Source organism: Myxine glutinosa, chromosome 1 (assembly GCF_964187855.1).
Source record: "Myxine glutinosa chromosome 1, kmMyxGlut1.1, whole genome shotgun sequence".
Lineage (NCBI taxonomy): Eukaryota > Metazoa > Chordata > Myxini > Myxiniformes > Myxinidae > Myxine > Myxine glutinosa.
In genome coordinates, this window is record NC_136261.1 from 325,433,419 (window position 1) to 325,577,597 (window position 144,179).

Here is a 144,179-nt window from a genome sequence, read left to right on the forward strand (position 1 = left end):
TACCCGGGGTCGTACCCTGCCAATCGGCCATCTTTAAACTATGTGGTTCTAAGAACTGAATTCCCATTGCCCACCTGGTGCTCTTCAAAATTTGGGTCTCACTCCCACTGAATTTTCACTCTGTGCCCTTGCACAATTTCGGGGCTGGGTCATGTGGCTCTACCAGCAGGTCCAACTACCTGCGCACCTCCACCACTGAAGTCGCCACCCGAGCTTACCTGCTCCTGCGACTAACTAACTGGGGAAGGCCCCTCCTGGCACTTTACCCCCTGATGCCCACCTTGGCATTGGGCAACCCGGGTCCTTCCTTTGGATCCTCGGGCCCCACTCAACAACTCACAACTACCCTAACTGTCTCCCAGAGCCTACCGGCGGCCTCACCTGGCCGACAAACGACCAGTGGCGGAGTGCCCCAATAACCATATGCACCAATTAAGCCACGCGCCCAGCCATTCACTGACTCATGCACCCTCCAAAGCACTACTTGCCACTACCTGCACCACAGGTGTCAATATCCATACAATTTTGCCTATGCCCTCTACCTGGGTTTTACACTACCCCCCCCCCCCCCCCCCCCCCGGGCTTTCGCGAATGGGTTCCACTCTTCCCCCATTCAGTCCTTTGCACCATGCATTCCACACCTTTTATTCTACACCAAGCATTCCACACCACAAGCATTCCACACCACTTATTCGAGCACACCAATTATTTCACACACCTTTTATCTCGCACACCTTTTGTGCTCACACACCTTTTTCCATACACCTTTTGTTCTCACTCCTCAAACCAATTCCATTTATTCTCAACAACACAACTCCTCACACATACAGCATCATCTATCTAGCTGCTTTTCCCCTAAAACTCGTGCTTCCCCGTCGTCCCATTAAACTATGCACTCCCGCCGTCATTAACATCCACCTAAGCTACCTACGTCCCCACTATAGGTACAATGTCACTACTTAACTCTCATGTCTTCTACAGTCTTCTAGTTCCCTATCATTATCCTAGCCCTCCCTCGGCTAGCTTAGGTGCCCCATGGAGGTAACCATGGCTGGCACCCCCATGTGCCTATCACTGCCATCCCCCTAATCTAATGCTCTTCGGCCCTGTCCGTGTGAGGAATGGTCAAACTACCATTCCCTCACGTAGGGTACACTATCCTCATCCGTCCGCTACACTCGAGCCTCTTCATGTGGAAATACATTGTCATCACGGCTCGACCTCGAGAGGCCAAGCGATCCATTCAGGTAGGTTGGGTCCGTCCGGCATTTTTGATCCAGGGGAGGAGGCATGGATGGGCCGAGGTGCAGGGGCCCAGGTGCATCTCGGCGCGGGGCCTCGCGGTCCCACACATGATGGCCCAACCGCCCACGGTCGGAGCACCACACCCGCAAGGGTGCAGGCTCCGAACTCTCCTACCTCCCCTTGAACCTTGCCGATCGCCTTTCCTGCTATGGCGCGGCACCAACCATACAGGGCGGGGGCCGGCACGAATCGTGCACGTTGGTCCTTGTGACATGGCCGTGGCATCGATCCCCGCTGGTCCCCGCAGCACACAACTCACCGAGGGCTCACGTCGGCTATCCGTCACGCAAAACGCTACCCCGGTCTGTGTCGATGCTTGAGCCGCGTTCTCACCACACCTCGCGACCCACTCCACACTCGCACACCGAGGCGTCCCAGGGCCTCCCATACACTCCCTACATTCTGTTACAGCACTCTCCTGTGCACACTCTTCTCTTACACCCTCTGGTGTGCATTCTCCCTCGCACACCATACTCGCACCTGCACACCTAGGCACACTCATACCTTCCACACACTCCGTTACACACTTTTCCTCCACACACTCATTTACCGCACAATTTTCTGTTACACAGGGATGCATACCACAACATCATGCCCGTTGTGGGATGAGATGCATGCCGCACCAACATGCCCGTTGTAGGGTGGGATGCATACCACAACATCATGCCCGTTGTGGGATTGGATGCATGCCGCACCATCATGCCCGTTGTAGGGTGGGATGCATGCCGCAATATCATGCCCGTTGTGGGATGGGGTGGGATGCATGCTGCACCACCATGCCCGTTGTGGGATGGGATGGGATGCATGCCGCACCATCATGCCCGTTGTGGGATGGGGTGGGATGCATGCCGCAACATCATGCCCATTGTGGGATGGGGTGGGATGCATGCTGCACCATCATACCCATTGTGGGATGGGGTGGAATGCATGCTGCACCATCATGCCCGTTGTAGGGTGGGGTGCATGCCGCACCATCATGCCTGTTGTGGGATGGGATGCATGCCGCAACATCATGCCCGTTGTTGGGTGGGATGCATGCCGCAACATCATGCACGTTGTGGCATGGTGTGGGATGCATGCCGCACCATGATGCCCGTTGTAGGGTGGGATGCATGCCACACCATCATGCCTGTTGTGGGATGGGATGCATGCCGCAACATCATGCCTGTTGTGGGATGGGATGCATGCCGCACCATCATGCCCGTTGTAGGGTGGGATGCATACCGCAACATCATGCCCGTTGTGGGATTGGATGCATGCCGCACCATCATGCTCGTTGTAGGGTGGGATGCATGCTGCACCATCATGCCCATTGTGGGATGGGGTGGGATGCATGCTGCACCATCATGCCCGTTGTAGGGTGGGATGCATGCCGCACCATCATGCCCGTTGTGGGATGGGATGCATGCCGCACCATCATGCCCGTTGTTGGGTGGGACGCATGCCGCAACATCATGCACGTTGTGGCATGGTGTGGGATGCATGCCGCACCATGATGCCCATTGTAGGGTGGGATGCATGCCGCACCATCATGCCTTTTGTGGGATGGGATGCATGCCGCAACATCATGCCTGTTGTGGGATGGGATACATGCCGCACCATCATGCCTGTTGTGGGATGGGATGCATGCCACACCATCATGCCTGTTGTGGGATGGGATGCATGCCGCACCATCATGCCTGTTGTGGGATGGGATGCATGCCGCACCATCATGCCTGTTGTGGGATGGGATGCATGCCGCAACATCATGCCTGTTGTGGGACGCAATGCATGCCGCAACATCATGTGGGTTGTGGGACGGGATGCATGCCGCAACATCATGTCCATTGTGGGATGGGATTCATGCCCCAACATCATGTCCTTTGTGGGATGGGATGCATGCCGCACCATCATGCCCGTTGTTAGGTGGGATGCATACCGCAACATCATGCCCGTTGTGGGATGGGATGCATGCCGCAACATCATGCCTGCTGTGGGATGAGATGCATGCCGCACCATCATGCCTGTTGTAGGGTGGGATGCATACCGCAACATCTTGCCCGTTGTGGGATGGGATGCATGCCGCACCATCATGCCCGTTGTAGGGTTGGATGCATGCCGCAACATCATGCCCATTGTTGGATGGGGTGGGATGCATGCCGCACCATCATGCCCGTTGGGGGATTGGATGGGATGCATGCCGCACCATCATGCCCGTTGTGGGATGGGTTGGGATGCATGCCGCAACATCATGCCCATTGTGGGATGGGGTGGGATGGGGTGGGATGCATGCTGCACCATCATGCCCATTGTGGGATGGGGTGGGATGCATGCCGCACCATCATGCCCGTTGTGGGATGGGATGGGATGCATGCCGCACCATCATGCCCGTTGTGGGATGGGGTGGGATGCATGCCGCAACATCATGCCCATTATGGGATGGGGTGGGATGCATGCTGCACCATCATGCCCGTTGTAGGGTGGGATGCATGCCGCACCATCATGCCTGTTGTGGGATGGGATGTATGCCGCAACATCATGCCCGTTGTGTGATGGGGTGGGATGCATGCCACACCATCATGCCCGTTGTGGGATGGGATGCATGCCGCACCATCATGCCCGTTGTTGGGTGGGATGCATGCCGCAACATCATGCACGTTGTGGCATGGGGTGGGATACATGCCGCACCATCATGCCCGTTGTTGGGTGGGATGCATGCCGCACCATCATGCCTGTTGTGGGATGGGATGCATGCCGCAACATCATGCCTGTTGTGGGATGGGATGCATGCCGCACCATCATGCCTGTTGTGGGATGGGATGCATGCCGCACAATCATGTCCATTGTGGGATGGGATGCCTGCCGCACCATCATGCCTGTTGTGGGATGGGATGCATGCCGCAACATCATGCCTGTTGTGGGATGGGATGCATGCCGCACCATCATGCCTGTTGTGGGATGGGATGCATGCCGCACCATCATGTCCATTGTGGGATGGGATGCCTGCCGCACCATCATGCCTGTTGTGGGATGGGATGCATGCCGCAACATCATGTCCGAAGTGGGACGGGATGCATGCCGCAACATCATGTCCATTGTGGGATGGGATGCATGCCACAACATCATGCCTGTTTTGGGATGGGATGCATGCCGCAACATCATGTCCGTTGTGGGATGGGATGCATGCCGCAACATCATGTACATTGTGGGATGGGATGCATGCCGCAACATCATGCCTTTTGTGGGACGGGATGCATGCCACAACATCATGCCTGTTGTGGGATGGGATGCATGCCGCAACACCATGCCTGTTGTGGGATGGGATGCATGCCACAACATCATACCTGTTGTGGGATGGGATGCATGCCCGCAACATCATGCCTGCTTTGGGATGAGATGCGTGCCGCACCATCATGCCTGTTGTGGGATGAGATGCATGCCGCACCAACATGCCCGTTGTAGGGTGGGATGCATACCACAACATCATGCCCGTTGTGGGATTGGATGCATGCCGCACCATCATGCCCGTTGTAGGGTGGGATGCATGCCGCAATATCATGCCCGTTGTGGGATGGGGTGGGATGCATGCTGCACCACCATGCCCGTTGTGGGATGGGATGGGATGCATGCCGCACCATCATGCCCGTTGTGGGATGGGGTGGGATGCATGCCGCAACATCATGCCCATTGTGGGATGGGGTGGGATGCATGCTGCACCATCATGCCCATTGTGGGATTGGGTGGACGGCATGCTGCACCATCATGCCCGTTGTAGGGTGGGGTGCATGCCGCAACATCATGCACGTTGTGGCATGGTGTGGGATGCATGCCGCACCATGATGCCCGTTGTAGGGTGGGATGCATGCCACACCATCATGCCTGTTGTGGGATGGGATGCATGCCGCAACATCATGCCTGTTGTGGGATGGGATGCATGCCGCACCAGCATGCCCGTTGTAGGGTGGGATGCATACCGCAACATCATGCCCGTTGTGGGATTGGATGCATGCCGCACCATCATGCCCGTTGTAGGGTGGGATGCATGCTGCACCATCATGCCCATTGTGGGATGGGGTGGGATGCATGCTGCACCATTATGCCCGTTGTAGGATGGGATGCATGCCGCACCATCATGCCCGTTGTGGGATGGGATGCATGCCGCACCATCATGCCCGTTGTTGGGTGGGACGCATGCTGCAACATCATGCACGTTGTGGCATGGTGTGGGATGCATGCCGCACCATCATGCCTTTTGTGGGATGGGATGCATGCCGCAAAATCATGCCTGTTGTGGGATGGGATGCATGCCGCACCATCATGCCTGTTGTGGGATGGGATGCATGCCGCACCATCATGTCCGTTGTGGGACGGGGTGCATACCGCAACATCATATCCATTGTGGGCTGGGATGCATGCCGCAACATCATGCCTGTTGTGGGACGGAATGCATGCCGCAACATCATGTGCGTTGTGGGACGGGATGCATGCCGCAACATCATGTCCATTGTGGGATGGGATTCATGCCCCAACATCATGTCCTTTGTGGGATGGGATGCATGCTGCACCATCATGCCTGTTGTGGGATGGGATGCATGCTGCACCATCATGCCCGTTGTTGGGTGGGATGCATACCGCAACATCATGCCCGTTGTGGGATGGGATGCATGCCGCACCATCATGCCCGTTGTTAGGTGGGATGCATACCGCAACATCATGCCCGTTGTGGGATGGGATGCATGCAGCAACATCATGCCTGCTGTGGGATGAGATGCATGCCGCACCATCATGCCTGTTGTGGGATGAGATGCATGCCGCACCATCATGCCCGTTGTAGGGTGGGATGCATACCGCAACATCTTGCCCGTTGTGGGATGGGATGCATGCCGCACCATCATGCCCGTTGTAGGGTGGGATGCATGCCGCAACATCATGCCCATTGTTGGATGGGGTGGGATGCATGCCGCACCATCATGCCCGTTGGGGGATTGGATTGGATGGGATGCATGCCGCACCATCATGCCCATTGTGGGATGGGGTGGGATGCATGCCGCAACATCATGCCCATTGTGGGATGGGGTGGGATGGGGTGGGATGCATGCTGCACCATCATGCCCATTGTGGGATGGGGTGGGATGCATGCCGCACCATCATGCCCGTTGTGGGATGGGATGGGATGCATGCCGCACCATCATGCCCGTTGTGGGATGGGGTGGGATGCATGCCGCAACATCATGCCCATTATGGGATGGGGTGGGATGCATGCTGCAACATCATGCCCGTTGTTGGGTGGGATGCATGCCGCAACATCATGCACGTTGTGGCATGGTGTGGGATGCATGCCGCACCATGATGCCCGTTGTCGGGTGGGATGCATGCCACACCATCATGCCTGTTGTGGGATGGGATGCATGCCGCAACATCATGCCTGTTGTGGGATGGGATGCATGCCGCACCAGCATGCCCGTTGTAGGGTGGGATGCATACCGCAACATCATGCCCGTTGTGGGATTGGATGCATGCCGCACCATCATGCCCGTTGTAGGGTGGGATGCATGCTGCACCATCATGCCCATTGTGGGATGGGGTGGGATGCATGCTGCACCATTATGCCCGTTGTAGGATGGGATGCATGCCGCACCATCATGCCCGTTGTGGGATGGGATGCATGCCGCACCATCATGCCCGTTGTTGGGTGGGACGCATGCTGCCACATCATGCACGTTGTGGCATGGTGTGGGATGCATGCCACACCATGATGCCCATTGTAGGGTGGGATGCATGCCGCACCATCATGCCTTTTGTGGGATGGGATGCATGCCGCAAAATCATGCCTGTTGTGGGATGGGATGCATGCCGCACCATCATGCCTGTTGTGGGATGGGATGCATGCCGCACCATCATGCCTGTTGTGGGATGGGATGCATGCCGCAACATCATGTCCGTTGTGGGACGGGGTGCATACCGCAACATCATATCCATTGTGGGCTGGGATGCATGCCGCAACATCATGCCTGTTGTGGGACGGAATGCATGCCGCAACATCATGTGCGTTGTGGGACGGGATGCATGCCGCAACATCATGTCCATTGTGGGATGGGATTCATGCCCCAACATCATGTCCTTTGTGGGATGGGATGCATGCTGCACCATCATGCCTGTTGTGGGATGGGATGCATGCTGCACCATCATGCCCGTTGTTGGGTGGGATGCATACCGCAACATCATGCCCGTTGTTAGGTGGGATGCATACCGCAACATCATGCCCGTTGTGGGATGGGATGCATGCAGCAACATCATGCCTGCTGTGGGATGAGATGCATGCCGCACCATCATGCCTGTTGTGGGATGAGATGCATGCCGCACCATCATGCCCGTTGTAGGGTGGGATGCATACCGCAACATCTTGCCCGTTGTGGGATGGGATGCATGCCGCACCATCATGCCCGTTGTAGGGTGGGATGCATGCCGCAACATCATGCCCATTGTTGGATGGGGTGGGATGCATGCCGCACCATCATGCCCATTGTGGGATGGGGTGGGATGCATGCCGCAACATCATGCCCATTGTGGGATGGGGTGGGATGGGGTGGGATGCATGCTGCACCATCATGCCCATTGTGGGATGGGGTGGGATGCATGCCGCACCATCATGCCCGTTGTGGGATGGGATGGGATGCATGCCGCACCATCATGCCCGTTGTGGGATGGGGTGGGATGCATGCCGCAACATCATGCCCATTATGGGATGGGGTGGGATGCATGCTGCACCATCATGCCCGTTGTAGGGTGGGATGCATGCCGCACCATCATGCCTGTTGTGGGATGGGATGTATGCCGCAACATCATGCCCGTTGTGTGATGGGGTGGGATGCATGCCACACCATCATGCCCGTTGTGGGATGGGATGCATGCCGCACCATCATGCCCGTTGTTGGGTGGGATGCATGCCGCAACATCATGCACGTTGTGGCATGGGGTGGGATACATGCCGCACCATCATGCCCGTTGTTGGGTGGGATGCATGCCGCACCATCATGCCTGTTGTGGGATGGGATGCATGCCGCAACATCATGCCTGTTGTGGGATGGGATGCATGCCGCACCATCATGCCTGTTGTGGGATGGGATGCATGCCGCACCATCATGTCCATTGTGGGATGGGATGCATGCCGCACCATCATGTCCATTGTGGGATGGGATGCCTGCCGCACCATCATGCCTGTTGTGGGATGGGATGCATGCCGCAACATCATGTCCGAAGTTGGACGGGATGCATGCCGCAACATCATGTCCATTGTGGGATGGGATGCATGCCGCAACATCATGCCTGTTTTGGGATGGGATGCATGCCGCAACATCATGTCCGTTGTGGGACGGGATGCATGCCGCAACATCATGTACATTGTGGGATGGGATGCATGCCGCAACATCATGTCCTTTGTGGGACGAGATGCATGCCGCACCATCATGCCTGTTGAGGGATGGGATGCATGCCGCACCATCATGCCCGTTGTAGGGTGGGATGCATACCGCAACATCATACCCATTGTGGGATGGGGTGGGATGCATGCTGCACCACCATGCCCGTTGTGGGATGGGATGGGATGCATGCCGCACCATCATGCCCGTTGTGGGATGGGGTGGGATGCATGCCGCAACATCATGCCCATTGTGGGATGGGGTGGGATGCATGCTGCACCATCATGCCCATTGTGGGATTGGGTGGACGGCATGCTGCACCATCATGCCCGTTGTAGGGTGGGGTGCATGCCGCACCATCATGCCTGTTGTGGGATGGGATGCATGCCGCAACATCATGCCCGTTGTTGGGTGGGATGCATGCCGCAACATCATGCACGTTGTGGCATGGTGTGGGATGCATGCCGCACCATGATGCCCGTTGTAGGGTGGGATGCATGCCACACCATCATGCCTGTTGTGGGATGGGATGCATGCCGCAACATCATGCCTGTTGTGGGATGGGATGCATGCCGCACCATCATGCCTGTTGTGGGATGGGATGCATGCCGCAACATCATGCCTGTTGTGGGATTGGATGCATGCCGCACCATCATGCCCGTTGTAGGGTGGGATGCATGCTGCACCATCATGCCCATTGTGGGATGGGGTGGGATGCATGCTGCACCATTATGCCCGTTGTAGGATGGGATGCATGCCGCACCATCATGCCCGTTGTGGGATGGGATGCATGCCGCACCATCATGCCCGTTGTTGGGTGGGACGCATGCTGCAACATCATGCACGTTGTGGCATGGTGTGGGATGCATGCCGCACCATGATGCCCATTGTAGGGTGGGATGCATGCCGCACCATCATGCCTTTTGTGGGATGGGATGCATGCCGCAAAATCATGCCTGTTGTGGGATGGGATGCATGCCGCACCATCATGCCTGTTGTGGGATGGGATGCATGCCGCACCATCATGCCTGTTGTGGGATGGGATGCATGCCGCAACATCATGTCCGTTGTGGGACGGGGTGCATACCGCAACATCATATCCATTGTGGGCTGGGATGCATGCCGCAACATCATGCCTGTTGTGGGACGGAATGCATGCCGCAACATCATGTGCGTTGTGGGACGGGATGCATGCCGCAACATCATGCCTGTTGTGGGACGGAATGCATGCCGCAACATCATGTGCGTTGTGGGACGGGATGCATGCCGCAACATCATGTCCATTGTGGGATGGGATTCATGCCCCAACATCATGTCCTTTGTGGGATGGGATGCATGCCGCACCATCATGCCCGTTGTTGGGTGGGATGCATACCGCAACATCATGCCCGTTGTGGGATGGGATGCATGCCGCACCATCATGCCCGTTGTTAGGTGGGATGCATACCGCAACATCATGCCCGTTGTGGGATGGGATGCATGCCGCAACATCATGCCTGCTGTGGGATGAGATGCATGCCGCACCATCATGCCTGTTGTAGGGTGGGATGCATACCGCAACATCTTGCCCGTTGTGGGATGGGATGCATGCCGCACCATCATGCCCGTTGTAGGGTTGGATGCATGCCGCAACATCATGCCCATTGTTGGATGGGGTGGGATGCATGCCGCACCATCATGCCCGTTGGGGGATTGGATGGGATGCATGCCGCACCATCATGCCCGTTGTGGGATGGGGTGGGATGCATGCCGCAACATCATGCCCATTGTGGGATGGGGTGGGATGCATGCTGCACCATCATGCCCATTGTGGGATGTGGTGGGATGCATGCCGCACCATCATGCCCGTTGTGGGATGGGATGGGATGCATGCCGCACCATCATGCCCGTTGTGGGATGGGGTGGGATGCATGCCGCAACATCATGCCCATTATGGGATGGGGTGGGATGCATGCTGCACCATCATGCCCGTTGTAGGGTGGGATGCATGCCGCACCATCATGCCTGTTGTGGGATGGGATGTATGCCGCAACATCATGCCCGTTGTGTGATGGGGTGGGATGCATGCCACACCATCATGCCCGTTGTGGGATGGGATGCATGCCGCACCATCATGCCCGTTGTTGGGTGGGATGCATGCCGCAACATCATGCACGTTGTGGCATGGGGTGGGATACATGCCGCACCATCATGCCCGTTGTTGGGTGGGATGCATGCCGCACCATCATGCCTGTTGTGGGATGGGATGCATGCCGCAACATCATGCCTGTTGTGGGATGGGATGCATGCCGCACCATCATGCCTGTTGTGGGATGGGATGCATGCCGCACAATCATGTCCATTGTGGGATGGGATGCATGCCGCACCATCATGTCCATTGTGGGATGGGATGCCTGCCGCACCATCATGCCTGTTGTGGGATGGGATGCATGCCGCAACATCATGTCCGAAGTGGGACGGGATGCATGCCGCAACATCATGTCCATTGTGGGATGGGATGCATGCCACAACATCATGCCTGTTTTGGGATGGGATGCATGCCGCAACATCATGTCCGTTGTGGGATGGGATGCATGCCGCAACATCATGTACATTGTGGGATGGGATGCATGCCGCAACATCATGCCTGTTGTGGGACGGGATGCATGCCACAACATCATGCCTGTTGTGGGATGGGATGCATGCCGCAACACCATGCCTGTTGTGGGATGGGATGCATGCCACAACATCATACCTGTTGTGGGATGGGATGCATGCCCGCAACATCATGCCTGCTTTGGGATGAGATGCGTGCCGCACCATCATGCCTGTTGTGGGATGAGATGCATGCCGCACCAACATGCCCGTTGTAGGGTGGGATGCATACCACAACATCATGCCCGTTGTGGGATTGGATGCATGCCGCACCATCATGCCCGTTGTAGGGTGGGATGCATGCCGCAATATCATGCCCGTTGTGGGATGGGGTGGGATGCATGCTGCACCACCATGCCCGTTGTGGGATGGGATGGGATGCATGCCGCACCATCATGCCCGTTGTGGGATGGGGTGGGATGCATGCCGCAACATCATGCCCATTGTGGGATGGGGTGGGATGCATGCTGCACCATCATGCCCATTGTGGGATTGGGTGGACGGCATGCTGCACCATCATGCCCGTTGTAGGGTGGGGTGCATGCCGCACCATCATGCCTGTTGTGGGATGGGATGCATGCCGCAACATCATGCCCGTTGTTGGGTGGGATGCATGCCGCAACATCATGCACGTTGTGGCATGGTGTGGGATGCATGCCGCACCATGATGCCCGTTGTAGGGTGGGATGCATGCCACACCATCATGCCTGTTGTGGGATGGGATGCATGCCGCAACATCATGCCTGTTGTGGGATGGGATGCATGCCGCACCAGCATGCCCGTTGTAGGGTGGGATGCATACCGCAACATCATGCCCGTTGTGGGATTGGATGCATGCCGCACCATCATGCCCGTTGTAGGGTGGGATGCATGCTGCACCATCATGCCCATTGTGGGATGGGGTGGGATGCATGCTGCACCATTATGCCCGTTGTAGGATGGGATGCATGCCGCACCATCATGCCCGTTGTGGGATGGGATGCATGCCGCACCATCATGCCCGTTGTTGGGTGGGACGCATGCTGCAACATCATGCACGTTGTGGCATGGTGTGGGATGCATGCCGCACCATGATGCCCATTGTAGGGTGGGATGCATGCTGCACCATCATGCCCATTGTGGGATGGGGTGGGATGCATGCTGCACCATTATGCCCGTTGTAGGATGGGATGCATGCCGCAACATCATGTCCATTGTGGGATGGGATTCATGCCCCCAACATCATGTCCTTTGTGGGATGGGATGCATGCTGCACCATCATGCCTGTTGTGGGATGGGATGCATGCTGCACCATCATGCCCGTTGTTGGGTGGGATGCATACCGCAACATCATGCCCGTTGTGGGATGGGATGCATGCCGCACCATCATGCCCGTTGTTAGGTGGGATGCATACCGCAACATCATGCCCGTTGTGGGATGGGATGCATGCCGCAACATCATGCCTGCTGTGGGATGAGATGCATGCCGCACCATCATGCCTGTTGTGGGATGAGATGCATGCCGCACCATCATGCCCGTTGTAGGGTGGGATGCATACCGCAACATCTTGCCCGTTGTGGGATGGGATGCATGCCGCACCATCATGCCCGTTGTAGGGTGGGATGCATGCCGCAACATCATGCCCATTGTTGGATGGGGTGGGATGCATGCCGCACCATCATGCCCGTTGGGGGATTGGATGGGATGCATGCCGCACCATCATGCCCATTGTGGGATGGGGTGGGATGCATGCCGCAACATCATGCCCATTGTGGGATGGGGTGGGATGCATGCTGCACCATCATGCCCATTGTGGGATGGGGTGGGATGCATGCCGCACCATCATGCCCGTTGTGGGATGGGATGGGATGCATGCCGCACCATCATGCCCGTTGTGGGATGGGGTGGGATGCATGCCGCAACATCATGCCCATTATGGGATGGGGTGGGATGCATGCTGCACCATCATGCCCGTTGTAGGGTGGGATGCATGCCGCACCATCATGCCTGTTGTGGGATGGGATGTATGCCGCAACATCATGCCCGTTGTGTGATGGGGTGGGATGCATGCCACACCATCATGCCCGTTGTGGGATGGGATGCATGCCGCACCATCATGCCCGTTGTTGGGTGGGATGCATGCCGCAACATCATGCCTGTTGTGGGATGGGATGCATGCCGCACCATCATGCCTGTTGTGGGATGGGATGCATGCCGCACCATCATGTCCATTGTGGGATGGGATGCATGCCGCACCATCATGTCCATTGTGGGATGGGATGCCTGCCGCACCATCATGCCTGTTGTGGGATGGGATGCATGCCGCAACATCATGTCCGAAGTTGGACGGGATGCATGCCGCAACATCATGTCCATTGTGGGATGGGATGCATGCCGCAACATCATGCCTGTTTTGGGATGGGATGCATGCCGCAACATCATGTCCGTTGTGGGACGGGATGCATGCCGCAACATCATGTACATTTGGGATGGGATGCATGCCGCAACATCATGTCCTTTGTGGGGCGGGATGCATGCCGCACCATCATGCCTGTTGAGGGATGGGATGCATGCCGCACCATCATGCCCGTTGTAGGGTGGGATGCATACCGCAACATCATACCCATTGTGGGAAGGGGTGGGATGCATGCTGCACCATCATGCCTGTTGTGGGATGGGATGCATGCCGCAACATCGTGCCTGTTGTGGGATGGGATGCATGCTGCACCATCATGCCCGTTGTGGGATGGGATGCATGCCGCAACATCATGCCTGTTGTGCAATGGGATGCATGCCGCAACATCATGCCTGTTGCGGGATGGGATGCATGCCGCACCATCATGCCTGTTGTGGGATGGGATGCATGCCGCACCATCATGTCCATTGTGGGATGGGATGCATGCCGCACCATCATGCCCGTTGTGGGATGGGATGCATGCCGCAACATCATGTCCGTTGTGGGACGGGATGCATGCCGCACCATCATGCCCGGTGTGGGGTGGGATGCATGCCACACCATCATGTCTATTGTGGGATGGGATGCATGCCGCAACATCAAGCCCGTTGTGGGATGGGATGCATGCCGCACCATCATGTCCGTTGTGGGATGGGATGCGTGCCGCACCATCATGTCCGTTGTGGGATGGGATGCATGCCACACCATCAAGCCCATTGTGGGATGGGATGCATGCCGCAACATCAAGCCCGTTGTGGGATGGGATGCATGCCGCACCATCATGCCCGTTGTGGGATGGGATGCCTGCCGCAACATCAAGCCCGTTGTGGGATGGGGTGCATGCCGCACCATCATGCCCATTGTGGGATGGGATGCATGCCGCAACATCATGCCCATTGTGGGATGGGATGCATACCGTACCATCATGCCCGTTGTAGGATGGGATGCATGCCGCACCATCAAGCCCATTGTGGGATGGGATGCATGCCGCAACATCAAGCCCGTTGTGGGATGGAATGCATGCCGCACCGTCATGCCCGTTGTGGGATGGAATGCATGCCGCAACATCATGCCTGTTGTGGGATGGGATGCATGCCGCAACATCATGCCCGTTGTGGGGTGGAATGCATGCTGTACCATCATGCCTGTTTTCTCAAACCAGGACGACATCTCAACCCCGGTGATTGCTTCAGCTCCAAGTTTTCAATTTCATACACTTCATTGATTTTGGCAATTTGGATTTTGAATTATTCATGTCCAATGTGTTCCATTTCTATTTCAAACTAGACGACCCATGACCCGTTGGGTCAATGTTATTATATATAATTAAGGGGCTACCATGGTTACAGTGGGGGTCAAAGGTCAACCTAAGGCGAAGATATATAATTTTCTCACACTTTCTAATAGAGAGGCAAAATGCCATATAAAACTAAATTTATTGGTTCTAATTGCTTTTATTTATCAATCCTCACATAGAAGAGCAGTTTTTAGTAATGAGCAGTGAGGAGAAGACCCCTCAGCCAATGATGTCGCCCCTCAACCAATGATGTCGCCCCTCAGCCAATGATGTCGCCCCTCAGCCAATGATGTCGCCCCTCAGCCAATGATGTCGCCCCTCAGCCAATGATGTCGCCCCTCAGCCAATGATGTCGCCCCTCAGCCAATGATGTCGCCCCTCAGCCAATGATGTCGCCCCTCAGCCAATGATGTCGCCCCTCAGCCAATGATGTCACCCCTCAGCCAATGATGTCACCCCTCAGCCAATGATGCCGCCCCTCAGCCAATGATGCCGCCCCTCAGCCAATGATGTCGCCCCTCAGCCAATGATGTCGCCCCTCAGCCAATGATGTCGCCCCTCAGCCAATGATGTCGCCCCTCAGCCAATGATGTCGCCCCTCAGCCAATGATGCCGCCCCTCAGCCAATGATGCCGCCCCTCAGCCAATGATGCCGCCCCTCAGCCAATGATGCCGCCCCTCAGCCAATGATGCCGCCCCTCAGCCAATGATGCCGCCCCTCAGCCAATGATGCCGCCCCTCAGCCAATGATGCCGCCCCTCAGCCAATGATGCCGCCCCTCAGCCAATGATGTCGCCCCTCAGCCAATGATGTCGCCCCTCAGCCAATGATGTCGCCCCTCAGCCAATGATGTCGCCCTTCAGCCAATGATGTCGCCCCTCAGCCAATGATGCCGCCCCTCAGCCAATGATGCTGCCCCTCAGCCAATGATGTCGCCCCTCAGCCAATGATGTCGCCCCTCAGCCAATGATGCTACGCCTCAGCCAATGATGCTACCCCTCAACCAATGATGATGATGATGCTACCCCTAGACGACCCATGACCCGTTGGGTCAATGTCAGTTTGACTGGATATGAGAATAGAACTAAAGCGAACGCTGGACATCATCAGGGAGATTATTTGGGCCAGCAAGCCATAAGGCTCACCTCTCCAGCGTTCTAAACCACTTACCTGTGACACGTGATTTCGGCCCTTATCTCCGATCACGTTGACGGAAATCACCACAGCATATCGTCAAGATCCCTCCAAAAGGCTCGTCTTTGTCACATACATCACGCAACGTGCGATCCACAGCCTCGAAACTCTCTCTCCTGATCATAGGACACTCATCCCACATGATGAGTTTTGTACTTCGAAAGAGGTCTGCGATAGTGGAATTTTTATCGATGTTGCATACGCCATCTTCCCTCGGTGTCAGAGGGATTTGGAACCCAGAGGGATTTGGAACATTGAGTGCGCTGTTCTTCCACCAGACATGAGGGTAGCAGCTATGCCAGATGAGGCCACCGCAGGGGGCAACTTCTCCACTCGCTCTCACTTTAGAGAGAATCAGGTTAATAAGAAACGTCTTCCCTGTGCCTCCAGGCGCGTCAATGAAAATCATTGATGACTGATTCGTGCGGATGTTGCTATTCGCGTCCATAGACGTGAGGTGTGATTCGTTGTCCGCGTCCGTAGCACCGTCGGAGGGTTGATACGACATTCTTCCTGCAAATAGTATTGTGTTTGTGCTATCGTTTTGCCGATCATCAAATGACAAATAAATTACATTGTGAAAATTAAAGATTTCAAATAAACCTATTTAAAGTGTATGCGCATATAAATAATTTAAAAAATCGAAGAAATATCTCTCGGTAATTTCCTGAAACATATTTTACTTCCGGGTAATAATGTTGAATGAAATGACGAAGATATATACTGTATGCCTGTTATTTTAGGCGGTGTATTTTCGTATATCAACGTGGCGCGATTTTTAAAATTTATCTCTGCAATTTCCCGTGTGTGCGTGAATGTTCTCAATTATTTCTTTTACCGAGTCTAAAACCATCAATAAAAATGAAATCAGATGGCGACTTAGATTGAAGATAAAGGCGTGAAACAGACTCAATGGCCTTGAAGATACAAGCCTTTCAGAATTCATTTCGTTCTATAAACGGAAACTTTCATCGGATTTTCTTCCCGTTTTTTTTCAACCGAGTCTAAAACTATGTTAGCGACTGTGAAAAATGAAATTATATATCGAATTTGATTTGAAATAAAACTGAGCGAGAGAGCAAGACACCACGGGCCTACAAAACAGGCCTCAAAGCTATGCGAGTTAATAAAATGGTGGATATTACTACTCTCTCAAAGGGGTAAGCCACGCCCCCGGACCGATCGAATGTTACATACAAACACGCAAGATTTCAATTTTATAATTATACTAGACGACCCATGACCCGTTGGGTCAATGTTATTATATATAATTAAGGGGTTACCATGGTTACAGTGGGGGTCAAAGGTCAACCTATGGCGAAGATATATAATTTTCTCACACTTTCTAATAGAGAGGCAAAATGCCATATAAAACTAAATTTATTGGTTCTAATTGCTTTTATTTATCAATCCTCACATAGAAGAGCAGTTTTTAGTAATGAGCAGTGAGGAGAAGACCCCTCAGCCAATGATGTCGCCCCTCAGCCAATGATGTCGCCCCTCAGCCAATGATGTCGCCCCTCAGCCAATGATGTCGCCCCTCAGCCAATGATGCCGCCCCTCAGCCAATGATGCCACCCCTCAGCTAATGATGTCACCCCTCAGCCAATGATGTCACCCCTCAGCCAATGATGTCACCCCTCAGCCAATGATGTCACCCCTCAGCCAATGATGTCACCCCTCAGCCAATGATGTCACCCCTCAGCCAATGATGTCGACCCTCAGCCAATGATGTCGCCCCTCAGCCAATGATGTCGCCCCTCAGCCAATGATGTCGCCCCTCAGCCAATGATGTCGCCCCTCAGCCAATGATGTCGCCCTCAGCCAATGATGTCTGTCCTCAGCCAATGATGTCGCCCCTCAGCCAATGATGTCGCCCCTCAGCCAATGATGTCGCCCCTCAGCCAATGATGTCGCCCCTCAGCCAATGATGTCGCCCCTCAGCCAATGATGTCGCCCCTCAGCCAATGATGTCGCCCCTCAGCCAATGATGTCGCCCCTCAGCCAATGATGCCGCCCCTCAGCCAATGATGTCGCCCCTCAGCCAATGATGTCGCCCCTCAGCCAATGATGTCGCCCCTCAGCCAATGATGTCACCCCTCAGCCAATGATGTCGCCCCTCAGCCAATGATGTCGCCCCTCAGCCAATGATGTCGCCCCTCAGCCAATGATGCCGCCCCTCAGCCAATGATGCCACCCCTCAGCCAATGATGCCGCCCCTCAGCCAATGATGCCGCCCCTCAGCCAATGATGCCGCCCCTCAGCCAATGATGTCGCCCCTCAGCCAATGATGTCGCCCCTCAGCCAATGATGTCGCCCCTCAGCCAATGATGTCGCCCCTCAGCCAATGATGCTGCCCCTCAGCCAATGATGCTGCCCCTCAGCCAATGATGCTGCCCCTCAGCCAAAGATGCCGCCCCTCAGCCAATGATGCCGCCCCTCAGCCAATGATGCCGCCCCTCAGCCAATGATGCCGCCCCTCAGCCAATGATGCCGCCCCTCAGCCAATGATGTCGCCCTTCAGCCAACGATGTCGCCCCTCAGCCAATGATGTCGCCCTCAGCCAATGATGTCGCCCCTCAGCCAATGATGTCGCCCCTCAGCCAATGATGCCGCCCCTCAGCCAATGATGTCGCCCCTCAGCCAATGATGTCGCTCCTCAGCCAATGATGCTACGCCTCAGCCAATGATGCTACCCCTCAACCAATGATGATGATGATGCTACCCCTAGACGACCCATGACCCGTTGGGTCAATGTCAGTTTGAATAGATATGAGAATAGAACTAAAGCGAACGCTAGACATCATCAGGGAGATTATTTGGGCCAGCAAGCCATAAGGCTCACCTCTCCAGCGTTCTAAATCACTTACCTGTGACACGTGATTTCGGCCCTTATCTCCGATCACGTTGACGGAAATCACCACAGCATATCGTCAAGATCCCTCCAAAAGGCTCGTCTTTGTCACATACATCACGCAACGTGTGATCCACAGCCTCGAAACTCTCTCTCCTGATCATAGGACACTCGTCCCACACGATGAGTTTTGTACTTCGAAAGAGGTCTGCGATAGTGGAATTTTTATCGATGTTGCATACGCCATCTTCCCTCGGTGTCAGAGGGATTTGGAACCCAGAGGGATTTGGAACCTTGAGTGCGCTGTTCGTCCACCAGACATGAGGGTAGCAGCTATGCCAGATGAGGCCACCGCAGGGGGCAACTTCTCCACTCGCTCTCACTTTAGAGAGAATCAGGTTAATAAGAAACGTCTTCCCTGTGCCTCCAGGCGCGTCAATGAAAATCATTGATGACTGATTCGTGCGGATGTTGCTATTCGCGTCCATAGACGTGAGGTGTGATTCGTTGTCCGCGTCCGTAGCGCCATCGGAGGGTTGATACGACATTCTTCCTGCAAATAGTATTGTGTTTGTGCTATCGTTTTGCCGATCATCAAATGACAAATAAATTACATTGTGAAAATTAAAGATTTCAAATAAACCTATTTAAAGTGTATGCGCATATAAATAATAAAAAAAATCGAAGAAATATCTCTCGGTAATTTCCTGAAACATATTTTACTTCCGGGTAATAATGTTGAATGAAATGACGAAGATATATACTGTATGCCTGTTATTTTAGGCGGTGTATTTTCGTATATCAACGTGGCGCGATTTTTAAAATATATCTCTGCAATTTCCCGTGTGTGCATGAATGTTCTCAATTATTTCTTTTACCGAGTCTAAAACCATCGATAAAAATGAAATCAGATGGCGACTTAGATTGAAGATAAAGGCGTGAAACAGACTCAATGGCCTTGAAGATACAAGCCTTTCAGAATTCATTTCGTTCTATAAACGGAAACTTTCATCGGATTTTCTTCCCGTTTTTTTTCAACCGAGTCTAAAACTATGTTAGCGACTGTGAAAAATGAAATTATATATCGAATTTGATTTTAAATAAAACTGAGAGAGAGAGCAAGACACCACGGGCCTACAAAACAGGCCTCAAAGCTATGCGAGTTAATAAAATGGTGGATATTACTACTCTCTCAAAGGGGTAAGCCACGCCCCCGGACCGATCGAATGTTACATACAAACACGCAAGATTTCAATTTTATAATTATATAGATACAATCTGAAAAATCCTTATAATTTTGAAAAGAGGACAAAGAGAGGCCTCATATGTCAGTTCACTCCTGCAATTTCAATGCAATTAACATTTGTTTTTGGATTTTAGCTGGAGGTCGCTCAACTGCTCCAAAAATGCAACGAACGTTGCACTGACTCGTCCTGTTGAAGCTCCCAGAGACGAATTTCACAAAAAAAACAAAAAAAATCATAATTAACCACAACTTTTCGCTGAAATCTGCGTCATTCGGGAAATTGGATCTGAGTAAAGTGTATAAAAAGGATTTTGCACATAAGTGGAGTGTGATGCATAACAGTCGGTCCAAATGGTTTTACGTCCTACAGCGTCAGGGGAAATTTGGTGATGTCCAGGGGGGCATATGTCCCCCTTTTCACTGCCATGCGGACGCCCATGTCCGCAGCATAACAACTTGAATGGGATTGGTCTTTACATTAACGGTGCGTTAACACAAGCGTTGAGTGAAATGCAGAAACCAGGGAGAGGTTTTTTCAGGTTATAATGTGGCGGACACGAAAGCTCACTGGCGTGATGACATCATTCCGCGTGCCAAGTGGGCGGCGGCCACGCCCAAGGGGTAGGCGGGGCCACGGGATATACACCGGGCGCGCAGCCCGGAACGCTCCAGTGTTACAGTGGAGCTCTTGAATAAAGACTCTTACAACTTACCGCGTTGTCCGCTTCCTCCTTGCTTACAAGCAGCGCGCGTAACACCGCGCTTCATTGGTGACCTCCGACGTTCTGGTCAGTCGTCACTGACCACCCGAACCCGCCACAGCCATGGCAACCAACGCGGTAGCGATAAAGCTCCCCGAGTTCTGGGAAGCTCAGGCGGAGATCTGGTTCCTGCAGGCCGAAGCCCAGTTCAGGCTTCGAGGCATCACGGTGGACGAGACACGCTACTGCCACGTGGTCGCCTCCCTCGGGGCCGGCACGGCCGCCCGCATCGTGTCGGTCCTGAGGAACCCACCGGTCGACGACAGGTACGAGGCGATCAAGCGTCTCCTCCTCGCCACGCTCGGCCTCACGGTGGACGCACGGGCCGATCGCCTCTTGGACCTCCCCGAGCTCGGTGACACGTGACCGTAGGTCCGAATGGACCATATGCTGTCGCTCATGGGCGACGAAACCCCGAACACTCTATTCCGGGCGTTATTTTGACGCCAGCTGCCGGCACGAGTACGCCTCGCGTTGGCCGGTTCTGCGACAACGGAACCCCGAGCACTCGCGGCTGAGGCCGACAAGTTCTACGCGGCTTTGGACACGCAGGCGAGTTTCGGTGCGGCCGTAGCGGCTCCCGAGCCCGAAACTGCTGCGGGTGCCCACCCCTACTACGCGACGCACCGCATAGCTGCTGAACCTCCTGCGGGTGCCCACCCCTACTCCGAGGGGCGCCTCGTGGCGGCCGCCACGCCTCGCCCACCACCACCGCGGAAACCGTGGCCTCCGGCTTCGCCGCAAACCTGGTGCCATTTCCACGCTAGGTTCGGCCACGAGGCTCGGCAATGTCGCTCGCCGTGCTCATTCGGCAGGTCGGGAAACGCCCGGGCCGGCCCTCGGTAGTGGCACTGAGCGCCGGCCGATTAAACAGCCTCCTGTACATAACGGACACCTTATCCGGGCGCCGTTACCTGTGCGACACGGGAGCGCAGGTGAGTGTCGTTCCCGCCAGTACGTCCGACAAGCAGTCCGCGGGCCGGGCCCCGTGCTGCTTGCTGCCAACGGTAAATCCATTCGCACATACGGAAAACGCTGCCTTTCTCTGCGGTTCGGAGGGCAGGTTTTCCGATGGTCGTTCGTGACTGCCGACGTGCCTATGGCACTGCTCGGCGCAGACTTCCTCTGTGCCAATGGCCTGTTGGTCGACGTAAAGCACAGAAGGCTTGTCCAGGCTGAGACGTTCAGCTCGCTCTCGTGCGCGCTGCCCGCCTCGTTGAGCAGCTCACGGAGCGGCTCATCGAGCGGCTCGCCGAGCGGCTTGCTGAGCGGTTCGGTTCCGGCCAGGTTCATCTGAACGCTTCCGGCAGCGGACGAATTCACCCGCCTCCTCGCCCGTTTCCCGGCCCTCACGCGGCCCACCTTCTCGGCGGGGACCATCAAGCATGGGGTGGAACATCACATCCCCACCGCCGGGCCACCGCTCTATGCCCGGGCACGCCGCCTCGAGCCGACGAAGCTCGCGGTAGCTAAAGCCGAGTTTGCTACGCTGGAACGGCTCGGCATCGTGCGGCACTCCGAGAGTGCTTGGGCGTCGCCGCTCCACATCGTGCCCAAGCCCGGCAGGGGATGGCGACCGTGTGGGGACTACCGCCGTCTCAACGACGCCACCACCCCCGACCGCTACCCAGTCCCCCATATTCAGGCCTTTTCCGCCCGCTTGGCGGGCATGTCCTTCTTTTCGAAGGTGGACCTCATACGCGGTTACCACCAGGTCCCCGTCAGGCCAGAGGACATCCCGAAGACGGCTGTCATCACGCCGTTCGGTCTTTTCGAATTTCTTTGGATGCCCTTCGGTTTGAAGAATGCGGCTCAGGCGTTCCAGCGCCTCATGGACAGCATCTTGCGCGACTTGGATTTCGTTTACGTCTATCTGGATGATATCCTCGTCGCAAGCGCGTCCCGCGAAGAGCACCTACACCATCTCCGCACGCTCTTCGAACGTCTGGGCCAGCATGGCCTGATCGTGAACCCTGCCAAGTGCCGGTTCGGTGTCACCGAAATCGACTTTTTGGGGCACCGCGTCACCAGGCACGGGGCCGTCCCCCTACCAGCCAAGGTGGAGGCGGTGAAGGGGTTTCCGTGCCCCCGCACGATCAGGGGGCTCCAGGAGTTCCTGGGCATGGTAAACTTTTACCATCGGTTCCTGCCCCGCATCGCCAGCTCCTGCGCCCCCTGCACGAGGCCCTCCGAGGGAAGCCGGGCAAAGGTGACGTTACCTGGACCGAGCAGATGGACGCGGCGTTCGTGGGCGCGAAGCTCGCCTTGGCTAACGCCACCATGCTCGCGCACCCGGCGGCCGATGCACCGATCGCCCTCACCACCGACGCCTCGGACTACGCGGTGGGCGCGGTGCACGAGCAATGGGTGCGTGGAGCTTGGCAACCGCTGCCGTTCTTCAGCCGGCAGCTTCGCCCGCCCGAACGCCGGTACAGCACCTTCGATCGCGAGTTGCTCGGACTCCACCTGGCGGTCAGGCACTTCCGCCATCTGCTCGAGGGCCGTGCGTTCACGGCCTTCGTCGACCACAAGCCACTGGTGTTCGCGATGGGCAAGGTCGCCGAGCCGTGGTCGGCCCGGCAGCAGCGTCACCTCTCGGCCGTGTCCGAATACACGACGGACATCCGGCACGTCGCGGGGAAGGACAACCCAGTGGCGGATTGCCTTTCCCGGTCCGTTGCCCACGCGGTCCACCTCAGCATCGACTATGCCCGGATGGCGGTGGACCAGGCCGCCGACCCCGACGTCCAGGCCTTGCGGACCGCCGTTACGGGCCTCCGCGTCACCGAGGTGCCGTTCGACGGCGCGGGCACGGCCCTCTGGTGCGATGTCTCCCTCGGGCGGCCTCACCCCATCGTGCCCGCGGGCTGGCAGCGCCAGATTTTCGACGCCATCCACGGCCTGTCCCACCCGGGCACGAGGGCCTCCCAGAGGTTGATCGCCGACAAGTTTGTCTGGCATGGCCTCCGGAAGGCCATCCGCGGCTGGGCCAGGACGTGCCTCGTGTGCCAGCGCGCGAAGGTGCACCGACACACCCAGGCCCCATTGGCCCCATTTGCGGTGCCGGAACGTCGGTTTGACCACGTTCACGTGGACCTGGTGGGACCTCTGCCCCCTCGTGGGGTTTCACCCACGTCCTGACCATGATGGACCGCACCACCCGGTGGCCGGAGGCCGTGCCTTTGGCGTCAACGACGGCGGCGGACGTCACGCAGGCGTTCATCGCCACCTGGGTCGCCCGGTTCGGCGCCCCCATGGACATCTCATCTGACCGCGGCCCCCAGTTCACCTCGGAGCTCTGGGGGGCGGTCGTGCGGGGGCTCGGGGTCCAGCTGCACCGCACCACGGCCTACCACCCCCAGGCTAACGGCCTGTGCGAGCGGTTCCACCGCTCGTTGAAGGCCGCGCTCTGGGCGACCCTCCACGACGGCGGCTGGGTCGACAGGCTTCCCTGGGTGCTGCTGGGCCTCTGGACGGCGCCCAAGGACGACCTGCGCGCATCCGCGGCGTAGTTGGTCTGCGGGCAACCGCTGCGGGTGCCGGGCGAGTTCCTCCCCAACTCCACGGCACCATGGTCCGCGGCGCAGGAGCGCTCCGCGCTGCAGGAGACCGCCCAGAGGTTCGCCCCGGTGCCCACGGCGCACCACGGGCATCCACCTACGCACGTCGCCCCGGAGCTTCGCACCACGGAGTACGTCTTCGTCCGGCACGACGCCCACCGGACACCACTGCGGCCCCCGTACGACGGGCCTTTCCGCGTGCTGGAGACCGGGGTGAAACATTTCACCTTGGACATCGGCGGCACTCCTGACCGTGTCTCCATAGTCGCCTCAAGCCGGCCCACCTCGACGTGGACCACCCACCGCCGGTGGCTCGGCCCCCGCGTCGGGCCGCCCCCCGGCGGGCGGACCCCCGGCACCGCCCGGCCCCGCCGGCACGCCGCCCCCCGAGCCTGCACCCATCCCGGGTGCAGCCGGAGGCATCCCAGCTGGCATCCCTGCACCCCGGACGCCGCCAGTTGCCAGAGGGCGCTTTGGCCGGGTCATCCGTTTGCCCCGCAAACTGGCCCTCCAGGTGCGCGGGAATTCTGGGGGGGCGCGTGTGGCGGACACGAAAGCTCACTGGCGTGATGACATCATTCCGCGCGCCAAGTGGGCGGCGGCCACGCCCGAGGGGTAGGCGTGGTCGCGGGATATACACCGGGCGCACAGCCCGGAACGCTCCAGTGTTACATAGTAAGGGAAACATATGAAAATCTGTTAACTAAATTGTTACCAAAAAATTTCTTCACCAATATGTTTGTAAAGGTGTGTAATAACATGTGTTAAAATGTTGAAGGTCAACTCCCGTGGGAAACCCAGTAACTTATGAGGGGTCAAATAAGGGTTTTTCATGATTCTGAGTTGATTGTTAACATTTATGTTTCACCACAGACACTCCTTTGTGGAAAAATAATTTCTAAATATATCTCATTTTCTACTTTGCAGGACATGGAGTCTAGCAATATGGATGAAGACGTTACTCCACCTGTGCTCAATTGCTTCATCTGTGCACGCTCGGATACACCAGCTGAAAGGCTCATACAGGCAACTCCAAAGGGATACTCAACTTTATTGAAACAAGCAGAAACTGTCGAAAATGTTACTGTTGTGGAACGTATGAAGGAGGCTCAAAAGGAAGGAAAACTGAGGTACCACCAGAAGTGTAAAAATGATCTGTACAACAACTTTGTTGCAACCACCAAGAAGTCAGCTCAAGCATCAAAGGCAGAGAAAGAGTCATCAAAGTTGAAGAGAAGACGCACTACTTGTGAGTTCAGTTCATCAACTGGCTGCAGTTCTAGAAGATCACAGTCAGTTGACCTCCTGTATAAGGATGTATGCATTCTTTGCAACCAACCAGCCCAGCTCTACAAAAATAATCCAGCACAAGCTAGAAAGAAATACAGAGTGCCAGATAATTTGACTGCAGATACACTGAAGGCAAGCTTGCTGAAGACAGCACGGAGTCACGGGGATGACTGGGGCACTGAAGTCACTGGACGCCTGGAAGGGATCAACGACTTGGTAGCAGAAGAAACACTGTACCGTTTGCGATGCAAACTTATGTTTGCGAGAGGTGACAGTTTGTCCAAGACTGATGAGGAAGGAAAAAGGAAGAGAGGACAGAGGAGTATTGATGAGGAGCGAGAGGCAGTTTTTATTGAATTCTGCGAATGGTTAGACTCAGAATTAGAGCATGGGGTAATGAACATGGACCAAGTCCATGAAAAGCTGCAGGAGTTTGATCAGTCACCAGAGAAGAGCCTTTCTTATTCAAAGCATTGGCTAAAGATAAAACTTCTAGAGAAATACGAAGACACCTTGTATTTCACAACACAGGAAAGAAGGGCAGATGTACTCTGTCTCAAAGATGGCACCGACAATATTCTGCGAGGGCATCATGCTAATCTTGACCATGGAGATGAGAAGACTCAGATCATAAAGACGGCACTCAAGTTCATATCCAATGATATTGCCTTGATTGATTTAAGTCCAAAGTCATACCCCACCACACACAGTATGACTGACATCGATAGTCAGCTGACACTTGTTCCTGCAAGCCTTCAGATGTTCTTGAGACCGATTGTCAAGACAGACGAAAGAGTTGCCGTTTGGGGGCAGAATTTTATTAAGGCCTGTCGACCTCGGTCTGGAGTATTGCCACACCAAATGGGGCTTGCCATACAACTTGATCATAGATTTGGGTCAAAATGGATGCTCAACAAGTTCCACCGGCTGGGATACACTGAGTCTTACACGGAGACACAAAACTACAAATACTGCTTCCTTAATAGTAGGAGTGGAGATGATGTTCCAGATACTTCTGGCACTCTTGACACCATTGTGGAGGAAACCGATGAACAGATCAATGATGAGGTTGCGGTTGATGCTGCGCTTGAGGATCAATCAGTGATGACAGCCAAAGTGCCAGCCAGTGAAAGTGAATTGTCAAGTAATGATCAGGTGGTCTTTATGGAGGTTGGGGAAACAAACAATGCAGTCACTCAGTTTGTTGGAGACAATATAGATTTAAACATTGTCTCTATTCACGGAAACACTCCCTTTCACTCAATGGGTTGGATCGAAGTCACCTCTCCGGCACCACCGGTCTCTCGGTCCAACACTGGACCCCACGGCTCCTGAGGAGCTATTGCAGTTCACGAGCTGTAATTGTCATGGAGATTGCAGCAACCGGCGATGCAGCTGCAAGAAGAATGGGGTCACGTGCATCTCGGCCTGTGGAGTCTGTAATGGCATTACATGCAGAAACTGCAGTCATGATGTTGTTGAGTCTGAAGAAGACATAGACAATGACTGTTGAAACTTGACATTGTGAATGAGAAATAACTCTTGAGTATTATATATGTATGTGAAATAAAAGCTACTTTGTGTGTAAATGTAAAAGTGAAAATATAAATGTTAACAATCAACTCAGAATCATGAAAAACCCTTATTTGACCCCTCATAAGTTACTTAAGGGCCGATTTAAAAAAATAAAAATTCTCGAAAATAATTTTTCGGTACCCGAATTCAACAGCTTTTTTTCTGGGTTTCCCACGGGAGTTGAACTTCAACATTTTAACACATGTTATTACACACCTTTACAAACATATTGGTGAAGACAATTTTTTGGTAACAATTTAGTTAACAGATTTGTGAAATATCTCATAAAATGCCCTTACTAACAGTGGAGCTCTTGAATAAAGACTCTTACAACTTACTGCGTTGTCCGCTTCCTCCTTGCTTACAAGCAGCGCGCATAACACCGCGCTTCAATAACAACATTTATATATGGATTGATTGTGCAGGTTACAACTCAGACATCATTAAGGGGTTGTTTTCTTTCTTTGTTGTTTTTGTCTTGCCAATTCACCTTACTAAAACAATGAATCTAAATAATGTGGACCTCTGTTTTTGTTAATTTATTAATTTTTTTATATAATTTTTTGGATGTTTTTGGACGATTTAAAAAATAAATTTGAACGATTTTCTTGAACGAATGAACGATTTTTTGGGGGGGCGGGATGCATATGCATCCCATACCTGACTCACCCCCTGGGTACTTTCATTCCTTTGGAATTGAATGTCATGTGTATGAATATTCTGTTTGACAATCCTGATCAAGATTTTGCCATTTTGTGGAGTAGATTTTGTTGCAGCTCTAGCGTATTAGTTGGCAGATGTCGGACTTTCCGCAGCTCACCATGATCCATGTTTCCAGACTGACTTGTGTGATGGCATTCGTGTCTGGACTTGGTGGTGCCCAGGTAAGAAGCTGCAGCACCTTCTGTATCTTCCAGGCAGAGGTGCTTGTAGATGTGGCGCCATCTTCATGCAGTAAATGCGTTCCAGAATACAAAATGTATTTGCTGTTTGTTTAAGAAACCTTACTATTAAACTAGCAAGGCATGCATGGGGTTTGAAGCTTCACTCCGACTGTAAGTATCGTGTGAGCGGCTCCAAAACCAAGCTCACGTGGGGCCAAACAAACCCTGAATGGCGGAGTGGTGATTGCCTCGATTTTATTGAACTCGGAGCTAGATTTATCTGTACTTTATAACTCCTTTCTTCCTATTATCCAAATTCTGGGAAAGGAGGCATTTTCACACAAAGGATTTAAGCACAATCATCCTACTATCAATTTGCAATTGCTCACTGGCTTTGACATCAATACAAATTTTTATTACGGATCCTTACAGGCATCAAAAAGCTCCATATATCGAACAAACAGTTTCAAATGGAGCCCCTCGCCACCATTAGAGCATATGCACGGAATGTGGAAATAAATGTGAATTGTTGCTCCCAGCTTGCCGGCTCGATGACAAAAGATGCCATTTGCATTTTCGCCGCCTTCACATCCCTACCCCGTTTAGAATCCTGTGTGAGCACGGGCAACTAGCCAGTAATCCTTACTATAATTCACGGACCAGTGTGTGTGTGTGTGTGTGTGTGTGTGTGTGTGTGTGTGTGTGTGTGTGTGTGTGTGTCACGCTACTGCGCCTACAGTTCTGGGCCGATTAAGCCCCAGTCACACCGGGCCTGCGACCAGGTTACGACCTAGCTGCGACCGAAAATTTTGTGGATCGCGGGCAAATCATAGAAAGAGCGCGCGACTGGTCGCAGAGGTCGTGGGTGATCGCCAGAGCAAAATCAGTCGCAGCAAGGTCGATGGTCATGTTCAAAACTTCTGACCTGCGATTCCAAATCGTAAGAGGTCGCAGACAGGTCTTACATGGTCGTACCACCAGTCGCGCAAGGACGCACCACCAGTCGTGCATGATCGCGGGTCAAGTAGTCGCACGATTGGTCGTGCTACTGGTCCTGCCACCTGACGATTGGTGGTGCCACCTGTCGTTCAACCTCACGATCGGTAGTGTGAGCGTTTGCAGGTCGCCACTATTTGATTGTCCGAGCGGTCGCAAGTCGCCACGATTGACCGTACGATTGGTTGCTGATCGCCACCACTATTCGCACGATTGATCTTGCGATCGATCTTCTCCAATCGTTGGTGATCGCACAACCACGCGTACCACCAATCATACGATGACCCCTAAGACCAATCGCTGTTTGCGATCGCAAATGGAGAGCGCAGCAAACATTGACGATTGGTCGTACCTCGGCCAGATTGCCATCAATCGCACGATCCAGAAATCGTACGATCCAGTGTGACTGAGGCCTTATATCCAGACTTGCTACATATCATCAGGACACCCCCAATTGATATATAGGGGTGTTTTTATCTTTGCTCGTGGACTTGGTGGGTTGGGCTGGACACAATTTCTCTATGCAAATGTATATCGTGTAGTGCCACATCTCGGTGGGAGCGGGTATTGGAAGGTCACACCCTTTAGAGTACACAGTATTCCTTCCTGTCCCCACGTTTTCCAGGGCAGTGAGGTGTTTTTAATTATAAGCAGTAGGCATGTTTGGCTTATCTGGAATTTTGATTCCAGATAAGGTATTGTCATCGTGCACCATCTGTCCGTCGCCTATTTCAACCTTTTGGGCCAAACCGCTGGGCCAATCTGGCTGAAATTGGGCACCAAAGTGCCGCTTCTGACTGGTAACGGGGATTGCAACGCTCGTTCCGGTCACGTGACCGGAAGTGTGTTAAAATGATGGACGTTGTGAACCACTGAATTGTTATTACCAATAATTCTGTGCAACAATAACTCGTATATTATTGACTCCTATAATTCTGTGCTTTTGTTGAGTTTATTGTACTCATGACTTATGGTACTTCCTCTTCCGGTACACCTTAATTACAGCTCCTCTTGCAACCAACTGTACCTGGCTCGTGGTTATTACTTCACCTCGCTCGGTCCCGATCTATCACAGACTGAGTAAATTCCTTCAAAAATCTTCTCCAGACTCACCAGTCAGAATGCTACCAAATTTGTGTTACACCATTAGGCCAGGGTAGGGATGTTAAGTTGCGGAGGTCAGGCCGATCACTTGACCGGAAATGTGTCAAAATGGCCGACTTCATCAATTTTTGGGAAAATCACAAATTCCTTCATAAACAATCTTCTCCAGACCCACCATTCAGAATGCTATCAAATTTGGGTTACAGCATTAGTCCAGGGCCCAGATAAGCTACAGCTCCGGTGGTACTTTTTTTGTTTTTGCTTCATGCATGTAACCCAAGGTATTTGTTTTATTTTCTGGAGCGATTGAGACAGCTGTCAGTTGCCTATACACCGCCCACATAAAGGTATGTGTCAGAAGAATGTGTTGCGTGCTTGGAACAAGATCGCCCGTTGGGCGGGTACTCTGCTAGTTTTAACTGGGCTGGCAGGATGACCTTGAGGTACGCACACTCGTTCTAAGCCGTCTAGCCTGGGTTTGAATCCCGACCCAGCTATAAACTGTCATCCTGGTGTTTCACAGGAACTTGGGAATAATTGTGCCTGCTAAAAATGAAGATGTAATACACAGACATCCTTTTAGCTTTTTGCCATCTTGGACAGTTATAACTTTTTGTTCACCCTTCAAGGTCCTCAAATCATCATGGGAACGCCCCTCGTATGACGCGCATTGAGTTGCGAAAGTGGGAGTGTCCGTGTCGGAGGAAGGAGGACAGCAGGAGGAGGATTTAAAGTCCGCGTATATCGTTGTCGTCTGTTGGTTGGGGTTGGGGTTGGGCTACTGGGCTGGTCAAAGGGCTTTTTAGATCGTAGGGAAGAGTTTGGTTCTGCGCGAAACAAAGGTTCCTTTCGTGAATACAGAGATTATCAAGGTATCGGTCGAGAACAGTCATGGCACCTTCCACTACGGACCGCAAGCAGGCCGAGTTCTGCCCGACGAACCTCCTGACTTGGGACATAAGTGCGGCCGAGATCGGCGCCCGGGTCGAGGCCCTTTCGGCCCAATTTCGGGTCGCGCACGATGCCGTGGCCGCAGTTCCCCTGGAAAGAGTTTCCTACGAGAACACGTTGCTTCCCTTGGCGCACGTGGAAGCGATGTTCGTACGTATGTTATCGCATCACGACAAAGGGGACGTTACAAAGCCGGGTCGGGATTGCATCCGGGTCAGAAATGTGCGTCGAGAGTTTCTTAAACGAAGTACTTGGTGAAGAGCTGATTCTACTGAAATAATCTCGACTCGGCTGTATACTATAGGTTATGCTGCTGCTTCCTCTGCTGCCTTGTGCTGCAGCTGCTGCTTCCTCTGTTGCCTTGTACTGCTGCTTCCACCACTGCTTTATGCTACTTCTTCCATTGCTGATTTATACTGCTGCTTCATGCCGCTGCTTCCTCTGCTGCCTTATGCTGCTGCTTTATGCTCCTGCTTCCTCTGCTGCCTTGTGCTGCTGCTGCCTTGTGCTGATACTTCCTCTGTTGACTTATGCTGCTGCTTCCTCTGCTGCCTTGTGCTGCTGCTTCCTCTGCTGCCTTATGCTGCGGTCTCCTCTGCTGCTTTATGCTGCTGCTTCCTCTGCTGCCTTATGCAGCTGCTTCCACCACTGCTTTATGCTACTGCTTCCACCGCTGCTTTATGCTACTGATTCCACCCCTGCCTTATGCTGCTGCTTCCTCTGCTGCCTAATGCTGCTGTTTCCTTCACTGCTTTATGCTGCTGCCTCCTCTGCTGCTTTTGATGCTGCCTCCTGTGCTGCTTTTACTGCTGCTTCCACTGCTGTTTTATGCTATTTTTTCCACCACTGCCTTATGCGACTGTTTCCACCGCTGCTTCATTCCCCTGCTTTATGCTGCTGCTTTATGCCCTAGCTTTATACTATGGCTGCCACTGCTGACTTGTACTGCTGTTTCCACCGCTGCTTTATGCTGCTGCTTCCACTGCTGCCTTATGCTGCTGTTGCCTCTGCTGCCTTATGCTGCTGTTTCCTCTGCTGCCTTGTGTTGCTGCTTCCGCTGCTGCTTTCTGCTGCTGCTTCCTCTGCTGCCTTGTGCTGCTGCTTCCCGCTGCTGCTTCCTCTGCTGCCTTATGCTGCTGCTTCCACCACTGCTTTATGCTGCTGCTTCCACCGCTGCTATATGCTACTGCTTCCACTGCTGCCTAATGTTGCTGTTTACTTTGCTGCTTTATGCTACTGCTTCCACCCCTGCCTTATGCTGCTGTTTCCTTCACTGCTTTATGCTGCTGCCGCCTCCTCTGCTGCTTTTGATGCTGCCTCTTGTGCTGCTTTTGCTGCTGCTTCCACTGCTGTTTTATGCTATTGTTTCCACCACTGCCTTATGCTACTGCTTCCACCGCTGCTTCATGTCCCTGCTTTATGCTGCTGCTTTATTCCCTAGCTTTATACTATGGCTGCCACTGCTGACTTGTACTGCTGTTTCCACCGCTGCTTTATGCTGCTGCTTCCACTGCTGCTTTATGCAGCTCCCCTTCACTGCTGCTTCCACTGCTGCTGTCCAGAAATTGCAACAAAAGCTAAACAAAAGTTTTATTTTAAAAAAAATTGACAATCCCTATTTCCCCTCTGCCCCCCCCCCCCCCCCCCTTGTTCAAAATAGCAAACTCTTAACAAAAGTTGGTTCATGACCTTTCACCTTGGCTTGGCTGGTGTGATTCTAAATTCCACTCTTGCTATTCACGACTTTCTTCCTGCCCTTCACCCTCCATCCCAAACACCAGTCCAGAAGAATCAGCTGGACTTCCCACAGCATGTGTTTACAAGCCGAGACATCCGCACAGCCAGCACCGAGGCCGACAAGTTGCTGTCAGAGTTGAAGATTGAGATGAGCATGAAACATGATGTTTATCAAAGAATAATCGCTCTGCAGGTAAAGTTTGTTTCTTCCCTTTGCACGTGTCAATGTGACTTAAAATTAATGAGGCTTTGGTCTTCTATGTAATTTGACTTGATCCAGTAATTTAAGAACAGGGTATTATGATAGCGAACCCTGGTGTTGGGCTAGCGGCTAGGGTGCCAGCTTAGGATCCTAGGATCCTGGGTTCGAATCCCGGTCGATCGCTGAATTAACGCCAGGGGGGTTGACTCAGCCTGTCATCCTTCCGAGGTCGGCAAATTGAGTACCAGTACACTGGTAATTCCCTGTTTATCGTAAAAAGGCGACAAACAGGGTTGGCGGCAGGAAGGGCATCCGGCCGTAAAACATTGCTTCAAAAAGGGGACCAAAAAACAACAACAACCACGGTCCCCGAAAAGGCCAACCCCCGCCTTGCGGGGAAAAATGGCCTCTAAACTGTGGTATTATGATAGCACATTTAGAGAAGGTTTAAAAAACCCCATGATATCTTTTTATAACCAAGATTTTTGAGATTTAGCAATCGCTGCGAGTCTGCGGAATATATTTTTGAGAAAAATCTTCAGATTATCTGCCTTTCTGTCCGTCCGTCTGTCCGTGTGTCCGTCTGTGATAGGTTTTCGTTACCGCAATAACTTAAGAATGGCTAAAGGGATCCAAGTCAAACTTGCTGCAGGCATGTATAATTATGTAAAGATGAACTGATTCGATTTTGGGGTCACGAGGTCAAAGATCAGAGGTCATGTTTGGTTAAAAAAAAAATCCTGTTACTGCGATAACCTGTGAACTCGTGATGTGCTTTTGACCAAAGTTGGTACAAGTATGTATTATGATGCAAAGATTAACTGATTTGATTTTGGGGTCAAGAGGTCAAAGGTCAGTGTCGGAAATAGGTTTTCGTTACCACGATAACTTAAGAACGGCTGAAGGGGACTAAGTCAAACATGGTACAAGTATGTATATTGACACAAAGATGAACTGATTAGATTATGGGATCAAGAGGTCAAATGTCAGAGGTCCCTTTAGGTAAAAATTCTGTTACTGCACTAACTTGTGGACCAGTGATGGGATTTTGGATTAAACATTTTTGATTTATACAAGGTCTCGTTGGGTAAAAATTGTGTTACTGCACTAACTTGTGAAGCAGTGATGGGATTTTGACCAAACTTGGTACAAGTATAAATTATCATGCAAGGATGAATTGATGAGATTTTGGCATCAAGAGGTCAAAGGTTAGAGTCTATAAAAGGTTTTTTGTTACCCCGATAACGAATGCCTGAAGGTAACCAAGTCAAAGTTGTTACAAGTATGTATAATGATGTAAAGATAAATGGATTAGATTGTGGAGTCAAGAGGTCAAAGGCCAGAAGTCCTTTTAGGTAAAAACATGTTACTGAGCCAACTTGTGAACCAGCGATGGAATCTTGATCAAACTTGGTATAAGTATATATTATGATGAAAACATGAAACTGATTAGATTTCAGCATCAAATGTCAGAGGTAATTTCAGGTAAAAATGTGATACTTGAGAACAGCTGAAGGGATTTAAATCAAATTTGGAAGAAGTATGTATAATGATGTAATAATGTGGGTGGACGCATATCGATCGACTTTGTGACGTTGAAGTGTGCTGTTCTAGTTTTAATATGATTTTTGAATCGTCTCTTGGCCATATTAAAAGGGAGAATGTTTTTTTCAGCCAGTGGGGTGGACTGATTTGCTTCGTGTTGGTTATCTTGCTAGAATCCACCAAATGTCCGTCGTCCGTCTGTCTGTCCGTCCGTTCGAAGGTACCGCAAAAACAGCTGAACCGATCGCAATGATATTTTGGGTGGGTAATCCTGTGATCTCCTGGAGTAAAATAGGGTATATTGTTTTTCCAATTTTAGCTTTGGCCTCCAGCATTTTCAAGTTTGGCCATCGATCTTGCCAAGGCCGTAACACCCATCGGCTCAAAATCCTTTTAACTGTTGACTTGTGTTACGTGCTCCTCCCCAAACCCCGGTCACGGTGTACCTCCGAGCCCCGAAAGGAGTCACGGCAGAAAGATGTGTTATAATGTGTGTCAATGACCAATGGTGAAACCACACCAACCTATTTTTACCAAAAACAAGTATTTTATTAAGGTCACACAAGTATAACAGCACAAGTACAATATGTTTCAATTGCACCACAAAAATACCATATAATTCCAATGATGGTACCATCAGTTTCTTATTTAATAACTCACTGTGCTCCAAGTAAGCGAAAAGAACATTCCCAAAGTCACTGTCCCGGCACCAAGCCAAAGTCGATCCACGCTCCGGTGATCGCAAGAAAAATGTCGAATCGAGACCAGAATCCAAGTCGGCTGACAGTCAACGCTGCCAAAGAGGTGCAAAGGTGCACCCAAAAGGTGACTGGGAAATCACACCTTCGGGTATGAACGTTCAGCGGCTCCCAAACGGAGAACCACAAATTCCCAATCGAAATCCACGTTACACTCGCAAACCAGGCTAACGGCTGGGTGCGGTGAAATGGCTGGAGCGAGGTGAAAAGGCTGGAGCGATGTGAAATGGCGGGAGCGAGGCGAAATGGTGGGCTGGCCCGTACTGGAGGCGTACCTGCTCTCCAACGATTCTCTTCGGAATCAACCGCAAAACCTGACACGCCGGTTTATCTGTCACAGCGATAACTACTCTGTCACAGGAATCCCTTTCCCAGGAAACCCAAAGTTCGCTCGTAACCCCCTGTTCACCAGCATCTCCTCGAGACCTCAAAGCAGCTCGGTTTTTCTTCCCGACCTCACTTGCTCCGCCTTTTTCTTTCTTCCTCTTCTTCTTCCGGTTTCTCCCGATCCGGTTTCCGGTTTCTTTTAAAACACTAATTTTTTACCTTTTGAAAACAGTTATCTCCATTTCACTTAAACGATAACAATAATAGTACATGGAACCAAAAATGCTTACAGTGGATGAAAACCACAATGACGGAAGTGACGAATCCGGAACACTTGGTAGTTTTTACAATGAAGGAAACACGTATGGGGAGTACATACGACATAGCGATTGTGAATGTGACAGCTCTGAGGCGTCTTTCACTTCGCATCGAATTATTCATTACATTTATTCATTCATTTAATGATCATTACGCTCATTCTTACGCTCATTAAACGTTCATTAAACATTAAAAGATTACGAAAATAAAAACGAAAAACGTTGCGAAATTACGTTCCTACCGTCACATCAAACTCTACCGTGAACACAAACATCGTCACAACATCATCACAATGAAAACATCGTCACAATGAAAACATCGTCACAAACGTTATGTTACGTAATTCAAACCGTGAACACATCGAATATTGGAGAGCCCATTGCCCAAATTTGAAACACGATGGAATAATATTTACCGATATGAACAGTGATGTGGCTTTTATTGAAATTCTACAAATATTGTTTAGATTATGATGATTTGCGTGTGATATGATAAAACGGATGTTTATAAAAATCGTTTAATATAAAAAAGCCTTTAATTTCTGATATTTTCCCTTTTCTTTTGGGCCTCCCAATTGAATTGAAATCGTCACCATAATAGACTGATTTGCTTAGTGCTGGTTTCTATTGACATGAACATAGAGTTCAATAGTACATTAATGTACTGAAAAAGGAAGTTCTACAGGGTCTTGGATATGGATAACTTGCAAAATAGTTTACAGTTTGAGAAATAGGTCATTGTGTGAGAAAGATTTTGCTACTTGGTCCTAAATCGATTGTTCAGTTCATAATAACACCAAATTTATCCTGATTGCGGTGCTTTTTGACCCATTGTTTCTTTGCACGAGGCTTGTATGTTAAATGTATATGTATGTGTATGTATGTTCCGACATTGTGCTTTACTTTGTGGCTGAGGAATTTATGATACCCATTGTTGCTACACCTTGTGACCTTGTTGTCCTTGCAGGAGAAGTGTCAACCAAATGAGTTGAAGCCCGAGGCACAGCGGCTGCTTGAGCGACTTTTAAAATTGGGTCGTAGGAATGGCCTTCATATGCCCACTGGCATTCAGGATGTGAGCCATATTTTCATCTTTCCTGTACTATATTCTGATGTATTTCTTTTTATTTTGTCTGTCTTTGTTGCTATCTCTCCACTTGCTATTGATCACTCTTCAGACTTCTCATGTCGCAGGTCTACAAGAGCTCTGTATAGTTGTTGTTGTTGTTGTTGTTGTTGTTGTTGTTGTTGTTGTTGTTGTGATTCCTGTTGGGGTTCGATTTTTGAAATGTGCACCCATTAGTTGGACAGCTGCCAGACCCCACCCACATTTGTCGCTTCACTTCACCCACCATGGCACCAAGTTACAATAATATGGCCACCATTTTGGTTTTTTTGGTGGGCCTAAGACTTCAGGTCTGAAGGCCTCTGCTGATTATACACTGCCCATGTTTGTTGCGGCAGATTTCCATTGGTTTTGTTTGGGTCGAGTATTATTCATGATGAGGGACCCCCCAAAAACCTAATCCATCTCGAATATAAATTATTACGAAGGTTTAAGCAAGCCTATCAGCACGCATGGTACGTGCCTCCCTAAAAAATAGTGTTACATAATTTTTGAACGGCCCCCTTATTGGGGTTAAACAATCAATAACCATGTGACAAATCAGCTCATTCTGATATTACCATGATAGAGGCTCTCATGGAGGAGAGGTGGCACGTTCATATTTTCATGGCTCATTAAATGTGTGTTTCCCAATTGTGCTGTCATCTTTTTTTTTTTTCTTTTTTTTTGGGTATACAGGATCGAGGCTCGTGAAAGAGCTAACATTTATCACACAAGAAATCAAACAGACACACAAAACATATAATAAGGGTAGCGGTAGACAAGATGGGGAGAGAAGGGGAAGCACACAAACACAACATTTGAGAGCAGGGACATCGGGAGATCTGTGGGAGGGCTTGGGGGGGAGGAGGCGTGGGAAGGGGGGGGGGGAGGGGTGGGAGAAGTATAAAACACAAGGACACTGCAAGGACTTCCAGGAAGGAAGTTGGTATTTAAAAAAGGTGAATCTGGGGTGAAATTAGCGGGGGTAGAAAAGATCAAGGTTTTGGATGGGGGAAGATAAGAGATGGTGGTGAACAGCTGTTTTAAAGACCTGGAGAGAGGAGTGGGATTGATGGGAGTGGGGGAGTTTGTTCCAGAGGTGGGAGAAAAGAGGAATGAAGGAGTGAAGGTGAGCAGAGAGTCTTGATTTTGGCAGTTTAACCATAAGAGGGTTGCAGGCAGATCCTGTGTGACCTGTAGGAATATTTGGGGGACAGAGCCCAGAGAGAGCTGGGGGAGCAAGGCCGGAGAGGAGTCGGTAGAAGACAGAAAGACCACCAACCTGCCTGTGGTGAGTAAGTGAAAGGCCCTCGGAGTTAGCTTCATCGCGGGAGATTCCAATGATTCTGAAAGCTTTGGTTTCAACAGCATGAAGCCGAGCTAGGTGAGAGGCAGGAGCACCAGCCCAGAGGGGAGAACAGTATTCCATTGAGCTGCGGATGAAAGCCTTGTATGTGGTGAGGAGCTCAGGTGTGCCAAGGAAGGACTTCACACGACGGAGGATGCCCAGTCGGCGACTGGCTTTGGAGGCCAGATTTGAAATGTGGTTTTCCCAGGAAAGATCATGGCAGATAGTGAGACCCAAAAGCTTGAGTGACAGAACTTCTTGGAGAGGATTATTCAAAAAGTGGATGGGAAGGTTGTCCAGTTGGTCTTTTTGGAGAGACATATTAAGAGTGTGAGATTTGTCAGGATTGAAAGACATGTTCCACTTGTTTGACCAGCCTGTGATTTTGTCCAGGTCTGCAGAGAGTGAGGAGGCTGCAGATTGCCGATCTGAGGGATGAGGAATGGAGCGACAGAGAGTGGAGTCATCAGCAAAGAGATAGACAGGATTTTCAAGAGAGTCAGAGAGATCATTGATGAAGACCAGAAAAAGCACAGGGCCCAGAACACTACTTTGGGGAACTCCAGCCTGAACAGGAAGGGGAGAGGAGAGAAACCCATTCAGGGCCACATGTTGACTATGACGAGAGAAAGTCCACAAGCCAAGCGTGGAGATTTCCATGGATACCATAGGAGGAGAGTTTGGTGAGCAGAGCGGGGTGCCAGACCGTATCGAAGGCATATGATATGTCAAGGGAGACGGCTCTAATTTCCTGTTTGGCATTGAGGACCTCCATCCATTGTTGAGACGGCAGAAGCAGCATGTCCAGAGTAGAGTGACCTGGTCTGAAACCAAATTGATGATCAGAGATCAAGCCATTTGAGAAGAGGAAAGATTTGATATCCGAAGCAATGATGGATTCCATGACTTTGCTGATAATTGGGAGAAGGCTGATTGGTCTGTCGTTGCAAGGATCTGTTTTTGCACCTTTTTGTGTGAAGCGGTGATGTTGGCTGATTTCCAAGCTGATGGCAGATGACCGTGAGCAAAATAGAGGGTGAAGAGAACAGAGAGAGGGAGTGAAAGAGCGGCGGGGCAGGATTTTAGGACCCGTGGGCTGATGCCGTCAGGTCCAGTTGCAGAATCAGAGTCGAGGGTTGACAGAAACTTTTCCACGTTGTCAGGAGGAAAGGACACAGAGTCCAGGAACAGCTGGGTACGACTGGGTACGGTGGGTACAGAGAGGGATGGGTTTGGGACACAAGATTTAGAGGCAAACACAGAGTTGAGGCATTCAGCTTTTTCACGTGCGGAGTCAGCTGTGTAGCCGTTTGAGGTAAGGGAAGGGATGGAGGGGGAACAAACACCACAAACAGATTTGACCATATGCCACCAGGATTTGGAAGAGGGAGACAGGTTTGAGAGTTACCCACACTTCCCTACATATGGCTCATACATATTTCGGTCTTGAGAGTGGAGAGATATTGTTTCCTGGCTCTCCTGAGGGTGGACACACACTTGTTTCGGATTTTGTGAAAGGAAATGAGATTTCCTTCCATTGGATTTGCTTTCCAGGAGGCGAAGGCAAGTTGTTTCTGGGCAATTGCCTCTCCACAAGATTCCGTGTACCATAGACGGGAGGAAAGGTAAGACAACTAAAGGCGAGATGGGATAAATCTGTGCATGAGAGAGAGCAATTTACTTTGGAAGAATTCCCAGGATGTTGATGTCAGAGGCGGTAGAGATGGGAGACCAGTCCAGATGATTGATGGCTGCTTGAAGACCGTGCCAGTTGGCCTTCGTGAAATGCCAGACTCGTCGACACTAAGGAGGCTCTCTGAGAATGGTCAGAGAGATGTCCACTTTAACAAGCACATTTTCAGATGAGCCGATTGGAGCAGAAGAAGAGCCTCCTCACTCTCTGCAGACCTGGACAAAATCACAGACTGGTCAAACAAGTGGAACATGTCTTTCAATCCTGACAAATCTCACACTCTTACAATGTCTCTCCGAAAGGACCGACTGGACAACCCTCCCAACAACTTTCTCAACAATCCTCTCCAAGAAGTGCTGTTGCTCAAGCTTTTGGGACTCACTATCTGCCATGATCTTTCTTGGGAAAACCACATTTCCAAGCTGGCCTCCAAAGCCAGTCGCCGACTGGGCATCCTCCGTCGTGCGAAGTCCTTCCTTGGCACACCTGAGCTCCTCACCACATACAAGGCTTTCATCCGCAGCTCAATGGAATACTGTTCCCTCCTCTGGGCTGGTGCTCCTGCCTCACACCTTGCTCGGCTTCACGCTGTTGAGGCCAAAGCTTTCAGAATCATTGGAATCTCCTGCGATGTAGTCAACTCCGAGGGCCTTTCACTCACTCACCGCAGGCAGGTTGGTGGTCTTTCTGTCTTCTACCGACTCCTCTCCGGCCTTGCTCCCCCAGCTCTCTCTGTGCTCTGTCCCCCCAATATTCCTTCAGGTCGCACAAGATCTGCCTGCAACCCTCTTATGGTTAAACTGCCAAAGTCTAGGCTCTCTGCTCACCTTCACTCTTTCATTCCCCTTTTCTCCCGCCTCTGGAACAAACTCCCCCACTCCCTTCAATCCCACTCCTTCCTCCAGGTCTTTAAAACAGCTGTTTACCACCATCTCTTATTTTCCCCCATCGAAAACCTTGATCTTTTCTACCCCCGGTAATTCACCCCCAGAGTCCTTGCAGTGTTCATATGTTTTATTCCTCTCCCACCTCCCCCCAAGTCCTCCCGATGTCCCTGCTCTCAAATGTTGTGTTTGTGTCCTTCCCCTTCTTCCCCTCTCTTTTGTGTCCTTCCCCGTCTCTCCCCATCTTGTCTGCCGCTGCCCTTGTTTTTTGTGTTTTGTGTGTCGGTTTGTATTTTTGTGTGATTAATGTTAGCTCTTTCACGAGCCTCGATCTTGTATACAAAAAAAAAGAAAAAAGAAAAAAAGAGCAGCAGACATTTGCAGGGAAGTTAGTCATATCCAAGTGTAGAAGAGAAGATGCTCCGTTGCCTGAGATCCGGGTCGGGATTTTAAGAGTGCTTTAAATGCACTTTTCCCAATCGGCTTCTTAGCTGATTTTGTTGCAGGTTGTGGCCACAGTGTGGTCATTCCAGTTTATTTTTGAATTTGCAGCCATTACATCTAACTATTTGAAGGCTTCATGAACAAATGTACTGTGAATGAAAAACATGTCCATTAATAATGACAGAGCATATAGAAAGTATTTGCAGGCTATTTTTACTATGAACAACCAAAATGAGCTTCTTGATTCGGGGTCACCTGCATGTTCCATATCCAAAATGGTGTACTTTTAACCCACACTTCCCTACATATGGCTCATACATATTTTGCTTTTCTTTCCTCTCCTCTCCTTTTCCCTTCCTTTGTTCAAGTAAATATTTAATGGTTTACCCACCTCACCACTGTTTTCCCTTTGCATACATAATATGTGGATGTTCACCCAAAGTATATGATTCTTGCTTTTCGGTTACATTATCCTTTCTACTGCACCAGTTACCATTCTCCTGGCTCTTTTATCAGTATTGCCGTCTTATTAATGCGCAATATTTCTTAACAGGAAATCAAAGCTATCAAGAAGCAAATTTCTGAACTCTCCATTGACTTCACCAAGAACCTCAATGAAGACACCACCTTTTTACTGTTTACATGTGTGGAGCTCGGTAAGATTCCACTATGTTACATTTTGGATGCAACGTCAAGGCTCATGGAAGAGCTAGAACACAGAATGTATCGGGATGCAACAGAACAAAAGGAACAGCAGAAAAAGAGGAGAAAAATGCCAATAGGAGACGAATAAACAAGGGACGCTGGCACGAATGAGAGGAAGAGGAGGACCCAGATGGAGGACTAGATGAATACGGTCCAATCAAACTCTCAGGAAGGAAAAACTGAACAAAATAAAAGATTGTGGAGTGGGGGTGGGGGAGGGGGGAGTTCAAGGTGTGATTTTACAGGGGTAAAAGAGGATCATGGTTTTTGATGGAGGATGATCTGATTCTTTAAATGATCCTTTAAATCCAATCTCTATATTTTCATTCCAAACAGCATCATTCAAATCACAAATTGATACTATTTCATTAATATAACAAAATAGAATGTTAGAAATACTTGTGAGGTCAACGAATATAGACTGAGATCTGCCATTACATCCGGACAGGGAGCATCTTTGTACGGGTGGAAACTCAAAATCGTAATTGTATTGAGGAATTTATGAAACCTCCCACCCACCTTAGGACCCCAAAACGTTCCACAGAAGGTTTGGTGGGGCTAGCCCCAAAACTGAGGGAGTAGTTCGGGGACAGACAGACAGGCAGACAGACAGACAGACACTCCTGTTTTGTAATATCGAAGATGGAGATATAGGTTGGGATTGAAAGCCGTATTCCTAATCTTTGGTCAGCTTGTGATTTTTATCAAGGTTTGAAGAGAGGGAAGAGGCTGCTGCTTGCCTATCTGAAGGATGAGGGATGTCACGGCAGAGGGTGGAGTCGTCAACAAATAAAAAATTTAAAAAACCCACCTTTAGAGGCCATTTTCCCCCGCGAGCGGGGGTTGGCCTTTTTTCAGGGACCGTGGTTGTTGTTCTTTTTCGGTCCCCTTTTTGAAGCAATGTTTTACGGCCGGATGCTCTTCCTGCCGCCAACCATTTTTGTCGCCTTTTACGACGAGCAGGGATGTCGTCAACAAATAGATAAAGATGGAGTGGGGGTGGTGGGGGGGTGGAGTCCAGTCGTCAACAAATAGATAAAGGAAAATTTCCAGAGAGTCAGAGAGATCATTGATGAAGATAAGAAATAGGCCAAGAACACTGCGTTGTGGCAGTCCAGCCTTGACAGGGAGAGGAGATGAAAGGATTCCATTGAGAGCCACATGGCGACGAAAATAGAGGAGGTCAGTAACGCACAAGTGGAGTTGGCTTTGCATGCCATAGGCAGAGATTTTGGAGAGAAAGACAGGATTCCAGAATGTATTGTTACGTTTGTGGGGGTAGATGATGAAATACCATATTACAGGTAGGATCGTATAGGTGTAGCATGGACCGTAAATGCATAGGAGACATCTCAATGTATTAAGCAGGGAAACTGGAGCTTTAGGTTGTTTGTGTCTTCACATGGGGGGTGGAGTGGTGTTATCTAGAAAGGGATTAAGGTAGTTTTCCCCCAGTTTGTGATTGCCTCCTGTGGCTTTTCCATACGTTTTTTTTTTTTTACATTTACAAGCTGGCCATGCAAAACCGTCCATTAACCCACCATAACCAGCAGAATTGCCGACAGAATGAGAAGTCGAACATTCTCGATCGACATCTAAACTCCACCTCAAAAGGATCGTAACCGGTAGGCCACGCCCCAAGCTTGGTCATTGGTCGAGAGGACGTGGGGTGTTTCGAGAGAGCTCGGCCATTGGTCGGCGTGATGTCAGAGCGAGAAGGTTCAGGAAGGAAGAAGAAGACTCTCTCGGTCGGGGCTTTCGTGTCGGGCAGTCACTCTTTGTCTCTGGCTTGGCAGTTCCTGGCTCGTGTGCGAGCATGAGGAGAACTTTGCGGAGCTCGTGAGGAGGAGGTGTTCGTGGCGATTTGTGGGGCTCTTGTCGCTTCGGACAGAGTGGGGACCGAAAGAGGACCGTTCGCCCGAGTTACCTCATATATGTGGGCTGTGGAGAACAACTCGGCGCCATTTTAGGGCGTTTCCCGCGCGAGCGGCTCGGGCCACTTTGTACTGTTGACTTCGTTCAACGATCTCGTAGAGCAAGCTGAGTGCCGGCCGGCTTAAAACATTTTTTTTTTTTCATTATCTTTCCCCTTGTCTGTTTTTGTGACTGAGTGGCGACATTTAAAATTAGGAATTCGATTTACCTCGCCTTTCGTTTTATCGTATTACAATTACTTTTATTAAATCATTATCGTTGCATTTCATTTGTTGTGTTTATTTGTTTGTGGGTCCGAGAATAAAGCCGTGTGGCTTCCGTCTGAGGTAAGCACTTTGTTCGTTCACCTGCGCGCAACGGACCAACCACCAGTTTCGGCTGCGCGCCTCGGAATTAAGGACTGTTATGGCTATTCGTCACCCAGCTGTGTTTACCGCCGGGGCTGACACGACTATCAAAACCTTTAAATATGTATAGAGAGACTCTCTGATCTTATGTCCGACAGTGAGGGCTTCCATGCGTTGTTGGAAGTGTGAGAGCAGAATGTCCAAGGTGGAGTGACCTGGTCTGAATCCAAATTGGTGATCGGAGATGAGGCCATTGGAGAAAAGGAAGGATTTTGTCAACAATGGTGATGGATTTCATAACCTTGCTGATGATTGGAAGCAAGTTGGTAGGTCTGTAGTTAAGATGATCGGTTTTATCGCGATGATTTCTGAGCTTTTATTTCTCGAGGGTATTGAGCGAAACGGTTTCCCATGTTGCGCTTTCAAAGGTATTTCTTAAATAATCATAATATACTTGTTGATGCAAACCTGTATGATCGAAGGGTGTGTGCTGTCTTATAGGAAATTTTGGACTCGAGGATGCCAAAGTAGCTCTTCCACGAGCCTTGACTATGTTTAAAAAAAAAACGACAATAAAGAACATATCGTATTGTCGCGTACGTGGCCGATGAAAACCGGCCTCAGACGGATAGCTGATCGGTTAACTCCAAGGCAGCAGTTCGAAACTTGGCGGAATCTTTTTGGCGCGCACGGTACGGGAAGGGGCTGAGATCTTACCTTTACAGACAGCCGCCACGGGGTTTATTCCTCAAACCCACAAACACAGATACGAGACTAGGAGAAATCACAATGCAAGAAATGAAATGCACCAATAAAGGATTTAATGAAAATAAATGCAAGAGATAAGAATGAAAGGCGAGATAAAAGCTATAATTCCTAATTTGAGACGTCTCCACTCGGACACGAAAACAGACGGGTATGATTAAAGAAAAATAAAACTATATTCTTTTTATATCGGCCGGCATTCATCTTGCTCAACGAGACTTTTAGGAGCTTGCTGGTCGTCCAAGCTCGAAGCCCGCAGGCAGGAAGCGCACAAGATGGCCGCTCCTCGGCACCACGAATGCAAGGAGAAGGTTCTGAGGGCAGTACTCCTTCGGGTCCCTTAGCCATCCAGGGAAGCACAATGTGGAACCACAAACTGCCACTAACACCTCCTCCCGATCGCAAAAGTTCACCCGAGCTCCAAAAGTTCTCCCAAAAAGCGCACACGAGCCAGGAACAGCCAAGCCAGGGATAAAGGACGAGAGTGACCGCCCGATCCGATCGCCAGAACCAGAGAGAGCGAGAGGGAGGGACGCATCCTCCTTTTTCCCCTCGGTGACGTCACTCCATGACCAATCCCCGCGCCCCATTTCATCATTCCATATGCTCTCAACCAACGACGAACTTCGGGGTGTGGCCTATCTGTCACGATCCCTTGGAGGCGGAGTCTAGCAGTCGTTCGGGAATGTTCGGCTTTCTGTCGGCAATGTCGGTTTAATGGCCGTTGTTGTTATTGTTGGTGAACGAGGGTTTTTATGGCCGGTCTTTTTACCTGTAGAAAACAGAAGGGAAAATCACAGGAGGCAATTACATACTGGGGATTATCCTTAAGCCCTATCTAACTAACACAAACCCTCCGTGTGGTGACATGCAAACACTCTTAACCTGACAGGTTTCCGACTTATTACATCGAGGGTTCTTTTTATTTGCATCCACGGTCCATGCTAAAACCTATACGATCTTAACTCCACGATGGTATTTATTCCCTACCCACACAAACGTAACAATATGTTACATCATGTTTAGTGTGACGTATCAGTTTGGGGCTGTTTCGAGCCAGTGGGTAGATGTTGGGATGTAAATGTATGACCATCACTGAGGAAACCCTGCATGGCACTTGGTAGAGTGCATACGGTAGAGCACATACATCTGCCAGGTTTAACGGTTTACGTTTTGTGTCCCACTGATAGGCCAGATCTGTAATCTTTTTATTATTATTATTATTTTTTTAATGTTTGAGGCTCTGGGAACGGATTGTATAGCCCTCATCGAGGCCGCGCCTTAAATAGAAGAGAAGAAAAGTGTATGATGAAAAGTGTATGGTGTTTGTTTGCAAGAGAGAGAGATTGAAGCTCGCCTCGTAGCTGGAGTTTGAGTGAGACAGCAAGACCAGCAATCCTGACACGGAGGGTGTAAGATGGTTCCAGGCACCACTTTAATGCTCCTAAGTCAGGACGGTAGTACCACCCTGGGCGGTTGCTGTCTACAACCTACTACCTAAAAAAAGTCTACAACTACTATTCAGACTTGAACCAAAATCTAATCAACTTGTTCCTGTCACCTAGCCAACTCATCCACCAAGTTTTCGTGATATCATGTTATATATCTGACCTCGACTCTCAATGGTGAAGAATCACTTAAAGAGTTAAAACTCTATACTAGTACAGTATCCGGATCTGGATCTTCACCCAAATCGAATCAATTCGTTCTTGTCATACACCCATCCTGTGTACCAATTTTCGTATGAATCCGTCCATAACCTTATGAGATATCCTGCTCACAGACAGACAGACACAGACAGACAGACACACAGACAGACAGACACACACACAGACAGACAGACACACAGACAGACAGACACACAGACAGACAGACACACAGACAGACAGACAGACACACAGACAGACAGACACACAGACAGACAGACACACAGACAGACAGACACACACAGACAGACAGACACACAGACAGACAGACACACAGACAGACAGACACACAGACAGACAGACACAGACAGACAGACACACAGACAGACAGACACAGACAGACAGACACAGACAGACACACAGACAGACACACAGACAGACACACAGACAGACACACAGACAGACACACAGACAGACACACAGACAGACACACAGACAGACACACAGACAGACACACAGACAGACACACAGACAGACACACAGACAGACACACAGACAGACACACAGACAGACACACAGACAGACACACAGACAGACACACAGACAGACACACAGACAGACACACAGACAGACACACAGACAGACACACAGACAGACACACAGACAGACACACAGACAGACACACAGACAGACACACAGACAGACACACAGACAGACACACAGACAGACACACAGACAGACACACAGACAGACACACAGACAGACACACAGACAGACACACAGACAGACACACAGACAGACACACAGACAGACACACAGACAGACACACAGACAGACACACAGACAGACACACAGACAGACACACAGACAGACAGACAGACAGACACACAGACAGACAGACACACAGACAGACAGACACACAGACAGACAGACACACAGACAGACAGACACACAGACAGACAGACACACAGACAGACACACAGACAGACACACAGACAGACACACAGACAGACACACAGACAGACACACAGACAGACACACAGACAGACACACAGACAGACACACAGACAGACACACAGACAGACACACAGACAGACACACAGACAGACACACAGACAGACACACAGACAGACACACAGACAGACACACAGACAGACACACAGACAGACACACAGACAGACACACACACAGACAGACACACACACAGACAGACACACACACAGACAGACACACACACAGACAGACACACACACAGACACACAGACAGACACACAGACAGACACACAGACAGACACACAGACAGACACACAGACAGACACACAGACAGACACACAGACAGACACACAGACACACAGACACACAGACAGACAGACAGACACACACACAGACAGACACACACACAGACAGACACACAGACAGACACACAGACAGACACACAGACAGACACACACACAGACAGACACACACACAGACAGACAGACACACAGACAGACACACAGACAGACACACACACAGACAGACACACACACAGACAGACACACACACAGACAGACACACACACAGACAGACACACACACAGACAGACACACACACAGACACACAGACAGACACACAGACAGACACACAGACAGACACACAGACAGACACACAGACAGACACACAGACAGACACACAGACAGACACACAGACAGACACACAGACAGACACACAGACAGACACACAGACAGACACACAGACAGACACACAGACAGACACACAGACAGACACACAGACAGACAGACACACAGACAGACACACAGACAGACACACACACAGACAGACACACAGACAGACACACAGACAGACACACAGACAGACAGACAGACAGACAGACAGACATACAGACAGACAGACAGACATACAGACAGACAGACATACAGACAGACAGACAAGAAGATGTCATGCAGAGAGAGCACAATGCTTGCAAAATCCACCCCTCTCCCAAAAATAGGTTGTCATGGTTACATAAAATTGTCAGTTTCATTAAGATTAAAATTGATGATCTTAATCAAAGTTCGGGTCAGTTGGATTAAAATTGATATTAGAAGCTTGATCTTGACTTAATCTTTGACCTTCTGACCTTGAGTTAACCTTTGACCTTTTGATCTCAACAATTGTTGGTTCGCCTATTTAGTGACTCAATATACAAATGCTGTTCAATTTTCAAGTCAATCAGATGAAAAATGGCGATTTTAGAAAGTTGACCTTTGACCTCAAAATCAATCGGCTTCTCAATTGTGATGACCTCCAGCTTGGTGAAGTTTCATGACGATTGGTTTAGAATTGTGACCTGTTTGCAAGTGACAGACAAACAGACAGAATAACAAACCCAACTGACCAATATACTTGGAAGATCTTCGATTTTGCAGTTGATAAACAAAACGTAACCTGTAAGGGGTGAAAATGTAACCTCCATTCATCTTCTGTGGCAGAGGTAAAAGGAACAGTTAAACCTCCAACTGCCATTCCCACCCAAACTACAGGTATTCAAAGGTCTGTTTTTGTATGACAACTTGTAATCATATCACACTCAGGAAGTTTCTTCATTAGGTGATGTTCTTTATGTTCTCTTTTGGTCATTAGTGAGATGCATGTCCAGGGGGTGTGTAGCATTGGGATTCTCATGTATGTACTCGTGAATGTTTTGCAGCTATAGAGGAACTAGGGTAGAATTTGAATTTTTTGAATGAATGTCTTTTCTCCTTGTCTTTGATGTCTTTGAATGAATTTTTTGAATTGAATGTCTTTTCCCTTTTTAGGGTTTTTTAATGGTTTTGGAGATTTTGTGGTACCTCGTGAAGCTTTCATGGTGCCTTGTGCAGTTTTCTTGAGTTAGAAGAGCGTGGGAGAAATCAATATATGCAGATATTGTTGGGGGGATGTGATAGGTGTTGAAGGGGGTAATGTATTCTCGTTATATCATTATTAAATGTTCAGCATAAGGCGTACGGTATTTGTGTACAAGGATCGCAACGTTGTAAAGTATGTCCATACAGATTTAATTGCGAGCCCTCCACTCCATAATGTCTATCATCCATTACCCCTTGTTAAGCCTATAAATCATTCCTCTGTTATCTGTCCTTTATGGTTCCCTTTTAAAAGCTCTCACAAAACCTTGAGACACAAGGCAGTCGGAAGAATGACCAGGTGCCCTTGAACAGCTGTTATTTAAAAGGCAGCGGAAGTGTGGCTTTCAACAGAACCATTCATTATTCAATGAAAGATGTAGTGATGGTTTCACATGATCAATTGATAATTTCTTGTGATCATCCCTACCTTGTTTCCATACTTTTTGGAATAACTCCCTCCATCCTTTTGCATGTCAAAAAAATGTTCATATATTTCTTCAGAGTGGTGTAATGTAAATGTGGAGTCTCAGCACCATGATGGGAGACAACAAGGAGCTAGCTGGGTTAGATACATTTTTATCGACCAGGTTTTTCTAATAATTGCAAAAGGTTCTACTGTCTTTTCCCTTTTGTTTTTTCCGCCTTTTGGAATGTTTTGGAAAATTCCCCTTTTGGAATGTTGTATTGTCAATCTTTTTATATTTGAAAAAGTTTTGTGGCATTTATTTTTCTCATTCAATATGCTTTCCCACCAGAGGGTCTTCCCAAATACTTCATTGACTCGCTCGAGAGAGTAGAAGATGGTGATGGGTACAAAGTGACTTTGAAGTACCCGCACTACTTTCCATTGATGAAGAAATGTTCTGTAGAGGAAACGAGGCGCAAGATGGAGTTCGCCTTCAACTCTCGTTGCAAAGAGGTAGCTTTGTGCTTTATCCTGGTGATATTAGAGGGTTAGAGAGCAATCTCTCCTTGATTGCAATGCAATGTTAAGAGAATGTTAAGAGAGCAAGCTCTCCAAAAACAGCAACCTGTAAGCAGAATTGAGACTTCACATTTGTCATTTTTGGATACATGATTCTTCCTTCAGGTGTCATCAATAAAAGATCAGCTGAAAATACAGAGCTTACAATGCAACCTGTATATTCTTTGTTACAACTTAGAAAACTGGTACCAGGAAGTATAGTGAAGCAGAATGACTCATTTGCATAAGGTAGATGTCAGTCATTATTTTTTCCATCAAATTGTTGTTGTTCTGTTGTTGAATGATGTTGTTCAACATGGTTGGACATTTACTTTGGCTTTTCATTGGTTGAAATGTATTTAATTTCCCACGCAAAATCTGTATTGCCCACCCCAAAGGAGAACTCTCGATTGCTGGAGAAGCTCATCTCTTTGCGCGCTCGACAAGCTGCTATCTTGGGCTTCGACTCACATGCCGACTTTATTTTGGACATGACCATGGCCAAAAAAGCCAGCACAGTGGCAAATTTCCTTGGTGAGTTATCTTCAAGAGGTTGCAAATTTTTTCACACCCCTTGCAAAATGCAGAGAGGTTATATATTGGAGGCAAATGATAATGGAGTTAATATAGTACAAATAAACAGGCTGTAATATAAGAAAAATCAATTTGAAAAATTTATTGGTATTAAACCTCCTCCACGAACCTTGACCCTGGTGTTGGGCTAGCGGCTAGGGTGCCGGCTTAGGATCCAAGGATCCTGGGTTCGAATCATGGTCGATTGCTGAATTAACGCCAGGGGGGTTGACTCAGCCTGTCATCCTTCCGAGGTCGGCTAATTGAGTACCAGTTCACTGGTAATTCCCTGGTTGTCGTTAAAGGCGGCAAAAATGGTTGGCGTCAGGAAGGGCATCCGGCCGTAAAACGTTGCTTCAAAAAGGGGACCGAAAAACAACAACAACCACGGTTCCCGAAAAAGGCCAATCCCCGCTTTGCGGGGAAAAATGGCCTCTAAAGGTGGTTATTATATAAACCAATGAAGCGCGACATTACATTTCGTAATGTTATTGTTTAAATTCGTTTTTAATGAGGTCCAAACTTTTGCACACCTGAGTTTTTGGTATTTTGTGTGACCTCTCTTTGCTGTAGGAGTGTAGGTGATAATAATACAAAGTTGCCCAGTACCTTTACTGCTAAAACCGCCGCAAACCATTATATTTTCACAGTGGAGATGACATTTCTTTCTTTAAACGGTCATTATTTTCATGCGATATGTATTTTGGTGAATTTTGGCTAAAAGTTTTATTTTTGTTTAATGAGACCACATACTTGTTCTTGCAGAATACGGCAGCCAAGCTCGCTCTTCGAGCTCATCATTTAATTGCATCACTCCAAACCTAAACATACTTTACTGACTCGTCGTACACCAACAATGTCATGCTTACATTTCTGATCTCTGATGTAGGTGATGAGCAAGTAATCCCGTAATAAAACCGAAAAACGCGAGGTTTTTTTTTTTTTAAATACCCCGCTCGGCGAAACCAAGGCCTTCAAGATCATTGGAATCTCATGCAGAGCAAAGAGCCTTTTGCTCTCATATTCTCTTGAATGACTCACCCAGGGACCATGAACCCCGTGCCATGTCTTTGTCCAAGGAGTTCCGGGAATCTCACGAGATTATGAAAGAAAATATCCGTCATTTACTTTCAACGATTTGTATAAAGCAAGGTGCCGATTTACATTGTGGATGCATTCCTAAAAACTGTGATGTTACTCGGATATGATTTTCCCTGTGTTGCCATTTTCTCTGGCAATGCATACATCCAGTACATGCTGTATTGTATATACACATAGAGCAAAGGCTCGTGGAAGAGGAAGAACACTGAACGGATCAGGACATCAGGACAAAAGGAACAGTAGAGTTTGTCATGAATGGTGACTCGCACCTTATACTCGCCTTGCATTGTTCGGAATGAGTAATTTGTTCCTTGCCTTTTTTTTTTTGTATACAGAGTCAAGGTTCGTGGAGGAGCTGGTACAATGAACATATCAGGATGTAACAGAACAAAAGTAGCAGTAGAGGTGGGATGGGGGGGAGGGAGAGGGGGGAAAATATAATGGTTTCGCATTGGTGCATTGGGAATGATCCAAGATGGTTGGTGGTGAACAGCTGTCTTGAAGACCTGGATGGAAGAATGAGATTAAAGAGAATGTGGAAGTTGGTTACACGGGCAGGAAAATGAGGAATTTGGGAGTTTCACCAGAAGGGGGTTGGCGGTAGACCATGTGAGACCTGCACAGAAACCTTGCAGGGGGGGGGGGGGGGGAGGGGAGGGTGCGGGGGCTGGACGACAAAGCATGGAGAAGGCAGAGTGTACCTGACCATAAAAGAGGCGGTAGAAGAGAGAGATCCCACCTGTCTATGATCGGAATGTAATATAGGCACATAGACTCAGCTTCAGCGCGTGAGATTCCAATGATCTTGAAAGCCTTGGTTTCACCGAGCGGGGTATTAAAAACAAAACAAAAAAAAAACTCGCGTTTTTCGGTTTTATTACGGGATTACTTGCTCATCACCTACATCAGAGATCAGAAATGTAAGCATGACATTGTTGGTGTACGACGAGAGCAACAGAACACAGATGTCTTTGGCTTCTCAAAGCACCAACATGGTGCCTTAAAAAAAAATTTGGGGGACAATTGGGGGTGGAGTCGGACCAGATGTCCAACCAATGGGTGGAAACGAATGTTACACATGGACTGACAGAAGAACAAGTGTGTTATATATCTATCTATAATTCCAGTAATCTCTGTGTGTGTGTATGTGTGTGTGTATGTCTGTGTGTCTGTGACCGCTGTTTCTCGACAACCACGGGTCCGATATACTTTAAACTTGCCAGGTATATTGTTGGGGACCCGAGGATGTGCCTTTTCAAGGTTTCATATTAATCGGAGAAGTAGTTACCGAGCTATGTCCAAAAAACGATTCAACCAATCAGAGAGCAGCGAGTTATCACGTGTGCCGAACGTGCCGAACAGACTCTGCCTCGGACGGCACATTTGAGAGCGTATTCATTTATTTCACGTTGGCAAACTATGTTGCCGCTATGTTGGCGTTAAACTATGTTTTAAAACTAATTAAAACTAATTTGCGATTCTTTCGCTTTCCTGCGCGTTTGTGCACGCTATGGCGATTTCTTTACCAAACTCCGCAAGCCGTTCGCTTTGGACCAAACCATTTCATGTAAATAGAGGGGGGGGATTGTCACCGTACTCGCAAGCCGTTCGCTTTGGACCAAACCATTTCATGTAAATAGAGGGGGGGGGGGGGGGGATTGTCACCGTACTCGCAAGCCGTTCGCTTTGGACCAAACCATTTCATGTAAATAGAGGGGGGGGATTGTCACCGTACTCGCAAGCCGTTCGCTTTGGCTTTGCGAATGGACCAAACCATTTCATGTAAATAGAGGGGGGGGGATATAATTTTAGATATATATATAGTACGGGCATGCCCTAGTATAGATAATAATAGTAACTAGAAAGCATCTCGAAATGCAAAGCCTGCCCACGACTGCTTTGTAATCGACCTACACTTGATGAAAACTACAATTTTGAAACTACAAAAGCTTAAATGTTTTTTGTTGTTAATTGGGTTTCTCCATATTATCATAATAAAGCTTTGTTGAAAATTTGATGACAAAAGCTCAAATGGTACAAAGTTATGGCCTTGCAGATGAACTGAAGCTCAATGGTATCTATCTATAATTCCAGTAATCTGTGTGTGTGTGTGTGTGTGTGTGTGTGTGTGTGTGTGTGTGTGTGTGTGTGTGTGTGTGTGTGTGTTTGTTTGTGACCGCTGTTTCTCGACAACCACGGGTCCGATATACTTGCAACTTGCCAGGTATATTGCTGGGGACCCGAGGATGTGCCTTTTCAAGGTTTGAAATTAATCGGACAAGTAGTTACCGAGCTATGTCCAAAAAACGATTCAACCAATCAGAGAGCAGCGAGCTATCACGTGTGCGGAACGTGGCGAACAGACTCTGCCTCGGACGGCACATTTGAGAGCGTATTCATTTATTTCACAACTATGTTGGCGCTATGTTGGCGTTAAACTATGTTTTAAAACTAATAAAAACTAATTTGCGATTCTTTCGCTTTCCTGCGCGTTTGGGCACGCTATGGCGATTTCTTTACCAAACTCCGCAAGCCGTTCGCTTTGGACCAAACCATTTCATGTAAATAGAGGGGGGGGACGGGGGATTGTCACCGTACTCGCAAGCCGTTCGCTTTGGACCAAACCATTTCATGTAAATAGAGGGGGGGGATTGTCACCGTACTCGCAAGCCGTTCGCTTTGGACCAAACCATTTCATGTAAATAGAGGGGGGGGATATAATTTTAGATATAGATATAGTACGGGCATGCCCTAGTCTATCTATAATTCCAGCAATCTCTGTGTGTGTGTGTGTGTGTGTGTGTGTCTGTGTGTGTGTTTGTTTGTTTGTCTGTGACCGCTGTTTCTCGACAACCACGGGTCCGATATACTTGAAACTTGCCAGGTATATTGCTGGGGACCCGAGGATGTGCCTTTTCAAGGTTTCATATTAATCGGACAAGTAGTTACCGAGCTATGTCCAAAAAACGATTCAACCAATCAGAGAGCAGCGAGCTATCACGTGTGCCGAACGTGCCGAACAGACTCTGCCTCGGACGGCACATTTGAGAGCGTATTCATTTATTTCACGTTGGCAAACTATGTTGGCGTTAAACTATGTTTTAAAACTAATTAAAACTAATTTGCGATTCTTTCGCTTTCCTGCGCGTTTTTGCACGCTATGGCGATTTCTTTACCAAACTCCGCAAGCCGTTCGCTTTGGACCAAACCATTTCATGTAAATAGAGGGGGGGGGGGATTGTCACCGGACTCGCAAGCCGTTCGCTTTGGACCAAACCATTTCATGTAAATAGAGGGGGGGGATTGTCACCGTACTCGCAAGCCGTTCGCTTTGGACCAAACCATTTCATGTAAATAGAGGGGGGGATATAATTTTAGATATATATATATATAGTACGGGCATGCCCTAGTTTATCTATAATTCCAGTAATCTCTGTGTGTCTGTGTGTGTGTCTGTGTGTTTGTCTGTGACCGCTGTTTCTCGACAACCACGGGTCCGATATACTTGAAACTTGCCAGGTATATTGCTGGGGACCCGAGGATGTGCCTTTTCAAGGTTTTAAATTAATCGCAGAAGTAGTTACCGAGCTATGTCCAAAAAACGATTCAACCAATCAGAGAGCAGCGAGCTATCACGTGTGCCGAACGTGGCGAACAGACTCTGCCTCGGATGGCACATTTGAGAGCGTATTCATTTATTTCCCGTCGGCAAACTATGTTGGCGCTATGTTGGCGTTAAACTATGTTTTAAAACTAATTAAAACTAATTTGCGATTCTTTCGCTTTCCTGCGATATGCGACCTTCCGGAGCTCCTGTGAGAGCGTGCGCCATTACGGATAGTACGGGTACGGGCATGCCATATGTTGGCGTTAAACTATGTTTTAAAACTAATTAAAACCATTTCATGTAAATAGAGGGGGGGGGGGGGGGGTTGTCACTGTACTCGCAAGCCGTTCGCCGTTCGCTTTGGCGTTGCGAATGGACCAAAACATTTCATGGACCAAACCATTTCATGTAAAGCGTTCGCCGTTCGCTTTGGCGTTGCGAATGGACCAAAACATTTCATGGACCAAACCATTTCATGTAAATAGAGGGGGGGGATATAATTTTAGATATATATATAGTACGGGCATGCCCTAGTATATATAGTACGGGCATGCCCTAGTATAAATAAACACGGAAACAATGAACAAAAATTAAATAATAATAGAAAAATCGACCGTTTCCCGATGCACAGTGGCAGCCGGGCTGCTGATGCCTTTTTCTAATCATTGTGACTTTGCCCTTTGACATTTTGACCCAATTATTTATTGGTCTTCTTCATATCCTCATAATAAGGGCCTGTTGAAAATTGATGATAAAAGCTAAAATGTTAAAAAGGTTATGCCCTGTTAAAAAGGTAATGTTAAAAGCTCAACACAAACATACACATATGCACATGCATATAAACACACACACACGCACGCACGCATGCACACACACACACACACACACACACTTACAAAACCACGTCTCCTGCTGCTCTTGAACTCTTGAACCCCATCGGGAATCGCCTCTGCGTGGGAAAACACAGGCCTCCATGCACTGTTCGCTCGCGGGAAAATGCAGGCCTCGGTCCGTAGCCCGTGCGTGGGGAAAATGCAGGCCTTGGTGCGCAGTTCGCTCCTCTAGCCGCCAAGCGAGAAAAGAAGCAGCAGGCCGTGCCCGTCCACTCGCCGTCTGCTCCACACAGCACCCAGACGATGCACCGACGTCTCTCCGGTTCACTCGGCACGGCCCTCAGCCGCAACGAAGCTACGGGCCAAGCACACCAGAGTCCACGAGCCGCGACCGCCCCTCCTCACGACTGTCGAAACCTCCAATGTCCCTAGTGCAAGAGCGCTATAAAATGGGACTGCACGGCACCCATGTCCCAATGCAAGAGAGCCAATAATCAACCGTTTGCTATGGAGGCCAGCCCGGAGAGAGAGAGACAAAATGTCGGAACATGACCGTTCGCTATCAAAGCCAAGACCCAAAGAGAAGAGACAATTTCGGAACACAGTCTTTTTTCTTCAAGGCTCTTACGTCATCCGACACCGCCCGTGCCTGCTCCTACCAGGGGCCGCCACCATAGCACTCTATCGTACCCTAACCAATCGGTTTTTGGGGCGTGGCCTTACGCCCCTCCTGTGCCTTTGTGATCACCAGGTCGGCGGTATCATTGGTGGTGCTCAATGTCCTGTTTCCGGTTGGGTTTTATTTAGTGTCTTAATGCACGATTGCTGGCTGTATGTGTGGTGCGTTGTCATAAGCAACAGAGGGGAAATAACAGAGGCGATTACATACAGGGGATTAATTTCCCATAATCCCTAACTAATTAACATAACCCCACCCTCGTCATGGGAACTTTTATACACTTACACGACATACGGTCTAATGGATTCCCTACTTATGTACATGAGGTTTCTTCTTCTTCATCGCGACAGACGGAGCATTGTAATCTATACATTTCTACCTGGACCTACGGTATTTCATTGTCTACCCCCACAAACGTAACACCTACTCCTTACCTCACCTTACGTTCATAAAACCATGTCTCCTGCTGCATGGGCAGACGGGATAATAATAATAATAATAATAAGGATAATAACATGGCCGAATCCAAAGCATCATCGGCGAAGCGAGTGTGAAGATGTATAATTAAGGCGAAAGGGACTTTGAATGCAAATGTAAGTCATCTGCGCACATGCACTTAGCAATCGGCAAGAACGTAAAATTGGTTGCTGTTCCATCACTGACGCAGTTGCACCTTACCATCCTTGTTCCATTGGAGATGGTGACATAACCAAAGAGTTTAGTTCGCAATTTTCAGTGCTTGCTTTTCAGAAGTTATAGCTGTGGTTGTAAATGTTTTTCCTTCAACTTGTATGTAGAGAGTACCTTGCTTTTGAACTTAATTTGTTTGTTAGATGTATTATTTGAATTTGACCATGGAAATTAATTTATTTTTACCCCAGTATCTCAACAAATACGTGACCGATTAAAACACATTGTGGAAGTTCTGAAATAAGTATTTTTGTTTTTGAGTCATCCATTTCTGACCAAACCTTTAAAAGATATTGTAGCGTAATTTGAAATAAATGTGGATTAGCAGGTGTGAAACAAAATTTATTACGTGCTGTGTTGTGCCGCGGACTGGTTTGCAGATGGATTGTCGGGGAAGTTGCAGGCGCTTGGTGAGGCTGAAAGGGCTGAAATGCTCCACCTCAAGCGGGAGGAATTAAAGAAAACTGGGCGAACTTTTGATGGTGTCCTGCATGCTTGGGATCTTCGTTATTATGCCAATCAGGTGGAGATAACTCGTTACGCTGTGGACCACAATATTCTCCAACAATACTTTCCATTGGAGGTGAGATGTTCCAACATAGGCTCTTGTTCCACTGCCTTCCATATCATATTACCTGTTCTTTTCATGGCATCATGGTACCAGCAGTATACATTCTGGAACATCGCATTTTTTTTTTTGGTAGAGATATGTATAATGATGCAAAGATTAACTGATTAGATTTTTGGGTCATAAAGATTAACCGATTCGATTTTTGGGTCAAGAGGTCAAATGACAAAGTCTATAACTCTTTTGAGTCTATAACTATAGCTCAGGTCTATAACTTGAGAACGGCTTAACAGATCTAATTCAAACTTGGTACAGATATGTACAATGATGTAAAGATTAACTGATTTGATTTTGGGGTCCCGAGGTGAAAGGCCAAAGGTCAGAGGTCATGTCAGGTAAAAATGTGAAACTTGTGAACAGCTGAAGGGATTTAAATTAAAGCTTAGTACAGGTATGTATAATGATGTAAACATGAACTGTTTAAATTTTGGGGTCAAAACGTCAGAGGTCATGTCAGGTAAAAATGTGATAACTTGAGAACAGCTGAATTGGTTTAAATCGCACTTGGTACCAGTATTATAATGATGTAATAATGTGGGCGGAGGCATATTGGTCAACGTCGTGACGTCGAAGAGTGTTGTTTCTCGTTTGTTTTTGTTTTTTGTTTTGTATAGAAAGTTGAACCTCACAGAAGAGCTGGATTAGAGAACAGGACAAAAAAACACATTGGAAAGTTGAGGGTCTATATAGCAGCTGCCCTTCTATTATCTGAGGATAATTAGATTGCCCTGGTGTTGGGCAAGCGGCTAGGGTGAGGGCTTAGGATCCTAGGATCCTGGGTTCGAATCCCGGTCAATCGCTGAATTAACGCCAGGGGGTTGACTCAGCCTGTCATCCTTCCGAGGTCGGCAAATTGAGTACCAGTTCACTGGTAATTCCCTGTTTGTCGTAAAAAGGCGACAAAAAGGGTTGGCGTCAGGAAGGGCATCCGGCCGTAAAACATTGCTTCAAAAATGGGACCAAAAAACAACAACAACCACGGTCCCCGAAAAAGGCCAACCCCCGCTTGCGGGGAAAAATGGCCTCTAAAGGTGGTTATAATTAGATTGAATTAACGCCAGGGGGGTTGACTCAGCCTGTCATCCTTCCGAGGTCGGCAAATTGAGTACCAGTTCACTGGTAATTCCCTGCTTGTCGTAAAAGGCGACAAACAGGGTTGGCGGCAGGAAGGGCATCCGGCCGTAAAACATTGCTTCAAAAAGGGGACCAAAAAACAACAACAACCACGGTCCCCGAAAAGGCCAACCCCCGCTTTGCGGGGAAAAATGGCCTCTAAACAGTGAAAAATTAGATTGATAACAGACCTAGCTAGACTAAGCTATGAGGAGGGACTGAAAGAAACAGAACCTTTTACATTAGAAAGGTGGAAATTACAAAAGGAGACAAGGCTCTGTCGCTCCATTCTCTACTCTCTGTCGCTCCATTCTTCATCCCTCAGATCGGCAGTCTGCAGCCTCCTCACTCTCTGCAGTCCTGGACAAAATCACAGACTGGGCAAACAAGTGGAACATGTCTTTCAATCCTGACAAATCTCACACTCTTACGATGTCTCTCCAAAAAGACCAACTGGACAACCCTCCCATCTACTTTCTGAATAATCCTCTCCAAGAAGTTCTGTCACTCAAACTTTTGGGTCTCACTATCTGCCATGATCTTTCCTGGGAAAACCACATTTCAAATCTGGCCTCCAAAGCCAGTCGCCGACTGGGCATCCTCCGTCGTGCGAAGTCCTTCCTTGGCACACCTGAGCTCCTCACCACGTACAAGGCTTTCATCCGCAGCTCAATGGAATACTGCTCTCCCCTCTGGGCTGGTGCTCCTGCCTCACACCTAGCTCGTCTTCACGCTGTTGAAAGCAAAGCATTCAGAATCATTGGAATCTCCCGCGATGAAGCTAACTCCGAGGGCCTTTCACTCACTCACCGCAGGCAGGTTGGTGGTCTTTCCGTCTTCTACCGACTCCTTTCTGGCCTTGCCCCCCCAGCTCTCTCTGGGCTCTGTCCCGCAAATATTCCTACAGGTCGCACAAGATCTGCCTGCAACCCTCTTATGGTTAAACTGCCAAAATCAAGACTCTCTGCTCACCTTCACTCCTTCATTCCTCTTTTCTCTCGCCTCTGGAACAAACTCCCTCACTCTCTTCAATCCCACCCCACCCTCCAGGTCTTTAAAACAGCTGTTCACCACCATCTCATCTTCCCCCATCCAAAACCTTGATCTTTTCTATCCCCGATAATTTCACCCCAATTCCACTTTTTGAAATACCAACTTCTGTCCTGGAAGTCCTTGGTGTCCTTGTGTTTTATACTTCTCCCACCCCCCCCCCTTCCCACACCTCCTCCCCCCAAGCCCTCTCCCTCCCACACATCTCACTGCTCTTAAATGTTGTGTGCTCTCAAGTGTTTGTGTGCTTCCCATTCTCTTGTCTTCCGCTCCCTCTTTTTATATGTTTTGTTTGTCTGGTTGATTTGTTTGTGAAGTAAATGTCAGCTCTTTCACGAGCCTCGATTCAGTATCCAAAAAGGTTATCTGATAGAGATATTTATGCAAAATAGCAGAATGGATGCAGTGACAGGGTGAGGGGCCACAGGTTCGGAGTAAAGAAGAGGAAGGTTAAGATTGGAATGGTAGCAGGGATCTTTCACTCATAGAATAGTCTCCCTGGAAAAGTAGTGTCAGCAAAAACAGAAGATAATATTGAAAATGAATTTGATAGGTATCTGAAAGTAGTGGGATATGGGGATTTGGGCTGGATTCACATACTTGACGTGCCTAAAGGACTCCTGGTTTTGAGGTTCCCTATTACTCCTTGTAACCTTGATAAAGATTTTGTGTTCTACACACTTGTAGAACATTTTGTTCTACTCTACATTTTTAACCCTGGTGTTGGGCTAGCGGCTAGGGTGCCGGCTTAGGATCCTAGGATCCTGGGTTCGAATCCCGGTCGATTGCTGAATTAACGCCAGGGGGATTGACTCAGCCTGTCATCCTTCCGAGGTCGGCTAATTGAGTACCAGTTCACTGGTAATTCCCTGTTTGTCGTTAAAGGCGGCAAAAAGGGTTGGCGTCAGGAAGGGCATCCGGCCGTAAAACATTGCTTCAAAAAGGGGACCGAAAAACAACAACCACGGTTCCCGAAAAAGGCCAACCCCCGCTTTGCGGGGAAAAATGGCCTCTAAAGGTGGTTATTTATATATTTTATACACAAATGAAACTGGCTATCAGTTTTTGATCTTCTCAAGATGACCTTTTTATGGGAGGAGAAAGACGACTGTGTGCAGACAGCTCAAAGCAGTTCACCATATTTGAGGTTCTCCAGAAACATCTCTGCCAGCTCAGTCTCGGGAAAGTCCCAAAAGGATTTGGACATGCAGATCCACAAGTGTCGGAAATGTGGCAGTGCACAATGAACCCGGCAAGATAAATCACAAGAAGACCGTGTTGGATGAAACCTCCACTTGTTGATCAGGTATAGCCCAATTAGCTTCCGATTCCACTTTATGTTTACAAACCGCACTTAAAAGACAGTCGTCAGATGACCAGAACAGGCACCGGCAGTCCTAGTTACTCTGTGCTTGCCAAGAAAGAATGCTCCATCAGATTGCCATTTTATAAACAAGCAACAATATTTATTGCAATTTGTCATCCGATCAATAAGGAAGAAAGTATCAACATAAAATTTTGGTGCAAAGACCAAACCACCAGGCTGTTACTCTGTGTTGTAACATCACCATCCCTCCAAAACCCCCATTATATTCCACTTTGAACCAATTGCATTCCACCATATTGACTTAACCAGTCGTATTCCACAACAATGGTTTAACCAATCACTTTCCACAACGACAGCTTAACCAATTGCATGCCACAAACATAACCTCCATCCATCCATCCACCTTGGGTGGCGGAGGTAATGATAGCTGCTGCTGAAATGATAGCGGAGATAATGATAGCTCAACCAACCGCTTTCCACCATAATGGCTCAACCCACCACACGGGATTATCAATGTTGCAAGCAGAATAAAGATTATTTTGGGGGGATGTGGGGTGGTGCTCCCTCAACCTTCAGAATATGAGAATTGGACCCTAACATGGTTTTCATATTTATGTAGAACATCTTAATTGCAGTTATGTTTCTATCTATTTTCTCAGTGTCTGTAATTGCCTCGCTTTGCTTATACATTAATATTCAAATTGGATCATGAGATACAAATTATTTCTTATAGTGGTATCACATTTGATATCACTTGCTCCGTCATGCTTGGGACGTAAACAGCCATTCTATGAATCAGACAACCCTTTTCTACTTTAAAGTTATAGTCAAGGTCTGGCAATAGCTGACTGCTTGAATGTAAGTGATATAGATTTCACAGATGAGTGGGTATCCAAAAATGAAGATTGGGTACAAGTCAGCGAAGTCAGACCGCCTCAGTCTTCCAATGACAGAGTAAATAAAAGACCATGCACTGTCTCTCATTGCACTACATGCCACTAAATGGCACAAAGACAACCAAAGAGGGTAAAATGTTGTTCTCATGGGTTATTTTTTTTTAAATACATGGCCTAAGGCTTGTAATAGAACACACACACACACACACACACACACACACACACACACACACACACACACACACACACACACACACACACACACACACACATTAGATATATATGTATATATATATATATATATATATATATATATATATATATATATATATATATATATATATATATATATATATATATAAACACACACATATATATATATATATATATATATATATATATATATATATATAAACACACATATATATATATATATATATATATATATATATATATATATATATATTGTTACAGACACGACTTTGATGTTAAGGTGGGCCGAGCGGAATGGCCGTCGTGTCCGCACAAATTCACAAATTACCCGACTATACTCGACGTTGATGAAGTCGCGCCACGCTGGCTCAATAGGAAAGAGAAGACACCCGGCTGGGTTATAATGACACAATACGACACCAGGGGTTCAGTTCTCAAGACCTCCGGAGGAGGTTATATTAAGGCGGAAGGTCAGATTACAGGGACGAGAGGTACATCATAGGAAGACAGGCACTTAGACACAACCTTATATTATTCCCGACAGACCACAGAGAAACAGGACAAAAACTGACTCACACGGGGTTTGATGGCTAGGAAAGGCAGATAGCGATGGCTCAAGGTGCACTCTTGGCTCAAAGCAGGGTACACGGTTCGGTCCAGAGATGCGGGGAGGTCTCGTCGCAGCGCTCAGAGGTGACGTTCTTTCTCAGGCCTCTCCAAACTCAGGCGCATCTGTTTCAGCGCTCGCAGGTCCGTCTTTCTCCAGCTGGGGGCGAATCTGACGTCACATCCGGCGCGTGGCCGCGTATATCCGGCGGGGAGTGACACGCCCTCGGCTCGTTAGCTCCGCCTCGTGGAATCGGCACGTTGCTTCTCATTGGGTGCGTGCGGGGGGGTTACTGGCTCCGCCCCCGACGAGGAGCTGACAGCCAGCCCCTTCGGGGTAACCCCGTGGAGCGCATGGTCTGGAGCTAATCGAGCCGGTGTGAGGACGCATCCTCCCCCCGCTCCGCCGCCATCCCCTCTGTTGTTGTTGTAATTGTTGTTGTAGTTGTTGTTATTGTTGTTGTTTGGGGAAGAAGATGGGAGGAGGTATGGGAAAGGTCCTAAACTCACTACTGATGCCATATAATCACATTCTGGTGCAACGAAGAGTCATAATTAATGGAAACGAGGCCTTAACTGACATAGATTAAGAATAACTAGGAAGATGTCCGAAAGTTGGCTACGTGTGGTGCGGTGGACCTGGGCACGACATTTAATGGGGGAATAAGGGGAAGGTCGGCTCTACTGATTGTTATTTACATGCAATGGGACTAGGGAATGGGGGATTGGGGAAAGTTGGGGAGTATTGGAGAAAATAGGGGAATATTTACAAGCGGATATGGAGGCCAAATTCCATATTCGCAACATTGCACCCTTCTCTACCCTCGGGGCGTCCCGACCCGATAAATTTTTACCTACTTTAGTGTGGCACGCAATGTAGTTCCCTCTACTATTAACTCTACCCTGAGTGCGACAGTTTTACAGATATTCACAAATGAGTAAATATGTCCCCCTGCGACGTTGCACCCTTCTCCTCACAGAAACACACCCACAGGATAACCGAATCCGGAAAGAATTCTCAAACTAAACATACAGCCGGTAGGGAGCATTATTTACAAGATTACGCTGCTATTTACACTACGATCCAGGACCTGTTTTTGGAGGAACACATGCAGATGTTATGCATAGAGAGAGCGCGCTTGCCAACATCGATACACCAACCCACGAGTGCTCTGTGGCCGACGGCCTTTAATAACGTGCAGAGCACCCTTCCCGAGCATCAACAGCACCACCCCACCACCAATCGGTGCAGTCACCATTGTTCATTGGAATAAAAATAAATGCGACAACCCCTAACCCTGCAGGTGTCTCTTGCTCTTCTTGTGGTGCACTTGGTGTCAACTAAAAGTGGTTCACCTGTATGGCATAGGTGCCACGTTGACCCATAGGTCCATCCCCGGGTGGTGCTTGGCCGCAAACGAACTGCGGTCCATTGTGGGTGGCCACAAACATTGCGGTCCATATGGTGTATCGATCCAGGCAGCCAACAGCGAAAGTGCAGGCCCACAACTGCGTAGCCAGCACCTCTCTCTCCTCTCTCTCTACCCCAAAGCCAGATCCTCGGAGGCGGGAGACAAAAGAAGAAACAAGTGAGTAAGGTGGTAAGGGCGCAAAAGTGCACGCAATATAAGGTAATGCACACTGGGGGCACATGGGAACCAGGTGAGACAGGTACGTTCCTATCGTACGCCCCCCCCCCACCAGGTAACCTACATGGCCCCTCCCTTACCCCTTACTGTATCCACAAAACACAACACTACCCATAAACATCTACTTTACAAATCAACAAACATCCCTACTGTCTTCCCCGTTCCTCCCATAAACCAAATTCGTCTTCTCTCCCTCCTAACCAATCAAATTTGCCATTTTCAACTCTCATCAAAATTTGCCATTACCAATTCATCATCAGTCCCTCCTAGGGAGGGAGAGATGGAATCACCCCAATGTCTCATCCACGTCGTGATGCGTCTCACAAATCCACAGCAATTTCATTTCCTGCACAAAACAAAGAAAACACAGGTGTGGAGTCATCATCATCACCACAGGCAAGTGGCTGCGTATGGTGCGACAGGTTCATCAATCCTAACTATCTCCTAAATGACTTTAACAACTTTACACTACCCGGGGTCTTTCTCCGGCCAAACCATTGGCCCTCTTACGCTATGGGTTCTAAAAACCAATTCCCATTGGCCAAACTGTGGTGCTCTTCAATTTGGGGTCTCACTCCCCCGATTCATCTCCCGGTGCCCTCGTACAATTTCTGGGCTGCGACGTGTACCTCTCCCAGTGGGTCTACCCACCTGCACACCTCCACCACTGCAGTTGCCTCCGAGCTTACCTGCTCCTTACCCTAACCTAACTACCAGGGGAAGGCCCTCTGGCTCTCTCCCCACTCCGTGCCCTCTCTGGCACTGGGCTGCCCGATCCACACCCGGGATCCTCAGGCACCCACTCACAACTACCGGCTCCCAGAGCCCACCTGCGGCCTCACCTGGCCGACATCCTCACAGTGGTGGAGTGCCCAACCAACTACACACACTAACAGGCTACACGCCCAGCCATTTCCACAACACTAATGCACCCATTCACAACACCATTCTGCAACCGCACCACAAATGCCAATATCCAACCACAATTTACCTGCACCCTCTACCTAACACTTACACTACCCGCCCCGGGTACTCGTGAAAGGGGTCCACTCTTCCCCCATCCACACCTTCGCACCACGCACACCACTCCATACCACTTACTCCAACTCTCTCCACACACCTGTACTTGCACACCTGTGCTCTCACACCTGGTGCCACCTGCACCCTTCTCTCCCCAAGCGCATTCGCGCTGATCCACACACTCACTACTCATACACTGCTCCACACACCTGTCCAGTTGCACACCTGTGCAATCACACCTGTTCAATTCTCACACACACGCAGCATCATCTCAGCTAACTACTCCCTTCTGAAACTTGCGCTTCCCAGTCGTCCCTTTAAACTATTGCGCTCCCTCGTCATTATCAACCACACTAAACTACCTGCGTCCCCACTACAGGTATCAGTCACTAACTAAACTTAACGTTACCTACTGTCATCTTCGCTAGATCCCTATCAATATAACCTAACCCACCCGGGCTAGTTTTCACTGCCATACACCCCATAATCTAGTGCTCCTTTGCCCCCACATGGGAAGGATGGTGGATTTGCCATCCCACCACATCGGGGGTCTCTCACTACCAATTTTGCACATCAAATTTCAACAAATCAAAAATTTGCCAATCATCTGCCAATCACTGTACCATTACCAATCATCACTCTGCCAATCCTTTGCCAATCATCAAATTTCGCCTTTTTCTAATTTCGGGGCCAAAACACTAACCTCATCACCCAGTCTACTCACTACTGCCTCTCGGTGCGCCAATTCCTGTCCAAAGCCCGGCTTCGTAAAGCCAAGCAATGGATGCTGGTTGTTTTGTGCCTGCGGCTGGATGCGTCCGGCATTCGGGGCAGGGACGGGGGCTTACCCGGGCCGAGATCCCACGCATCACCTCGGCGTGGAGCCATCCAATGTCCCGATCTCGACCTGCCGGCACGTCTCAACAAAACGTGGTCGCCATAACGACCCTTCCTATCGGGCTGCCAGCTCCGCCTAGTGGAGCCTGGACGCGGCCGTTCAAAGCGAGGCCCGGCACGCACCGAGGGCCTGCTTCGGCTAAAAGTCGCTCTAACCTCTAACCCGTGTAACGTCGATGCTTCACCTGGACGCTTACACCCCGCAGCCCGTTCCTTGCTCACACATCCAGCTGTGCCCATGCTCCTCGTACCTTTCCTTACACACCCAGGTACACCCATTCCACTCACAGCCTTGGTCACACACCTGACCACCGAACACTTTGGCACACATTCGTTGGTCGCACACCTCACCAAAACACCTCTTCGCGCCCCCTCCTCTGTCACCTCCTCTGTGACAATCACAGGTGTGCCCTCATTCGCACACCCAACCACGTGCCTCACCACCAACTCCAGCGTGCATTCCCACTCACGCTCTACCATTCCAGGTGTGCATCCTTCCATCCCAGGTGTACATCCTCGCTCACCTGTCACAACTAACTCACGCTCCTTGTCACTCTCACTACTTTCACCTCCATTCTTGACAGCGCACTCACCCTTACTCTTGACAGCGCAGTCTTTCCCCATGCACCTGTCCGTCACACACCTTTCTCGCGCACACTCTCCCGTTACACCCTCTGTAACACTCACTACAGGTGGACACTCTTCCTTACTTCTGACAGCGCACTCTTTCCTCATGCACCTGTCCGTCACACACCTTCCTCGCGCACACTCTCCCGTTACACCCTCTGTAACACTCACCACAGGTGGACACTCTTCCTTACTTCTGACAGCGCACTCTTTCCTCATGCACCTGTCCGTCACACACCTTTCTCGCGCACACTCCTGCGCACACTCTCCCGTCACACCCTCTGTAACACTCACCACACCACGCTTCCATGTGCTCCCTCGCACACGCGCTACGACCGACTCACTCTCGCCAGCACACTCACTCCTTGGCACGCACTTTTTCCTCACACACCCCAGAGTCGGACTTTCTTGCACACCTCCTCTTTCGCACACCAGACCTGTCGCACACTTCACCAACGGCCTCTCACGAACACCCGGGTCCATCTCGACCCCCAAGCTCCTTAAATCCCCTGGCGCATCATACGCACGACCATATTGGTCACCACTTACACCGGGTCCTCTTCCTCTTCGCTTCTCCTCCATCACCTGCGAATCCCTCATCCGGTTAATGAGCACATCATCACGATCCAAACACAGACTTTGGACCAATTCTTTTATCTCCTCTTTTATCTCTTTCTTATCCTCTCTCCGTCGCTTTTTAATTTCGCTCACCCCTTCTTCCACTTCTTCTAATTTTTGCTTCATCTCCTTCATCTCTTCGTGCGCCCCTTTAAGTTCTTCCTCTAACTCCACTTTATTTTTTTCTATGTGCTCCCGCACCTCCCGCTCTTTAACCTCCATTACCTCTACCACCTTGTCCATTTTCCTCGTCAGGTCCTCATGTACCGTCTGACACTCTTTTTTAATTACCCCTACGTCCTTTTTCATCTCCTTCTGTGTCGATTTTAAACCCTCTATTACCGCTGTGTTCTTCTTTACCTGGTCCCCCAACTCCTTTTGTCCCACTGTCAGTTGTTCTACTCCCAGCGTCAACTCCTCTATACCACCTTGCAATTTTACAGTCCCCTTTCTCACCTCTTTCTCCATGCGCTCCTTACAGTGCCTCACCTCCTCGCGCACTCCTCCGACCTCCTCACTCACTCCTCTTCTGATCTCCTCTCCCATCACTTGCATCTCCTGCCCAGATGCCACCCTCATCTGCTCCATTTCCTCCCTGTGAGCATCCAGTTTGGTCTCTACCCCCATTCTGACCCCCTCTATCTGCTGCTCCATTTGTTTAACTTCCCTTTCCGCTTGGTCCCTCATGTCCCTCAATTTGCCTTCCATACTGTTTTCTAACCCCTCTAACCCATTTTTCACTCCTTCCATTTGATTCTCTTGAGCGGCCATTCTGTTTTCTACCCCCATTAACCCATTTCTCACCTCTTTTATCCCATTGTCTAACCCCTCAAAATTTTTGTCTACCTTCTCACCAGTACCCCTCGCTTCGTCCCTCATTACTCCCAATTGCTCACTCCGAGCCCTCGCTTCGTCCCTCATTACTCCCAATTGCTCACTCCGAGCCCTCGCTTCGTCCCTCATTACCCCCAATTGCTCACTCTGAGCATCCATCCGGTTCCCCATTACCCCCATTTGGTTTTCCAATCGCTCACTATTCTTTTCCATAAGGGCCGTCATTTGTATAAAAAAAAGTTCCAATCTTCCCAGCGGCGCTACTTCGGTCGCGGGCACGGTGACCAGCGAGGCGCCATTTTGTGCGCCCGCTTCTTCGTGCGTGACGGCGCTATTTTGCGAACCTGCCGCCCTCACTGCTTCGCTCTCCTCCTGTCCCTCATTTTGGTCCTGGATCGACCCTACCTCACTCTCCTTTACCGGACCCCAGCTGTCTTGATCCGCCATAGCGCGACTTGCAAAATTCGAGTTTCGTAAAACAAATCCAATTTTTTTTTTTTCGTTATAATTTCGTCGAGCGCAGTACGCGCTCCGAATCGATTTTCCCTCCCAAAATTTGGGCCTAATAAATTTAGTCCCGGGTTCGAATTCCACTCCTCGACACCAATTGTTACAGACACGACTTTGATGTTAAGGTGGGCCGAGCGGAATGGCCGTCGTGTCCGCACAAATTCACAAATTACCCGACTATACTCGACGTTGATGAAGTCGCGCCACGCTGGCTCAATAGGAAAGAGAAGACACCCGGCTGGGTTATAATGACACAATACGACACCAGGGGTTCAGTTCTCAAGACCTCCGGAGGAGGTTATATTAAGGCGGAAGGTCAGATTACAGGGACGAGAGGTACATCATAGGAAGACAGGCACTTAGACACAACCTTATATTATTCCCGACAGACCACAGAGAAACAGGACAAAAACTGACTCACACGGGGTTTGATGGCTAGGAAAGGCAGATAGCGATGGCTCAAGGTGCACTCTTGGCTCAAAGCAGGGTACACGGTTCGGTCCAGAGATGCGGGGAGGTCTCGTCGCAGCGCTCAGAGGTGACGTTCTTTCTCAGGCCTCTCCAAACTCAGGCGCATCTGTTTCAGCGCTCGCAGGTCCGTCTTTCTCCAGCTGGGGGCGAATCTGACGTCACATCCGGCGCGTGGCCGCGTATATCCGGCGGGGAGTGACACGCCCTCGGCTCGTTAGCTCCGCCTCGTGGAATCGGCACGTTGCTTCTCATTGGGTGCGTGCGGGGGGGTTACTGGCTCCGCCCCCGACGAGGAGCTGACAGCCAGCCCCTTCGGGGTAACCCCGTGGAGCGCATGGTCTGGAGCTAATCGAGCCGGTGTGAGGACGCATCCTCCCCCCGCTCCGCCGCCATCCCCTCTGTTGTTGTTGTAATTGTTGTTGTAGTTGTTGTTATTGTTGTTGTTTGGGGAAGAAGATGGGAGGAGGTATGGGAAAGGTCCTAAACTCACTACTGATGCCATATAATCACATTCTGGTGCAACGAAGAGTCATAATTAATGGAAACGAGGCCTTAACTGACATAGATTAAGAATAACTAGGAAGATGTCCGAAAGTTGGCTACGTGTGGTGCGGTGGACCTGGGCACGACATTTAATGGGGGAATAAGGGGAAGGTCGGCTCTACTGATTGTTATTTACATGCAATGGGACTAGGGAATGGGGGATTGGGGAAAGTTGGGGAGTATTGGAGAAAATAGGGGAATATTTACAAGCGGATATGGAGGCCAAATTCCATATTCGCAACAATATATATATATATATATATATATATATATATATATATATATATATATATATATATAGTGTTGCGGTTTTGAGAACCCACGCAGGTAACATCATTAAAGGTTAAAGGTTGCACCCCATAGATCTGGGGTGGGGAACCTCCAGCCTCCGGGCCGTATACGGCCCGCGAGACCGTTTGATCCGGCCCGCGAGGCAATTCATCTATCTATAATTCCAGTAATCTCTCCTTTTCAAGGTTTTAAATTAATCGGACAAAGGGTAACCAAGTTATGGCCAAAAACGATTCAACCAATCAGAGAGGAGAGAGCTTTCACGTGTTGTAACAGTCAACGAATGCCGAACGTGGCGAGCAGACGCTGCCTCGGATGGCACATTTGAGAACTTATTCATTTATTTGACGTTGGCAAAATATGTTGGCGCTAACAGAATAATTGCCATCAAATTAAAACTAATTTGCGATTAATCGTAACTGCGATATGCGACCTTCCGGACAGTCAAGTGAGTTCCGGACAGTCGTAACTGCGATATGCGACCTTCCGGACAGTCAAGTGATCTCATGTCATCATTTCATTCAGTATATGCAAACATGGCGACTAACAAGAAAAGAAAGGTAGATGCGGAATGTCGTGCTTTCCAAGAGAAATGGGCAAACTATTATTTCTTTGTGGAAGTAAAAGGCAAGCCAGTATGCCTAGTTTGTCGGGAAGCGCTCTCGGTGATGAAAAAGGCCAACCTCGAGCGTCATTACAGCTCGAAACATGCTAAACTGGACGAGTTGAAAGGACAAATGCGCTTGGATAAAGTTAACGTTCGTCGGCGGAGTTTTGGTGCTCAATAAGCAGTCTTCATAAGACCACAATCTGACCGAGACAACACTACGCATGCTAGTTTTGTGGTGAGTGAGCTAATCGCTAAGAAGCTGATGCCGCATTCAGAAGGAGAATTTGTGAAGGAGTGCCTTGTTGCCGCTGCGGAGCTGCTCGCACCGGACAAAGTAAAATTGTTCCAAAGTGTCAGTTTGTCTCGAAGAACTGTTTCAGATCGGATTACTGACATGGCACAAGATATTGAGAAAACACTGAAGGACACCGCAAGAGATTTCCAGTTTTTCTCTCTGGCCTGCGATGAGACAACGGACATAACAAACACCGCCCAACTAGCCATTTTTGTGCGGGGGATTACAGCTGAGTTTGATACGAGGGAGGAGTTGCTGTCTTTGCAAGCCATGCATGGCACCACCAAAGGTGAGGATTTGTTTGAGCAAGTTGTTTTGGCTATGAACAAATTCGAACTGCAGTTTGACAAGTTAAGTGGCCTGGCCACGGATGGAGCCCCAGCCATGGTTGGCGCGCAAAAGGGATTGACTGCATTGTTCAAAAAAGAAATGAGTCGTCTCAGTCTCGATCCAAGTGAGTTAGTTGTATGCCACTGTATCATACACCAAGAGAATCTGTGTGCACAGTCCCTGAAGCTCAACAATGTGATGACAACTGTCGTTTCCACCATAAACGTCATCAAAAGCGGAGGGCTGAACAGCCGCCAGTTCAAGGAGCTACTGAGTGAACTAGAGTCAGAGTACGGAGATCTGGTTTACCACTGTGAGGTGCGGTGGCTGAGTCGCGGAAATATGCTCACGGTTTTACTCACTGAGAGAAGAAGTGAAACAGTTCATGGAGATGAAGGGGAAACCTGTCATGGAACTCAGTGATAGCAAGTGGCTGTGTGATTTGGGCTTCATGGTGGACATTACCAAGTACCTGTCAGAGCTGAACGTCAAGCTCCAAGGTCCCAACCAGCTTCTCAGCTCTCTGCAATCACATGTGAAATCATTTGAAGCTAAACTTAAGCTGTGGCAAGTGCAACTGGAAAGGGGAAACACTATCCACTTTCCCACTCTGCAAGAACAAAAGCCTGCTGTGACATCTGAATATGCTGCTGAGTGTGCAAAACTCCTCCAGGCATTTGGAGAGAGGTTCCAGGACATGAAAAGTAAACAAAGGGAACTGAACATATTTGCCACGCCGTTTAATGTGGAACCAGCTGATGTGCCTGACAACCTACAACACGAAATCGTTGAGCTGCAAAGCAATGACGAGCTCAAAGCTAGGTACAACAACCTCCCTTTGCTCGAGTTCTACAAACTGTATGTACGTGCTGAGGATTTTCCCATTCTGAGGAGACGTGCACTGAAGTTTGCATCACTGTTTGGGATGACCTTCAGCTGTGAGCAGTTCTTTTCAAAACTGACTCTTGCAAAGACTCGGTTCCGCTCAAGACTGACTGACCCAAACCTGCAAAACCAGCTGCGAGTAGCATCATCATCACTACCACCTGACACCAAATGCCTCGCCAAAGAGAAACAGTTCCAGCCATCGCATTAGGTGAGTCCGATATATGTATTCAATAATTTAGCATGGCCCTCGAAGGATGTTCTAAAAATCGAAATGGCCCTTGACAGGAAAAGGGTTCCCCACCCCTGCGCATAGATAGACCACAAGCAACACGTAGGTCACCTTAGGACGTTAGTTATTTCATAGTATGTGTTTAGGATAAGGCCATTCCCAATAGTTGCATCTGCGTTGTGTAAAACAAATAAGAGTAGGCCCCATTCGTCCATTTTACAGCCTCCCTTCCATCGACGCCATTAAGCGCTAACCAGTCTGTACATCGTCCTCGCCCTTTAGGCTGCCAGCAGCCTTCACAAACTCGTTGGGTTTCCGCTCAAACCAGCCCAAAGGCCACGAGGTAAGGCCCGGAAAGGGGGCGGAGCGCAAGGGTGGAGGTGCGGCCACGTCAAGCAGCCATCAAGGCGGAGCCGGTAAGCCCTAAACAGCCAATCAGGGCTGAGGCGAGATCGCCTGACAGGGTGTGGCTAGAGATTCGAGAGGGTTCGCGGGGCGTGGCAATATAACCCCTTGTGCGAAGCCCCCACCCGAGTTATGAGGAGAGAGAGGGCTTGGTCAGAGTTATGAGGAGGGCAGCGACAAGTTACGAGCCTGGAACAGAGTTATGAGGAGAGAGAGGGCTTGGTCAGAGTTATGACGGGAGAGGCGCTGGGTTACGAACTCGAGTTATGAGCGGGGAGAGGGAGGTGCTTGACTTGATCAGAGTTGAGTTACAGGAGAGACGCTTGAGTAGTTATGAGAGGGAGAGACGCGCTGTGGCAACAAGCTTTACAGAGGGCGGGCGCGCGGCACGCATTGCGGAGGACTGCAGCGTGCAGAAGGACATTGGGGAAGTGGCGCATCGATCGTAACAATACCAGGCGCGTGTATAAAGGCGCCGGTACAAGTATTACGTACGATATATAATCGCCAGCTTACCGATCCCCCGAGATATAATTGTCCGCTCGCGCCTACGTCATGGGGAGAGCTGCCTGCCGTATTCCACCATCTGCACGGTACGAGTCGGGGACCGGACGAGCTGTGGACCCTTGGACCCTCAACCCGACCATCTTCAAACCCCGTGTGAGTGACCCTGAGAGTGAGTCTGAGAGTGAACGGGCCCGTGTCCAGGGAATAAGTTAAGACTGTTATTAAGGCTGCCCTGTGTATCTGCTTCTTCCTCTTCCCTGTACATTCTCTTTCTTTCTTTTCCTCTTCCAATTGTACAAATTGTAAATAAATTACCTGTTCTTCCTGGTTTCCTCTTCATCCGATCGTTTGAGTCTTTTCCTCAATTGGGTAAGCGTGGTACGATTAGGAACCGCTTAGAATCGGGTCTAGTACCTGTTAACGGCCCGAATCGCTGCTCGCTTTGCTCGGTGTGTCAACTAACGCCGTGATTCGGGCGGGAGTTATTTCCTCGTTTCCGGTTAGCGTTAGTACTTAGGTAATAGGACTAATTCGACCAACAACCCGATTTAACGCTGCCCGGGAAGGACGTTATAGCCCCCGGGAACGCGTCGGTCAGATAAAGGACAAGGGGATTAATCCCCCCTTGATAAGGGGAAGGCTGACGTTTTAGATCCGCAACTATATATATATATATATATATATATATATATATATATATATATATATATATATATATATATATATATATATATATATATATATATATATATATATATATATACACACACATATATACACATATATATATTAGATATATATATATATATATATATATATATATATATATATATGTATATGTATATATATATATATATATATATATATGTGTGTATATATATATATATATATATATATATATGTGTGTATATATACACACAGACAGACACAGACACATACACAGACATACTGTCGAGACAAACACTTAACACAGCCACCTAGCTTGGGGGAAGTGCAGTCACCAACGTCATTTCCCGGGATATTCTGGGTACCAGCGACGTCATAACAATGGCGGGGCTTTTCCTCAAGAGGAATTTCCTCCTCCCCATGGATGTCAACCGAAGGGGATTGTCTGTGCTCTACCTTTTCAAGCAAGGAAGCAGCACATACCATTTTTAAAGTCTTTGATATGGTGAAACTTCCATATCAAACTTCCAGGTGAAACTTCCAGACTCACTGCTCACCTTCACTCTTCCTCTTTTTTCCCACTTCTGGAACAAACTCCCACACTCTCTTCAATCCCACTCCTCCCTCCAGGTCTTTAAAACAGCTGTTCACCACCATCTCTTATCTTCCCCCATCCAAAACCTTGATCTTTTCTACCCCAGCTAAATCCACCTCCCTGTACCATCCTGAACTCTAGTCCCTATCTTGTTATCCCGTGTGCCCCACCTCAGCGCTCTCCCTTCCACAGATCTCCTGATGTTCCTATTCTCTACTGTTGTTGTGCTTCCTTCTCTCTCCCTCCCTTTGTTATATGTTCTTATGTGTTAGCTCTTACAGTCACGTGAAAAAGTAAGTACACTACATGTAAAGTTTTAACTTTTTCAACATACAGCTATTTGATCTTCATTTCAACAATATTGAGAGATAAAGGTGATATAATATAACAAATATCATGAAACATTTACATTTTGAAGTCCATTGTATAATTCAAATAAACATAAATGCAAATTTTGCATGTGGAAAAAGTAAGTAAGTGTGTCATGAAAATTGTCCGATCGAGGCAGCACACTCTGGTAATAAATCACGTACATTGTTGCCTCAGCCTCGGATTCATGCTGGAGCTGGACAAGGGAGACAGGATGCCTCAATTTACTTTTCCATGAAATATAGGGACATTAACAGATCATAAAAACAACAAAAACAGATGTAGCATCACAGCTCAAGTTGTGCATTTATTCTCCGAAGAGGGAGAATAATTGCACAACACACGGCTATGAAAGCGGTGCATTCAAATTGGAGTAAATTATGTTGATGCTGCCAACATATTGCCTATTATCAATTGGAAGCGTTTTACGATTATTTCACACTTTACTGGTTTACTTGTTCTTCACCACTTTTCCTGATTTTGATGTGGCTCTCGGCAAAGAAATTTGCTTAGCCTGTTTAATTTAACACTCAATGGCATGTCTGTCTAGGTTGTCACTCGGAGTCTCATGGAAATCTATCAGGAACTGCTCGGTCTGCGCTTCGAGCTGCAAGACGATGCTAAAGCATGGCATGAGGAAGTCCACCTTTATCGTGTCTTGGATTCGGCCTCAGGCGATACACTTGGCTACTTCTACCTCGATCTGCACCCACGGTCAGGCTTTGTAAATGCATTTGTATTAATTTATTTTAACATCTCCTTTTGGTATGGACAAATGTACTCTTCACAAAGTATACTTTTGCACTTCTGACAACAAGACTATTATCGAGTTCAACTCTTGAGCTTGATTGGAAGTGTTTGGACTTACTTATAACAAACAGGATGGTGTCGTAATAGGTTGAGGATGGTCTTCTTATCTGTCAGGCCTCAATTTTTCACTCCATGGTCTAGTGTTGATGGAATATGAATTTTTTACTCATTGGAATAATCATGAGCTAGGGATCTTGGATGAAAAATCATTAAATAAACATTTTTTTCATTAAACATCCAAAGTTGGCCTAATGAACTTTGTTAAATGTTTGACGCCAGTTCAAGACTCCGCAATAAAACAGGTCTCACACTTCACTCCCAAGCCTACAAGGACCACCTACAACACTACAAAGATGCCCTCTCCCGCGCCCGCTCCGCCTACTACTCTCAAATTATCCACTCTGGCTCTGGAAACCCAAAAGCACTCTTCTCTACAATAAACAAACTCCTCAGCCCCCTGGACACCACCACCCAGTCATTCACAGTAGACAACTGCATCTCCTTCCTTTCATTCTTCCAAAGCAAAATTGACAACATCTACAGCAGCTTAACCACCACCGCAACTGCTCCCCCTCAAACCACCTGCCCCCCATTATCCTGCCAACCCCTGTCTCAGTTCTCCCCAGTCTCCCCTACTGACCTCTCTGAACTCCTCATAGGAATGAAAACTGCCACCTGCACTCTTGACCCCATCCCCTCCAGCTTTGTCAAGGCCTCCCTTCCTGCTCTCTCTCCACTTATCACTGCAACAATAAACTCCTCCCTGTCTGCAGGCATCGTCCCACCATCCCTCAAAATTGCTGCTGTTACCCCCATTCTGACAAAACCTGGACTCAACCCTGACACCCTAAACAACTTCAGACCCATCTCCAACCTACCCTTTCTGTCAAAAGTTTTGGAACGCGCTGTAGCCACTCAACTTAAGCATCACCTCTCTGCCAATAACCTGTATGAAACATTCCAATCCGGATTCCGCTCCAACCACAGTACTGAAACTGCTCTCCTCAAAATCACCAATGACCTTTTCCTCTCCTCTGACGCTGGCAACCTCAACATTCTCATCCTCCTCGACCTCAGTGCCGCCTTTGACACCATCAATCACACCATCCTCCTCACCCGACTTGAAACCACCTTTAACATTACCGGCACTGCCCTCTCTTGGATCAAATCATACCTCTCTGACAGACGCCAGTTCATCTCCATCAATAACTGCAAATCCCCCACTGCTCCCCTCCCCCAGGGTGTCCCCCAAGGTTCAGTTATTGGCCCCCTCCTCTTCATCCTGTACCTGTCCCCCCTTGGTCACTTAATCCGCCGTCATGGTCTCCAATTCCACTGCTTTGCCGATGACATCCAGCTTTTCATCTCCACCAAGTCCATCTCCACCGCCACCCACTCTATCCTGACAAACTGCATCACTGAAATAAAATCCTGGCTTCAAATCAACTTCCTCAAACTTAACTTAGATAAATCTGAAATAATCATCATTGGCTCAAAAACGCTCACCAAATCCACCCATAACTTTGCCCTCAACATCGACGGTTTCCCAGTATCCACCTCCCCTCACATCCGGAATCTTGGCATCATCTTTGACCAAACCCTCTCCTTCGACAAATACACTAAACAGATCACAAAGACAGCCTTCTTTCACCTGAAAAACATCACCCGTCTCCGTCCATCCCTCTCCTCCACGGCTGCAGAAACCCTCATCCACGCCTTCATCACCTCCTGTCTGGACTACTGCAACAGCCTCCTCTTTGGTTCACCCTCAATAACCATCAATAAACTCCAATACATTCAGAACTCCGCTGCCCGTCTACTCACCCATTCCCGGATCCGTGACCACATCACCCCCGTCCTTTACAAGCTTCACTGGCTCCCCATCCCCCAGAGAATCCAGTACAAAATCCTCCTCTTGACCTACAAAGCCCTCCATAACCTGGCCCCATCCTACCTGACTGACCTCCTCTCCAGACACACTCCCACCCGCAACCTCCGCTCTGCTGGTACCAACCTCCTGACCCCCCCCCCCCCCCCCCCCATGCGGACCAAATTCAGATCCTGGGGGGACAGGGCCTTCTCCATCGCTGCTCCCACCCTCTGGAACTCACTACCTCACACCATCAGACTCCTCCTCACTCACCACATTCAAAACATCACTCAAGACCCACCTGTTCAACACTGCATTCAACATTTAACCCACAGCATTTAACCCCTGACTATCTCTTCTCCTTCTCCTTCCTTTTGCTTTGATTATTTACCTGTTGATTTTTGTCTTTTTGCACTTGTTTTTTTGTACTCTGTCAAAGCGTCTTTGGGCTTCTTGAAAAGCGCTATATAAAATATATGTATTATTATTATTATTATTATTAATTGCTTAACAATTAATTAATTGCTTAACTTAACAATAATTGGTCGTCATTTAACTTTAATCTTTTTTTGGCAATTTTTACCTCTTTTTTTTTTACTATTTATTCTCTCGCCACAGTGAAGGTAAATTTGGCCACGCAGCTTGCTTTGACCTTCAGCCAGGCTGCTCCTTACCCGACGGGCGACGCCAAGTAGCAGTGTCTGCCATGTTGGCTAATTTCACGCGGCCCATTGCCTCAGCTCCAGCCCAACTGCAGCATGATGAAGTTGAAACGTACTTCCATGAGTTTGGTCATGTGATGCATCAAATCTGTGCTCAGGTATGCAGACAGCTTCCTGCTGTATCGAGGTTTTTAAGTCGCCGGAGCCATTATGTTTTCAGGTTGTCTGTGATGGGTTTTCATTTCTGCAATAACTTCACAATGGCTGAAGGGATTTAAATCAAACTTGGTACAAGTGTGTATAATGATGTAATAATGTGGGCGGATGCATATCGGTCGACATTGTAACTTTGAAGAGTGCAGTTCTAGTTTCCTTTCACTTTATAATTGTCTCTGCCTGTTATGCCATTCACTTTGTTTTGCATCTCTGATGGCCACCCAGCTTCCTTTGTCTTCCAAATTTGCACCCAATTTACTGTGTTATCTCTTCAGGTCTATGGCACGTAATCCAACATATGCTGGATGACACAGATGCACCTCGTATGAAATTGTGGTTGCACACATATTTCTCCAGTGTTCTTGCAGTTCTTATATTGTTCACTTTTCCCTGCATTCTCTCTGCAGGCAGACTTTGCCAAGTTTTCCGGGACAAACGTGGAGCGTGACTTTGTAGAGGCTCCATCACAAATGCTGGAGAACTGGGTGTGGGAACGTGCACCACTGATACGCCTGTCACAGCATTACCGTGATGGTCATTCCATCCCAAATGAACTATTGGACAAGCTCCTGGCTTCCCGTCTCGCCAACACTGGTACCAAATCACTGTGCCCCCTCTATCTTGCTGTCGGGCTTTCTTTTTATTGGTGTATATTTTTGTACTTGCAGGGTTAGAGGCGCGGGTGGAGGGCGGGCATTTTATTATTTGTTTCAACTGTACAGTCAAGTTGAAGAGAACTTCTGGGCAATATACATATTGTTGCGGATTCGGGGGTCGGTGCTCCCATTATCAAGGGGGGTTAATCCCCTTGTCTTTTAAGCTGGCCGTCCCCCAATCCTGGAAGCTATGACGCTCCTTCCGGTCGGAATTGGCTAGGGTGATTGGTCAATGAAGTCCCAAATACCTACTTACTAACCCGACCGTAAAGTAGGGAAATAACTCCCGCTCGAACCACGGATAAGATGGAAATTGCCGAGCGGTTAGCAATCCGCGGCCCGAGCCATTAACAAAGAATAACCCGATCCTGAGCGGTTTCCAAATCGTGCCACAGGTACTCAATTGAAAGAAAGGACGGAGGCGATCGGATTAGGAAAACCAAGGAAGAACAAGGTACATTTATTAACAAACCAAAGAGGAAACGAAAGGAATATACAAGGAAGAAGAAACAAAAGGACACAGGGCAGGCTTATCTATACAGTCTTAACTTATGACTCCGGACAAACATACACACTCACACGGATGGTAGCTGGTAGGGGGGTAAGGTCCAGGCAGATGGTCAGGCTCCTCGTCCGGTCCCGACTTGTGCCGGGGTGGTGATGGAGGCAGGCCGGCAGCGCGCCGCGTATCGTTGACCACGAGCGGATGTATATCGTGGTTACATATATCGGGGGGACTGGGATGCGGCAAATGTAACACGTAGCTCGTGCCAGCTCTCTCTCTCTCTCCCGATCAATGGCTTGTATCACAGGCAGTTCGTGCAATCAGCGCCTTTCCTCACCAGTCCTTTACAATCGATCGTCCCTTGCGCAGTCCGTTACAATAAGCAGTCCGTGGCGCAGTTCGTATCAGAATGTGCTCGCTGGCCAGAGCTCGGCGCAGTCCCTTACAATCAGGAGTCCCCCAGTGCAGTCCGTTGCAAATGTGCGCTCCTGGATCGGTTCCTTACAATCGATGGTCCCCTGCGCAGTTCGTCAAAGGGCTTCGCGCTTGCGCTTATATAATGCGCTTTGAGATCAATGCGTGCACTTTGAAACCACGCCCGCCAGCGAGCTCACCTCAGCCCTGGTTGGTTGGCGAGGGCTCACCGGCTCCGCCCTTGACGGCGAGTTGACAGGGCCATGCCTCGTTCCCGGCGCTCCGCCCCCTTCTTCCTCGAGCTTGACCGTGTGGTTAATGGCGTTTGTCTTCAGCGCAACGCAGCGAACGCTGCTGGCAAGCGGAGACACGTAGTGGAATTGGGAGAGAGATGTTGGCAAGATGGCCAGAATGGATTGGGACCTATCTTATTTGATTAATGCAACGCAGATTCAACTATTGGGAACACGGCCTTATCTGACACATACGGCCGAAGAAAATATATTGCTGGTCTCTGGTCAGACCAAAGTTCCTGAATTGATGCGGTGATGCGGTTTTTTTTTTTCTTTTTTCTTTTTTTGAAAAGCATGGATTGCACATATAAAGGTGTTTTTTGTGTCCTCATGCCTTGCGGTCCTCCTCATCTGCTGTGGCGCCGTCCAGAGAGAAAATAAAGACAACCAATGGGACTGGTAGGCCTTTTTGTAAATAATGAACACAAGCTTAATAAGTTATTTTAAAATGTATTTATTCTGAAAATCATTCATTTATTCAAGCATATTATAGACTGACTTGCATGGTTGGTAAACGAGTGTTTTTAAAAAAAATACAAACATGGTGTGAATACCTTGTACTATTTCTTCAAGTAGGCAAGGTTGCAGCATTTTCAAGATTCAAGATTTCAAGATTGATTTCAAGATTCTTCAAAGACTTCTTTCAATTTGACTATTAGTCAAATATTAGAAGTTTATAAACTTCCTTTTTCTTTTCAAAATGGTTGACTTCGTTGGAGTAGCTTTGCAGGTGTGACATATTGGGTATATGTCCTGAGCTTGAGGTCCACTCAGCAAATCAACTCCCGATGCACAATGACAACAGACTGCTGCGAACACCCCAGAAGAATAGTAGGTCACCTCAACTGGCTGAACACATTGCAAGTCCTTCCTCACAAACACTCTCTTCAAAATATGCTCTCTCTTGGGATCTAAATCATGTGGCACAAAGTCTTCAAGGTCTGTCCCACAAGTGTAGTCAACTTGACTCAGGGCAGCATCCAGCTGATCTAGTTGCTCCTGTTTTAGCTTTCGTGCTGCATGCAGGACCCTAGGTTTATCACACTCCTGACAAGAAACTGTTCTTTTGACACGTGCTGACGTTTGTGCGGATGGATTAAAGGGTAGTCCATGGGCCGTCTTTTGTCCTTCTGTGAGTGATGGGCGGTGACGTTCAGTTGTCGGAGTTCCATACACTTCAGTAAACCCCTTGTAGTGGAGTCCATCAGCAGCCATGATGGGATTGGGAAGGTGATGGAGCTTTTCAAACTCAGTTTCTGGCAGTTTTGGGGCTTTGTGGAATTGACATCCAGGATCAGAACACTTCTTGACACAGAAACTGTAGTGTCTGACTTGGCAGTGCTCGTCAAAGAAGTTCTTCAGACTATCTGATTTGTTTAGGACTTTCATGGTGGCTTTTGGGGGCAAATCTGCATCGATCTGGTGGACATGGTCATGATGGGCATCCATTTCATCACAAGTGGCAGGACTAAAAGATTTAAAGGGGACGTCCTTCAACTTTAACTGGTGGAACAGGGATGATATCAGGCAGATGGTGTCCTGGAGGCTATCAGACAGTGAGTCATTGAGGCCTGGGTCCTTTGTGGCAGCTGTACGGATGTCTGTAACACTATTGCACTTGGCTAGCAAAGCCTCCATTTCTGGTGACATTTCCTGGTGCATGACTCCAACAGCCTGCAGAGCTAAATTCAAAATCGACATGATTCGCTCACATGGATTTTTCCAGGTGGTGTTCGTACTGCAATGGCGGCATCAAAATCACCCTGAAGGAATAATGCAATGAGTGACAGCTGTACCGAGAGGTAGTTTACTCTGTGGTCTGGACCACCATCAGAATATAAGAACATCACTTCCTTCAATGGTTCTTCACCACCTTTAAGAATCTTTATCATCTCTGTGGCATGGGCATGGCGTAAGGGTGAGGAGGACTGGAAAACTGAATCCATCAAGGCAGTGTCGACTTGACCCTGGTAAAAACTGCCCTCTATAGTCTCTGGAATGTCAATCTGAAGGACTACACTAGGTGTCAAGGTCATCTTGGTAAAGTCATGGTCCGACACCTCAAAGGACTGGTTTGGGCCTATCAGAACTTTCTTGCCCCTCTCGACTGTGGCAACTGGGTGTCCAGGTTCACCAACTTTAACTTTATGTTTGTCATCAACACACAGCATTTCTGAATGTCCTCGCAGCATGACAGCCATCTCCTTGAGATATCGAAACAAAGCAGATGCATAGTGGGTGTCCTGATGTTCTTTGCACAACTGCCTCTGCTGTTTCATAAATTTGATTTTAAGGCAGCCTGTGTACTGCAGAGATGCCTTTGATGTTGGGTTTTTTGGCCAGAACTGTAATCGAAGCCACTGCGGTGATGGTATGGGAACATCTGGAGGACACTCCTTTGAAACACATTCAAGTAGATTTGGGACAGACATAGCTGTTGCCAAGTGTGTCACAGTTCTATGACGTCTTTCCTGTACTGCAGTTTCTACAACATTCTCCATATATTTCTCAACTTCTACCCAAAAAGGCTCACACTTTGATGGCCTCCCTGGGTTGTGCTCCCTCAGGGCAATAACAATATCCGGGTCACCAAGCTCAAGAAACTGCTTAACACGTTTGTCTATGACAGCAGTATTTGCATCGTGTGCAGATGTGCAGTCCCCTGTAAGTCTTTTGTACATCTCCCTCAAATAACAGGGTTTGATCTGAGCAATTTTGCCAAACATAGAGAGAAACTCTCTATGCATCTGCCTTGTATGGAACTGGGGCAATTGGTTTTGGACTGATTGTGACACACACACGGATTTGGACATGATGGCATCACAGGAAGGTGTTGACATTTCAGGGACTTTCCAAATGAAATGAAAATTACGAACATTCCCACCCGGAGTATGTGTGTATAAAACAGTAGGGAATGCAAGTCCATGGTTTTTCAGTTGTGTCAATTCTTCATATCGTATTTTCCTATCAAGTGATAAAAAGTCATATTTCACAAAAACTGGAACGAAGTCCTCCAAATCCCGAATCTTCTCGATCTCGAAATTTTCGAACGACAAATGGCACTTGAGACGTATGCGACGGCAGGACCAGCATACTTGTACACTCTTCAGTAGGACGAACCTGCAAAAAATATACAAAAATATACAAAATATATACAAAATTATTTAAGTAATTTTGATGATTTCCTGGGTGCCTTAAACCTAGGTATACACACTGAAAAAATCTCTCTAGGTTGACTACTATTCGACAGAGCCATTTTAGTGGATCAGGATGTCACCTTGGGATGCCATCTTGGACTTGTCAAGAAATAATTAACTGATGGTAATTTTATTGATTCAATTGGATTCCTTGGGGCCCTAAAACGTAGGGTTAGACACCAAAACCACCTTTCCATGTTGAATAATAATTGAGATATGGCCATTTTAAGCTCCCGGCGGCCATCTTGGACGCCATCTTGAAAATGACCCCTTTCCGGAAGTCAGATGTTACTAGATTTTTAGTATGTTATTTAGCATGCCCAACGGTACCCGAATCCATTGAAAAACCTTTTGTATCAATTTTTTGGGGGTTAGGTGAGTTTTTTTCGTATATTGACCCCTCTAAATGGTTTGGTGGATGTGTGGAGTATCGCTGAGAGAGAGGAAGACAAATGATGAATTGCGAAAGATGATGGGAATAGAGGGTCTGTGATGGATGATGTGAAGAGAAACAGTTTGAGATGGTTTGGTCATGTGTTGAGGAAGGATGAAAGTGACTGGTTGAGAAGAGTGATGGAAATGAATGTAGAAGGAAGTGGAGGATGGGGAAGACCGAGAAAGACTTGGCTAAAGATGGTCGAAGAAGAAATGCGGGCAAGGGGGTTAACAAGGAGAGATGCAGAAAATAGGGCCAAATGGAGAAGATTGTCATGGGGACCGCAAGGCTAACTCCCGCTCTTGCAGGGAAAATGGCCTTAAAATGCCTGTTGTTGTTTGTTGTCGTTTCAGTGACTACTCATATTTGTTCAGACACGTGGTTAGTGGGATATGTCGATTCATCTTAACAAGAGTACATTTGTAATAATGTATTATTTTTACAATTTTTTATGATTTTTATTTTATCCTTACATGACCAGTGTTTTTTATTTTGTTTGAGAAGTGTTGCTTTTTTTGTTATTTAAGGAAGCCATCACGTTCCTTTGCAAAGAGTAGGCGAGCTATCACCGGCACAATGGGCAAATTCCAAATTACTGCCCTAACCTGAGTCGAACGTCAGGTTTCGCCAGCCAGTTCCTGAAAGACTTAGGCCAAGCTTTCCCCTGCCAACCCGATAATAATCTGGGAATAATTGTTGGTGATAAAGAAAAAGAAGGGGAACCATCACATTTATTACCTCCGCCACCAAAGGTAGTTGGAGGTTATGTTTTCACCCCCGTCTTTGTCTGTCTGTGTCTGAACAGGATTTCTCAAATAATTGTGGACTGTTTCTGACAAAATTTGGTGAGCAGGTTGGGTGTGTGACGAGGACGAATTGATTCGATTTTGGTGATGATCCGAATATGCATCCGGATACGATAATTTTAAAGTGATTTTTCACTATTGAGTGATGGGGTCAAAAAGGATGTATAGCACAATATAAAAAAAAAGTTATGGACGGATTATGACAAAACAAGGTGGATGAGTTGGTTAGGTGACAAGAACGAGCCGATTAGATTTTGGTTCAGAGGTTGGATCTGGATCCAGACATCAATGGGATACAACACATAAACTGTTCAGCCTGTCGGAGGTATGCAGTCTACCGAGTACCATTCTAGTAGTGTAGCATGATATTTGTTTTATATTGTTGATGCTTGACCTCCAGTCTTGACCTTGAGTACCAGTTCACTGGTAATTCCCTGTTTGTCGTTAAAGGCGGCAAAAAGGGTTGGCGTCAGGAAGGGCATCCGGCCGTAAAACATTGCTTCAAAAAGGGGACCAAAAAACAACAACAACCACGGTTCCCGAAAAAGGCCAACCCCCGCCTTGCGGGGAAAAATGGCCTCTAAAGGTGTTTTTTTAAATTTTTTTTATTCTTGACCTCCAGCTTGATGTGTTGAAATCTCAACAGAGCCATTACAATGAACCATGAGGCAAAACGGATGATGTGTAGTGGTCACGTAGATTTTCACTTGTTCATGTAGACAAGTCTTGATAGATCTATATTGCCAAAGATAGAGAGGGGCAACATAACAACGGAGGAAATGTAACTAAAGAAGAGCAGCTGTGTAGCCGTTGCAAAGCCCTTGCATATCAACATAATTAGTACATTAGTCACTCACAAGATGGGCTAATTCTTGTTGACAGTTGGTGACGCGATATAAAAAGAAAACTATCCTCAGGTTCTTTGTTATGCTATTCCACGCATTGCTTCCTATGACAGCTGTGCTTTTATAATGTGCAGTGATGGTGTCGTAAAGGTAAGAATGACGTACTGCATTACATTCTCAATTAAATTCACATTTATTGTTATGCAGTGCGGCGGAGGGAATTTGGACCGTCTTGCTTGTAAATATTGTATTTGTATCTCCTTAAGCAAACCTATCAATATTGTTATCCTTAACATGCACTTATCCCATTAATTCAATACCCACGTTGCATGACAATGAATCTTTGTTTTGTTTAAAAAAAAAGACAAACATTTTTCATATGCTGTACATGATTCATTGATGGTCCCTTCTGATGCAGTGTCCAAGCACCAGTCTTCTCAATGTTGATTCTCTATATGGCTGTTTCGTCCCGTTTTTGTGCACTTGCATTTGTTTGGTGCTTTTCGTTCTCTAATGAAAGCAGCATTTCCTCTGCCTGGCTGTGCCTGCTTGCTTTTACCTTAAACCACTAACGTAAACACCATAATCTAGAGCTGAAGAGGTAACCCATTGCCTACGAAGTAGCATGAATCGCTCGTTTATTTTTGGCCGATACATTTGCCTCTTCCCTTCAAATGGAGTGTTCTATGAATAGGGCTGTAATTATTTTGTACTCTTCTTTGAAAGATCGCTGAGTTCTGGAAAACCTGAATTGAAGGACGTTTATGCAAAATTCTCACCGCAGGCATGTTGGTGGTCTTTTTGTTTTCTACCGGCCTAGCCTAGTATCTCTGGCCTTGCTCCACCAGCTCTGTCTGTGCTCTGTCCCCCTAATATTCCTTCAGGACACACAAGATCTGCCAGCAACCCTCTTCTGGTGAAATTGCCAAAATCAAGACTCTCTGCTCACCTTCACTCTTTCATTCCTCCTTTCTCCCACCTCTGGACAAACTTTCACATTATCTTCAATCCCTCTCCTCCCTCCAGGTCTTTAAAACAGCTGTTCACCACCAGCTTTTATCTTCCCCCATCCAAAACCTTGATCTTTTCTACTCTGTTAATTCACCACAGATACACTTTTTTTGAAATACCGACTTCTTTCCTGGAAGAAGTTGTGCTCCCCCCCCCCCCCCCCCCCACCCCCTTGTCTCCCACTCCCTCTATTATATGTTGTATGGGTTTCTGTTGATGTTTTTATGTGTTTGCTCTTACACGAGCCTCGATTTTGTATACAAAACAAAATTCACTTAGTCCTTTGAATGTACACATAGGGTTAATATTGAGGTTTTTGTTTTACCAAAGGTGGACGGAGGTTATGTTTTCACCCCTGTCTGAGGAGGATTTCAAAAAAAAAGTTGTGGATGGATTCGGATGAAATTTGGTGGACAGGTTGGGTATGTGACGAGGACAAATTGATTCAATTTTGGTGAAGATCCCGATCCGGATCTAGATGCTAGAATTTTAGCTGATTCGTCACCATTGAGAGATGGGGCCAAAAATGATAAGTCGCATGATATACAGTCGTGGCCAAAAATATTGGCACCGTTGCACTTGTTTCTCATTCAAATAACTCGTTCATCAAGATCAATTCATTCAAATAACTTACAATTTTCTCTAAAAATAAGTTGAAATTGACAAAAGTATTTGGTCTCCACAATTCTTTATTTCACTGTAAATATTACAGAACCTTTGTTTTGGATTCAGAATTTAAGATATCCTTTTAAATGAAAAAAAATAAAAAAATGGCATTGACAAAATGATTGACACCCGAGACTTAATATTTGGTAGCATGGCCTTTGGACAAAAAGAAATACAGTCAAGTGCTTCCTATAGCCATGAATAAGCTTCCTTCACCTCTCTACTGGCAGTTTGGCCCACTCTTCTTGTGCAAACTGCTCCAGTTCTACCAAATTTGAAGGGTGCCTTCTCCCAACTGCTGATTTGGTCTCATCTGTCCACAGGACATTCTCCCAGAAGGATTTTGGCTTGTTCAGATGTGTTTTGGCAAACTCCAGTCAGGCTTTCTTATGTCTCTCTCTCAGCAGTGGGGTCCTCCTGGGTCTCTTACCATAGAACCCCTTTTCATTGAGTTGGCGACGGATGGTGCGAGTTAGGATGGTGCGAGTTAAAACTGTCGTACCTTGTGTCTGAAGGTCAGCTTGAATCTGTTTGGCAGTTGATCGAGGTGCTTTCTCCACCATTCGAACAATCCTTCGCTGCAATCCTCGATCAAGTCTTCTCTTGCAGCCACGTCCAGGGAGGTTGGCTACAGTGCATGGGCCTTAAACTTCCTGATGACATTGTGGCGTATGGTGGACACAGGAACATCAAGGTCTCAGGAGATGGACTTGTAGCCTTGAGATTGGCCATGCTTGGCTACAATCTTTTGTCTGACCTCCTCACACATTTCTCTGGTTTTCTTTCCTTTCTCCATGCTCATTATGGTACACACAGTGACACAAAACAGCAGAATGACTCCTTTTCTCTATTCAAACTGGTTGAATGAGTGATTTTTATATTGCACGTACCTGCAACTCACCACAAGTGAGTTCAATTCCAAAGTAAAGGAGAATCACCTGCTTGAAATCGAATTATTTCTCACAACTTTTAAAAGCTGCCAATAATATTGTCCGGGCCATTTTAGGATTTCTGTGTGGAATAAGCTATGATTTCGCAGTTTTTTTTTTTAGCTTTTTTTTGTTTTGTTCCACTGCAAACTAAAGAAATACATATGAGGATACCAAAATATTTTTTAATTTCAACAATTTTCTAGAGGAAATGGTGCATTAATTGAAAAAAGTGCAAGGGTGCCAACATTTTTGGCCACGACTTTATCAAAAGGTTATTGATTAATTTGGAAGGAACTTGTTTGACAGGTTGGGGTGTGACGAGGAAGAATTGATTCAAATACGGTGAAGATCTGGATCAGGATCCAGATACGAGAATTTTTTTTAATTTTCAAAGCGATTCTTCACCATTGAGAGATGTAGCCAAAAACGATATACAGCATGATATTTCGAAAGGGTGTGGATGAATTATGACAAAACTAGGTGGATGAGTTGGGTAGTTGACAACAAGCTGATTCAATTTTGGCTCAGGTGTGGATCCAGATATGGCCTATCAGTTGCATACAAAAGGTTAACTGTTCAGCCTGGTGGTGTTTTTGTGCTCTACCCAGTGCTGTTTTAGTTTTTGATGCAAAACATTAATGATCTGTACAAATTCCGATTGTGAAAGTTTTACTATAACACACTGTGCATTGTAATCTGTCTTGTGTGTTTTGGTTTATTTTGTTGGAAAAACTTGCAATTTTCCCTGTCTACCCCCTGTACCCCTGTCTACCTGCAGGATTATTCACTCTGCGCCAGGTGGTGCTTGCCAAAGTCGACCAGGTGCTCCATACGCAACCACTAGCTGACTGTGTGGCTGAGTATGCCCGCCTGTGCTCGGAGATAATGGGCATCCCGGCAACCCCCGGTTTGTTATTATGCTTAGTGCTTTGATAGCCTTTGAGTATCGATGTCGCACTGATAATAGTCATTTAACATTTAACCTGCAACCCAAAACATTGTCATGTGGCATATAGAGTAGATTGCTGATTGGTTGTTTTTTTGCTAAGAAATAACATGGTAAAATACATACAGAACACTTTGCTCCTGTAGACTACATACAGTGGGTGTCAGGTTGGCAGTTGGTCAATGGAGAGATTTAAAAAAAAAGTCCCATCCACTGTCAGCAACCACAAATACAGGTTGTTTTATTCGGCTTCATTGAGAAACTAGCAGGAGTACCCGGCGTTGCCGAGGTGGGGGTGGGGGGGGGGGGGCGGAGGAAGCAGGAGAGGGAGAGGGAGGGGTGAGGAGAGGAGTGGAAAGGGGAGGGGTAGGTGAAGGGAGAGGGTGGGGAAAGATATACCACATATACATCTTTGGGGGGGGGGGGGGTGGGGGGATGGCTTTGACAGCACCCTCCGTTTTGGGGGAAGGGAAGGAGGAAAAAATTTCCCATGCAAAGAGTGCTCCATAACCTCAATGTTGCACAGGTAAAAACCGAAATTGTAATACCCTCTGCCGCCATCACCAGGTGACACGACACCGTACACATTTACATAGAGAAATTATGCCCCTCTCCCGGTCCCCCATACCCCCGAATGAAGTTGCGGCCACATAGCCTATGTTACCCCCAGACAAAGTTTTATTTGTACCCCGAGTAAAGTGTATAAGCGTTTATAGCTGGAGTACCCGGCATTGCTCAAAGCATTAAAGAAACATTAACATAATTGAGATGAGGGCAAATATAATGGAAAAGCAATTACATCCAAATCAGAATCCATCACAAATGTCAAATCATCATTTTACCTTTTCGTTGAATATATTCTGGTGAATGCACCGTTTATCACGTTGCTGAGTAAAGTATGATGATGTTCTGGAAGAAGAAGAAGCCTTTCCACCAACGTCGACCGCTTCCGGAATTGTTTTATTATCTGTGTTCAAATGTCTGGTGATTGTTTTGTATTTACTTATGCGAATGTGTACTTGTATATACCTGTCATTAATTTTAAAAGACTTAGGCACTAAAGAGCGATTTTGAAAAAATCCCAAAAAACCAACTTTTTTTTTTTTTTCCTAAAACACTCCCAGTCACTCACTGATGAACCTCTGAGAATTTGACCAATATCCGTTCAGCCATCTCTGAGAAAAATGACGACACACAGACACAAACACACAGACCAACGGATTTCTTATATAGTCGATTAACTTTCACCGCACCTGTTGGGAAAATATGGAAACGTATTCTACTGAATGAAGTCTAATGAAGTTGGTTCATATTTGCTGTATTAAGATATTTTGTACATTTTCAGCTATTGGCATTGGTAGGCTTTAAAGTGACGAGGTCCCTGGATTGCCAAAATCTCTGCTGTTCAATCCAGAGTAAGGAGAAGGAAGGAAAAATCCATGAAATTATGCTGAAAGCTGGTGTAGACCAGCATCGGCAGACAGGTACAACAATGGATGAAATCAATAGAACGTTGATTAAGGTATGCTAACCACCGTGGGAAGCAAGGCCAAGCTGATGTTTTAGCCGTTAATCCTTCCTCGGAGCAAAACAGTAACTTCTCCTTGCCTATTTTGCTTCGCCAAAGGGTTAACACCCCCCACTTCTCCCCACTTCCTCTCCCTCCTATGTCATACCTCCACCTCGCCCAACCTTATACTTTCCTCTGCCCCCCCTCAAACAAACTCTCACTGTGCCTCATTCCATCACCATCAAACCTTTTGTCCTCCTCATCCTTCCCTTTCTTGTAACTCTTCTGTAATCTCTGACACACTATCAATTGCTCTTCCTACATCCCCCTCTCACCCTTCATCTGACCCTACCCCTCCCCTCCCCTGTCCTGCACCCGATGCTCCCCCTCTCTCCTCACTAACGGTATGGACCTCAAACATCCGGGGCCTTCGCTCAAACCTGATTGATCTCTCCATGCAAGTTGCTTCTGAAAATCCAGACTTGATCTGCTTAACAGAAACTTTCCTCCTTCAAGATGTCTCTGATTCCTTAATATCTCTTCCTGGTTACTCCCTCCTCCGGTACGATAGACCTGATCCTCGTCCTGGTGGTGGGGTGGCTATCTTTATCAAAAACTCTCTTCCTCACTCTCCCTGCACTGCCCTCTCTCCACCCCACCCACAGGAGTACCTCTGGCTACGGCTTCCTCTCCGCTCCCACCTTTTGTTCATATGTGTTCTGTACCGTCCTCCAAACAGTGATGACTCCATTTACATTTCTCTGTCGGACAACATGGACCAACTTCTATCAACTCATCCAAACTCTCTCTTCCTCATATGTGGCGACTTCAACTGTCATCATGCCAGCTGGCTGGGTGTGGGTTCATCTCTCACCAGCCATGGCACCTCAGCAAAGGACTTCTGCGACTCATTGGGACTGACACAATCTGTCAATTTCCCGACCCGGATCTCAGTCAATGGAGTATCTTCTCTTCTGGACTTCGTTATGACTAACTTCCCTGCAAATGTCTACTGCGCCTCTTCTGCTTCAATCGGTTCTTCTGATAATGTGCTTGTTAAAGTGGACATCTCACTGGCCATTCTCAGAGAGCCTCCTCAGCGCCGACGAGTCTGGCATTTCACTCAGGCCGACTGGCACGGTCTTCAAGCAGCCATCAATCGTCTGGATTGGTCTCCCATCTCCACTGCCTCTGACATCAATTCTTCCTGGGAATTCTTCCAAAGCAAACTGCTCTCTCTCATGCACAGATTTATCCCATCTCGTCTTCAGTTGTCTTACCCTTCCTCTCGTCCATGGTACACTGAATCTTGTGGTGAGGCAGTTGCCCTGAAACAACTTGCCTTTGCGTCTTGGAAGGCAAATCCAACTGAAGGCAATCTCAGTTCCTTCCACCAAGCTCGAAACAAGTGTGTTTCTACCCTCAGGAGTGCCAGGAAGCACTATCTCTCCACACTCAAGATTGAACTCTCAAACCTGTCTCCTTCCTCCAAATCCTGGTGGCGTCTGGTCAAATCCGTTTCTGGTGTTTGTTCCCCCTCCATCCCCTCCCTTACCTCAAATGGCTACACAGTTGACACCGCACGTGACCAAGCCGAATGCCTCAACTCTGTGTTTGCCTCAAAATCTTGTGTCCCAAACCCATCTCTCTCTGTTCCCACCTTTCCCAGTCGAACCCAACTGCTCCTGGACTCTGTGTCCTTCTCTCCTGACAAGGTGGAGAAGTTTTTATCAAACCTCGACTCTGATTCTGCAACTGGACCAGATGGCATCAGCCCTCGGGTCCTAAAATCCTGCTCTGCCGCTCTATCTCACCCTTTCTCTGTTCTTTTCACCCTCTCTTTTGCTCAAGGTCATCTGCCAGCATCTTGGAAATCGGCAAACATTACCGCTTTACACAAAAAGGTGCAAAAACAGATCCTTGCAACTACAGACCAATCAGCCTGCTCCCAATTATCAGCAAAGTCATGGAATCCATCATTGCTTCAGATATCAAATCCTTCCTCTTCTCCAATGGCTTGATCTCTGATCATCAATTTGGATTCAGACCAGGTCATTCTACTCTGGACATGTTGCATCTGCTGTCTCAACAATGGATGGAGGTCCTCAATGCCAAACAGGAAATCAGAGCTGTCTCACTTGACATATCACGTGCCTTCGATACGGTCTGGCACCCAGCTCTACTCACCAAACTCACCTCCTATGGTATTCAGGGAAATCTCCACTCATGGCTTGCGGATTTCCTCTCTGGTCGTAGGCAACGTGTGGCCCTGAATGGATTTCTTTCATCTTCCCTTCCCTTCCTGTTCTGGCTGGAGTTCCCCAAGGTAGTGTTCTGGGCCCTGTGCTATTTCTGGTCTTCATCAATGACCTCTCCGACTCTCTGGAAAATCCTCTCCATCTCTTTGCTGATGACTCCACTATCTGCCGCTCCATTCCTCATCCCTCAGATCGGCAGTCTGCAGCCTCCTCACTCTCTGCAGACCTGGACAAAATCACAGACTGGTCAAACAAGTGGAACATGTCTTTCAATCCTGACAAATCTCACACTCTTACAATGTTTCGCCGAAAGGACCGACTGGACAACCCTCCCATCTACTTTCTCAACAATCCTCTCCAAGAAGTTCTGTCGCTCAAGCTTTTGGGTCTCACTATCTGCCATGATCTTTCTTGGGAAAACCACATTTCCAAGCTGGCCTCCAAAGCCAGTCGCCGACTGGGCATCCTCCGTCGTGCGAAGTCCTTCCTTGGCACACCTGAGCTCCTCACCACATACAAGGCTTTCATCCGCAGCTCAATGGAATACTGTTCCCCCCTCTGGGCTGGTGCTCCTGCCTCACACCTTGCTCGGCTTCACGCTGTTGAGGCCAAAGCTTTCAGAATCATTGGAATCTCCTGCGATGTAGTCAACTCCGAGGGCCTTTCACTCACTCACTCACCGCAGGCAGGTTGGTGGTCTTTCTGTCTTCTACCGACTCCTCTCCGGCCTTGCTCCCCCAGCTCTCTCTGTGCTCTGTACCCCCAATATTCCTTCAGGTCGCACAAGATCTGCCTGCAACCCTCTTATGGTTAAACTGCCAAAGTCTAGGCTCTCTGCTCACCTTCACTCTTTCATTCCCCTTTTCTCCCGCCTCTGGAACAAACTCCCCCACTCCCTTCAATCCCACTCCCCCCTCCAGGTCTTTAAAACACCTGTTCACCACCATCTCTTATCTTCCCCCATCGAAAACCTTGATCTTTTCTACCCCCGGTAATTCACCCCAGAGTCCTTGCAGTGTTCATATGTTTTATTCCTCTCCCACCTCCCCCCAAGTCCTCCCGATGTCCCTGCTCTCAAATGTTGTGTTTGTGTCCTTCCCCCTCTCTCCCCATCTTGTCTGCCGCTCCCCTTGTTTTTTGTGTTTTGTGTGTCGGTTTGTCTTTTTGTGTGATTAATGTTAGCTCTTTCACGAGCCTCGATCTTGTATACAAAAAACCCCCAAAAAAACCACCTTCTCGACGCTTACGATGGCAGATAACACACCTCGATTGCATTCCTTTCGATTCCACCCTTTATGAGGATAGTTTGGTCAATGCCTCTAGATGGAGAATTTTTTTTATGCAACAGTACACATTTTCGATCTCGACTGTAATGTTTGTAAAAATAAATAAAAATAAATCGGTATTCATAATTATATGGCACACACACAGTTGGCTATTTAGATCAACGATAGTGCCATGTAAGGAAATTAACCAAACTTCCCCATTAGAGTTCGATAATTCCATACAATTTTTACTTTCTTTCATCTAACATCTTTCGCCAACATTTTTTCATTTCTTTCATCTCAAAAAATACTTTCCTCTAACTCCACCAAAATCGAATCAGCTTGTTCTTGTCACCTATCTAATTTAACCACCTCATTTTGTCATAATGCATCCATAACTTTGAGATACCATGCTATACAGTATATCATTTTTGGCCCCATCTCTCATGGTGAAGAATCACTTGAAAATTCTAATATCCGGATCTTCACCAAAATTGAATCAATTCGTCCTTGTCAAACAAACAGTTTGCCCACCGAGTTTCATCCAGATCCATCCATAACTTTTTGGGATATCCTGCTTACAGACAGACAAACAAACAGGTGAAAGCATTAACGCCTGTCCACCTTCGGTGGCGGAGGTAAAACATCAGTCAGAGAGCCGATTTTGTCTTCCTTGGCAAAAGACTACTGCTCAAGTGTTATTATTTGCTTTCACGTGATCTTTTCCGCAAAGCAGAGCACTCCGTTTCTGGCCGGTTTGAATAGATATGTGGTGTATAAGCAGGTATTGGCACACATGATCATACTTGTTCTGATTTGCCAGCATTGTTATAGTACCTGATTCACCTAAAATGGTGAGAATATAAGCAAAGTCTATTTTGACTTTATAAAACACCTTTATCAAAAAAAGGTTCACCTTTTTCACCTTTATCACAAAGTTCACCTTTATCAAACCTTTTTGTGACTTTGTTTACCAAATTGCTCACTAATGTCTATTTTGATTGCCTATGCCACTTTGATTTTCAAGATTCACATTCCAATTTTTCTTGTTTTAGTTGAATAAAGCTATTAACTTGCAAAAGGGGTTTCTCTTTTATGCTGCCCTCAAAGAGAGGAGGGTTAATTGTGTAGGCCAAGGTGGAGAGGATTTTCTGATTGCTGCTGATTGGCGCTAGTTTTCTCAGTAATGAGATGCATTCTGGCCTCATTAACTTTAGACCGTTTTACTGCCCCTCCTCTTTTTGTTACCTTCTCTTCACCTACCCAGGTACGAACATGTGTGCAACGTTTGGGCACTTGGCGGGTGATTACGACGCCCAGTACTACGGTTATTTGTGGAGTGAGGTGTTTTCCATGGACATGTTTTATTCCCGTTTCAAGCGGGAAGGGATCATGAACCCTGACGTACGTGCATATTTGAACATCTATCCTTTTCTTCTGTACTCACATGTATCTCATTATTGAAGATAGGTATCGTCTGCCAGTGAGTTAGATATCGTTAAATTAGCTATAAAAGATAATTATGTTTGTACCTCATGGTGGGGAAAAGAGACGTATCAATGGGTTGCTTTAATTTTCACAACTCCAACAGCTTGCACTCTATTATCATACAGGATTCTTAGCCCACTACCTATACCTCTTCTTCCCCACTACCAGAAACACATTCCCTACCCTTACTATTACCTCTTTTCAACCTATTCTTCCCCTTGTTCTCTATTCCACCTAAACTTTCCCACCATATTTTCTTTTCTCTACCCATTACCCAAACCCATTTTTAACTCAACTGGACAACCGTCCAGTTGAATTCATCACATACTGAACCCTCCGGCATCCGTCTGTCGTCGTCGTCTGTCGTCTGTTAACTTTTCGACGTTAACACTCCAGCGTCCACAAATATCAACCGATTCTGATCAAACTTGACACGCAGCATCCTTACCCCAAGGACCAGGTTGGTATTACATTTCAGCCCGATCCGTTGGAAAATGGCGGACTTAGGTGACCATTTTTTTTGGTCATGAAAACGACGTTAACACTCTAGCGTCCACAAATATTAACAGATTTTGATCAAACTTAGAATGTTTAACCCTCACCACACAAGGTAGGTTGGTTGCTATTGCATTCCAACCCAATCCGTCACAAAATGGCCACCATATTGTTTTCATTTTGAAATACCAACTTCTGTCCTGGAAGTCCTTGGTGTCCTTGTGTTTTATACTTCTCCCACCCCCCCCCCCCCCCTACTCCCCTTCCCACGCGTCCTCCCCCCAAGCCCTCTCCCTCCCACACATCTCCCTGCTCTCAAATGTTATGTTTGTGTGCTTCCCCTTCTCTCCCCATCTTGTCTTCCGCTCCCTCTTTTTATATATTTTGTTTGTCTGGTTGATTTGTTTGTGAAATAAATGTTAGCTCTTTCACGAGCCTCGATTCAGTATACAAAACAAACAAAAAAAACTCCGAAAAGACATAAAGACTTTAACGTCCACAAATATTTATTCTGACCACTTAAATATGCACTTGCGACGTTTTGTGGGCATGTTCACTGGGACAAGATGTGGGGGTGGGTGACTTTGAAAGCGAATTACACCCGTTTCCTTTTATCTACACAACTATATTTCTGCAACATTGTTGCAAAGTGTAACATCTATCTATAATTCCAGTAATCTCTGTGTGTTTGTTTGTACGTTTGTACGTTTGTTTGTTTGTCTGTGACCGCTGTTTCTCGACAACCACGGGTCCGATATACTTTTAACTTGCCAGGTATATTGCTGGGGACCCGAGGATGTGCCTTTTCAAGGTTTCATATTAATCGGACAATTACTTACCGAGCTATGTCCAAAAAACGATTCAACCAATCAGAGCAGCGAACTATCGCGTGTGCCGAACGTGGCGGACACACTCTGCCTCGGATGGCACATTTGAGAGCGTATTCATTTATTTCCCGTTTGCAAACTATGTTGGCGTTAAACGTTTTTTTTAAAACTAATTAAAACCCCGGGGGGATTGTCACTGTACTCGCAAGCCGTTCGCCGTTCGCTTTGGCGTTGCGAATGGACCAAAACATTTCATGAACCAAACCATTTCATGTAAAGCGTTCGCCGTTCGCTTTGGCGTTGCGAATGAACCAAAACATTTCATGGACCAAACCATTTCATGTAAATAGAGGGGGGGATATAATTTTAGATATAGATATAGTACGGGCATGCCCTAGTTGTATCAATTGTAAAACAAGGACAAGTATAAGGATACAAGGACCATAAAATTATTACACAAGGTTGTTGGCTTTTCATTTAAGTCAAATCTAGTACAGACAACTGACCTACTTTAAAGTTGTCCAGTCAGTTCAGTTGAGTTCTGCTTCCCTGGAAGCTCTGGTTTTCTTCCCCTTCCTCTCCTTTCTTCATCTTAACCTCCTCCCCCACTTTCTGCATATATGTAATATGTCATTACCCCACTTCCCAAACAGAACACACAAGTCTCCCCTCTCCCCACCCCTATGCAATGGTTGCTATATTTCTTGTCTTGCTAATGAGGACAGTAAGACTGGAATTTTCTGAACCATTTTCCTCTTCCTGATAACATTCATTTCAAATCTGCAGTGATATCAACTTTTACAAATCCATGTTGCCATAAAAAATTGCCCATTTTTACCTCCACCACCGAAGGTTATCTTTTCACCCCTGTTTGTCTGTCTGTCTCTGTTTGTGAGGAAGATATCTCAAAAAGTTGTCGACGGATTCAGACAACTTGGTGGACAATTTGGGTGTGTAACAAAGACTAATTGATTCGATTTTGGTGAAGATCCAGATCTGGATACTAAAACATTCTCAGCGATTCTTCACCATTGAGAGTTGGGGCCAAAAACGATACATAACTTGTTATTTCAGAGTTTTGGAGAAGTTATGACAACTAGGTGGATGAGTTGTGTAGGTGACGAGAGCAAGCGGATTTGATTTTGGGTCAGGTCTGGATCCAGATCCAACCTTTCAGTGGGATACAAAACGTAAACTGTTCAACCTGGTGGAGGCATGCTCTCTACCGAGTGCTGTTCTTGTTATTCCATGAGATATTGGTGGAGATTTTTTTTTTCCCCAAAAATACTTTCATCTAACTCTTCCACTTTACCCTCATGCAACATTTTTACTCCCATGCAACATGAAACAGAACAAAAGGAACATTGAGAGAGAGGGAGGAAACACCAACAGCAGGGTTGAAGGACAACATAGAGGGAGACTTGGACAAATAATTGGGTGGGGAGGAATGAGAGATAGGGGAAGACGCATGGAGTGGACAAGATGGATACAGAAGGAAACCCTTAGGAAGGAATACCTAGAAATATGGAATAGGGTGGGCTTGGTGCAGGTTAATGGGGGTAGAAAAGATCATTGTTCTGGATTGGGGATGATCTGAGATGGTGGTGAACAGCTGTCTTGAAATCTTGGAGGGAAGAATGAGATTGAAAAGAATGTGGATGTTGGTGCCACAGGTGGGGAAAAAACATGAACAAATGAGTGAAGGTGTGAGCAGTGATCCTGTATTTTGGGAGTTTCATCAGAAGAGGGTTTATGGTGGACCGCTTGTGTTATGCAGAAACCTGAGGGGTGGGGAGGGAGGGGGGCACGGAAAGAGCAGAGGGTGCAAGACCAGAAAATGTTGCCCCTCCTTGTTTGCGATGGTTGCAGCTTTTTCCTGGTTGACATCGTTCTCGAGTTTCATGTCTATCGTGTAATCTGCCTTGGTTGTGGTCAAACTGAGAGCTTAGCTTTGGGCTTTTGACTCTTTTGCAGTGGAGCATCAGTGTCTTCTCTCTGTATCAATATTCCAATGGTTCAGTGGGTTGTGTTGAGGCCTCTTGGAGTGTGTTGATAATATTGTCCAACGTTAAGTGACAGGAATCATTGGATGGATCATTCTTTGGACATGAACAGAACCATCCTGGACCTCATCCAAGTAATGTTTTAAAAGACCTCATTCATCCTCTCACTTTTGAACGTAGGATAGTGTACATCCCAAATAATTAAGCACATTCACCAGTGTGTACTATGGATTGGGTGATTAAACTCTGTCGCAGTAAGACAGTGCAACATGCTTTTCTGTTCCAATTTGACAATTTGTTGTGCACTGAAACATATCTTAATATATATAATATAACCACCTTTAGAGGCCATTTTTCCCCGCAAAGCGGGGGTTGGCCTTTTTCGGGAACCGTGGTTGTTGTTGTTTTTCGGTCCCCTTTTTGAAGCGATGTTTTACGGCCGGATGCCCTTCCTGACGCCAACCCTTTTTGCCGCCTTTAACGACAAACAGGGAATTACCAGTGAACTGGTACTCAATTAGCCGACCTCAGAAGGATGACAGGCTGAGTCAACCCCCCTGGCGTTAATTCAGCGATCGACTGAAACATATCTTGAGCAACAGAAAACAATATGTTGTGGTTGATGATCTTGGAAATGGCCAATCTGCATTCACGTATACTCATTTGAGATGCTGATTAATGTTCACTATGTTGCCATTTCCCTCACAACAGGAAATGGAATTTATACATTAAGCTGCCCATCAGCTAATGCTCTGTAATTCTTCATTCTGCTAATGTCCATCTGCAAAGTTATGAAGTATGAAATCTTTTTGGTATACAGAATCTAGGCTCATGGAAAAGCTAGAATACTGAACGGCTCAGCACGCAACAATGGGACGACCAACCTGTCTGCGATGGGAAGACAGAGAGACCACTAACCAGTCCTGAAGAGAGATGGCTGCTTGCAGTATTTGCCGATCTGCCTGATTGAACTAAAAGACTCATCGGCACTGAGGCAGCTCTCTGATAATAGCCAGAGAGATGTTGACTTTCACAAGCATATGACCAGACGAACCGATTGTAGCAGAGGAAGAGCAGGAGACATTTGCAGGGACATTAGTCATCACCAAGTCCAGAAGGGAGGATTTGCTTAGTATTGCAACATCTCTATTGGGCCATTTCGAAGAGCTAGTGATGGTTGAGTCCATATTCCTGACGGAGCTTCAGAGTGCTCACAAGTCATAAATACTTCAAGAGTATAATAAATCCTGGACATATTGCCACTTCATCACAGGGTGCTTAAATTTCCATTGAGCAGTCATCAGAATCAAATGCACACACAGTGCATTGGATTGGATTTAACCCTAAAACCCTCTCTGCTCACCTTCACTTTTTCATTCCTCTTTTCTCCCGCCTCTGGAACAAACTCCCACACTCCCTTCAATCCCACTCCTCCCTCCAGGTCTTTAAAACAGCTGTTCACCACCATCTCTTATCTTCCCCCATCCAAAACCTTGATCTTTTCTAACCTGTTAATTCACCACAGATCCACTTTTTTTTAAAATACCGCATTCTTTCTTGGAAGTCCGAGCAGTGTCCATATGTTTTATACCTCTCCCTCCTCCTCCACCCCCCTTCCCATGCCTCCTCCCCCCAAGCCCTCTCCCTCCCACAGTTCTCCCGATGTCCCTGCTCTCAAATGTTGTACTTGTGTGCTTCCCTCTCTCTCCCCATATTGTCTCCAACAAGTCTTGCACATACTCAACCACCATGCCACTCTATTCAACTATTCTCAATTCTATTCGACAAATCTATTCTCAACCACTGAGTACGTCAGTTTAAAGTTTAAAACCATACATATACAAAGGTGTGCAAATATGTCACGAGTACGATACATCCCAAACTACTGTTGGGAAAAGCAGTATCCAACATTATTTAAATGAAGAGATAAAGTTTTCTGATGATCAAATAGGGTGTTTACATGAGCGGGATAACTGGTGAAGCTCTAACAAGCTTGGAATAACAACAGCATCCCAGCAGCCAGGGGCTTTAAACGCATGCTGGTGGAGTGCTTGTTTATAACTATCTCGGGAATAGAACCACTTGAAAAATTTAACAAAACCACATTGTTCACACGTGTCAGAATTTCGATAGTGCTCGTTGAGTTGGTATTTATACAAACAGGTTCCATGCACATTTATATCCGGTGTAAGGAAAACTTTGGCAAATTTTCTTCTTTCCTTTCCAAAGGAAAGAGTGCCTTTCCTTACAAAGTGCCTTTCCAAATCATGTCCAATCAATTGAATTTACCACAGGTGGACTCCGATCAAGGTGTAGAAACATCTCAAAGATAATCAAGAGAAATGGGAGGCACCTGAGCTAAATTTCAAGTGTCATAGCAAAGGGTATGAATACTTATTTATGTCAATCTGATATTTCAGTTTTTTATTTTTAATAAATTCGTAAAACTTTCTAAAATCCTGTTTTCTCTTTGTCATTAAGGGGTATTGAGTGTAGATTGATGAGGGAAAAAATGAATTTAAACGATTTCAGCATAAGGCTGCAACATAATAAAATGTGAAAAAAGTGAAGGGGTCTGAATACTTTCTGAATGCATTGTACATATTATTCTAAATTGTACTGCTTATCTCGTCAAATTTACTCTTGGGGAAAGTAATCTAATTACTGGGTTACACGGGTCAGTGTTACATTAAGAATCGCTTTGAGACGGTACAATTAAAGAATAAAAGATAAACAGGCAATTTAGGACAAAATACAACAAAAGTAATCATGCAATTGACATGCATAATAGGTCTTCCTGAAACTACTGCAGACTCGAGAACAAAAAGCAAAATACAATTGTTGCAAAATGCTATGAAATAGGGAGTTTAAAAACAGCAAGCAGAAGGAGAAGAAAGAGGAAAATAACAGCAGTTAAACTCAAGAGTGCATGGTCCAAACATATCGAAGACTGGGTTAGCTCATCATGACGAGAAGATGCATTGAGGATGGTTGGACACTGGCATTTTCATCTGAGCATGTAGTTCATGATGCTGACATCCCAGGTTTAAATCACATCATCACTGTACTATATGATATTGATTTGTTTACTATCACTCATGTCCAAACAATTAGTGTAAACTATGCCAATGTCCTTGTCCTATATGTGATACATGTGCAAGCTGCACCATGAGTTTTAGTTATTTGTGTATCTTTAACAAAAAAAGGTACATCACTTACATGTTAAACTAAAATGGCGCTCGGCAGAGCGCATACCTCCACCAGGCTGAACAGTTTACACTTTGTGTTCCACTGATGGGTCAGATCTGGATCCAGACCTGAACCAATATCTGAACCAATATTCGTCCGAATCCATCCATATCTTTTTGAGATATTGTGCTATGAATTGGTTTTGGCCACATCTCTCAATGGTGAATCCATTATTAGCTGTCTGGTTGGCTGAAGTACCCTTTTTATGCTGTCATTTCTATATTACCTTGGAAAACATGAAAAAACTAGAACGACACTTGGTAGAGCCTCCAACAGGCTGAGCAGTTTAGGTTTTGTATGCTTCTGATAGGCCAGATCTGGATCTGAACCAAAATCAAATCTCTTGATCTTGTCACCTCTCCAACTCATCCACCAAGTATTGTCATAATCCATCCACAACTGTTATTTTTTTACATATAGCTATATATAGTTTTTGGCCTGATCTCAATGGTGAAGAATCACTAAAAATAAAATATAACAGCACTCGGTAGAGCGCATACCTCTGCCGGGCTGAACAGTTTACGTTTTGTATCCCACAGATAGGTTGGACCTGAACCAAAAGCTACTCGGCTTGTTCTTGTCGCTTACCCAGCTCATCCACCAAGTTTAGTCATAAGTGGTCCAGTACGTTTTGACATATCGTGCTATATATCGTTTTTTTGCCCCATCTCTCGATGCTGAAGAATCACTTAAATTAAACAATGCTCAGATCCAGATCCTTATCCAGATCTTCACGTAAACCCAATAATTTCATCCAAGTCACATATGCAACCTCTCCACCTAATTTTGGCCAAATCCGTCCACAATATTTTGAGATATCTTGTTGACAAACAGACAGACAAAGAAATAGGGCTGAAAACATAACCTCCGTCCACCTTCGGTAACAGAGGTAATTAAAAAAAAAATCATATCAGGACCTTCACCAAAATGGAATCAGTTCGTCCTTGTCACACACCCACCCTGCCCACCCAGGTTTGTCACAATCTGTACATAACTTTTTGAAATGATGTTCACAGACAAAAAAGACAAACAGACAGATAAATGTGGGTAAAACATAACCGCAGTTCACCTTCGAAGGTGGAGGTAATTAATCCTCTTCCTATATTTTCGGGAATCTTCATTAGCAAACTGTAAACAGAAATTTTGTTGCATTCGCAGGGAAATGTTTCAGGTCTTTAGTTTTTCAATGAAACTCAAACGCACAACAAAATAATGTCTGGTCAACTTCATAGCCCCATGTGAAAAGGATGATAATTTCATCCGACATGCCCCACAAATAATATGACATTTGATAACGTTTTCACTTGACAGCTTGCCAAGTTTAATTTGATACCTGCTCTGAAGTCGATGGTGAAGAATCACTCAATTTTTGATTCTAATTCAAACTCAATCACTTTTGATACCTGCTCTTTAAACTCCCCCCTCCCCAAACCCTGGTAGTGAACTTCCAGCTAGTTAGTGGTCTGACACATTTTTCTGTCTTTCCACCTGATACTTCCCTTGTTAGGTGGGACGAGAGTACCGGACTTGCATCCTAGCACCTGGTGGCTCAGAAGACGGCGGTGTCATGCTGCGGAACTTCCTCAGCCGTGACCCGTCACAAGAGGCCTGGCTCATTAGCAGGGGTCTCCTGGATGACTATTCCAGTGGGAAGGGTGGAGTGACGGCATGACAGGTTAAATTATGCGTAATGCCTTGTGCGTACGGGCCCTCTGTACCTCGCAATGAAATGGTTAAGTGAATGCATGATTACCTCAGCAATAAACAGATTTTCTCTGTTATTCCTCCTCCTTTAATCAGTGGTTTCGACATACCTGCTGACATTTTCCAGAGGACATTGTGTAGGTGCATTCATACAATTCTGTCCATTTCAATACTCCTTTCAACACGTATTATTGATATTGCAAGTGGAAAGTTTGATAATATCGCAGGGAGTACTTTGATGTGAAATATTTGTAATGGGCAAAATCAAGTTGGTTGTAAATTAGAAACTTTTCTTGATGTAATTGGCCTTTTCATCTTTCTACTGCAATTGTCATCTATTTATTACATGAGCAGAAATCGTGCAATGTTTGAACACGCCTCCCCAACCCTTTACCTCCCATAACTCATATCTCCTCCAAACCTTCATCTTCTCTACCATTTATTCTGCAGCCCCACAACTATCTTGCTTCATTTTCTCCATTTTCAATCTGCTCGTTTTCTTCCACATGGCCACCCTTTCCAACCTAATCCTGCATCAACACGACCTCACATTGGTCATCCATAGCCTCGGATGTTTCGATTTCCTCCTAGCTATTCCCATTGCGATCAGAGTGTCCATAGGTCCACTCGTCCTCAGATTTTACATGATGGATGAAATCAACAAGAGGTGGAAAGCTTGGAGAAGCTGTTTTGGGTGTTAACCCTTTGTCGGAGGAAAATAGCAATCAACAAGAGCAGTTCTTCATTCTACATTGCGATTTCATACGTCAACACCTTTTCTTAGTTTTTATTTTTATTTTATTTATTTATACAGGATCGAGGCTCGTGAAAGAGCTAACATTTATCACACAAAATAAAAATCACAACAGAGACACAAAGTATAAAATAAGGGGAGCTTTATAATAAGGGGAGCAGTAGACAAGATGGGGAGAGAAGGGGAAGCACACAAACACAACATTTGAGAGCAGGGACATCGGGAGATCTGTCGGAGGGTTCCAACTTATATTTCGTTTTCGTTTTATATTTCGTTCCAACTACAGTGTGCAATAAAACCAATTGTAATTCCGTCACTTAAAAATAATGTTTCACCCACTTTGCTTTGGACCATATTCCACTTTGTCAGTGGCACATTCGCGTGTGCGTGGCGCCCCCACACACTTTGGACCATATTCCACGTCAGCACATTCAAAGCATCCACTGACTGCACAAGTGCAAATAATCAGACTACTGGAACAGCAAGTGAACTGGCTAAGTTGGGTATTGCAGCCTGGCGTGGGGTCACCATGGGGTGGTCTCCGACACGGGTTTGTGGGGCCATGGACCACAACGTAACACACAAAAAAGTATGTTTGGAGAATATCAGCACGACCTCTTTCAAACATCCAACCTCTAACGTTTTCCACAGATTCCACAACCTTGCACAACCTCAACCACCTGTACCACCTGTTCCACAATTGCTTCATCACCTTTCTCGATCACACAAAGGCATGTTCTCCTAAATCTCATCAATTACAAAATGCAAATGCTCCTTAATCTCTCATCTCTTTCATCTTAACTGGAGTTGTCACATCTTTCTTAAAATTCTCACTGACAGTGGTAAATTCCATCATAACCCTTCCTTTTGGAATGTCAACACTTAGACTCATCCCCACACTTTCAAAACTTGGGATGAGAGCAATGGAACAAAAAAAAAACATGTGTGAGAGAGGGCAGAAAACACAATAACCTGGAACAGAATGGGTGGGTTTGTGGAGGGTTGATGATGACGATAGAAAATATTGGTATGGGTGGGGGGGTGGCAAGCTTATATTTAAGTCCTGGAAGTGCTATTGAGATTGAACAGACTGAGGAAGTTGGTGTCAGAGGCAAGAAAAAAGAGGAACAAATAGGTGGAGGTGAGCAGTCAACCTGGGATCTTCACCGGAAGTGGGTTACTGGCAGACCGCACGAGAACTGCAAAAACCTAGATTTGTGGGGGGGGGGAAGTGGGGCAGCACAAAAAGGCAGGGGATTCACGACCAGAAAAGATTGTATAATACAGAGGATACCGACCAGTCTGCTATGTGGGAGTAACAGGCCCAGTGATTTAGCTTCATCATGGGAAATTCCAATGATTTTTAGGACCTAGGTCTCCACAGCATCAATATGTGAAATCTGTAGGGCAGTGAGGCCACCCCAAAGGGGAGAGCAGCATTACATTGACCTGTGGACAAGGGCTTGTACATTGTTAGAAGTTCCTATTTGTCGAGGAAAGGCGGCTCAATGGAGGATGCCCAATCAGTGGCTGACTTTGAAGGCCAACTTTGTTTTGTGGTTTGCCCAAAAGAGATTGTGGTCTTATAGTGATTTAACATTGAAATCAAACTCGTCCCGCATACTTCTCAAATGCAGAGATTTTAATTCGATGTTAACTTGAAAATAGAAAACAAAATCAAAATACTTATACAGCCAATTTAAAGACTACTGGGTCTTTAACGTTGTACAACTTTGTGGACTAAGTGTGCTGGAAAATAAGGAAAGAAAGAGATAGGGAAGGAGTTCAATGGTGCTGAACATGTGACCAACAGATTTTTATTATTTTTTTTGTATACAAGATCGAGGCTCGTGTAAGAGCTAACATCAATCACAAAAAAACAATCGGACAAACAAAACATATAATAAAGGGAGTAGAAAACAAGATGGGGAGAGAGGGGGAAGCACACAAGTACAACAGCAGAGAACAAGGACAACGGAAGATCTGTGAGAGGAGAGGGCTTAGGGGGGGGGGGGGGGGGGAGAGCGGGATTGAAACCAAATTGACCAGGATTGTCATTGAAACCAAAAACAGGGAAAATATTGAGACTTTTTTAACGCGTAGGATTATTTTTAATGCGAGAAGGGAGTTAAACATGGGTTGCGTTATGGATTGTAAGACAAAGTGGGAGGAAATCATGATTAAAGGGTGTGTGTAAGGGGTTAACATTGAGGTCGACACAGAGCCGAGGTAGAGGGGTCAATATATGGTTGAACCCCCAAAAAATTGATACAAAAGGTTTTTCAATGGATTCTGGTACCATTGGTACCATCTGGTACCATTTCAAGATGGCGTCCAAGATGGCTGCCGGGAGCTTAAAATGGCCATATCTCAATTATTATTCAACCTAGAAAGGTGGTTTTGGTGTCTAACCCTAGGTTTTAGGGCCCAAGGAATCCAATTGAATCAATAAAATTACCATCAGTTAATTATTTATTGACAAGTCCAAGATGGCATCCCAAGGTGACATCCTGATCCACTAAAATGGCTCTGTCGAATAGTAGTCAACCTAGAGAGATTTTTTCAGTGTGTATACCTAGGTTTAAGGCACCCAGGAAATCATCAAAATTACTTAAATAAGCACAAAGTAATCAGGTAATCCAGTAAGCCAGGTTTACCAGCCCATTAGGCATTTGTTGTCTTATACAGTTAGTCGCTATTCATCGTCATCCTCCGACTCACCAGCTAATGAACCAAGTGTGTGTTTCAGATTGGAGATAAGAGTGTAATGTGTCTACACCACTGCCACCTGTGACTCCAGTCCACAGTATTCAGTGATCATTACAGACAAAGGTTTGTACAAAGCTTGAGAGGTTATGGCAAGGGACAGACTATTTTATATTTGGGAGGGGGGGGGGGGGGGGGGGGAGGGGTGGGACTGAAAAATCTGACAAACAATTTATTTTCATCTCAAAAGGAATAAGTATATTATTTGGTACATGTATGCATAAACAAAATCCATATTTTTTAGACATTTCCAAAAGAAATGTACACTTGTAATGCTCCAGACAGTCTTGAAGGTCATTCATTGTAACTGCTCCACTGCCTGCAAGACACTCCGCTGCTCTTGTAGACGATATGGACTACCATGTACTACTGCCTGTGGACCGTGCCAACTTGAAGAATGTGACAATCCACATAACAAGTTTCTTCCAGAGGAGTCGGAGGATGACGATGAATAGCGACTAACTGTATAAGACAACAAATGCCTAATGGGCTGGTAAACCTGGCTTACTGGATTACCTGATTACTTTGTGCTTATTTAAGTAATTTTGATGATTTCCTGGGTGCCTTAACCTAGGTATACACACTGAAAAAATCTCTCTAGGTTGACTACTATTCAACAGAGCCATTTTAGTGGATCAGGATGTCACCTTGGGATGCCATCTTGGACTTGTCAATAAATAATTAACTAATGGTAATTTTATTGATTCAATTGGATTCCCTGGGCCCTAAAACCTAGGGTTAGACACCAAAACCACCTTTCTAGGTTGAATAATAATTGAGATATGGCCATTTTAAGCTCCTGGTGGCCATCTTGGACGCCATCTTGAAAATGACCCCTTTCCGGAAGTCAGATGTTACTAGATTTTTAGTATGTTATTTAGCATGCCCAATGGTACCAGAATCCATTGAAAAACCTTTTGTATCAATTTTTTGGGGGTTAGGTGAGTTTTTTTTTCGTATATTGACCCCTCTAAGGTAGAATGCACAAGATCAAAATAACTAAACGGGCATGCAAGAAGACATGGCAATGAGCCGGCAACACAAGCAAAAGGGCAGGCAGACACCAATCGACAGAAACGGAGAAATCCAGAATGCTAAACATCTTTGGAAGTGAATCACTCAGGTAGAAAAAAAGAAAGAAAGTCTTTCACACAATCCGTGGCGCATGGAAACGGGGAACCACCTTGCGGTATACAGTCGCCATCAGGACTCTCGTACCAACGGTCCATAATTTGCCATAACAGTTCTGAAAGTGGCCGTGGCTGATAGCGTTTGTCTCCTTCGACTTGTTTTTTTTATCTGACTTCTTTTAGCTTTTGTTTTTATTTATTTTTTGTATACAACATCGAGGCTCGTGAAAGAGCTAACATTAATCACAAAAAAAGGACATAAAACATAATGAGGGGAGCGGTAGACAACATGGGGAGAGAGGGGGAAGCACACAAGTACAACATTTGAGAGCAGGGAGATCTGTGGGAGGGAGAGGGCTTGGGGGGAAGGAGGCACGGGAGGGGGGTGGGGGGGGATGGAGTGGGAGAAGTATAGACCAATCCGACGGAGGGTTCAATGGACGGGCGCCCTCTATAGACGCCGCCATAGTTGGGAGGCGTCCGCTTCATTCGGCTTGCTCTCCAGCGTTCAGATTACATGCAGTTACCGGTCTCAATTCACTTTGCCGAAAGAATATCGATACAAAATATATTTGTTTGTTAGATTCATCGGAGAAGATGGAATCGTGGACGATACGACCGGTCCACCGAGCTATACGACCGGTGAGGAGCTGGTGTGGCGGCCCGCACGGAGGTGGACTCTGAGGGAAGAATCCATGCGGGGCGGCAGTGAGACACCCGCCGTGACCTGGCCGTATGGAAGAGTCGATGAAGCGATAAGGAGTCGGTGAGGCGGTCCGCGCGAAGGGACGGAGGCCCAGTCGGGTCTGCCAGACGAGTCGCGACCCTAGTGATCAAGGAACTTGGGGCTCGGCAGCGGCCACTCGGGGCCTAGCCGTAGTTGCCAGAGGTGGCCGGCCCAGGCGGAGGTGGACTCTGAGGGAAGAATCCATGCGGGGCGGCTGTGGTACGGCCGCCAAGACCTGGCCGTATGGAGGAGTCGATGAAGGGATGGGCACCTAGTCGGGTCGGGCAGAGGAGTCGTTATCGTACTGGTCGAGAAACTCGGAGCTAAGGCGGAAGGGGGCTCGGCATGGCGTAGCATAGGGTATGCGGTTGCTAACAAAATAGGTTTGGTGCAGGTGGAAGTGGAAACCGGGTACCCCCAGGTGCCAGGTGCCTTCAGGGCGGCATGGCCGGGCGCCTTGGGCGCCCGGCGATATCGCCGAAAACGGGGTTTGTATCGTGTGCCTTCAGGTGCCAGGTCTCCACGACCGCTCCACATGTATAAAGAAACACTTGAGAACGATTATCACGGACACTTTTCATTTACGATCGCGATGATAGTTGTGCTGGAGCAACCAGCTGGAGTTAAGTTTGGATCGGGACGCCTCCCAGTAATGGCGGACGCAAGAGCGCCACCTATCGGAGAAGGGGGCACGATCGTCCTTATCGGATCGGTCTATAGAACACATAGATACTGCAAGGACCTCCAGGAAAGAAGTTGCTATTTCAAAAAAAGTGGATCTGGGGTGAATTAACTGGGGTATAAAAGATCAAGGTTTTGGATGTGGGAGGATAAGAGATGGTGGTGAACAGCTGTTTTAAAGACCTGGAGGGAGGAGTGGGATTGAAGAGAGTGAGGGAGTTTGTTTCAGAGGTGGGAGTAAAGAGGAATGAGAGAGTGAAGTTGAATAGAGAGTCTTGATTTTGGCAATTTCACCATGAGGATTAATGGCAGATCTTGTGCGACCTGCAGGAATATTTGGAGGACAGAGCCCAGAGAGAGCTGGGGGAGCAAGGCCGGAGAGGAGTCGGTAGAAGACAGAAAGACCACCGACCTGCCTGCGGTGAGTGAGTGAAAGGCCCTCGGAGTTAGCTTCATCGCAGGAGATTCCAATGATTCTGAAAGCTTTGGTTTCAACAGCGTGAAGACGAGCTAGGTGTGAGGCAGGAGCACCAACAGTATTCCATTGAGCTGCGGATGAAAGCCTTGTAAGTGGTGAGGAGCTCAGGTGTGCCAAGGAAGGACTTCGCACGACGGAGGATGCCCAGTCGGCGACTGGCTTTGGAGGCCAGCTTGGAAATGTGGGTTTCTGGGAAAGGTCTTTTCTTTCCCAGGTTTCTTGCTTCCTTTGTCCCCCTTCTCACACCATCCTCCCATCAGAACTGATTCCTCTTGTTGTTATTTTGTTTCATTTTATTTGTTCCACTCCAAATTCATTTTATTCCTTCCTGCTGCCCTATAGCTTCCCCTGCTGGCCCATACATAGCATTATAATTAGGTGGCAACTAATAATATGTGAGTAGACTAGGTGACAACTAAGAAGATCTAGCTGCATGAAAACTGCACAGCTCCCATATTTACAGTTGTTGGTGTTTCGTATGCAGCGTCATTTCTGGAAATGTGGCTGTGCCATGATGCAGTCCCCCCATTACCTTGGATCAGGTGGTACTCATTTTTCTGACCTTGGAAGGATGACAGGCTGAGTTAACCCGTCTGGTATTATCTCAACAGACCGACAGGGGCTCAAACTCAACACTCAAAGATCTCAAGCCAGCCATCTTAACCGTTAAGCGACCACCAGGCTTAGAATTGCGGTAATAAGAAATAAAGACAACTCTGATGGCTCTCTGAGAGGAAGGATGGTGCTTGGGCCCAGTCGGATGTCCTTCTGGAAGTTTCTCCCATCTCCACACAGGATCTCTGGAGCTCAGCCAGAGTGACCATCGGGTTCTTGGTCACCTCTCCTACCAAGGCCCTTCTCCCCCGATTGCTCAGTTTGGCTGGGCGGCCAGCTCTAGGTAAAGTCCTGGTTGTTCCAAACTTCTTCCATTTAAGAATTACGGAGGCGACTGTGCTCTTGGGAACCTTCAATGCAGCAGAACCTTCAATAATGAATAACAACTTCTATCTAAGCACAAGGGTAAACAAGTATACATCATCGATAAATGTCTGGTCAAGTGTCACCATGGGTATGATTAATGTTTGAAAGATGAAAGAAAATCCATCATCACTGGAAAGAGTGTGGACGAGAACTAATTTGAGGTGGTTTGCATGGGGATGTGCCTTAGATGGGCAAGAAGTGAGTTTGTGTTTGTGAGATGATTCAATATTCATCAAAGTCGGAAGGGTTGTGTGAGATGTTGTAGAGTTCATTGAGGGAGAAGTTCATAATATAGTAAAGGAACCAGGTGAAGTATCCAGGTAACAAACCAGTGCGGTCAGCATTTATACAAGGTTTTATTAAAAGAGGACCGAACTGCAGGAGGAGGAAGACCGACGCATCCAGCCCATCATGCCTGCACATTTCCACCAAGATCCATGTACCGCTCTATCCTCAATGCTTCCAGGTACCTATCTAACTCCAGTTTAAAGTCTTCCACCGTTTCAGCTGACATCACTGCTCCAAGGAGACCATTCTTTGCATTAAAGACCCCTGTCTTAATGCCATCTCAGCTCTGATCTTCTATACTCTCAAGCTATCGCCCCTGATCCTGTTGCTATCCATCCTGCTGAAAAACGTTTCCACACTTATTCCCTCTATGCCCTTCATTATCTTAAACATCTCTGTCAGTTCCCCTTGCGATCATCTATTTTGTTGTGGATCCCAAGTCTACATAGCTCCGCGTTTTTCTACTGTGAACTGCTTTTCAAACAAGTTAACTGGAGGTCCCTTGCACTGTCTCGGTCATTTTTGGAAGCACGTCGTGGCATTTTGGAGTTTTTCAGTCCTTTGCTCGGGAGCGCAATCCTTGTTACCCTCGCCAGAGGAGAGGGTATTGCATTTGAGTCCGTTTGTTACTTGCCGGACAAGATTCCGGCAAGTATGTTGGTTGGTTGGTTTGTCTGTCTATCTGTCCGTTTGTGCGCAGTACTACGTCTACATCGTTGCACATAGCATCGCCATACTTTACACACATATTTGCCTTGCCCTAGAATAGACTGTGCCCAATTTTTAAATCTCTAGGCCCAAGGACAAGCTGAAGGTCACCCAAAAAGTGAAATCAGGGCGGGTCGAGTTTTCATTTAAAATATATTTCAAACCACTATAACTCTAAAAGTACAAGAGATATGCATACACTTACTGTTACTGACATAGGAAGTCACATACGACATTTCATTTGGCGCCATGACCTTTGACCTTGAGTGACCTTGAAAGGTCAAGGTCAAAAATAGTTTGTTTTTTACTAATAACTCTGTCAAACATTATCCGATTCCCTTCTAACCAACACCCCTGAAAAAAAAGTACATTCCGGCAAGTCCTCGGTCTCTGACCGATTTCTAGTCTGTCTGTTTGTGCGCAGCACTACGTCTACATCGTTGCACATAGAATCGCCAAACTTTACACACATATTTGTCTTGCCCTGGAATATATTGTGCCCAATTTTTAACTCTCCAGGCGCAAGGCTTTCATTATGACGTCACAATTCAATAATTCGACAAGTACAAAACTTCATCCAATCAAGATGCAATTTCTTGAGCGCTATGTCGGCATAAACTGGTGGAAAAAAATAATAATGATGACGTCATTGGTCACGTGGTTCGGCCGCCATCTTGGAAAAACCGAAAAACTTTGCACCTCTATAGCGATGTTTACCGTGATGTCACGTGACCGCGCTCTTTGTTTTGGTTGGCAAAACACCAACCATGCTGGCCGTCTCTAAGTGGTGAAGTTTTACGATCATTGACGTGACACCATTTCAAGGACAATGCCTGTGAGCTGCTGTGTTGTTAATTGCACAAATAGATTTGAAAAGAACTCGGGAATAAGTTTCTATAGAATTCCAGAGCCACTCTCCATGTACGGTCTCGAAGCTATAAGTCTTTATTGTTGAAAGAAGAAGAAACGCACTATTTTGTCCTTCTAGGACGTGATCACGATAACGCGATCTCCCACGGTCATTTGAACCTCAAATAAAATTCCAATTGCAGATTTGTCAATAGATACAACAAACAACAACATGCATTTTAAAGGCCATTTTCCCTACTAGAGCGGGGGTTAGCCTTGCGGTCCCCATGACAATCTTCTCCATTTTGCCCTATTTTCTGCATCTCTCCTTGTTAAACCCCTTGCCCGCATTTCTTCTTCCACCATCTTTAGCCAAGTCTTTCTCGGTCTTCCCCGTCCTCTACTTCCTTCTACATTCATTTCCATCACTCTTCTCAACCAGTCACTTTCATCCTTCCTCAACACATGACCAAACCATCTCAACCTGTTCCTCTTCACAGCATCAATCACAGGCTCTATTCCCATCATCTTTCGCAATACATCATTTGTCTTCCTCTCTCTCAACGATACTCCGCACATCTGTCGAACCATTCGCATTTCCACCCTTTCCAACCTTCGTTGCAGCTCTACGTTCATTACCCATGTCTCGCTCCCATAAATCATAACACTTCTCACACATGCAGCATACACCTTTCCCTTCAGCATCAACGACACTCCCCTCATCATCAGCACGCCACTCAGTTCCCGAAACTTCTTCCATGCACATCTCACTCTAGCAACCGTTGCCGAGTCTGATCCACCTTCTCCATTCAGCATGTCTCCAAGGTAGCAAAATGTTTTCACACCTTCCAGCTTCACGCCGTCTCCAAAATCCAACTCAACATTTCCTCCATCTGCAGCTCCCTCTGTGCACACCTTACATTTGAATGTAGCTGCCACACTGGTTAATGACCCTCTCAGACCACTACATTTTTGATGAACCCACTCAGCGCAGATTGTACATTGAATGGAGTTCACTCCGACACCCTTCCTACACACAGCACAGGGCCACTTCCCAGTTCTTTCCACCTCACCACATGCTTTACCACTTGCCATCACCTTCGTCTTTCCGATATTCACCTTCAGACCTTTTGTCTCCATACATTCCTTCCACTTGTTCATCTTTTCCTTCAGTCCATCCATACTTTCCGCAATCAACACCAGATCATCTGCATACAACAACTCCCACGGTAAACCCTCCTTTACGTTCTGAGCCAGCACCTCCATCACAGCTACAAATAGTAGTGGACTTAGTACCGACCCCTGACGCACTCCCACCCTCACCTCAAACTCACCACTGTTCCCGTCCTTGGTCCTTACAGCTGTGCGCGCTCTTTTGTACATTGCCATCACTACTCTGATCAACCATTCCTCCACTCCTAACTTCCTCAATGCCCATGTCAATACTTCGCGTGGAACCCTATCGAATGCTTTCTCCAGATCAACAAACCCAAGAAACAACTTCTTCCTCTTCTCCATGTACTTCTCCTGCAACTGCCTCACAATGAAAAGCGCGTCTGTCGTTCCTCTTCCTGGCATAAATCCAAACTGCATTTCGTTGATCCTCACCTTCTTCCTTATCCTCCTCTCCAACACCCTTTCCAATACCTTCATTCCATGCTCCAATAACTTTATCGCTTGGTACGAGCCACCCTCCAGAGGGTCACCTTTCCCCTTGTATAGAGGGATGAGGGTACTCAGTTCCCAATCCACTGGAATGTGGCCTTCTTTCACCACCAGATTACAGATCTCTGTCATTCTCTTCACACCCCAACTTCCTGCTGTCTTCAACATATCTCCCACAACTCCCGTCGGCCCTCCCGCTTTTCTACCCTTCATTGCTTTTATCGCTTCCTCAATGCTCTGTCAATAGATGAGGTATATTAACAAACGAATGAAACAGATTTGGTCAAATTCTGACTTTTTTTAACTAGATCGCATTTCACACAAAGTTGTGAGAAACTAAAGAAGAAGAAGAATCGTTTGGCTTCTCTGATAAAATAAATAATTATGTCTGCAATTTCAGGTTAATTTTCTTTTTTAAATGGCTTTTTCTGCAATCAGTGGTTGGATTGACATGTGTGGATGTGTGAGTGGGTGTGTTGGGGGGGGGGGGGGGGGTTTGGTGTGTGTGTGTGTGTGTGTATCGGGGTTGTATCCAAGGGGGTTGTGTCAAAGCATGTCCAATGAAAGTCGGGTTGTATCAAAAGTGGGTGTGAGTAAACCGGTCATCACTGCCAGCAGTTTTAAAGTGGCAGTTCTAGTGGCAGAGTGGCAGTGGCAGTTCTTCCTTCTTCCCCACACACACCCAGGTCTCATGAGGTTTGTTGTTGAGACGCTGTGATGGTATGACTTTGCCTTTGATAAAGCAGAATGGTACATCATTCTCGATCGCATGATACCACAGTGGCTTCACATGACCACTTAAAAAAAAATTGTATGCCTCTAGTGACCTGAATGCCTTCAGTGACTCCCTTGTGTATATACCCGGTGTGTCGATCAAGTACGTGTACACGTCGCCGTAGTTCAAATCTGGCCAGCAAGATGGATTGTTTTGCCATCCTTTCAATGCAAATGGATCCAGAAGAATATCCTCACCATTCCTATAACTCAACTTCGATTTGTACCGAGATTTTGCAATAGTGTCAAGACTTAAAATACTCTGAAACGATCACGTGTGTCGAGCGACGCCATTGTGCAAAACAAAAACTGCGCTTTTGCCAACCAGGCTGCTGCGCATGCGTGGATATGGTGGGTTTGTTTATAAACAGTGAACATCGCTATATCTCCGAAAGTGCTGAATAGAAAAAATTGAGACATGGCTCATTGTAAAGAACTCTCCATGGGGAATAAAATATGTTAATGATGATGTCATAGGTGCCTCCATTATGACGTCATAATTCGACAAGTACAAAACTTCATCCGATCAAGATGAAATTTCTTGAGCATAATCTAGGAAAAAATTAGTTTAGAAAACAAATGATGACGTCATCGGTCACGTGGTTCGGCCACCATCTATCTATAATTCCAGCAATCTCTGTGTGTCTGTCTGTGTGTCTGTGTGTCTGTGTGTCTGTGACCGCTGTTTCTCGACAACCACGGGTCCGATATACTTGAAACTTGCCAGGTATATTGCTGGGGACCCGAGGATGTGCCTTTTCAAGGTTTCATATTAATCGGACAATTACTTACCGAGCTATGTCCAAAAAACGATTCAACCAATCAGAGAGCAGCGAGCTATCACGTGTGCCGAACGTGGCGATCAGACTCTGCCTCGGACGGCACATTTGACAGCGTATTCATTTATTTCACGTTGGAAAACTATGTTGCCGTTAAACTATGTTTTAAAACGAATTCAAACTGCGATTAAATTAAAACGATTCATCCTAACTGCGATTTGCGAACTTCCGGACAGTGAAGACTGTCCGGCAGCACGCTTTCCGGCAGCCAATCACAGAACGCTTTGTTGCGTAGGCGTGGCCGATGTGAGACGAGCGGAGCTGAGCGCGTTACGAGCTGACCGCCATTACGGTACGTAATTCGATTTCTTATGCGCATTATTTCTCCCAATTCAGTCAGAGCGAAGGGCGGAAGCGAAGAGCGTTGTATTTTTTGTTTACGGGCGTACGGGCGGGGTAGAGCGTACGGGTAGCGTTTTTTTTTTTTTTTGGCAAGGAACGGGCAACCACGCGTTTGTGCACGCGATGGCGATTGCTTTACCAAACTCCGGAAGCCGTTCGCTTTGGACCAAACCATTGCATGTAAATAGAGGGGGGGGTTCTGTGGTCGTTGCGAATGGACCAAACCATTCATGTAAATAGAGGGGGGGGGTTGTCACTGTACTCGCAAGCCGTTCGCCGTTCGCTTTGGCGTTGCGAATGAACCAAACCATTTCATGTAAATAGAGGGGGGGGATATAATTTTAGATAGATATATAGTACGGGCATATATATAGTACGGGCATGCCCTAGTATTTTTAATTCCGGCAATTCCTCGGTCCCTGACCGATTTTTTGTCTGTTTGTTTGTCTGTTTGTCCGCACAGAATAAATATGATTTTCTCTGCAACCGTTGGTCCGATTGACAGGAAATTTTCACCATAGGTACAACCCCACCTGTATAATTTTATGATAATTATGACGTCATAGGTCACGTGGTTCGGCCGCCATCTTGGAAAAATCGAAAAAATTTGCACCTCCATATCTCGGAAAGCGCTGAACAGAAAAAATTGAGACATTGCTCATTGTAAAGAACTCTCCCTGGGGAATAAGGTATGTTAATGATGATGTCATAGGTGCCTCCATTATGACGTCATAATTCGACAAGTACAAAACCATCCTGTCAAGATGAAATTTCTTGAGCGTCATGTAGGCATAAATTGGTGGAGAAAAAAAAATGATGACGTCATCGGTCACGTGGTTCGGCCACCATATTTGTTTTGACAAACACCTTAAAAACCACTGAAAATACATGCTGGTGAGGGTTTGCAATCTCCGATTGCTCTTTTTCTTGTTTTGCTTGTTTACTTCCGAAGGCGCTATTGCGCAAGAAGTGCACGTGGTGCACAGGTCTCTTATCACAGTATGTACATCTTGGAAAATCGAGCATAATGTTTTCCCTCTGGAACATGAAGAAGAACTTCATTTGGCAGGCAGCCCATGGGTGTCTTCCATTACAGGTATTGGATTTGCAGAGGCACTGGGAAGCTTCAACTTCGTGTCCTCGACCTTGCGCAGAAGACGAAAACTGTTATGCTCTGTAGGAATTACCTGTCTTCAAGAATGTATGGTTCCTCACTGCTGCACTCTTCAAGTAGTACATAACCTGTCTGAAGATGGTTCAAAAGGATGTCTTTTTTGTGGGTTCAGCCTGTCCCGAGTGCCCAGTTTCTGATGAGAGAGGGCCTGGTGCATTGTGAATATGATGAAGGATGTCCTTTAGCGAGCCAACAACCAAAGGGATGCTATTCAGCAATTGGAAAAACTCGGCAGATTTTTTTTTTTTTGTATACAGAATCGAGGCTCGTGAGAGAGCTAAGATTTATCACACAAACAAATCAAACACAAAGTATATAAAAAGGGGAGCGGTAGACAAGATGGGGAGAGAAGGGGAAGCACACAAACACAACATTTGAGACTGGGGACATCAGGAGATGTGTGGAGGGAGAGGGCTTGGGGGGAGGAGGCGTGGGAAGGGGGGGGGGGGGGGAGTATAAAACACAAGGACACCAAGGACTTCCAGGAAAGAAGTTGGTATTTCAAAAAAAGTGGATTTGGGGTAAAATTAGTGGGGGTAGAAAAACATGGACTATGGTACCTGTTCCATAGCACCTGTTCTTGTCACCCACAGGAAGTTGCTGAGTTAATATGCCGAGATTCCCCCTCGGCGTCGTAGTATAGCGCAACATGATGGTGACGTCACGATGTTGCTGTAGGTAGGACAAGGTATTGTTGCGGATCCTGTGACTCGACGTACTAAGGGGAGGTATTAGGACCCCGTTTCCCCACAGACACCGGGTCCACGGGCCGTCGACTGTGCCGAAGCTCGCACTCGGCGGGTTGCGGAGCAACTCCAATCGCCAATCCCCCAACTATGGGCCGAAGGGTCATCGACCATGATCCGAATACCTTCGAGACCATGTGACCGGGAAGACCGGATATTGAACCCCTCGTGATCCCACACCTAATTCAATCAGGTGTGCCGAGTGGGTCAAGCGGTGTGGGTCGTGGTTTTACACTTCGTGATCTATGGACCTAATCGAGCAGCCGAATTTGGTTCGAACTATGCTGACTCAATGGGGAAAAGGACGCACATGGGCAGGTCGAGAGGAAATACAATGTATACGTCTTTATTCACAAAAATAACAGAAAAAGGAGGAGGAGCAGATTTAACATAAATCCTTACCTATCTATTCCCAACACAGGCGCCTGGCACACTCGCACACAGGGGATAGATCACACCGGTTAGACTCGTACCAGGAGGACGTGCAGACGCTGATTTGGGTGAGGGCAGTTCCTGCGCGTAGCATACGGATCGATCCGGTAGACAGCACGAAGGAGGATCAGCACAGAGAACGACCAGCTCGGAGGACGATCAGCTCGGAGAACGCTCAGCTCGGAAGAAGATCAGCTCGGAGAAAGAACCAGCATGGGCTACGATCAGTACGGACTTTTATCGGGGGGAATGCCCTTCTGGAAGGTTCCACAGTCTACCACTGGTCGCTGTTGGTCATGTGCGGTCATTCAGCCCCGCCTCCTTCTGGAAGGTTCCACGGCCTACCATTGGCCGCTGTTGGTCATGTGCGGTCATTCAGCCCCGCCTCCTTCTGGAAGGTTCCACGGCCTACCATTGGCCGCTGTTGGTCATGTGCGGTCGTTCATTCAGCCCCGCCTCCCTCTGGAAAGTTCCACGGCCTACCATTGGCCGCTGTTGGTCACGTGTGGCCATTCAGCCCCGCCTCCTTCTGGAAGGTTGCATGTGGACAGTGCTCGCCCACCCATGAACCAACATCTTCTATCTCCAACAGGAGGGGTTGGAATCCTGCCTAACTCAACGCATACATGCTTTAATTACTACACAATGGAAAGGGAGCTAATCTTTACATTTAATAAGAAATAACTGACTAATGCAGGCTACATGTTGTCGTGTAATTAACTAGAGGGGTTCTCTTTTATTGCTCAACCGTGACAGTATTATAATATACTCGCTGAATGCACCCGGCGTTGCCCGGGTTCATTTTGAATGAATTTAATGCTCTGTACACTGGTCTGACGCGAGCCCAGTATCAGTTGGTGCTCAACGATTCCTTGTTCTTTCTTCTGTCGGGCCCCGCGAGAGAGAATTTTTAAAGCATGTATTGCAATCAGTCAGATATTCCTATTAAGTGCATAAGTTGTACTTCAAGAGAATTTTGAAAGCAGAAGAAGATTTTTTTGCGAAACGGGCCTCGACCGGCCTCGCCACCTAGCCTATAACCTTCCCGGGGCCCGTCCCGACATTTTTTGTTTCAGAGGTTTCCTCCTATCTTTCACCGTTCATTAGCGCGTGCAGACAAACAAACAAACAAAAGCTTTCTTTTATATATACTAGGGCATGCCCGTACAAAATTATATCCCCCCCCCTCTATTTACATGAAATGGTTTGGTCCATTCGCAAAGCCAAAGCGAACGGCTTGCGAGTACGGTGACAATCCCCCCCCCCCCCCTCTATTTACATGAAATGGTTTGGTCCAAAGCGAACGGCTTGCGAGTACGGTGACAATCCCCCCCCCCCCTCTATTTACATGAAATGGTTTGGTCCAAAGCGAACGGCTTGCGAGTACGGTGACAATCCCCCCCCTCTATTTACATGAAATGGTTTGGTCCAAAGCGAACGGCTTGCGGAGTTTGGTAAAGAAATCGCCATAGCTCGGTAACTACTTGTCCGATTAATATGAAACCTTGAAAAGGCACATCCTCGGGTCCCCAGCAATATACCTGGCAAGTTTCAAGTATATCGGACCGGTAGTTGTCGAGAAACAGCGGTCGCATACACACACACAGACACACACACACACACACACACACACAGAGATTACTGGAATTATAGATAGATATAGAAGATAGATAGATCATAGATAGATAGAGTATTCACCATTGGGAGATCGGGCCAAAAAGGATACATAGCAGGATATCTCAAAAAGTTATGGATCAATTTGGACGAAACTTAGTGGACCGGTTGTGTGTGTGACAAGGACGAATCGATTCAATTTCGGTGAAGATCCGGATCCGGATCCAGCTCGTAGAATTTTAAAGTGATTCTTCACCATTGAATGATATGGCCAACCAGGCGGAGGTATGTGCTCTACCGAGTGCCGTTATAGTCATTATCATGCTTTTGCTCCCCATTTGGAGTACTTGACAATGAGCCAGGTTTCAAATTTTTCCATTCAGTGGTTTCCGAGAAATATATTTTAATTATTTGCGTTTAATCCAAGATGGCTGTCATACCACGTGACCTATGACATCACAATTATCATAAAAACATTCTGCACGGGTATCACTCCTATCCTGAACGGTTCGTCTCAATCGGACGTTTTTTTTTTGTTTTTTTTTTGTATACTGAATCGAGGCTCGTGAAAGAGCTAACATTTACTTCACAAACAAATCAACCAGACAAACAAAATATATAAAAAGAGGGAGCAGAAGACAAGATGGGGAGAGAAGGGGAAGCACACAAACACAACATTTGAGAGCAGGGAGATGTGTGGAAGGGAGAGGGCTTGGGGGGAGGAGGCGTAGGAAGGGGGGGGGGGGGGGGAGGGAGAAGTATAAAACACAAGGACACCAAAGACTTCCAGGACAGAAGTTGGTATTTCAAAAAAGTGGAATGGGTGAAATTAGCGGGGGTAGAAAAGATCAAGGTTTTGGATGGGGGAAGATAAGAGATGGTGGTGAACAGCTGTTTTAAAGACCTGGTGGGTGGAGGGGGATTGAAGAGAGTGAGGGAGTTTGTTCCAGAGGTGGGAGAAAAGAGGAATGAAGGAGTGAAGGTGAGCAGAGAGTCTTGATTTTGGCAGTTTAACCATCAGAGGGTTGCAGGCAGATCTTGTGCGACCTGTAGGAATATTTGGGGGACAGAGCCCAGAGAGAGCTGGGGGGGCAAGGCCAGAGAGGAGTCGGTAGAAGACGGAAAGACCACCAACCTGCCTGCGGTGAGTGAGTGAGAGGCCCTTGGAGTTAGCTTCATCGCGGGAGATTCCAATGATTCTGAATGCTTTGGTTTCAACAGCGTGAAGACGAGCTAGGTGTGAGGCAGGAGCACCAGCCCAGAGGGGAGAGCAGTATTCCATTGAGCTGCGGATGAAAGCCTTGTATGTGGTGAGGAGCTCCCTGAGAGGGGAGTACTGGTGAGGTTGCTGGTGAGGTTGCTGAGAAAAAACGAGGTTTAGCCCGCATGGACGGACGTACAGACAGACGGACAACCCAAAAACATAATGCCTCCAGCCACCTTTGGGGGCGGAGGCATAAAAATTGAAATCTCATGCCATTCTGGCATATGTGCTTTCTCAAGTTCTCTGCCACTCAAGGCTTTCAGAGCCCAAGGGCACCTTAATCAAATTCTAACACACTTGGGCCACACTCCCAGCCCTTAACACCAAGCCCGAACCAGTCCCCCATTCACTGGCTGTTGTCCTCTTCCTCATCATTCCCTGGTGCTTCCAATGTCCTTTTGGCACCCGCCAGCTCCATCCCACGACCCTGCGCCTGTAGGGTTGTGTACACTTTGCGCACCACTCCCATCACACATTCTGGTGCCTCTTCTACACTCTATATCTCCCTCTGTGGTACAATCTCCTTATTCTCTGGTACTAATTAGTGACTTTCATTCTCTGTTCCTCTTCTAACTCCTTTAAGCTCCCCATACGCCTCCTTTGGTTTCACCTGTTATTCTATACGCATTCCTTCTTCCCTTATCTTGATCAGATTGCCGACTAAACTAGCTTTCCGGCCATCATCTGTTACTGTGCAGCTCTCACCTCGGCAGGTCGGCCACTATCCTGTCCTGCTTGCCTGGCCAGCTTCCAGTTTGGCTCCATTGGCCTCTATCTTGGCTTGAAGTCACCTCTATCTCACCTTGAAAGCCCACAGCATCTAGTTTCTCACAGTCTGAGAGTCCTTCAGGTGCCTTTTTGCAAACTCCAAGCGGGCTTTCATGTGTCTTTCACTGAGGATAGGCTTCCATCTGGCCACTCTGCCATAAAGCCCAGATCGGTGGAGTGTTGCAGTGATGGTTGTCCTTCTGGAAGTTTCTCCCATCTCCACACAGGATCTCTGGAGCTCAGCCAGAGTGACCATCGGGTTCTTGGTCACCTCTCCTACCAAGGCCCTTCTCCCCCGATTGCTCAGTTTGGCCGGGCGGCCTGCTCTAGGTAAAGTCCTGGTTGTTCCAAACTTCTTCCATTTAAGAATTACGGAGGCGACTGTGCTCTTGGGAACCTTCAATGCAGCAGAAATTTTTTTGTAGGCTTCCCCAAATCTGTGCCTCGACACAATCCTGTCTCTGAGCTCTGCAGGCAGTTCCTTCGACCTCATGGCTTGGTTTTTGCTCTGATATGCATTGTCAGCTGTGAGACCTTATATAGACAGTTGTGTGCCTTTCCAAATCATGTGCAATCAATTGAATTTACCACAGGTGGACTCTAATGAAGGTGTAGAAACATCTCAAAGATGATCAAGAGAAATGGGAGGCACTTGAGCTAAATTTCAAGTGTCATAACAAAGGGGCTGAATACTTATGTGAATGTGATATTTCAGTTTTTTCTTTTATAATAAATTTGCAAAACTTTCTAAAATCCTGTTTTCTCTTTGTCATTATGGGGTATTGAGTGTAGATTGATGAGGGAAAAAATGAATTTAAACGATTTCAGCATATGGCTGCAACATAATAAAATGTGACAAAAGTGAAGGGGTCTGAATACTTTCTGAATGCAGTGTGTGTGTGTGTGTGTGTGTGTGTGTGTGTGTGTGTGTGTGTATGTGTGTGTATGTATGTATGTATGTATGTATGTATGTATGTATGTGTATATATATATATATATATATATATATATATATACATATATATATATATATATATATATTTACAGTTCTCCGCCGCCCTTCTTCCCCTGACCAAGGTGGGATTAATCCCCTTGTTCTTTCTGGGCTTGGCGGAACCGGGAGACTTGAAACACCTCTTCCGGGCAAAACGCAAGGTCGGGTTTTGGGACCAAGTCTTGCTTGTACCTAAATCCCTGCGCCGCCACGGAAGCGAGGAAGCAAGCCTCGCACGAGCCACGTGTGATCTGGGTACACCGAGCGGATTGAGTACCACGTGGTCCGTGCAATTTTAGGTAGTGGAACCCGATTCGAGCGGTTCTATTCGTACCACGCTGAGCCAATGAGGAAATCACAGGAACGATCGAATGGAAAAAGAAGAACACAGGTTTAATTATTATTCCCACACGTATGTACAATGATCGGGACGCAGAGACACAGGGCAGCACTTAGTCAGTCTTAGTCTTAACCCCCAGACTCGGGCCTGTCACACTCACACAGTGAATTGCAGGCAGGTCGATGTTCAGCCAAACGTGCCGATCTGGTCGTCCAGGAACGGCCCCGTCCGGCTCTCCACGGTCCCAGCACGTCCCGCGAAGGTGGCAGCAGGCGGTGGAAGGAACCTCGTAGCGCGTCTCCCGAACAAAAGCAGCCGATGAGGTAGAACGGCAAATACGCGGCTGTCAGCGCGGCCGGCGGTTACACAGCAGTTATCACTCGCGTGACTTAATGCACTGTACGCGGCTCGGCCTCCAGCTCAACTGACCATCACTTTATAATAGCGCGTATTCCGGTTCATGCGTGTCTTTCTTCACCCGCGTATCTCTCAATTCCTTCTCGTCAACGAGTCCTCTCATCAATCCTTAAGTTCATCAGCGAGTCCTCCCGCGCTAGTCCTCTGACACTCAGTCCTCCCGCGCTAGTCCTCTGACGCTCAGGCCTCCCGCGCTAGTCCTTTGTTCAACCAGTGCTCCCGAGCTAGTCCTCCGTCTCTCAACTGCTGCGAGTCCTCTCGGGGGCTTTGCGCAACGCTTATATAGATACGCCCCGAACCTTCGTGACCCCTCTCGAACCTTCCAACCACGCCCTGTGACGCAGTGCTGCTGCCACACCCTCTGAGCCCTGGTTGGCAGCTCGTGCTTACCGTCAGCTCCTCTGCCGCCCCTCATTCGGCTCCGCCCCGACCCTCCTTGGCCTGCCTCGTGTTAATTCGCCCAAAATGAACCAAAGTCAGCGCAAAGGGGCATGAGGCTAGGGAGGCTGGAGAGTCAGTAGAAGTAGGACCTATTCTCTTTACTCTACTCAACGCAGAACTAACATAGGAAAAGGACTAAGCTCACAAATACTAAGAAATAACTACACTATCGCGAGGCTACATGTTGCTTGTTTGCCTAACTATGAGGGGGAAATTTTAACCTTTATTATACTGACTGTACAAAACTCAAAACCGCAACAATATATATGTATATATATATATATATATATATATATATATATATATATATATATATATATATATATATATATATATATATATATTGTTGCAGATCCCGGGTTTGTCGACGTACTAAGGGGAGTTTATTATCCCACTCCCCCTCAAACTCTGGGTCCACGCAGGCCACCGACCGTGACTAAACTCGTGATCGACGGGTTGCTGAGCAACTCAGATCACCAACCTCCCAGCCACGCGCCGACGAGTTTTTTGGTCAATTAATCCCAAATACCTTCAAGACACATGGCCGAAGAGCTCGGGGATTGAACCCTCGCTTTCACACACCTTGTTGCGTGCCAAGCGGTGTGCACAGTGTGGAAAGCGGCGTTACGTGACGTAATTTATGGGCCTGATTCAAGCCAAATTCGGTCTCGGAGGGTGCTAGGCCAATGGAGAAAAGACGTACCTGAGCAGGTTTGAAAGTAACAACAAAAATGTACAGCCTTTTATTTAGAAGGCAAAGAGAAAAAGACACGAAGATGCAACCTTATTAATCCTTACCTAATTAATCCAAAACGGGCGCCACACACGCACACACACACACACACAGGGAATGACACACTGGTTATTCTCGTACCGATGGAAATTTGCAGGGAGTGACTCAAGGGTGGCTGCGGCTGTGCGCAGCTCGATCCTCGATCCGGACGTGCAGCTGGTGAAGTAAGGTACGAAGGACGAACCGCCGCCTCAAAGACAGTATGAACGACGAACTTCAATGCAGGTCGGATGAGCTTCAACTCAGGTTGGACGACCAGCTTCAAGATGAGTCGTGGGAGGGACCAACGCTTGCAGGTCAGCCGAATCAGAGCGAGGGATCGGCGAAGAGCGATGGGCGTCAGTGAAGAGCGATGGTTCAACACTTGCAGGTTGAATCAGAGAGGGGCATCGTCGAAGAAAAAGAGAGCATAAAGCGATGAGCCCTGGGTTATATTGGACCCAAAAAGCTTCCCAGAATGTTCCACAGCCTCCCAATGGCTGAGGTTCGTCACGTGCGGGCATTCAATCCTTCCTCCCCCTAGGAAGGGTTCAGTCCTCCTTCCCTCTTTCATTCGGGGAGGTTTCACAACTGATTGGTCGCTTTCTGGTGATGTGTCATTTGCCGTTTGTTGGTCACATGACCTGTGCGCGATTGGAGAGGAAAGCCACGCTTTCCTGCACATTAAAATGTCTTCCCACAACCACACGGAGGTTTGAAATCCTGCCTACCTTCAACGCATATTGGTCTCGATTATTACACAATGGAAAGGGGCTAATCTTTACATTCAATAAGACATAACTATACTGCAGGCTACATGTTGTCGTGCAATTAACTACAGGGGGTTTGCCTTTATGGTAAAACCGCAACAATTTATATAATATATACCAGCGGGGTCACCCGTGGGAATCCCACGGGCATGGATGTGTGTGACATTTCGACATATTGAGTTAGATGCTGCACATTCATTTTTACAAAATGGTTGCTGGCAAGTCATCAGATCCAGAAATGGTGTAATGAACACAATTTATTTATTTCACATAATATGTGACCCCTCACTCCTCTCCACCTGACACTCTCCTCTCTCCACCTGACACTCTCCTCTCTCCACCTGACACTCTCCTCTCTCCACCTGACACTCTCCTCTCTCCACCTAGCACTCCTCTCCTCTCCAATCCCTCACATTCCTCTCCTCTCCTCTCCCTCACCTCTCCAATCCCTCACACTCCTCTCCTCTCCAATCCCTCACACTCCTCCCCAATCGCGCCTCACACTCCTCTCCAATCGTGCCTCACACTCCTCTCCAATCGTGCCTCACACTCCTCTCCAATCACGCCTCACACTCCTCTCCAATCACGCCTCACACTCCTCTCCAATCGCGCCTCACACTCCTCTCCAATCGCGCCTCACACTCCTCTCCAATCGCGCTGCACACTCCTCTCCAATCGCTCCTCACACTCCTCTCCAATCGCGCCTCACACCCCTCTCCAATCGCGCCTCACACTCCTCTCCAATCGCGCCTCACACTCCTCTCTAATCGCGCCTCACACTCCTCTCCAATCGTGCCTCACACTCCTCTCCAATCGTGCCTCACACTCCTCTCCAATCGCGCCTCACACTCCTCTCCAATCGCACCTCACACTCCTCTCCAATCACGCCTCACACTCCTCTCCAATCGCGCTGCACACTCCTCTCCAATCGCGCCTCACACTCCTCTCCAATCGCGCCTCACACCCCTCTCCAATCGCGCCTCACACTCCTCTCCAATCGCGCCTCACACTCCTCTCCAATCGTGCCTCACACTCCTCTCCAATCGTGCCTCACACTCCTCTCCAATCGTGCCTCACACTCCTCTCCAATCGCGCCTCACACTCCTCTCCAATCGCACCTCACACTCCTCTCCAATCACGCCTCACACTCCTCTCCAATCGCGCCTCACACTCCTCTCCAATCGCGCCTCACACTCCTCTCCAATCGCGCCTCACACTCCTCTCCAATCGTGCCTCACACTCCTCTCCAATCGTGCCTCACACTCCTCTCCAATCGTGCCTCACACTCCTCTCCAATCGCGCCTCACACTCCTCTCCAATCGCGCCTCACACTCCTCTCCAATCGCGCCGCACACTCCTCTCCTGGCCCTGGGTTATATTACACCTCTCCAATTATTACACCTCTCATTACACCTCTCCAATCGGCATTACACCTCTTACATTACACCTTACATTACACCGGCATTACACCATTACACCATTACACCATTACAAACGGCATTACACCTCTCCAATCGTGCCTCACACTCCTCTCCAATCGCGCCTCACACTCCCCTCCAATCGTGCCTCACTCTCCTCTCCAATCGCTCCTCACTCGCCTCTCCAATCGCGCCTCACTCGCCTCTCCAATCGCCCCTCACACTCCTCTCCAATCGCGCCTCACACTCCTCTCCAATCGCGCCTCACACTCCTCTCCAATCGCGCCTCACACTCCTCTCCAATCGCGCCTCACACTCCTCTCCAATCGTGCCTCACTCCTCTCCAATCGCGCCTCACACTCCTCTCCAATCACGCCTCACACTCCCCTCCAATCGCTCCTCACTCGCCTCTCCAATCGCTCCTCACTCGCCTCTCCAATCGTTCCTCACTCGCATCTCCAATCGCTCCTCACTCGCCTCTCCAATCGCTCCTCACTCGCCTCTCCAATCGCTCCTCACTCGCCTCTCCAATCGCTCCTCACTCGCCTCTCCAATCGCTCCTCACTCGCCTCTCCAATCGCTCCTCACTCGCCTCTCCAATCGCTCCTCACTCTCCTCTCCAATCGCTCCTCACTCGCCTCTCCAATCGCTCCTCACTCACCTCTCCAATCGCTCCTCACTCGTCTCTCCAATCGCTCCTCACTCTCCTCTCCAATCGCTCCTCACTCTCCTCTCCAATCGCTCCTCACTCGCCTCTCCAATCGGCTTTTCCCCGTCTCGTTTCTCTCGTTTTTCTCCCGTCTCGTTCTTTTTCTTGCTCCATCATGTTCACGTTTGCATTGACGTTCGTCGATGGACTCGTTCGCCCGTCTCATTCGTTTTCTTGCTGCATCCTGTTCAAGTCTGCGTTCTTCATCGATCGTCTCATTCATTTTGGAAATAGAAGTTTCCACGCAGCGCATGAATTGTCACGATCCTCAAGAGGAATTTGTCTCGTTATCATCAAATGATAAATGGCAAGTAAATTATATTGTGGAAAATTAAAGATTCCAAATAAACCTATTTAAAGTGTATGCGCACATAACTAATTTAAAAAAACGAAGAAATATCTCTCGGTAATTTCCTGAAACATATTTTACTTCCGCCTAATAATGTTGAATGAAATAAAAACGAAGAAATATATGTCGGCATCATTGTTGACGTTTTTGTGACGACTGTCATCAAACAAAAAGTAATATATTGTTGTGGATATGAGAATGTTTTTTTGTTGTTGTTGTTGTAGTGTAAATTGTTGTAAAATATCGCCCTCCTTGCTCCAGTTATGTATAAAGGTCAAAGTGTGTCCCGTAATTAGTTCATAAACACCACACGTTAGCCAATCATAGATTTCCCCCCTTGTTGACAGTTATATCCTTATTATGTGTACTAGGGCATGCCCGTACTATATATATATCTAAAATTATATCCCCCCCCCCTCTATTTACATGAAATGGTTTGGTCCATTCGCAAAGCCAAAGCGAACGGCTTGCGAGTACGGTGACAATCCCCCCCTCTATTTACATGAAATGGTTTGGTCCATTCGCAAAGCCAAAGCGAACGGCTTACGAGTACGGTGACAATCCCCCCCTCTATTTACATGAAATGGTTTGGTCCATTCGCAAAGCCAAAGCGAACGGCTTGCGGAGTTTGGTAAATAAATCGCCATAGCTCGGTAACTACTTCTCCGATTAATATGAAACCTTGAAAAGGCACATCCTCGGGTCCCCAGCAATATACCTGGCAAGTTTCAAGTATATCGGACCCGTGGTTGTCGAGAAACAGCGGTCACAGACAAACGACACACAGACACACAGACACACACACACATACACACACACATACACACAGAGATTACTGGAATTATAGATAGACTAGGGCATGCCCGTACTATATATATATCTAAAATTATATCCCCCCCCCTCTATTTACATGAAATGGTTTGGTCCATTCGCAAAGCCAAAGCGAACGGCTTGCGAGTACGGTGACAATCCCCCCCCCTCTATTTACATGAAATGGTTTGGTCCAAAGCGAACGGCTTGCGGAGTTTGGTAAATAAATCGCCATAGCTCGGTAACTACTTCTCCGATTAATATGAAACCTTGAAAAGGCACATCCTCGGGTCCCCAGCAATATACCTGGCAAGTTTCAAGTATATCGGACCCGTGGTTGTCGAGAAACAGCGGTCACAGACAAACGACACACACACATACACACACACATACACACACACATACACACACACACACAGAGATTACTGGAATTATAGATAGATTAGTGTAAGGCTGTGTCTTCCATTAATTGAAATACTCCATTGCACCAAGTGAAATAAGATAGATTCCCTTTCATTCCCATTCCCAAAACCTCCATTTCCAACTGCGTCATTGCCATTCGCATTGCCAACTACATTTGCCGCCATCACCCGAGGTAATCTCGGAGAAGAAAGGCGTGTCTCCACCTCGTCATAGAGGGGAGGAGTGAGCCAGCCCCGAACAACCAACCAAGTACAAGGGGTTTGGCTTGAGAGGGCGGAGAGGGAACGCTCGGGGAGGTTCAGGAAGGTTCGAGGGTGTGGCCTCTATAACCAGCGGCCCCGACGCCCCCAGGAGAGTTGAGTAAGGGATCCCTGAAAGAGCAGCTTCAGCCACCGCAGCTTCAGCCACCGCAGCTTCAGCCACAGCAGCTTCAGCCACAGCAGCTTCGGGGCCTTGACGGCAGTTTCGAGCGGGGCCGCGAAGGAACGGCGGCTGCTAAACGCGCCGATCGAGAAAGGGCGGCGGCTGCTCATCCCCGACCCGACCGTGCTGCGGTTCCAGCTGAACCTTCCTCCCCCTCCAGCCATCCACCTCCTGCCATTCCTATCATCATTCCCCGCGTGAGTCTGTCTTTTGTTTGTTCTGTCCTGGGTTAATTAAGACTGAAGGTAAGCTAGCATTGCACTGTGTCTCTGATTTCTTCTGTATATTATTTTATTATCTTTCCTTCTTCCTTGGTTTCTTTTGATTGTGTAAATAGTAGGAATAAATTTAGTAGCATTTCAAACCTTTTTGTCTCCTTCTTCTTCTTCTTCTTCACATCTGTGTCGCTTTTGTCTCTTCCCTATTGAATATCTGTGGCACGATTCGGCCAACGTCCAGGAATCGGGTTAGTCGGGGTAACTGTTAGGGCCGCGGCGCCATCCGCTCGGCAAACCAACATCTTATCCGCGGTCCGTAACAATTGGTGTCGGGAGCGATATTGGACCCGAAGCGCGCTTAACGCGCTCAAAATTACGAGCTGCCGAAATTTGTTTTGTTTTAAAACAAAAAAAATCCGAAATTTGAAATCGTGCCATGGATAGTCAAGGTGACGGGATGCCGGTGGGAGAAATAGACGGGGTAGAATCGACCCAGGACCTCGGGGAAATGTATGTGGAGGAAGGGGAGGAGGAGAACAATGGCAATGTGGTAGAGGAGGTTTCAGGCGCGCAAAATGGCGCTCTCGCGCACGTGGTTCCGGCGGCGCCAAATGTCACCGCGGCCGCGACCGTAGCAGCGCCGCCGATGGATTGGGGGCAATTTATGGAACAAATAAAGGCCTTTATGGTTAAGTTGGGTGAAGAAATGGAAGACAGGAGGGCTGATAGTGAGAAAATGGAAAGCAGAATGATGGGAGCAATGAGGGACAAAGCAAGGGGTACCAGCGAACAGTTGGGAAGTAAATTTGAGGGGTTAGACAATAATTTAAAGGGGTTGGACAATAAATTTGAAGGGTTAGACAACGGGATAAAAGAGGTGAAGAATGGGTTAACAGGGGTGGAAAATAGAATGGCTGCCCAGGAGAATCAGATAGAGGGGGTGAAAAATGGGTTAAGGGGGCTAGAAGATAGGATGGAAGGCAAATTGCGGGAAGTAGGGGAGCAATCCGCCCGGGAAATCAAACGGATGGGGAACCAGCTAGAGGAGGTGAAAATCGGGTTAGAAGGTAAATTGGATGCTCAGAGGGATGAATTGGGACAGATGAGGGTGGCATCTACAAAAGAGATGGAGGAGATGAAGGAGGAGATACGACGAGGTGTAAGCAAGGAGGTCTCGGGGGTACGCGAGGAGGTCTCGGGGGTATGCGAGGAGGTAAAGCGAGGTGAGAAGCATATGGAGAAAGAGGTGAGGAATAATACGGCTAGGTTACAGGGGGGCATAGAGGACCTGACGCAGGAGGTGGAACAGCTGACGGTGGGACAGACGGAGTTAGTGGAGCAGGTACAAAGGAACACTGCGGTACTCGGGGGGTTAAAAGCGACACAAAAAGACATTAAAAATGAATTAATAGTGACACAGAAGGAATGTCAGATGGTACATGAGGGGTTGACGAAGAGGTTGGAAGAGGTGACAGAAGTAATGGAGACGAAGGACCGAGAGGTGAGGACGCACATAGAAACGGTCGAGGTAACGTTAGAGGACGAAATTGAGGAGACGCACCGGGAAATAAAAGAGGTGAAGCAAAAGTTAGAGGAAGTGGAAGAGGGGGTGAGTGAAATTAAGAAGAGACGGAGGGAGACTAAGAGGGAGATACAGGAGGAGGTGATGGAATATGTACAAGGTCGGTGCTCAAATCATGATGGTGTGCTCGCTAACCAAATAAAGAGTTTGCAGGTGGCGAAGGAGGTGCGGAGACGAGGTGCCAAGGTGAGTGGCGATATATGCAGAAATGTATATGATGTGAGGGAAGCTTCAGTCGGCTTGGGGGTCGATTTGGATCCGGGTGTTCGTGAGAGGCCGTTGGTGAAGTGTGTGACAGGTACGGTGTGCGAAAGAGGAGGTGTGCGAGAATGTCCGACTCGGGGGTGTGTGAGGAAAAAGTGCGCGCCGAGGAGTGAGTGCGCTGTCAAAAGTAAGGGAGAATGCACGCCTGTGGTGAGTGTTACGGAGGGTGTAACGGGAGATTGTGCGCAAGAGGATGCGCGAGAAAGGTGTGTAACGGACGGGTGCATGAGGAAAGAGTGCGCTGTCAAGAGTAAGGGAGAATGCACACCTGTGGTGAGTGTTACGGAGGGTGTAACGGGAGAGAGTGCGCAAGAGGATGCGCGAGAAAGGTGTGTAACGGACGGGTGCATGAGGAAAGAGTGCGCTGTCAAAAGTAAGGGTGAGTGCGCGACCGAGTGTGGAGGTGAGAGTAGTGAGAGTGACACGGAGCGTGAGTTGGTGGTGGCAGGTAAGAGAGGATGTACACCTGGAATGGAAGGATGCACACCTGGAAGGGTAGAGCGCGTATGGGAATGCACGCTGGAATTGGTAGTGAGGCACGTGATTGGCTGTGCAAGTGAGAACACACCTGTGGTTGTCACAGAGGAGGTGACCGAGGAGGGGGCGCGAAGAGGTGTGTTGGTGAGGTGTGCGAACGACGAGTGTGTGCAAAGGTGTGCGGTGGTCAGGTGTGTGACAAAATCTGTAAGCGGATTGAGTGTATCTGGGTGTGTCAGGGAAGGTGCAATGACAAAGAGCATGGAGACGGCTGGATGTATGAGCAAGGAACGGGCTGCGGGGTGTGAGCATGCGAATGGAGCATCGACGCTAACCGGGTTAGCGGTTAGAGCGACGTATAGCCGAATCAGGCCTTCGGTGCGAACCGGGCAGCTTTGCGTGCCGCGGGGAACCGCGGCGGTTTCGAAAGAACCGCCGTGCGAGATCCACGCCGGGCCGCGCTTTGAACGGCCGCGTCCGTGCTCCACTAAGCAGAGCGGGCGGCCCTGTAGGAAGGGTCGTCATGGCGACCCCTTTTTGTTGAGGCGTTCCGGCAGGTCGAGATCGGGCCATTGGACGGCTCCGTGCCGATGTGTTGCGTGGGCTCTCGGCCCGGGTAAGCGTCCTTCCCTGCACCGAGTGCTGGACGCATCCAGCCGCCGGCACCAAACAACCCGCATTCATTGCTCGGCTTTACGAAGCCGAGCTTTAGAGATGAATTGGCGCACCGAGAGGCACTAGTGAGTAGACTGTGATGATGAGGATAGTGTTTTGGCCTCGAAATTAGAAAAACAAAATTTAATGATTGGCAAAGGATTGGCAGTGATGATTGGTAGTGATTGGCAAATTTTTGATTGGCTAGAATTTGGTGTGCAAAATTGGTAGTGGAAGATGCCCGATGTGGTGGGATGGCAACTCTGCCATCTCTCACAGCGGGGGCAAAGGAGCACTAGTTATGGGGTTGGCAGTGAAAACTAGCCTGGGAGGGTTAGGATATTGTGTGTAGGGACCATAGAGAAGATGACCTTAGGTAACGTTAAGGTTAGGTAGTGACAATGATACCTGTAGTGGGGACGCAGGTAGATTAGTGTGGATTATAATGACGAGGGAGCGCAATAAAGTAAGGGACGACTGGGAAGCACGAGTTTCAGAGGGGAGTAGTTAGATGAGATGATGCCGTGTGTGTGAGGATCGAAAGTGTATTGAGCAGGGTATGAGTAAATGATTGTGATTGTGAGTTGTATTGTGATTGCACAGGTGTGCAACTGAACAGGTGTATGGAGCAGTGTTTGAGTGAGTGATGGTGATGTGTATTGTGCTGACCAAATGGTCCAGGGAGGAAGGAGGGTGCAGGTGGCCCCAGGTGTGATTGCACAGGTGTGCAACGACAGGTGTATGGAGAATGGTTGTGTGGAAGACATGGAGTGTGGGATATATGGAGTATTGGAATGGATGGTCGTGGAGTGAGTATGGTGGAAACTGTGGAGTGGAGTGGTGCGAAGGTGTGAATGGGGGAAGAATGTACCCCCATCACGAATACCCGGGGCAGGTAGTGTAAGTGTTAGCTAGAGGGTACAGGTAAATTGTGGTTGGATATTGGCATCTGTGGTGCGTGGTGGAAGAATGCTATTTGGATGGGTGCATTAGTGACGTGGAAATGGCTGGGCGTGTAGCCTGTTAGTGTGTGTAGTTGGTTTGGGCACTCCACCACTGTGAGGATGTCGGCCAGGTGAGGCCGCAGGTGGGCTCTGGGAGCCGGTAGAGTTGTTGTGGATGGGGCCCGAGGATCCGGAGGATGGACCCGGGTAGCCCAGTGCCAGAGGGCACTGAGTGGGGTGACAGAGCCAGGAGGGGCCTTCCCCAGTTAGATAGGTTAGGGTGAGGAGCTAGGTAAGCTCGGGTGGCAACTACAGTGGTGGAGGTGTGCAGGTGGGTAGACCTGCTGGGAGAGCTACACAACCCAGCCCGGAAATTGTGCAAGGGCACCGGGAGATGAATCGGGGGAGTGAGACCCCAAATTGAGAAGCACCACAGTTTGGTCAATGGGAATTGGTTTTTAGAACCCATAGTGTAAGTTGGCCAATGGATTGGCAGGGAAAGACCCCGGGTAGTGTAAAGTGTGTTAAAGTCATTTAGAAGGTAGTTAGGATTGAAATCTCCTCGCACCATCTACATCCACTCACCTGGGGTGACGCTACCTCCACACCATGCCATGTTTTACTATTTTTATTGTGCAGAAGTTTGGAATGTGAGACATCATGACGTGGGTGTGACATTGTGCTTGTTGTTCCATCTCTCCCTCCCTATGAGGATTGATGATGAATTGGGTGATGGCAAATTTTGGTTAGAGGGATTGTGGAGACGAATTTGGTATAGGGGAAATTGGGGGAGGATGTGACGGTAGCGACGGATTTGTAAATGTGTAGATTTTGTACATATGGGGTAAGGGCAAGGGTAGTGTAGGTGACAGGGGGGGGGTGACGTACAGTAGGGACGAGCTTTCTCACTTCGCTCTCCGTACGCACTTCGCCTTGCATTGCCTTGTTTGATGTGTACCCTTGTGACCTTACCCCTCGCTCATCTGTCTTTTCCCCCTTTTGTCTCCCACATGAGGCCTGTGCACCACTGGGCGCCGAGGGGAGCGTGCGGGAGTCCGCCATTGTGCGCCCGGAACTCCCAGAACCAGCTGTCTGCATCGATGCACCACCTTATGGACCACATGTCTGTGGCTGAGCACCACTTATGGACCCCATGGGTTGGGGCATGGCCCCTCTGCTGGAACCGGCCATGAAGGCCCGAGATCTTGCTGGCGGACCTTGGTCACAGGGCACCGATGCCCCACAGCTGAACTACACATAGTCGGCCCTGTGGGCCATAAATAAAAATGGACACGTTTTGTGCAGGTTTTATTGCAAATAGGCCGCCAGCAAAGAAGATGACAACAACTGGAAGAAAGTAATAGCCAGCAGAGGGAGCTGAAGAGCAAGAGACCACCAGTAGGGTTTGGGGTTTGTTTGTTGTTTTTATTTTCATGAACAGTGATGACTGTGCACCGATTGGTGCTTGAGGGTGTATTGGTGCGTTTTGGGTGCTTTCATGGTGCGTCGATGCAGAGCAGGCTGTCTCCCCCCCAGAAAGAACAATCACAGGTCCTGGGTTGCATTCTGCAAATAAAAGTAGTCATTGTAAATAATGCGCCCCCACCGTAAGTGTATAGTTTGAAGACCATTCCGCAATTCGGTTAGCTGTGGGCGTGAGTCTGTTAGGCAGGGTGCAATGGAGCATCGGGACATATTTATTTATGTTTTAAAACTGTCGCACTCAGGGTCAGGTTAAATGTAGAGGGAACTACACCTACGTGCCACACTAAAAGTTAATGTAAGAGGCCCGGGACGTGCCTAAGAGGAGGAGGGTGCAGTGTTGTGGATATGAGAATGGGTTTTTTTTTTGTTGTTGTAGTGTAAATTGTTGTAAAATATCGCCCTCCTTGCTCCAGTTATGTATAAAGGTCAAAGTGCGTCCCGTAATTAGTTCATAAACACCACACGTTAGCAAATCATAGATTTCCCCCCTTGTTGACAGTTATATCCTTATTATGTGTATTAGTGTAAGGCTGTGTCTTCCATTAATTGAAATACTCCATTGCACCAAGTGAAATAAGATAGATTCCCTTTCATTCCCATTCCCAAAACCTCCATTTCCAACTGCGTCATTGCCATTCGCATTGCCAACTACATTTGCCGCCATCACCCGAGGTAATCTCGGAGAAGAAAGGCGTGTCTCCACCTCGTCATAGAGGGGAGGAGTGAGCCAGCCCCGAACAACCAACCAAGTACAAGGGGTTTGGCTTGAGAGGGCGGAGAGAGAACGCTCGGGGAGGTTCGCGAAGGTTCGAGGGTGTGGCCTATATAACCCGCGGCCCCGACGCCCCCAGGAGAGTTGAGTAAGGGATCCCTGAAAGAGCAGCTTCAGCCACCGCAGCTTCAGCCAGAGCAGCTTCAGCCAGAGCAGCTTCAGCCACCACAGCTTCAGCCACAGCAGCTTCAGCCACAGCAGCTTCGGGGCCTTGACGGCAGTTTCGAGCGGGGCCGCGAAGGAACGGCGGCTGCTAAACGCGCCGATCGAGAAAGGGCGGCGGCTGCTCATCCCCGACCCGACCGTGCTGCGGTTCCAGCTGAACCTTCCTCCCCCTCCAGCCATCCACCTCCTGCCATTCCTGTCATCATTCCCCGCGTGAGTCTGTCTTTTGTTTGTTCTGTCCTGGGTTAATTAAGACTGAAGGTAAGCTAGCATTGCACTGTCTCTGATTTCTTCTGTATATTATTTTATTATCTTTCCTTCTTCCTTGGTTTCTTTTGATTGTGTAAATAGTAGGAATAAATTTAGTAGCATTTCAAACCTTTTTGTCTCCTTCTTCTTCTTCTTCTTCTTCACATCCGTGTCGCTTTTGTCTCTTCCCTATTGAATATCTGTGGTGCGATTCGGCCAACGTCCAGGAATCGGGTTAGTCGAGGTAACTGTTAGGGCCGCGGCGCCATCCGCTCGGCAAACCAACATCTTATCCGCGGTCCGTAACAATATCTTAACGGAAAAGCAAAAGCGAATTTTTAATATATGTCGACACGTTGTCATCGGTGTCATGTTGGGTGGTGTATGATACACCATGACGCGATTTTTAAAAATATATCTCTGCATTTTCCCACGTGTGTGGAATGTTCTCAATTATTGCCGACACCGAGTCCAAAACCATCGATAAAAATGAAATCATATGGTGAGTTAGATTGGAGATAAAGGCGTGAGAGACTCAATGGCCTTGAAGTTACAGGCGTTTGAGAATTCATTTCGTTCTATAAACGGCAACTTATCGGATTTTCTTCCCGTTTTTTTTCAACCGAGTCTAAAACTATGTTAGCGACTGTGAAAAATGAAATGATATATCGAATTTGATTTGAAATAAAACTGGGAGAGAGAGCATGACACCACGAGCCTACAAAACAGGCCTCAAAGCTATGCGAGTTAATAAAATGGTGGATATTTGTTTATATGAAGCGAAGTCTCTCCCAGAATGGGTGGAGCTATGGGTGGAGCTACTCTGCAAACCGAGTAAGCCACACCCCGGACAGACGCCCAACAGACAGACAGACAGACAGACAGAATCATCTACGGCTATTATAATAGAGATATATATATATAGTTGTGGTTTTGAGTTTTGTACAGTCAGTATAATAAAGGTTAAAATTTCCCCCTCAAAGTTAGTCACACAAGCAACATGTAGCCTCGCGATAGGGTAGCCTCGCATGCCTCGCATGTAGCCTCGTGATTGTTGTGGATCTCAGATTACGGCGCTCCCCTTACCGAGGGGGGTTAATCCCCTCGTCTATTAAGCTGGCCGTCCGAGTCCTTAGAAATTATGACGTCACTCCCGGTCGGTAGTTGGCAGGGCCATTAGTCAATGAAGTCCCAAATACCTGCGTACTAAGACCGGCCGTAAGCGAGGAGATAATTTCCACCCAAGCCGCAGCGTTAATGGATACGCCGAGCGAAGCGAGCTGCGACTTGGGCCGTTAACAAAAGACTAACCCGATTCCGAGCGTTGGCCAAATCGTGCCACGTATATTCAATGGAGAAATCACTAAAGCGACCGGATGAGAGGAAACCCAAAGTGAAGGAAGAACAAATATAATTTATTAATTATGTACAATAACGAAGAGGAAACGAAAGAAGGGAATATACAAGAAGAAGAAGAAGCAGTGACACAGGGCAGCCTTAAAGTCTTATATTATCACACGCCCAGGACAATACAAACACACTTACACGAATGGGGTGGTGGTGGTGGTAAAGAAGAGAAGGGTCCAAGCAGATGGTTCCAGGCTCCGGGTCCGCCGTGAAGAATGGCAGGCAGCTTCGCGTGTCGTTGGCGCGTGACCGGACCTTATAATTATGCGGGGGACTGGGATGCCGCGTACGTAATCTTCGTGCCGACGCTCTCTCGCCCAACGTTCGTCTCAGAGGGTACCCTCGCGCAGGTCGCTCCAACAACGTGACAATCAATCCAGCGCTCCCCGCGCAGTTCGTTCACAATCAGCATCCCCCGGCGCTGTCCATTATCAATGGCCTCCCCTCACGCATCTCGTACACAATTGATGGCTCCCTGCGCAGTCCGTCATCCATGGCCTCTCCTCGCGCATCTCTCGAGAGGGCTTGGCGCTTGCGCTTTTATAACCCGCTTAGAAATCAAGCCGCGCTTCATCGAGCCACACCTATTAACGAGCTCACCTCAGCCCTGGTTGGCTGGTGGGGGCTTACCGGCCACGCCCTGGTGGTGAGTTGACGTGGCCACACCTCGTTCTTCCCGCGCCGCTCCCTTCTTCTCCAAGCCTGACCTCGTGTTCAATGGCGGCTGAGCCAGGCAGCGAACGCTACTGGCAAGCCAAGGAACACAATTTGGAGGAAGGCTACGCCGCAATATGAATATGACTTGAAAAGGGGGCCTACTCTTATTTAATTAATACAACGCAGATTCAACTATTGGGAACAGATCCTTACCTGAAACACATACTAATGAAATATCTAAAGGAGAAGCCTATGGTGTGCTACGTGTTGCTCGTGGCCTAACTAGGGTGCGACCTTTGACCTTTTACACCAAAAATGGGAATATTTACAGGGGATTATTTATAAGGGAATATTACAAATATTTACAAAGTGGAGGGTTCTAAAAACCACAACAATATATATATATAGTTGTGGTTTTGAGTTTTGTGCAGTCAGTATAATATAGGTTAAAATTTCCCCCTCATAGTTAGTCACACAAGCAACATCTAGCCTCGCGATAGTGTAGTTATCTCTTAGTATTTGTGAGCTTAGTCCTTTTCCTATGTTAGTTCTGCGTTGAGTAGAGTCAGGAGAATAGGTCCTACTTCTACTGACTCTCAAGCCTCCCTAGCCTCATGCCCCTTTGCGCTGACTTTGGTTCATTTTGGGCGAATTAACACGAGGCAGGCCAAGGAGGGTCGGGGCGGAGCCGAATGAGGGGCGGCAGAGGAGCTGACGGTAAGCACGAGCTGCCAATCAGGGCTCAGAGGTTGTGGCAGCAGCACTGCGTCACAGGGTGTGGTTGGAAGGTTCGAGAGGGTTCAAGAACGTTCGGAGCGTACCTATATAACCCATCGCGCAAAGCCCCCGAGAGGACTGATGAGAGGACTCGCAGCAGTAAGAGGACTGAGCGACAGAGGACTCGCGCGCACTGACCAACCAGGAGGAATCATTGACGAGCCGGAGTTGAGAGCGTCAAAGAACATTGAGAGATACGCGGGTGAAGAAAGACGCGCATGAACTGGAATACGCGCTATTATAAAGTGACGCTCGGTTGAGCTGGAGGCCGAGCCGTGTACAGTGCATTAAGTCACGCGAGTGGTAACGGCTGTGTAATCGCCAGCCGCGCTGAGAGACGCGCATTTTCCGTTCCACCTCATCGGCTGCCTTTGTTCGGGAGACACGCTACGAGGTTCCTTCAACTGCCTGCTTGCCATCTTCGCGGGACGTGCTGGGACCGTGGAGAGCCGGACGGGGCCGTTCCTGGGCGACCACGTCGACGCATTTGGCTGGAACATCAACCCATCTGCAATTCCCTGTGTGAGTGTGACGGGCCCGAGACTGGGAGTTAAGACTAAGACTGATTAAGTGCTGCTCGGTGTCTCTGCGTCCCGATCATTGTACATACGTGTGGGAATAATAATTAAACCTGTGTTCTTCCTTTTCCATTCGATCGTTCCTGTGATTTCCTCATTGGCTCAGCGTGGTACGAATAGAACCGCTCAAATCGGGTTCCACTACCTAAAACTGCACGGACCAAGTGGTACTCAATCCGCTCGGTGTACCCAGATCACACGTGGCTCGTGTGAGGCTTGCTTCCTCGCTTCCGTGGCGGCGCAGGGATTTAGGTACGAGCGCCACTTGGTCCCGAAACCCGACTTTGCGTTTTGCCCGGAAGAGGCGTTTCAAGTATCTTGGTTCCGTCAAGCCCAGAAAGAACAAGGGGATTAATCCCCCCTTGGTAAGGGGAAGAATGGCGGCAGAGAACCGTAACATTTGGTGTCAGGAGTGGGATTTGTAACCCTGGACAAAATTTTTAGACAAAATTCTTGACACCAATTTTCCATATTGGCCATAACAATTGGTGTCAGGATTGGGATTTGGAACCCTAACCAAATTTTTTTGGACGAATTGGCCCCAAAATTACGAGCGACCGAAATTTAGTTTTTAAAATTCAAAATTTTAAATTCGTACCATGGCTAGTCAAGACGGTCGAATGCCGGTGGGGGTAGATGATGAGGAGGAATTAATGACCCAGGACCCACGGGAAGAATGGGTAGAAGAGGAGGAAACTGAAGAGGGGCCGGCAGCAGTGGTAGAAAATGGCGGTGCCTAGCACGTGGCGGTGAGGGCCGAGCCCGCAGCGCCAATAGATATGGGCCTTTTTATGATGCAACTCAGGGTGTATATGGGAGATGAATTAGGTAAAGTGACTGCAAAAATGGACGCCCAAAGTGACAAATCCACCCGGGAAAGGAAAGAATTGGGGGCCAAATCCACCCGGGAATTGGAAGAGGTGAAAAAGGGGTTGGAAAACAAAATGGACATCCAAAAGAACCAATTGAAAGAAATGGGGGACAAATCCACCCGGGAATTGGAAAAATTTAGGGTGGCGTCGAAGAGAGATATGAAAAAAGCGGGGATGGATATTGGGCGCAGGTTGGGCGAGGAGGTCGCATTGGGACACGAAGAGGTGAAGCAACGCGAGGAACGCGAGGAGAGCGAGCTCGAGCAAAGAGTAGCCAGGTTGACTGGGAGTAGAGAGATCGCGACACGGGGTGTAAAAAAGCCGACGGTCGCCGAATTGGAAAAGAAAATTTTATTTGCGCCGGCCATCATCGAATAAATGGTTATAATTGAAATTGAAGAG

General features: G+C 47.8%; 2 protein-coding genes across 2 annotated transcripts in view; both read left to right on the plus strand.

Moving 5' to 3' along the window:
- The first annotated feature begins 31,194 nt into the window (after positions 1 to 31,194).
- Positions 31,195 to 105,907, plus strand: LOC137411471 (thimet oligopeptidase). Its single transcript, XM_068096814.2, has 13 exons — positions 31,195 to 31,637; positions 33,265 to 33,413; positions 37,337 to 37,444; positions 42,400 to 42,502; positions 50,888 to 51,051; positions 51,495 to 51,630; positions 58,960 to 59,162; positions 77,317 to 77,480; positions 80,065 to 80,266; positions 80,732 to 80,918; positions 90,864 to 90,992; positions 97,332 to 97,468; positions 105,634 to 105,907. The coding sequence occupies exons 1-13, from the start codon at positions 31,424 to 31,426 to the stop codon at positions 105,796 to 105,798; spliced, it is 2,061 nt and encodes a 686-aa protein (XP_067952915.1). The 5' UTR covers positions 31,195 to 31,423; the 3' UTR covers positions 105,799 to 105,907.
- Positions 105,908 to 143,951: 38,044 nt separating this feature from the next.
- The window catches only part of LOC137415274 (uncharacterized), a 342,617-nt gene continuing 342,389 nt past the window's right edge, over positions 143,952 to 144,179 (plus strand). Inside the window, exon 1 of the mRNA XM_078779443.1 lies at positions 143,952 to 144,055. Coding sequence (XP_078635569.1) covers positions 143,952 to 144,055 — 104 coding nt within the window. The remainder of the gene's footprint in view (positions 144,056 to 144,179) is intronic.

Bases quoted from the DNA above. Each gene is read 5' to 3' on its own strand.
- LOC137411471 (XM_068096814.2), top strand. From the start codon at position 31,424: ATGGCACCTTCCACTACGGACCGCAAGCAGGCCGAGTTCTGCCCGACG. The intron at 33,414-37,336 runs GTAAAGTTTGTT...TTGTCCTTGCAG, and splicing joins AAAGAATAATCGCTCTGCAG to GAGAAGTGTCAACCAAATGA. The intron at 59,163-77,316 runs GTGAGATGTTCC...ATGTCTGTCTAG, and splicing joins AACAATACTTTCCATTGGAG to GTTGTCACTCGGAGTCTCAT.